This window comes from Magnolia sinica, chromosome 7 (genome assembly GCF_029962835.1).
Source record: "Magnolia sinica isolate HGM2019 chromosome 7, MsV1, whole genome shotgun sequence".
NCBI classification, from domain to species: Eukaryota; Viridiplantae; Streptophyta; class Magnoliopsida; order Magnoliales; family Magnoliaceae; genus Magnolia; species Magnolia sinica.
In genome coordinates, this window is record NC_080579.1 from 54,935,002 (window position 1) to 55,056,897 (window position 121,896).

General features: G+C 41.2%; 1 protein-coding gene across 3 annotated transcripts; it reads right to left on the reverse strand.

Annotated features, from left to right (window-relative positions):
- Nucleotides 1-75,188: 75,188 nt before the first annotated feature.
- Nucleotides 75,189-121,695, reverse strand: LOC131251359 (uncharacterized). Of its 3 annotated transcripts, none has more exons than XM_058252041.1 (4): nucleotides 121,280-121,695; nucleotides 118,280-118,402; nucleotides 118,024-118,140; nucleotides 75,189-75,437 (listed from the first exon to the last, which is right to left on the reverse strand). In XM_058252041.1, the coding sequence occupies exons 1-3, from the start codon at nucleotides 121,581-121,583 to the stop codon at nucleotides 118,094-118,096; spliced, it is 474 nt and encodes a 157-aa protein (XP_058108024.1). In that variant the 5' UTR covers nucleotides 121,584-121,695; the 3' UTR covers nucleotides 75,189-75,437; nucleotides 118,024-118,093. The 3 variants fall into 3 exon arrangements, with proteins under 3 accessions (XP_058108024.1, XP_058108025.1, XP_058108023.1); XM_058252042.1 differs by having other exon boundaries at nucleotides 118,024-118,175; XM_058252040.1 differs by having other exon boundaries at nucleotides 118,024-118,179.
- Nucleotides 121,696-121,896: the final 201 nt, after the last annotated feature.

Here is a 121,896-nt window from a genome sequence, read left to right on the forward strand (position 1 = left end):
ACTCCAAAAAACAGTGGTGAGAATGATTTCCACCATTTAAAACTTTCGAGGCCCACCATAACATTTACTTTCTACCCAATCTAATCATAAGGTCACACAGACCTAAATTAAGAGGAAAAACAATTTTCCTAATGATCCAAAACCTATGTGACAACAAGGTTTCAATGGCAGACACTCAATCCCTACTGCTTTTGCTGTGTGGTCCACTTGATACTGGATCTGTCTCATTTTTAGCCTCAAGCCTTAAGACAAGCTTGCCAAATGGTGGATGGTTTGGATGCAACACATGCATCATGGTGGGGGTCCACATGAACTATGGATCTGACTCATTCTTTAGCTCATGCCATAAAATGAGCTTTCAAAATGGCTGGACGGTTTGGATGCAGCACATGCATCATGGTGGGTCCCACTGTCCAGGTGTCGATGATGTGGATAAAATACATAAACCATGGTGGGTTCCACCAAACTTGCTGACGTCAAAACACCAGCTGGAAGGCTGGTGTGGGACCCGCAGAACTTGCTGTCGACGATACATCAGCTATATAACTATGAGGGCGCACCAGTCAATCCGTCCACAGAGGTGGGTCCCACGTGAGGGCCCACCATAATGTTTATATGCCATCCAACCTGTTGGTAAGGTCACGCTGACCTGGATGGAAGGAAAAAAAACAAATTTCATATTGACCCAAAACTTCTGTAATACCCAAAAAGGGTTCAATGGCAGACGTTCAACCACACTATCTCCTATGACGTGGGCCACCTGAATCCCCCATACAGCTGATTTTTGGAGGGGGCCCACCGCAAGAAGTGGCCTACAAAATTTATGGTGTAGATGTTCTACACCCATCATGGTGGGGCCCACTGCTGGGACCGTGGGTCCCTATTGTCGTCCGCCAAAACGCAAAAGCAAGCGCTGCCTGTTTATTTTATTTTTTTTGAAATCGAGTTTTCTCACGGTTTTTCGTACATGGGGCCCGCATCAGGTAGATCCACTCCAGCCATTGCATTCTATAGCTCAAGACCAACCAAACAAGTCCAATATGTGGTATGTGTTGGCTCAAGGTGGGTCCTAGTCGATTATTAATGGTAAAAATTAATATTTTCTATGTTATGGCCCACCAGAACATCAGATTGGGTTCATTTTCCGGCTCAACGCCTAAAATAATCTGAAAAATAGGATGAACGGCATGGATTACATTCATACATTGAGGTGGGGCCTACACAAGTGGCCCACCTAAATAGCTTGTGGAACCAAGCTAATATTTGTGTTTTTCTAATAACGTCCAGCGTCCAGGGACGCTGGACAGTTTGGGCTTTCGAAGTGTAAAAGGTGGGCTTGCTCAGGTGGGCCACCAAATGATGGATGGTGTGGATACAACACATATAAAGTGGGCCCCACCTATAGATAACTTGGATAAAATACATGCCTCATGGTGGGGTCCATCCGGGTGGGCCACATGGCCACATCATCGTACACAAAACCAATGGAAAAGAGAGGGAGAGAGAGAGAAAGAAAGAGGGACACGTGTGATGGAGGGACTCCGACACTATGGGCCCTCCTTAGCAATCAATCATACATTAAGTGGGTCCCATTACACGTGGGCCAATCAAATCGACAATCAACGGTGGAGATCCTTTCTCCACCAAGATGTAAGGTTTAGATGACCCTATTCATGAAAGGAGAATAAACATCATGATGGGGTCCATGAAGAATGGCCCTATCGTGGAATGATCATGAGGATCAAGGTGGGCCATTGGTCACACCTAGGGTCCAAAGTGAGATCTATACCATCAATCGGTGGGCCTCACTTGGCCCATCATCAAAACATAAAAAATCTAGCCTAATAAGCACCCACCGTTCGATCTTCTTGGTCCGATGGAACGTCGATCTCCTTGTACTTCTCTTTGATGGAAGATAATGAGGAATGAATAGCTAAGATGGAAGATCTTGGAAGAGGAAGTGGGTCACATACATCACACTTTTCTCTCGCTTGGGAAAGCCATGGACGTCCACCACTTTGCTTGGAATTTGTGTTTGGGAAATGAGAGAGAGAGAGAGAGAGGGTTGTAAGGAGAGAGTGATGGGTGATGGATGCGAGGTGAGTGATGGATGTGAGGTGAGTGATGGGTGAGGTGAGAGATTTGTTGACTTTGGGTTTGCTTAACTTGTGGAGAAAGAAAGCATGGGTTGCTCTTGTACTTGACATGAGGTGATCAATTAATCGATTTGAGTGATTGATTGATGGGACATGTTGTAGAGATTCTCTTGGGATTGCAAACACGCGGTGTTTTCTCGAACGGAACGCGGGCCGACATCTCCTGGCCTAGGTATCGGATCGGTGCATAATACATGGCATCGGAATCGCAACGACGATACGGTCGCAATCGTACACATCTCAGATTAAGCTGACTCAAATCTGCGTGATACGACTTAGAGTCGCGTGCAAACGTCGATCATAGGTCGCGGGTTGTCGAAATTTGATAGGAATGATCGTGAAAGTCGACGGAATAGTATAGGCTAGGATACAGGTCTTACAGTTGGAGCAAATAAGCCTCTAGAAGATAATAAGTCTCCTCTCTTAAATAGGAGAAATGTGAGCTTTCGCCTATAAAATTAAAAAATCACACCCTAAACACACTTTTACAACATACACTTGCTCTTTTTTACTATTATCGTATACCGCCAGACTTTTTTCTTGTTTGTATTTTACCCCAAAAACAGACCTACAATTTCTGCAAAATTCAAAAATGACCCAAAATGGAAAATGAAGGAGAATGAGAGAAGAGATTGCTGGAATTTTTATGATTCAGAATGACTTAAAATTGGTTTTTATACGGTCACAAGGGTCACTTTGAGAGCCTTTTCATCAAAATACATCTTCTTCCATAGTATTTTCTCATTAATTGCATCTCTCCACCATCATTTTTTTAATTTAAAAAAATATGAAAAAACATTACACCCATTCACTAAGAGTCAACATGACTCACAATCTAAGGGACACCAACAGTCACCAAAATCCACTTCACCAAACCCCACTATTTTTCAAAATAAAGAAATCAGAGTATGTAAAGAAGATATGTATGTATATATGAGAATGTATCTTATCGACTTGAACCTTCATTTAGTGTAGATAGATTAGAGTTACATTAGAATCTTTAGTGACCATGGTTTTGAACTAAGTATTATACATGATACAACAAAACATTTCACACACACATATTTTCAATTACCAAGTGTTTTAAAAATTGTAGTGCATTAACGGTCATATGCTCAGTCCTAAATTCATGGGTTCATGAGAGCAGCTAAAACTCTTAAACATGAGGAAGCAATCCCACTTTCAATATTCATATGGGTGAGTCCTTATGAATGCCCCTGTAATATTAACACTCTATAAAGAACTCATTTAAAGCAAAAGCTCATCTTTGATTTAATCATTATAAGCACCCAATATTATACATACATTAAAAAATGAGACATATTAGAAAATGCATAGTTTTCTTCAACCACTTCCTGTGAGGTACTTTGCTCATTGAATCTATTTACTTAGGTTGGGCTTCCCTCATCTGGTATATGTGAAATTGGTTTAAGTCTCATTCCTCTTAACTTTTTTTGCTAAAAATATCTCTCGCCTGTCCCTATATTGTTGTAATGTCATCACCAAGTAGCCACCGCACAAAACTGTGCCTCAAACAAATATATCTAGATTTTTCATTATGGGACTTATTATATGCTTTGAGAATGTCGCTTCACTGTCATAGTAGATAGAGACTGAAATTGTGGTAGAACCATTATTACTGAAATATGAAGTATGTCCAAATGTTCTAGAGGGATGAATAGGACTTTTCAAAAATTATTTTCTAATAAGAACAAACAATGCTTAACTTTTAATGAAAGAGTAAGGCAAAGTAACTTTATGGCTTCCAAGCCAATAGAGGGTCCAAATCACCTAGGCTTATACAAGGTTTACATGTGAAGAACAAGCCTATTAAGGATAGTGTATATGATAATGTGTGGGATGTGATCTCTATCAATACTTATGCAATAACTAAATCATGCATCATAAGTGTCATTTAATAAACAATAGCATAATTAGAATAAAGCACAAAAAGCAATCCCAAACACAATCATATATAGTGGTTCAGCTACTTACTTAGTCCACCCCCGACAGGCGCACTCTCTTCTAAAATGTACCAGATTTCACTACCCAATAGTTTTAAATCAGGTTAACCATGAACCTTCACAACCTACGCAAGGTTAACTAATGGACCTACACAACATTCCCTTAAGTGCCTATACAAGGCGACGAGTCATACACAAGGACACAACTGGGAGCCTACACAAGGCAACTCATCCTACACAAGGACCACATATTCTCTCATCGGAGGCCTACAAAGAGGTCTTGGCGAGTTTGTCACTCAACCTCTAAATCTTAATCTTATACAAAGAAAGGGCTTCAGACTTGACGAACTCTGTATACTTACAAATAAGTGAGTGAGTCACTTTCTCACACGATGTGAAGATCTTCGATGATGATGATGAGTCTTCAGCTCCCTTAAACCGCAACCGCTTCTGATGCATTGATCAATGCTCCGAGGTTGTGAAGTTTAAGGTTATGTTATTCTCTATTTATAAGATATAATCTTAAACACACATAGAGAAGGTTCCCATGAGCTATACATTCAAGAGTTTCAAAACTACGATTTTCCTACAAAGAGGTCAGTTGGAAACTCAATAAATACTGGAGTTTATAATTCAATCTAAGCACTTAAGATGATGAGTTAATGCTTATGTCAAGATTGAATGATGAACTCTAATGGGAAAGAGGGAATGAGGAAGAGGGTGTTAATCTTTGAAGCAATTCTCTTAAACTCTCTTAATTTCATGCTCATTTTACAAGCAGCAATACTAGTGTATTTATAAAGTTGAAATCCCAACGGTAAAAATAAAAATATAATAATAAAGGGGTAGAAATCTGACATTATTAATACTATTAAAGGGTATTCAATGCCATCGAAATTTAAATTTCTATGCCATCGAGCCTTCTTCGATTGCATCAACTTCCTACACTTGATTTTCATATGGGTGTAGGACAGATTCTGATCGTTCCCATCGAGCATCCTTCGAGGTCATCGATGTGCGCTTCGATGCCATCGAGATTTCTTTTGAAAAATAGACAAAAGTTGTTGGATATTTTTATCTCCTGTTCAATGCCATCGAATAGACCTTCGACCCATCGAGATTTGAATTTCAATTCCATTGAACGATCTTCGATGAGATTGAAGAAAAGAAGATTTTCTTTGAAAACTTGCTGGACAAACTGGAGTTACTTTCGATGCCATCAAATATACTTCGATGCCAACGATAACTTACTCTCGATGTCATCGAGAAGGGTTTGATGTCATTGAGGTGCACTTAGAGTATTTTGGATTTTGGAATAAATAAGTCCAAGGTCAATGCAATCAAATGTCATTTGATGTCATCGAAACATAGGTGTTGATGGCATCGAATAGCATTCAAGCAATCGATAATTCCAACATTTCTTTCATTTTGTTGTTGGACAGCATAGACTTGTATTTGATGTCATTGAAGATGTCCTCAATTACAGTTCGATGCACTCGACAAGGACATGTGATTTTTATGTTTTTGTTTCTTTCTTCCAAACATACTCAAGGTGCAATTTAACTCAAACTTACCAAAATATGTTTTGAAATAGTTTCTAGGGTAAGATGGGTTGGGCATATACCTGTCAGGAATTTTTGTGGGTTGATGAGGCTATAGTTTACCTGTTGAGCATGATCATGTGCTTTCATTTTTAAAGAGTCTTGGTCTTGATGTCTTCATCTTAGGGCTCACTTGACTGGCAGACTCAACACTCACGTATATTGACAAACAAGGGCACTTTCAGAGACAGGTGGCAAATGCCTTGTAATAATCGCATCTCTAACAACAAGTTTCACTACCACTTTGCCTCTTTACTACTAGTATCCAAAGCTATGAATTCATATTTCATGATAGAATTAGATATAAAAGTTTATTTCTTGAATCTTCAAGAAATGGCGGTTCCTCCCAGTATAAAAATTCATCAACGGATAGATTTGGATTCATTAGAATCAATGACCTAACGTGCATCATTATACCCTTCAACCACACTCGGGTAACTAGAAAAGTGCAAATCATAATTAATTATTTTCTTCATTTACCTAAGTTGTAATATCCCCAAAAAAAAAGAAAATTTGAGATTTTTTTCCCCAGAACCTACTCTATGTGGAAACCTACTATATTTGGTAACCTACTATTTGTATCACCTACCTAATTGATATACTTGCCATAGATAAATTTAAGATGATGATTTGCATGTTAGAAAAACAAAACTTATGTGTCTCATGCATTTATAATTTGAGGCTTGTATTTACTATTTTTGGCATGTGGCTCACACGATCATGAACCTTTGAAAAATGCCACAAATCTCTACTCTTTCTTTTCACATTTAATATACATGATATTCTTGATGGAACTCTAGAAAAAGGCATATATTGCAAGTAATTTCCTTAAATTGCTTCTCACGTTGGCTATGAACCATTCATACCTGCACCCTACATATTTTGACATAAATAGAATAATGTATTTGGTGGTAATTTTAGTGTAGAAAAGTAATGATACTTGTGTAAAAATATAATGGGATATCTTAGTTTTGTATTTTATTTGTTTAATGCAAATATGAAACATTTTCTTTGGATGTTTGGTTAGTGGTATGTTTGGGTGTGTGAAAGGTTAAACCTTTGAGTTTTAAGTATACATTTTTTCTTTTATTTTTCTTCCAAACCATCTTAAAACTAAGTGAATAACTTTATTTAATTCTACTATTATATATATATATATATATAATTCAAGTGGTAAAGAGATTTGGTTATTTTTTTTTTCTCAAAACCAAATCCAATCTCTAAATAAGGAAAAAAAATCTAGATTCTCTCTCAAATTAGGATGAAAGGTAGTTGGCGTGGAAATAGGATTACGTACTGAGTTACTCAGTACGGTTTTAGCGTACTAAGTAAACTTAGTTGGGCCTACTATAAATGTATGTGGATTATCCATGCCGTCCATATGCTTTTCCTGATCCTTTTAGTGGTTGAGGCCAAAATAAAATTACGTCCAAATCTCAAGTGGACCATACCAAAGGAAACAGTGGAAATAATGACTTTCACCGTTGAAACCTATCTAGGGCTCACAGTGATGTTTATTTGTCATACAACATGTTCATAAGATCAAAAGACATGAATGAAAGGAAAAAACAAATATCAGCTTGATTCAAAAATTCTGTGGGCCCTAAGAAATTTTCAACGGTACAATTTCAATTCACACCGTTTCCGCGTGGTGGGTCTACTTGAGAGTTGGATATATTTCATTTTTGGGCTCAAGCCATAAAATTATCTGTTAAAATGAATGAACGGAGTAGTTAAAATATATAAATCATGGTGGGTCCCACAGAGTTTACTCAGTACGCTAAGCGTACTGAGTTACTCAGTACGCAATCCTTTTCCGTTGGCGTGAGAAGGCTCGATATAAAGGGACTCACCTCTCCACGCATGGGAACATGAGACCCCTTAGACTTGGAGTGGAAAGAAGAGAGAAAGAGAGAGGAAAAGAGAAGGAGAGAAAATGTATGGGAAAGATCCACTCCATCCATTGTGTGGGGCCCGATCACCTTGACTTATTTCAGTCATTAATCAAACTCCAAGTAAGTGCAATCATCTTTTGTTTTGATTTTGTATAAATAACTCTAGAACTCTTGTTTATCTTTTTTTTTATACTACAATTGATATACGGGATGAGCTAAGAAAACTCATGTTTAGGATCATCTAGAGTATGATCCACACCATTAAAAGTATTTATATGATGATCTTAGCCCAAGAACATACTCCTTGGAAAAAGGGATTTCATTGTATTGTTTTTTTTTTTTTTTTTGCTCAAAATCATCAAATTTCACCGATGGATTTGTATGACCCTAGTCTTTCCTATCAGCTCACAGTGACACACGTGTGTTGACTGGCCTAACTCATAAACAGTAAAACCCGAGCACACAAACAGGCATTTCGACGGCCAGTGCCCTTTGCACCCAGACCTATAATAAATCACCGCCACCACAAGCGCAAAATGTCACCCATGCATCAATCCAACACTCTCTTAGTAAGATACGACTCATCGAATCCATGACGTAAATCATATACCTTGTTGAACAAGCAACCCTGGTGGACATAGGCCCAAAAGGCCAAAGCCCAAGCCCATGGTTTAAGTCCTTTTAAGCCCATAGCCCAAACGCAGTAGCTATAAGACAAAATATGGTTTGCATCCTACACCTTGTTCGGGCAGGGTTCTATGGGGCCCACCGTGATGTAAGTGTTTTATCCAAGCCGTTAATCGCTTTTCTCAAATCATTTTAAGGTATGAGCCAAATATTGAGAAAGTTATAGGGCTTAAGTGGACTACAAAGTGGGGATTTAATGTCCACCATTAAAAACTTCTTGGGAGCTAGAGAAGTTTTGGATCAAGCTATTTTTTTCTTTTCACTTCATCCACATCTACATGACCTTATTAATAGGTTGGATGATTAAAAAAAACATCACGGTAGCCCTTAGAAAGGTTTCAACAGTGGGTGTCATTATCACTGCAGCTTCCTCCACTGTGGTCCACTGGAGAACACACTAAAAGACAGTATAATCTCTTTTCTCTAGCCATCAACATTACCCTTCATGAGAGGAAACCCATGCTTATTACCACCTCATCTCAAATGCAACCAATGCATGGCCTTGGAATGGCCATGTCTCACCTATCATAGCCCATTGTATCCACATCACATGCCATCTCACCATTCACCACTTTAATGGCCAATGCATGTCATGGCACCATCTTACTTGGTCAATGCATGTGTTGGGCCCTTTCACATCATCAATCCACCTCAACACCCCAAGCACTAATAAAAATTTGTAGAATTACCATTTAGACTTTCCACCATCCAAGCCACCTTACCAATTCTCCTCAGTTTGCACCAATGTCATTTGCACAAAATGCCACATCATACCTTTTTTTCTCTATATAAGAGAGGGGTCTCTTTACCATTTCTCCCCTTACAATACTTCGGAAATTCTAGAAATTTTGAGAGATAAATAGTGAGCTATGGGACCAAGGAGGTGGGCCAACCATCAAGCTTAGCAAGGATCTAATCCATCCAACTAAGGTGGATCATACTCCCCTCTCCCTCTTTCTTTTCTTTTGTGGGACACCTCTATGGGGCCCACCGAGGATAGAGACATTGTCCACTGGCAGCTTGTGGGGTCCACTAATTATGGGACCTCACGCTTCTTTTCATAAGTTCATATTTTTGTACTTTGTTAAATTTTTAGCAACCTGTATTTTTAATAATTTCACCAACTTTACGACTTTGTGGCGGGCCCCACCCACATCAGAATTGGGCATCGTCACTTGGGTCTTGTAGGTTTCATACCAGGGTCCAAGTTGGCATCTTGGATGGCCCATGGTGGGCCCCACCCACAGAAGCTAGTTTTGCAGATTTCTCTGCACAGTTTTTACAACTACCCTACTCTAGGCCATCACCGTTTATCGTATAAACATAATCACCATGCTCTGTCTTAGGATTTTCGAAGCTTGGGACTAGACATGGCACTTAACGATATGCCGTAAAGTGACCCCACGAGATCGTGGGATATGCCCAAACCCATTTTTGCACTACACTTTTTGTACAGCTTTACAGGAGCCCATGTTTGGGCACTGGTCATGATTTATACACTTCACCAAATGTGAGCCCCACGTGATCATAAATCAGACAAAAAATGCTCGAACCCATTTATATAACAAAATTTTGTTTGAAACAAAACTTGTGTGAACCCACATTTATGGGGTCCACCACATTTCCAAGGCTTCTATTGGCCCATCTAAGTTGTGTACATGATCCACTTATCACGGTGGACCCAAAAAACTAAGTTGGCCACTTTTGGAGAGGAGATCCACGCTATCTAAACTCTAAGGTGGTTGAATTTATCCCTATATTTGTTTTCTGTTGAGGGTCAAATATTGCATATTAGACCCCAGTTATTACTTGGATCTACAAGCATAATACCGTTTAATGGCTGATTTAATCATGTTTGTGATGCAGAGTGTATTTACGAGCTTAGATTGAAAAAGGATGATAAAGCATAGATTTAACGCTCTGATGACACCAAAGGCATTGGAGGGGACTCCAGAGGACTGAGATCAATGGATTTACACGCCAAGTATCCGAGAAAATCAAACCGTTCATGTTAAAGAGGCCCAAAATGGTCCAGAATGCAAGATTACAGGGTTCCTGCCATCCGATTGACTCGAAGCTTCATACATGTGATGGGGACCATAAATTAACCGTACATATTAAATTTCAGCCATTGGATCACTTGGGAAGTGGCCTAACGGACAGATCAGCCCATTAATCTCCAATTTTAGGCCCACCTACAATCTGGATATTCTTCTAAATTGTCCTCAACGGTTTAAATGATATGATGGAAGGGATGGATGGATCAGATCTCCCACAAGTATCACAGTGAGTCCCACCTCGAGCGACATGTGCAAAGTGCACATGTACACTAGCTGTGCACCGGACCAGCCAGGCTGGTCAAAGTCAGTTTGACCAACCTTTCTTCCTAAAACGGAACTCGCCAGCGTCCGTGTAACGGACGGACTCTATCCGTCTTGCGGAAGATAGTGGGCCCCACACATCAGTCAGTTGAATGATCTGGACCGTCTATTGTGTCCAGAGGGGACGTGTAAGTCTCGCCTAGCTCTCCTTTTGACATCATTCAAGTGATTGAAAGATCCTAGCCGTTAAACGCAGGATGGACGGCGGAATAAAAGATCCTGTGGGCCACATCAAAAGAAGGTCAAAAATACACCTTCCCGACTGAAATTCCGAGAGAAATTCAGTGGACGGATCGGATCTCTCCTATAACATCAATCGTGGGCCCCACTGACGCCGAAAATCCAAAATTTCGCACTTCTTACGCAATACGCGCGTCCGGACGCTGTCCGGTTTTGGCGATCGTTTTGTGAACAAGATCACGGTCAGATCTCTGATCCAGACCGTCCACACGTTGCATCAGGTGGCCAAGACCATGGCCATGCAGTCAGAACCAAAGATGGGACGTCCACTGTCCAGAAATTCAAGCCAAACGCAAGCTGATTTGCGTTGTTCTTCTGCATGCGCACGGTGATGCGTAAAGACTCTCCACCGACTCCAGCCACCGATTGCAACACTTATAAAAGGGAGAACAAAGAGAGAGAGTGGGTATTTAATTCCAAGGAGGAGGACGTGAGCAGCGAAGGCTTGGGCTAGACTTGAAGTCAGAGATAAGGAGAGTTGTTCGTTTAGAGATCTTTATTTTGTTTTATTTTATTCTTATGTGTTCTAGCCTCATCATGTTAAGCTAAACCTCTTAGCTAGGGCTAAGAGGTGAAGCTTGTAGTCTGATGGGAGAATTTATGCAGGTGCCTTTTGTTTAGATTGAAGGGATTTTTGATTTAATTATGGGAATATTTTTAGCTTTTAATGGCCTGTTGTGACTGAAATTACAATGGATTTGCAATGGCTTTGAGTATTTCTTTTTCCTTATTATGTTTATGACGTCAGGAAGCCCTGTTGTTCACCATCGTCTCATGGGCATGGTTGGATGATGGTACCCTTTCTGACCTTCATGGTATGTTGATTGGTTGGTAATTAGTTTAATTCTTTTGTTAACTGTCTCATGGGCATGGTGAGGTCATGGAATCCATTCTAATTCATATACCTTTCATCTTTTTAAAATTATATCAGAAGAAGTTCAGTTTAATTTTCATGATTTTTGAAGCAGGCATAAGATCTCCCTGATCTCTACAAGTGGATCCTCTGAATCCCTAGTTTCCTTCCTCTGAATTCCTTAAAGTTTTAGATAATTATTCCACAATTATTCCTTAAATTCTATTTGGTTTAGATCACATCTTAGTCTAGTTCTAGTTCTACTTGGTTTCAGATAACGTACAAGTATCAGTCCCTGTGGATTCGACCTCGGTCTTACCGAGTTTATTACTACATCACAACCCTATACTTGGGGAGTGAACATTTTCCTTCTTTTCTTTTTGAATGTTAAATTGGGCCCCACTATTAGATTATGGTGGTTTTTGGGTGGACCCAAACTACATCTATGTGGGCCACCCCTTTGAGAATTTATGGGAATGAAAACCCATTAAGGAAGCATCGGAATACAATCCACTATTGAATCCCATGATGCCCACTTTTAAGTATGTGGTTCTATATGATTCTTTGTTACTTAGATTGTCTTTGTGGGGCCCAAATTTTCGAGATGATACTATAATTGATGAAAAATGTATGTACCAAATTTGGAGTTAATCTGATCTATCTAAACTATTCATCCAATTTATGCAATTTGGGCTATGTTTACTATCCAATCTAGTGGTAAGCATTGACATCCCTAAAAATGGACCAGATTGTGGCACCCTCTGATATCAGATAGATCCTAAATTTTTTGGAACAATACTAAACTTGTTATATAATGTGTACCAAATTTAGGATCAATTCAATATGTTTAACCTCTTCATTTGATTTATGAAATTCATGTGAGATTTTTTGTCCAATGTAGTGGTCAGCACTGACACCCTTCTAAATGGCCCATATTTATGGTGTCCACAGATATCCAATTAATTTCAAATTTTGTATGATGGACATAGACTTGATAAAAAATGTATGTACTAAATTTGAGGCTAATATAATCTGTATAACCTTTGATGTGAGCCCCACCATGATGCTTGTTTGCGATTCAACTAGTCCAAATGGTCACATAAACTCGAATGAAGGACCCATACAAATATCAGCTTCTTCTAAGACTTTTTGTGAGAGCCACTGATTGTGGGCCCACGATGGTGTTCATGTTCCATCCACATGTTCATAAGCGCATTTCTACTAAGCTAGACTTAAACACAAATATTAGTTTATCCAAAACTTGGTGGGCCACATCATGGAACCCATTTGATATATATATATATATATATATGTTGCATTAGTATAATGGTTGGTATGATTGTGGACCCCACCTTAATTATTATGCTTGGGCAGTGAAGTCACATTCATTTACGTGATTATACTTACAAGGCCATCACCGCGAGCCCTTTTTTATGGGAGTGTTGGGCTTTTGAATTAGTCGATTGTAGCATTTTAATGAAATTGTCAATGTTGACCCTACCATGAGATGTGAGTCGACCGTTAAATCGGCTCGTTCAAGTAGCCATGTAAATGCCTTTTTTTAATTTTTTTTACGACAATTGACATTTGGATTAGCCATATAGTAAGCTGCTCAAGCAGATAATAATGATGTGTGGTAATAATGATGATGATGCTTTTTTTACCACACTTGTAGGCAAGGAAATTTGACAAATATCGCATGATTTCACAATTTATGTTAGTCAAATAATTCATATATGAAAACTAACATCCACTGAAATGTTAAATGAGAATTTCAAACTCACCATTGGAGATATGCTTGAACTCCTCCATTTTCTCAAGATTGGACTTAAGCATCTTGGTTCATCATTGTCCAAATCTTCCAAGAGACCCATCTAGTTGAATCCTCTAGGAAACTAACTACCTATTAGTTGTACGAGATTCAACCCACTCATATTACCTTAGGCATCTCAGCGGAGCATTTCAGCAAGGTGATTGATCATGGAGCTAAAGCCGTGACGAAGTTGTAGCAACATAATTGAGAGAGCATCGAGGAGCTGATTAAAGCGTGGAAGAGCGGATATCAAGAAACGCACAAGGTGCGACAAGTAGGGCTCAATCAGAGAAGTGAGTTGTCATTTTTAGAGTCCATTGTTGTACTCATTCCTTATATAGGTTGGAGTGTAAGATTTTGTGTTCAAACTCACCTAAGTTCTTCCGTAGGACCTTGGCTCTTTCATAAGACCTAAATCTAGTGGTTCTTGTGTAGGACCAAGGTTGTTAGTTAGCCTAAGGAGAAACCAACTCAAGTCCATTTGTAGGCTTCCGGGGGAGTAAACGTGTCGGGTTTGGAATTAGGACACTTGACCTTATGTAGGGCGTAAACCTCATGTTTTTGTGTACGACCTTTGCCTGTGTGGCCTAAATTGTCTAGGTTCTTGTGTAGGACCTTTGCTCTTGCATAGGACCTTTGCTCTTGTGTAGGGCATAAAGTCTATGTTCTTGTATAGTATATTTGCTCTTATGTATGGCATAAATTGTAAGTTCTTGTGTAAGACATTTGCTCTTGCGCAGGGCATAAAGTCTAGGTTTTTATGTAAGACCTTTGCTCTTGTATAGGGCATAAATTGTTGGTTCTTGTGTAAGACCTTTGCTCTTGCATAGGACATAAATTTTAAGTTCTTGTGTAGGACTTTTGCTCTTGTGTAGGGCATAAATTGGAAAGTCCTTGTGTAAGAATGTAAAGGTTTGAGGTGAACTTGATTTAAAACCTCCGATAGTGAAATCTGGTACACTCATGGGTTAAGTCCATCTATCGGGATTGGAGTAGGCACATAGCCGAACCACTATATATGATTGTGTTTGGAATTGTCATTTGTATAATTATTCAATTATGCTTATGGTTTTGAATGTTTACATTATGCTAGCATGATTAGATAAATGCTTAGCGATTAATAGGTAGCATATTCCACACACTCATATACATTATCTTATATAGGCTAGTTGCTTTCTTGCATATCTATTGTAGCTTATGTGATTGGACCCTCTAATGTATTGGAAGCCTTAGAGTTATAGTGCTTTAGTATAAGTTAGGTAATTAGTGTCTTTAATAGGTATAATTTTTAATTGGTCTTAATCAACCCCCCTCCCTCTAAGACTTAGCCTACATTCTATAGCTCCAGCATATTCCGCACTTAGCCACATTGCGGCCCATTAACCACAATTTCACTTTCCTGCACACATAGCAGTCTAACCCATTCACAGAGGCCATGGCCTAGTACATGCCTGCCACTTCCCAGCTCATGATTAGCTTCCCCCCACACAACCTTTCTGGCCCAACACACCCTGCGCACACCTCATGAATTGCTCTACACAGCTGTTTACATATCCCTGGCGTTCTACCCTGCAACCAGTGCACATTTCTTCTCTAAGGGGAGACGTTATAATGCCTTAATTTTTTATATGCATGCTTAAAGTTCAAGATTTACTATTCATGTGTACTTTTTGCATGTGCACACTTATTCGCACAAGTGCAGTACCCTACACATATGCTTACTCTCGCACACATACACTACATGCACACATACTCACCCAAACACTCAAAGAAACACCCTTACATATTGACTGTTAACCCCATGACCATTAACTTTTAATGGCCCCCATATGCCACGTCCCTCACACGTTTACACCTTCTCTGTAAGACCCGTATCCTAAACTATACTGTTCCATAGGCTTCCGAGATCCTCCTGATCGAATTCCGACAACCCTTGACTTGTATCCGACGTTTGTACACGATCCTAAGCCGAGTCCTTAATTTATACCAGAGTCAGCTCGACCCAAGACTTGTACCAGTGGGACTGCGTCATCGCCGCGGTTCCAACGCCTCGTCTCACGCACCGAGGCGATACCTGGCCAGGAGATGTGGGCCCGCGTTCAGTTCAAGGAAAATACCACGCGTGTGAATTCCAAGAGAATCTCTACCCAATGTCACATCCATCAATCAATCAATCCCATCAAAAGTCAAGTACATGTCAAGTACACCATCACCTCACACTCATCCCCTAGCAACCCCATAAGTCAACAATTTCTTACACACCCCATACCCTTCTTATACCATCTACCCTAAAGTTAACAAAGTTCTTACACACCCATCATTCACCACATTCATCACTCCATCACTTATCCCTCTCTCTCTCTCTCTCTCTCTCTCTCTCTCTCTCTCTCTCCTTATAACCCTCTCTCTCTCATTTCTCAAGCTCATTTCCAAGCAACCAAAAACACCACACGTCCAAGCTTCCCAAGCTCTCTTGAAGGAGCTTTAGTGTGGCCCACTTCGTACTCTCTCATCTCCCATCTCAACCCTCCATTTTTCATCACCTTCCATTAAAATCGAAGCTTAGGCGATTATCATTCCATCGGACTAAGAAGAAGAGGACGATGGGTGATCTTGGACCTACATTTGCATTTTTATTTTGTAATTGAAGGGCCATATATGGTGGGACCCACCTTGATGTATGCTTGTATCCATGAGGGGCCCATAGTGGCGAGGCCCTTCCGTCATCTCCGATCTCTCTTTCTCTCTCTTTTTCTCTCTCTCTTTCTATGGTCATGGCCCACTATGATGTGTGTATTTTACCCATGCCATCCAACTAGTGGGCCACATTGAAAGAGAAATATAAATATCAGTTTGATCCAAATCTAGTGGCCCACTACGTGGGACCACCTTGATGCCTGTATATCATTCAACACCGTCCAACTTGCTGGACGGTAGCTGGACGCTGGTTATATACATATATACGTATATACATATATGGTATGTATTATTATGATATTATATTATATTATAGCATTATGATATGATATAATATAATATAATATTATATATATATACCTATAGGCTTACAGCCTTACGTGTGGGCCCCATGTGGGACCCACCTGATTTAAAGGAAACTGATTGGCTGGTGTACGCTAATCACGACTGCTGTATGCAGCAAATTCAGTGGGCCACCACCTGGCAACCACCTTGATGATGCGTTGTATCCACCCTCCAGCTCATGGACGGTGGATCCCAACCCTAATACACATGTATTATCTATGCCATCCAACCGTTTTGATGGGGGACCCACCTGCTGTTGACGTCAGCACATTCTGTGGGTCTCACGTGATGTATATATACATCCAACCGTTCTGATGGTGGGACCCACTGTTGGACTAACGTCAGTAAGCTCCATGGGTCCCACGTAATGTATATATACATCAAAGCCGTTCTGGTGGTGGGACCCACCTGTTGATTAACATCGGTAAGTTCTGTGGGACTCACATGATGTATTTGTGCATGCAAGCTATCCAGGCGGTGGGGCCCACCTGCTGATTAACGTCAGCAAGTTCTTAGGACCCACGTGATGTATAGGTGCGTCCCAGCCATCCTGATGGTGGGACCCGCTGCTGGACAAAGTTTGGATGGTGCTGATACACATAGACAGTGTTTTGGATGGTGCTGATTTATATGGACAAGGTTTGGGCAGTGCTGGTCTTCATTAATGGGCCATGTGCCCCATGGATTACTAGTGTGCAGTGATACACATGTTACACCTACAATTATTCAAATGATTTTGGTGTGGTCCAAACCCACTTGAGGGCCATTAGTGCGGCCCATTCATGAGGCCCATCATAATGTGTTTTTGGTTCATATGCGGGGCCCACCAGTTTGTATTGTTAGGCCCATGTCGCGTGGCCCATTGTGATGTATTTGAGGTCCATGGGCAAGGCTCATTTGATGTAATCAAGGCCCAAATACGTGGCCCATTGTGATGTATTTGAGGCCCATGGGCGAGGCCCATTGTGATGTATTTAAGGCCCATGGGTGAGGCCCATTGTGATGTATTTGAGGCACATGAGTGAGGCCATTGTGATGTATTTGAGGCACATGGGTGAGGCCATTGTGATGTATTTGAGGCCCATGGGCGAGGCCCATTGTGATGTGTTCGAGGCCCATTATCATGTATGTGTGTTGTTACGTTGTGTATGAATTCCTTATGTGGGTCACTCCTTGAGAGCAATGTTGGTTAGATGTCCACATTGATGGGCAATGATGGTTGGATGTCCATAGTGTGACCTTCCCTTAAGTCTTGTTAGGCATATTCTCATCATTCTCTTAGTGGGTTAACCCTAATCAATGGGCCCCATTCACCATAAACGGATGGCTTCGTGCTATCGAATTTGATATAACCACAGCCGAGGGCCAATCTTTATATTATGGTTGATCGGCTGTTCATCTATGGACCCCGCCTTGTTTATATGTTGAGTATCGAGGCCGATTCCGACTGTATAGGCCGATTCCGATTGTATAGGCTGATTATCGAGGCCAATTTCGATTGTTGATACTGATTCCGATTGTCGAAGCCGATTGTATAGGCCGATTTCGATTGTCGAGGCCAAGTATTGAGGCCGATTCCGGTTGTCGAGGCCAATTGTGGAAGCGCAACATGTACATCAATCCAACACTCCTTTAGTGAGATAGGACCCATTAAATTCATAACCCAAATCACGTATCTTGTTGAATAAGCAACCCTTTGAACCAGGCTCATGTGGGCTTAGGCTCACTTCTAGAAGCCTTAAAGCCTACTCTACACATGAGACAACCATTAATCATAATAGTAATAATAAATAATAAATAAAGTTTCTAACACATGTGAGGACAAGAGACACTCCCCATGCACTCATAACTCATCATTACACTAACCCATACCTATTGTCACATCATCCATCTATGCATCCAGTGCATGTTATCCAAATTGTCACATCACCCCCACCCACCAATCCTAGACCTTATCCAAACACATCATCATGCCACCTCACTCTCACCTCTTTCTACATAATGCAAGTAGGACAATGCATGCCTAGCATCATTCACCTCATTCATCTATTACCCACATAATACACCACCTTCCACCTCACTTTTAGTGCCGATAGGACCCCTAATTTTACCACTTTGCCCCATTCTCTATAAAAGAGCATGTACTCTCTCATACTTTACTACACTTCGAAAAATCCAAAAAATATTATGTGAGAGTGAGAGAAGTAGGGCGAAGGTGCGGCCCACCATCAAGCCTAGAAGCTAGTGGACCATCCATCATCAACCTAGGATTATCTAAGCCCTCCAATCTCAACCCTCAATTTGGATCCAAAAGAGGTGGGTCATATTTCCACCTTCTTCCTCTTCTGTATTTCCAGTTTTCTTGAAATTTTTTCAAGTACCAAATTGTGTTGTAAGTAGGCATCTTTGACCCCTCATTGATGCAGGGATGAATGTGATGAAGTCGATCACCATTTTCCTCAAGGACAACTACTTTGAATCCACAGAGCTTGTCTAGACTAAAGACTTCTCGAATCCACAAGGAAAAAAATAAATAAATTTTATAAAATTTGCAATATTATTGATGAATGAAATAAATGAGTTTACAACCCCTTAAATAGGGATATTAAGCCATGGGAGAAAGTTTTAGAATCAAACTACTATTAAAACTCCTAGAATTCGCAACTTACTATAAATAGTAAACTTACTATTTATAGACAGTCGTGATGTCTACTAGCACGCATGGTTTTCAGCCAAAAATAGTAAGTGTCCTATTTGACCGAATCACAGTATTCTCCTAATTATTCTAAGAACTTTCCATGTTGAGCGCAACTCCTAAAGCCCCACGGATGAAGAGTTATACTCAAAATAAAACTTGCTATAAATAGTAAAAACGAAAATAAAAAAGGGAATTCAACCGTTCGATCTGATGGTATTTTGCAAATTTGGTGTCCGCAACCCAGCATAGCAGGTTGGGTGGCTAAAGTAGATCATCCTACCCTAAAATCATATATGGTACACGCCAAATAACTCATTTCGAATTACAATATATGTCCAATCTAAGGTCCACTTGCTGATCCATCTCGGCCATGAAACTGTCCACGACCCTCTCTACATCACTCATGGTAGGTCCTGCCATGGGGAATGTTTAGTCCACGTGTCAGAGTACTGGGACGTCCCACCACTTCTTTGGAAACGGGCCCCAAATGTCTTGGAGGTAGGTCCAAAGTTGGTACAGACTCCAATTCTGAAACTACATGTCTGGTTTTTTTGTGTGCCTCCGTGGTAGGCACCACCGTGGTAGGGGGCACCACTTGAAATTTCTAATATATACATATCTTTAGAAAAATAATATTTTAATTTGGTCAAAATGGACCTCATATGATTAGGAATCAAGTCCCAAAGTAGGAATAGCTGAAGTTGCGTAGAAAAGTTTTGTGTAGAAGTTTCAAATAGCCATGTTTGGCGTTCCATCAAAAATTATACAAGCGCATTAAGCAGGACCCATGTTATGGATTTTTGACTCCATACGTAGGACTACGTAGGGAACTTGACATCACGTCAAAAGGTGACCCTATGCGAGCTGGACCCATTTCTGCACTACACTTCCGGCACAGTTTCTCCAGAATCTCATGTTTGGGCTTTTGTCATGATTTGTATACACACATTTAGCAGGCTCCACCTCTTACGTTTTAAAGCCTATACATAGGATTAGTAGAAGGTAATTTTACTTTGCGAGATTTGGGCCCCACGTGATCACAAATCAGGCCCAAAAACTGCAAAAACTTGTGTGGGCCCACATCCGTGGGGTCCACCACTTGTGTGACACTTCCAGCAGCCCATCCAGTCCTTGGACATGATCCAAATTCAAGGTGAACCCCAATGTTCAAGTAAGCCACCCGTGGGCCTTATCCAACCGTTGAAATCATCTTAGGCCATCCACAGCGCTTATATTTTTTATCCAACAGCTAATGGGTCTCCGGCCTTTTGTATTTTTAAGTGTGTGTGTGTGTGTGTGTGTGTGTGTGTGTATATATATATTATAAAAATAAATAAATAAAAATAATGTAGAGTGCAGCCACACGTTGAATGCATGACGTGCGTTTATATATATATATATATATATATATATATATATATATATATATTATAAAAATAAATAAATAAAAATAATGTAGAGTGCAGCCACACGTTGAATGCATAACGTGCAAACCACGCCCGATTGAAATGGGCAGCAGGTTGGGGCCCAAATTTGGGACCCCACACTGATTTATGTATTGTGTATCCATCCCGCTCATCAGATGGCTCACACAATTTTGGGGCAGTAGCCCAAAAACCATGCAGATTTAAGGATTATGTGGGCCATACCATCGGAAACATTGGTGATCAAATATGTACCATTGGTATCCATGTACTACGAGACCATAGCCAAAATGTACTACATGACAAAATACAATTATTACGGAAAAAAGAAAAAGAAAAGAAGAGGGGAAGTGGCAGACATGCACATGGCCACCAACTGCAGCAACGTGCTGCCCATCATCTTGCTGGCGCGCGGATTAGGTACTACCCGCGCCTGTTTGGAGCTCGGGACAGGCAGAGGCTCCGAGGGCCACTGAGGGGCCACCGTGATGTATGAATTTTATCCACACCGTCCATACAATTTTCCATATCATTATAGATTTTTATTCCAAAAATAATAATGATTAAAGGCTCAAATGGGTCACACGGTGGGTTTTAATTTCCGACCGTTGCAAATTTCTTATGGACTATGGAATTTTTGGATCAAGATGTTATTTGTTTTTTCACTTCATTCAGTTGTATATAACCAAATCAACAGGTTTGATGGAAAGTAAACGAAACGGTGGACCCTAAGAAGGTTTCAATGGTGGACGTCCTTGGCACAGATGCTTCCTGTGGTGTGGTCCACTTGAGAATTGGATCTTCCTTATTTTTAGTCCAATACTCTAAAATAATATGGAACAATGGATGGACAGCGTGGATAAAAGTCGTACATCACATTGGCCTCTCAGTGGCCCTCAGAGCCTCTGCCTGTCCCGAGCTCCGATCAGGCGGGGGTTGTCCCTAAACCGCGCCCATCCCGCTGGGCAGGCGGATTGGCCGGTGTACAACACATCAGCTATATAGCTGATGTAGATACGTGCCGTCGGAAGACGAGCGCAGACGCTCCTCGAGCTCGCAGTTATACGAACGGTTCAAAGGAGATCAAAGTTACAAGGGCCCCACAATGATGTATTTATTATATCCACATCGATCATACATTTTTTAATATCATTTTACAGCATTAGAAAAAACATAATCATATCCAAAGCTCAAATGGACCACACCAAAAATAGCAACGAAGGATAATAATTTTCACCCTAACGTTTAGTTTCCATCCCATCTGTTTATAAGGTCAAAGCTGTCTTTTTGAAAAAGACTGGAGAGAACCTTTATGACATTCTTATGGATAAAGCAGTAAATACATGGATGAAGAGGTAAAACAAATTTCATATTGATCCGAAACTTCTGTGACCACAAAAGGGTTTCAATGGTACGAGTTCAATCCCCCACTGCTTTTTGCAGTGTGGTTTAATTGGTCTTAAGATCTGTTTTATTTCTTAGCTCAACTCTTAAGACGAGCTCACCAAATAAATGGACAGTTTGGATATAACACATACCTCATGATGGAACCCACGGAACTTGCTGACGTCAATACACTAGCTATATAGCTGGTGTGTGGTACACCTGCCAATCCGCTTCCTCTTGCTGGCACCGCCTGGGTCCACCCTGTGGACCCCACCTTGATACACGTATTCTAAATCCTAGTCATCCATCGCTTTCTAAATAATGTTAATGTGTTGGGCACAAAAATGAAGCACATCTAAAATCTTGTGTAGGCAGCACTCTTGCCTAATGAAGCACACGTGGTATGTTGTGTAAATTCGAATTTTTTTATTTTTTTTATTTTTTTTGTTAAATCGTGTAGAGCATGTGGTGGACAGTTAGAGGTGTACACGAACCGAGCTAGCTCGACTCGACTCGTAAAAGCTCAATTCAACTCGGTTCGAAGCTGAGTTCGAGCCAAGTCAAGCTGATTTTTTGAGCTCGAAAATGAGTTCGAGCTGAGTTCAAGCTGGCTCCAGATCAACTCAACTCGGATCGAACCCAGCTTGATTCGAACTCGGATCAAACCAGTTCAGTGACTCGGTTACTTTGATATTGATGTTGCTCACCAAGTGTTTGATGAAATGACTTAAAGAAGTGTAACTAGTGGCAAGGAAGGTATGTATATGAAACTAACACCCTTTTTTTTTTCTTGATTATTATGTTGCTTAGAAGGTGTTGATAAAATACCTGTAAAACCATTACTGAGTGAGATTTTGAAGGTGCAATCCAGGTGTTTGTGAAAATACTATAATGGCGAACTCAACTCGAACTCGGCTCGAACTGCCCGATCTACTGACCGAGCTGAGCCGAGCTGGCCAATTAGGCTCGAGGACCGAGCCAAGCCGAGTTCGAGCTGAGGTTAGCTAGTGGTCGAGCCGAGTCGAGCTGAGGTCAGCTCGAACTCAGTTTGACTCAATGTACACTCATATGGACAGTCTGGTTGGTCATTTGTTTCTCTTAAGTTATATGAGGCATAGAGCTCATATAAATGAAGCAAATTTAATGCTTTAAGCTTTTAGAGTAAATGGTTATTTGATATGGTATCAGAGTGAAGGTCCTATGTTTGAATCTTAAGGGTAACAAATATGCCTCGCTAATATATTATTCTCCCATAGGGGTCAGGAAAATCAGGTCCGACCCATGGACCGGGACATCAAGCCCAGCCTATTTATGGTGTAAGTGTCCCAAGTGGGTCAAATTCTAAGAGAAACACTTGGGATTAGAAAGCCCACCATGATGACTTTTCTTAGGTCCGTTAGGTAGGCTTATTACTTATTGGGCAACATGTCTTACATAGTAGTACTAGTCAGTTGGACCCATTTCAGATTGTATAAGTTGTCTAAGTTAGGCTTTTTCTTGATTTACTTGTGTATGTAGCTAGTGGGTCCAATATGATGTGGGATGTGTAAAATGATGGTATGTGAGTCTTATGTTTGTGATTGTGCATTACTTTATAGTTGATTGTGGAATGTGTGGGCCCATCTACATTATGAGATCCACCTGGGATGTGTAAAATGTTGGTATGTGGGTCTTATGTTTGCGATTGTGCATTACTTTCTAGTTGATTGTGGAATGTGTGGGCCCATCTACATTATGAGATCCACCTTAGGTGTATGTATTAGGAGAGTGCCGTCTATGGTGTGGAACCATCATTCACTACCTAAATCAACTAAATCTAAAGTGGGCCCTATAATAAGAACCCTAATGCGTATAAAACCCACAAGCCATACTTGATGGGCATAACCTTGAACGTAAATGTTACCTTAAGCTAGTGGGCCCACTTAGTTGTGGAATGGGATCGACATCATGGAATACCTAGTGATTGGATGTTTACCTTAACTAAAACTTAGCTTAGTGGCTTGCCAAGTGAGATCGACACTTGACTTGTTGGACCGTGTGCCCCGCATGTAGTCCAAGGTCAATATAGAAGTAACAAATTGGTTGGACCCACCTATTGATGTTGAGATAACGATGATGGTGAGTTGTTGGTTGAGATGATGGATATAATCTAATTGATGGTGATTATGGTAAGGTTAATATCGATGATGGTGATGACTCAATGGATGGGTAATTGTTTATGTTGATCATGGAGTGGAAATGATCCTCATGCTAATGATGATGATAATAAATATGATAACAAAATATGCTAGTTGATCACCATAGTTTAATTGATGTTAGTTACATGGATAATGATGTTGATATCCTAATTGATAATCATGCATGTGTTGATGCTCATGACGATGATATGTATAGAGTCACCATGCTTTACTTAATGTTGGTTACATAGACAGTGATATTGGTGTCCAAGTTGATAACCATGCATATGTTGATGGCCATGATGATAGCATGTATATGATAACCATGTTTTACTTAATGCATCGATGATAATAACATAGATAATGATGATGTACGTAAGGAAAACTATATGCATGGTGGCTATGATAATGATGAGAGACATGAATTCCAGCATGCTATACATTCCATGCAAATAAATGTTAAAAAACACAAGCTTGTGATGTTATAATTAATGGTGATAAATTCGATATGATTAAGGGCTATAAAATGATGATGCATGTGAATATTTGAAATTATGAACCTTAACATCATGTCGGCTATTCTTACATTGGATATAGTACCTTAGGCTTGTGAGAGCCCACTTGCTCATGGAACTTAGGATGCAAACTGGTTACAAATAACTATGGGATGAGAGGCAAGTAAGCCCACTTCCATGGTCAAGGAAAGGGTGTTTTGATTATTGTTAGTTTGTTGGTCTACTTGGCCAATTGACACTATTGTAAGTAAACCACATGATGGTATAAGATGTATGGTGGATGTGTGATTGCATGTGATGTGATGTGTGATGAAGGCATGGTGGCATATAATGCATTATAGAAGTATGATGTGATGTGATGTGATGTAATGTGTGGTGAAGAATGATGGTGTGTGATGTGTAGCTTATACATAATATTAATGATGTGTGTTTTGTAGCCAATACATGATGAAGATGGCATGAAATGTGTGGCTTATACACACACAACATAGGTCCCATGGACCAAATATAAATGGATGATTAAATCTTAGTTGGGCCCAAGTTAAGGACCATTGCTTATGGGTATTATGGCCATGGTCTAGCCCATACCACGACATGTTGGAGGGTCGAGATGGACATTCCCATGAATGATGGGCTATGACTTGAGGGGATACTCTTATATATCCAGATTGCACATTTTAGAGACACACTTTAACTTGGTAAACTAATTCATTCAGCATTTTATAGAGTATCATATAAGGCTGCCACATGGTTGATTCTATGAGCATCCATTGCATGCATGCATGAGATTCAGAGATCTAAGCTATTTAGGCCTTCCTGTTAGTCCTTCTGCCTGTATGAAATCTAGAGTCAGGATATGGGTATGACATTATTAGTATATGATGCATTATGTGGGTGTTTGTATGCAGTATTTGGGCCCTCGTGTTGATCCTTGTGCATATATGAAATCTAGAGGATTTGGGTTGGTTGTATAATGGTCACATGGTGGCTAGTATGATTCTATAATTGATGGTATGGTTTATATGATGTCCATATGGTGGCTGATGGATGATATATATTTATGCCATGGGATGGTCATGATCTTATGGAGAAGTGTGAGAAGGGTGAGGCATTGCCACCTCGTACTTAGATCCCGCAATTAGAGATACCTACCCTTCAATAAACCCATTAAGATTGGTCAATTGGGTCCTCTTTTGTCATGTGTCGAGTGAAAGTGAGCACAGTGAGATAAGTGCAAAAGTCATTTCCACTACTAGGACCAAGAAGAGAAGAGGTGTGAAGAGCCTACCTATCATCGTGAGGCAGGTCGAGGGAGTGATATTCCAACTGCTAAGGCCGGGTAGGGTGAAATAAATCAAAGTCCCCCATTATTAAGCCGATGGCTAGATAGGTAGGGGTTGACACACCCAAGACTTTGCTTTTTTGGAAATGCATCCCACATTTGTGTGAAGATGTCAGATTACACCGGTGTGGTATGTTTATGATTCTTGAAAAGATGTATTAAGCAGTGTGGACGTGTACTAGTTGAGAGGAGGGTTTTTTTGCATTTGATTCATGCATTCATTCATCCACTATCCACTCAGACTGGTAGTTCACAACTAGATCATTATGTGCACATTCGCAATGGCTACGATTTCGATTAGGTATTGGACTAACCTGAAATCAAGAGTTTACGACATTAAGTCTAGCTATCCAAATCAAGTATAAGACTTTTTTTAATAGAAGTTCCTTGTAATGACCCAATGGCTTGTGAAACCGCGTACTACCATCTCGACTACACCATATGTCAACTTTAACATTTCTTTTTCATAGCATGTCTCATACTAAAATATAGAATTTAATTATCTTGTCCATGATGACTTGTTATTCTTATGACTCATGGTCACTCATTTGAGTGGTATGCTTAACATTGATAACATGTGTATCTAATGAACTATGGTAGTAAATCTATTTGCGGAAATTTATTCATATGTAAACTGACTATCTGTAGTAATATGCTCATCTACGATGATATATTCATGATAACATGTCCACCTATGACAACACATTTGATTGGTGACATGCTCATAAAAACCTGTTGAATTATGATAATGTACTCATTTATGGTATCCTTCTTATGTCACGCCCCAAACCTGGAATCCGGTTTCACAAAATTACCGATCACCGAATCCAGTGCCGACAGCCTCCGTAGTACCCCATTCTTGTCTCCCAGCACATATACGCCAGATTCAGATCCTGGGATCCTGCAACGAGGATTTTTCAACATACATTTATCTCGTAAGAAGCATAACCACAAGTTTACCCAAATCACAAAGGCAACATCATCATCACATATCCACTAATATAAATATTTGAGTACAATGCTGAAAGGGAAATATATATATCAAAAATCAAGCTCCAGAAGTCCACTGCATGCTCCAACATCAATGCTGCTATAACCTAACATCACCTGCACATATCTATCATGCATAAGCTTATAGAAAGCTTAGAAGGTGGTGTACGTGTGTGCACAATTGCCAAGTATTCAATACAGTGCCATAATCATATAATATCAGTAATACTGGCAAGATCATGAATCATACGATATCAGAGTAAGCAGAAATAATGACAAATTCATAAGTCATACAATTTCAGAGTACGTAATACAGATTATGTATACAAACGAAGAGCCATAAAGAGCCAAATATCAGATGCCGAGGATGCAATGCAATATACAATTCTTGATGAGTTCACGAATATTGTCAGCCGTATCTAAACCATATAAATGCAGAAACACAGTAACCCAAAATGTCATATGCCGCGAATGTAATGCAATATGCAGTGCGAATGGGATGACCATGTTAGAGTATGAAGTCGGGATGATAGTACGTAGTATCGTAAGCTACGGGGTCCACCACAAGGGACTTCTATCTAAACCAATCTTATACCTAATTTGCATAGTCAGACTTAATGTGGTAAACTCTTGATCTCAGGTTAGTCGCGCGCCCCAACCGAAATCCTGGCCATTGCGAAGGCACACGTAACAAATAGTTGCGCACTACCAGCCCGAGTGGATAGCGAATGAATGAATGAATGAGTATGCAACGCCTGCTCTACAAATTCATACTATACATCTCTGGGATCATCACCGGGGTCTAGTACACTCTACATGCAAATCGCCGCCTACTGACCCGTGACCATGCAAGTGGAAGAGACCTCACTATCCGCCTGACTAGTAGTCAGCCAATATCTACCCGACACGTCAATAGCGGACCCATTCATAAGCTGGTTAAACTCAGCCTAGCTATGCCCCCTACTCTCGGGCAGGTAAGGCCACACCCTCTCCCAACCAACCACGACACAGTCGAAGACGCAGCCTTCTAGTATTCGGCACTCAGGCACTCCTGTATCTACTCGGTCTCGATGTTGGGGCGTCTCCTGGCCACGAAGGTTTAGGAACTTTCACTCACGGACATCTAAAGTGCCCAGATGCTTAAACCAAATATTTCCTGTGTCCCATCTAACTATCTATGACATGCTTATAGAGGCTATGGCCCTGATATCGCTAGGGCGTACAGTAATCACAACACACAATGTAAGATGCATGAGTCATACAATCCTGTCATGCATCAATCTTGCGCATACCGTGCGCTCATGTGAGATAATCTCCGCCTATCAGGGAGTCTCATAACAACCTGTCCAAGGACATATGCAATGGTCAACCACATCTCATAATAAACATGCAGATGATGCGTATGGGCATGTATATGATGCTATGCTATCACATACTCATAATCGGTATCGACAATCGGAATCGACCTTAATGAGAATGGGCCTAACAAGGCCTAAGGGAAGGTCACAATGTGGACGTTCAACCATCATTGCCCATCAATGTGGACATTTAACCAACATTACTCCCAAGGAGTGGCCCACATCGAGCCAAACATAAAGTGGGCCCATAGCCTCATACAAGGGCCTAATATACATCGCAATGGGCCTCATACAAGGGCTACATACACAACAAGTGGGCCCTGCACATGGGCCTCAAATAAATTGCACGGGCCATAACCCATGGGCCTCAAATACAACAAGTAAGCCGCACCAATGGGCTACACCAATGGACCTCATATACACAACAGGTGAGCCCTGCTCATGGGCTTGAAATACAACATGTGTGCCCTACACATGGGTCTCGTATGCATCAAATGGGCCACGTATCTGGGTCTCAAATACATCAAATGGGCCACATGTCATGGGCCTAATACACGTCACAATGGCCACATGATAAGGGCTTAATACACATCATAAGGGACCTCGTGTTCTTCAAGTCGGGCCTCATCATATGGGCCTCATATATGCCAAGTGGGCCGCATCAACGGGCTACACCAATGGGCCTCATACATCACATCGGGCCTCACCACTTGGGCCTGATATACACCACATATGGGCCTCACATATGGGCCTCAAATATACATTAAGTGGGCTGCATCAATGGGCCATAAATACATCACATGGGCCTGATTCAAAGGCCATAAATACATCACGATGGGCCTTACACAAGGGCCTTATCATATCTGGGTGGGCCCTGCACATTCTAAATGGGCTCCATACACATCATCTAAGCCTCACGTGGCAGCCAAAATGGATGGACGGTGTGACTATGAAGTACCTCAAAGTGGGTCCCACCGTCAAATGGGCGGTGAGAATATTACGCATACATCATGGTGGGCCACACCTGTCTAGCAAACGGAATGGACAACGTGGTTGAAAATACATAACGTCAAGGTGTGCTCCACGACAGACGGACAGTGTGGAATACATTACATAATCAAGGTGGGTCCCACCTGCCCACACGTGTCACACGTGTGGGGTGCGCCCACTCTATCAAACAGATGGACAGTATGAATAGAATGTATACGTCAGGTGGAGTCCCACCATCCTTTGCTGATGGACGGTGTGGATATAAAATAGGTGGATGACTTGGAATATAATACATACATCAAAGGTGGGGTCCACATACACATGGACCACCAACACAAACATCAAGGTGGCCCCACATTCATCAGGACCCACCGTCCCATACACATGGATGGTGAGGATATACAACACATCAAGGTGGGTTTTAATAACGAGCCTTGTACACATCAAGGTGGGCCTCAACAACGGGCCTCATATATCCCATCGGGCCTTATCAAATGGGCCCCAAGTACATCACATCGGGCCTTACCAAATGGGCTGAATCAATGGGCTAAGTCGAATGAGCCGAGTTGAATGGGCCAATTCAAATGGGCCTAACACAATTCATCTATTTTTAGAGATCAATATAGGGTATTATAAATAATAATAATAAAAAATGAATCATATCAAAAGATCAATTGGACCATACTATATCTAACAGTGGAGATAGCGGTTAAATTCCAATGGGCCCCACCCCAGGGTTTATCTCCCATCCAGCCTATTCATTAGGTCACAAAGACCTAGATTTAGAGGAAAAACAAATATCCTATTGGTCCAAATCCTGTAGCCCAAGGGTTTTAATGGTGGACGTTCAATCCCACTGTTTTCTATAATGTGGTCCGCCTGGTCCTAGATCTATCTCATTTTTATTCCATCACAAGCCTTAAAATTGTCTTTTAAAATGGTTGGACGGTTTGGATACAACACATGCATCATGGTGGGTCCCATAGGGATGGACGACATAGATAAATCACATACCTCATGGTGGGGTCCACACGTGTGGAATACAATACATACATCAGTGGATCCCACGTGGGGCCCACCATAACGTTTATTTTCCATCTAATCTGTTAATAAGGTCACACAGACCTAGATGAAGAGGAAAAACAAATTTCATAAAGATCTAAAACTTCTGTGAAATCCAAAAAGGATTTCAATGGCAGACGTTCAATCATCAATGTTTCTTGAAGTGTGGACCACCTGAGTTCCACATATGGCTGATTTCTAGGGGGGCCCACTGTCCCAAAGGGGGCCTATCAAATGCACGGTGTAGATATCCAACACACCTCACAGTGGGGCCCACGGCTGGGACCCAACAGTCCCTGCCTCTTTGAGCAACGCAGCAGCAGGACGCTGTTGTAGCATCCTCTGGACGAGCAGCAACGCCTGCTGCATGTTGTTTTTCTTTAGTTTTCGTGTAGTTTTTCCTAGGTGGGGCCCGCATCAGATGGATCCACTCCACCCATTGGATCCTAGGACTCAAGACGGACCAAACAAACCCAATATTCGGTATATTTTGGTGTATCGAAACATCAATGTGGGTCTTAATATCCTTGAACTGTAGAAATCACTATTTTTTTATGCTATAGCCAGCCAGAAAATCGGATTAGCTTCATTTTTCGGCTCAACGCCTAAAATGAGCTAATAAATAGGATGGATAGCGTGGATTTGATCCTTGCATCAAGGTGGGGCCTGCATGAACAATCCACCCCAAAGCCTTGAACCAAGCTGATATTTTTGTTTTCATCCCAACCTCTAGCGCCCAGGGAGGTTGGGCGTCAATACACCACAGTTCACACTTCAATGTGTAGCTACGTCCAGCGGCCCTTGACGCTGGACGGTTTGCATACAATTAAGGTGGACCCCACCTACTAGATGGCTTGGATAAAATACATGCTTCATGGTGGGGTCCATCCGGGTGGGCCACACGACCACATCATCACACATAACAAAAATGAAAGAGAGAGGGAGAGAGAAAGAAGGAGACACATGTGATGGAGGGACACCGACACTATGGGCCCTCCCTTCCATGCATTCAATCATACATCAAGTGGGTCCCAACACATGTGGGCCCACCAAATCAAAATCAATGGTGGAGATTCCTTCTTCACCAAAATGGAAGGTCTAGATGACCTCTTTCAAACTTAGAAAAGTAAACATCATGATGGGGTCCATGGAGAATGGCCTCATCATGGAATGATCATGAGAATCATAGTGGGCCATCGGCCACATCTAGGGTCTAAAGTGAGATCCATACCATCAATCGGAAGGCCCCACTTGGCCCATCCTCAAAAGAATGAAATCTAGGCCTATAGAAATACCACCTTTGATCATGGACTTCTTCTTCCATCAACACATCCTAGAGCTCCAAGGGATGTATTTCAATGGTGGAGATGGTCTTTGCATGGTGGGATTGAGTGGTAGGAAGGTGGGCCACACTAGCTTCTCCTCTCTCTCATGAAAATGTTGGACGTTGGTTACTTGGAGAATGAGGGAGAGAGATGAGAGAGAGAGGGTTGTAAGAGAGAGTGATGGGTGAGTGATGGGGAGTGATGGGTGGAGAGAGAGAGAGTTAACTTTGGGGATGGGTAGTAGTATTTAGGGATGGGTGTGAGTGATGGGAGTGATGTGTACTTGATTGAATGATTGATGGGATTGATATGATGGATTCTCTCAAGATTTGCAACGCGCGGCATTTTTCTTGAACTGGCCCGGGCATCACCTTAGTGCGCGAGACATGGCATCGGAACCGCGGCGACGACGCAGTTGTAGGGATACAAGTCTCGGGTCGAGCTGACTCTAATATATAGATACGACTCAGGATCGTGTGCAAACGCTGATAAGAGATCGTGGGTCGCAGAAATTCGACGGGAGGACCACGGAAGCATACGGAATGGTACGGGCTAGGATACGGGTCTCACATCTTATCCATGATAATATGTCAAGTTATAACAACATGATTAATTGGTAACATGCTCACCTATGAGAACATGCTTGGTTGATAACATGCCTATGGTTAATTTTTTATATTTTTACGGGAGCCCCCTATGGTTATTTTGGATGTTTTTGCAGGAGCACCCTGACATGCCTTTTTTTACTCCTAGCATGTTGTAGACTCACTGAGTTGTAGTATACTCATAACGATATTTCACACCTTTTCAGGGTACGCTAAGCCTCGGGATTAATACAGGAGTTGTTGGAGCTTTCTATCTTTCTTCCATTGTTGTTGAGATGGATGTATTACTACATGTATGATATGGGATGATGTATATGGGTATATTAGGTGTCCGTCCTTAGAAGGATAAGTCTGTCTCTTTGAAGTATGCGACTATACCACGTATGTGACTTGTAACTTGCCTAATCAAACTAACCGTCTAAAAAAAATCTCTCTACCATGAATTAGATTTGGTTTTCAGGAAGTTCATTAACTCATTCGTCAAGTATGGTAAATGGTGAGGAAGCTGACGCGACCTGAGTTTAGGACTTGGGAAGTAATATGGTTCAGATTTCGAATTTAGAGTGTGATAAATGGGATAACAAGACACTACACAATGAGACAAACACTAGAGCAAAATGGTGTGGCTAAACGTAATGATCAAATTCTTTTATAAAGGGCCTGTGGTATGTTAAGTAATTATGGGTTGGGCAAGGAATTATGAGTTGAAGCCGTCTCTGCAGCTTGCTATTTAGTAAATCGATCTCCATCTATATTTATTGATTATAAAATTTTAGGAAAAGTATAAAGTAGTCATGTATTTTATTACTCGAGGCTGCAAATATTTGGTTGTGATGCTTACTCTCATATATGATCAGTTAAGAGAGATAAGTTAGACCAAATGGCTAAAAAGTGTACTTCATCAGCTATGGTGATAGGGTGAAAGGATACAAATTATATAACCAAGTTTCATGAAAAATTATATTTAGTTGGGACGTCAAGTTCGATAAAGGTTCCTGATATATCCAAAAGGATGACAATCTCAAGTATAGGATTGCGATGTAGTTTTACTTGGTGAAATCAAGATCAAATCCACATGGACTTATATTTGTGCATTCTCTAGAATACTTTATGAGTAGAACTAGAACTAAAACTATAGAATTGGATTATAAGAAGTAATGATGTAATTGAGAAAAGTAAAGAAGAAAAATAATAGAAGAGAAACACTAAAGCACTAAAGAACCACTTATAACCATTCTTAATATCTACTTCACTTTATTCAATTATATAACTCAACTGGAATCATAGTCTTATTCTACCCAACCAGATAATAGAACGGTTAAATCATCATTAATAAACCAAAACATATCTGAACTTCAATAAATTCAGTTCCCACATAAGGCATCAAAGTATTGATTACAGGGAATTCAAAGCATCCATTGTGCCTTTAGTTTATAATAGATCAATGAATTTTAAAGTTCAATCCCTTACAAAATAGATAAGAAATCACTCTTAGCTTTCCTAAGCATCTAATGTGATCAAAGTAGATAATGGATCAAAGTAAACTAAAAATAAAACTTCATTCATACCAATATCAATAAATTATTCAACATTCAAACCAATAACATGAATTAAAGTAAACTAAGACATTAAAAACTACTTATAAGCTTCACCTCTTAGTCCTTACGAAGAGTTTTAGCCAAACATAAACATGATTGAACTAAACTAAAAAAATCATGAAAAAAAAAAAAAAAACTTAGAACAGAAAGATTAGAGAGGGAGAATGGCTCCTTAGATGCTCTGTTACTCCTTACTCTCTCTTTTAAACCCTAAATTGTATCTAGATTAGCTTGGAACATCCATTTAAAAAGGAAAAACACACACCAACTTGGAATTGACTACAATTTTTGTACTTTCGCTCTGCTTCGGTCTCATCATGTCTTCGGTTATAGCCGAACATACCTTTGGTTGCATCGAACCCACCTTCGATTGTAATCGAATTTCTTTAAAATAGGTCTGAAGTCTTTGTCTTCCTCAGGATGCACCAAACCATCCTTTGGTGGCATCAAACCAAATTAAGTTTGAAAATCACTTTTGTTTTGCTGGATTGTTTTATGCACATTCGGTCGGATCGAGCCTACCTCAGTTGGGATTGAATAGTATGTTATTTCTATTTTTGCACTTTATAATTTTTTCAGCCTTTTCTCTCTTCTTTGAAACTTGGTTTTTTAATCTTTGGCACTTGAATTCTTCAATATTGTCTTTATAGATCCAATTATCTACTCGGTCATTCTTTGAGCATTAAATCTTTGCTTTTAATCATCTTTTCCATCTTATCTCTCCAAATCACCTTACATAGCAAAACACATATAATGAGATCAATTTAGCACATCTATGCTTATAAAACTAATGCACAATTGAGGGTAAATACATAATATTTTATACTCAACAGCTCCTTATTTAATAAGGATCATGTAAGGCCCGTATCCTAGTGCGTACCGTTCCTTAGACCCCGTGATCCACCTTGTCAAATTTTGGCAACCCGCAACATATAATCGGCGTTTGCACGCGACCCTAAGTTACATACCGTAGATCTGAGTCAACTCGACCCGAAACTTATTGTAACGCCCTGAAATTCGGGAGTCGAGCATAACTCAGCTCCCAAGTTCCAAAACATCACTTATGCAACATATGTAATGATGGATGTATGTTGTTTGTATGAGTGCATAAAACATGGAATAGATTAAGCCAAACTGCAAACATAATCCAGGGATAAGTGAAAAACGCAAGCGGAAGACTTAAAGAAATATATGTGTACATGTGTAAGTCCCTGTGGTATGTATGCTCTGCCAAGTCATAATACAAGTATTTATCTTCAAAATACAAGTATCAAAATGAAATTCATTTATTCCCAAAAGAAAACCCAGAATCCCTGTCGATCAGGACATGGCTCACATGAACCCGCCTGAGAACTGCATAATAGAAAACGCATCCTCATCATCCTCGAACTCCTGCTCTGCCTCAGGGGTCGCGTCACCATCTGCATCTAAGACAAAGTCTGGTTGGTATGGAAACACCGTCCCAAAATGTGGGAGTGAGTGATCAACTCAGTGAAACTATACAGTAAAAGTTAGCATGATATCAAATCAATCAAGCAGTAATGATAAGGCAATACAGTCAAACACGTCTAAAGTACTCTTGTTAATGCAAGGATATATGTATAAATGATGCATGCCCTCGCCTGCACTCCCTCAGCGTCTTCATCTTACGGTACGCATGACAACCTCCCGCAGTGCCGACAACTCCTACGCACATGCAATGCGGTGCATGAACATGATTACCAAGTTGTTATTAGTCCTTTTCATACAGCAGGATTGGGAAGCTAAGGTACCTTCCTCATATCAATTTCCATACAGTGATCCATTCTAGGGTCGTCAGTCCTACATAATCTCACACGATCATATGGTTCTAGGTCGTTGCAAAGGACTCGTCACCAATTAATGCACGCCTATCCTACCTTAGTTATTACTCTAAGGCTCGTCGCCTTAATGCAGTATCAAGGTGTGCTCGAGGTCACTATAAAGGGCTCGTCACCAATCAATGTAGGGCGACAGTGCGAATATAGTGTCCCATACCACCATAATCAGCTCACGAGTCTGGTGTGCTCACTGGTCACTACGGGGAGGCTCGTTATTCCAGCGTAGGTCGACAGCTCGACCATGGTGTCTCATACCACTATGTCCGGCTCATGAGTCTTAACGGATCAAGGTACAACGGTTAACGGGATTTCATCGGTAAGTTTGGTACCCTAGATTCAAGCAATAGTGTCCATACATGGTTAACATACGTCGGGACAATCGGGTTACTTGACGAACTCGACTAGCACGAGCGCACGTTGAGTTGAACGACATAGAGTGCGCAAACACTCCGTGTGGCCAAACCACTGCCGACAACCCTAATACGACTCGGGTTCGTCAAATACGTCCCTCGTGGCGAAAGCAACATCCACCACGAGCTCAAAGTCTGTTACCAATTTCTTGGACTATTCCATAGTCCCAAACATATTCCACTATAACAGATATTCATATCAACAATCTAGGACAGTAATAGAACAACAATTCAAATCATACAGTATGTGAGCATTTGAAGAATATCAACTTAACATGGATTTCAACATAAGTAGTGCTTGAACTTAAAGAACAAAGAATGTAAATTGAATGTAAGAAATCATACACACCAATAGGAGAGTTAAGAATCTCTTCTCAATGCCCGCAAATAGGATAATATATTACACTTGATCATTCAGACATTTCTACAAACACTTAGACTACATATTCCAACATATATGACGTATGTTGGTGAGAACACACATTTGGACAATTCCTTTTGCCAAGGAGTTGACACACATACAACTAGCACAAGTATATGACAATTAATCATGGCAAACACATGTTCGTATTATATACGTATACGATACTTTCTACATACACATAGAGTACGCAAATCTCAACATAATTCATATATATCAGGAACGCAATATAAACATCGCATTTGACATGTGAAATTACACCCACAACAATAATAAATCATTATCTGACATTGAAAGCCTTGAAAACCATAGCCTATACGAATATAGTCCGCACCTTAAATCAGAAAGAACGCACAGAACTGATTCAGACGATAAGTCTTCGTCAACGGCGACTAGATAACCTAAAGCAAGAATAGAAATGAGCTACATCAACACATAGACTATTTTAAGCTCTAAAACAGATTAGGGTTAGATTAGCTTACCCAAGGATGAACTTAGAATCACCGGAATAATGATTCAGATGTGATAGTTTAAGGATGCAGGGAAACAAGAAAGAATCTTAAATGATTCTCCAACTTCTCTCTCACTTACTCTCTCTTTTCCTCTCTTTCTCTTAGCTAGGGTCTAGGAAATTCGTATGGAATAGAGAGTGAGGGTTTTAAGGTCTTTATATAGGCCTAACATTGATGAAAATAGCCCCAGGGCCAAGGTATACTTAGGCTATAACCAAATCAGGCCTCTCTCGATCCAATGGAGCACTTCCGGTACTCCTTCTTCCACGAGCAGTCGGACTTAAGCTCACTGACCATGGATCTAGGTCAGACTGAGTTTTCATACCGATCGAATTTACAGATCAGCCGTGGCGGACCGTTCTCAATTCAATGGTCACCGAAACTCGATCAGGTCCACAAGCACTATGACATGCCCGGGCCATCTTCCCTGACCCGAGGGTGAAATTGGGTCAGAATCCAACGGTCAGATTGCTTAAAATCGTCGCGCAAGTGACACGACTCAAATTTCATAAAATTATATTTAATTTCTCACCATTCTCACACTCTTTACTCTGGACTCAAATAAATCGACCCAGGACATCATCCGGACTTGATTTTTGAGGTGATGGTCAAGCCCAACAAGATGACCATAACTGTCTAAGATCATCGCTATCGGACTTTCGACGCGCGGTCCAGGTCCGATCCAAATATTCTAAAAATTCCCGAGAGCAACTAGACTTAGCGTTAAATCCCAGATTTCAGAATAACATAGCGCTAACGATTCTACAGGTTTTGAGTCCTGCAGATCAAATTTAAAGTGATTGATGCTAATTTCACAAGCAATCAAGCTTAGTGCTAATTAACCCACAAATGACCTCTAAGAATTTGAGGTAGTACTCTGGTCTTTGCACAAAATTTTTTGGGTCATTACAATCTACCCCCCTTAAAGAAAAATTTCGTCCTCGAAATTCGTACCTTCTCATATTCCTCAAGGATCTGAGGGTAGCTCTTTCTGACCTCAACTTCAGTCTCCCAAGTAGCCTCTTCTTCACTATGATGCGTCCATAGTACTTTCACAAGAGGGATGACCTTGCTACACAATACTGCTCCTTCCTGTCTAGGATATGTGTCGGCCGCAGTACATATGTGGCATCCTCGCTCAACTACACCTGCTCCCAACTGATAATATGCGAAGGATCAGGAACGTACTTCTTCAGCATAGAAACATGAAATACGTTATGCACGCCCGCAAGAGGTGTGGGCAAAGCAAGGCGGTATGCTACTGCTCCCACTCGATCTAGTATTTGAAATGGACCAATAAATCTCGGCGTGAGCTTCCCCTTCTTACCAAACCGTAAAAATCCCTTCATAGGGGAAACCTTAAGAAATACATGGTCTCTAACCTCAAACTCAAGCGGTCACCGCCTCGTATCAGCGTAACTCTTCTGCCTGCTCTGGGCTGTCAGAAGTCGACGTCGAATAATGTCAACTTTTTCTGAAGTCGCCTGCACCAACTCTGGGCCAATCAAGCTACGCTCGCCAACTTCTGCCTAGCAATGCGGTGTTTTACACGGGCGACCATACAAGGCCTCATAGGGAGCCATGCTGATACTCGTCTGGAAGCTGTTGTTATACGTGAACTCTGCATAAGGGAGAACTCTGCATAAGGGAGACAATCATCCCAATTGTCCTTGAAATCCAAAACACAAGCTCGCAACATGTCTTCCAGAACTTGATTCCCATGTTCCGTCTGCCCATCTGTCTGCGGATGAAACGCGGTGCTGAACTTCAATTTCACACCCATCGCTTCCTAGATACGAGTCTAGGAGATAGATGTGAACCGCGTGTCTCTGTCAGACACAATCTCCAAGCGAACTCCATGCAGATGTACAATCTCCTTGATGTACAACTGAGCTAACTTGTCTATAGAGTTTGTGACTCTGATCGGTAAGAAATGAGCCGACTTCGTCAATCGGTCGACGATCACCCAAATAGAGTCATGTCCCTTCTTCGTTCTCGGAAGCCCTGAAATAAAATTCATAGAGATGAAGTCCCACTTCCATTCTGCTATGGGCATGGGCTGAAGCAATCCAGGAGGTCGGTGATGCTCTGCCTTAACCTGCTGGCACGTGAGACAACGAGATACAAACTCAACAATGTGAACCTTCATGTTATCCCACCAATAAGATCTTCTCATATCTTGATACATCTTCGTACTACCTGGATGCATCGCAAGCTTAGAATTATGGGCTAACTCGAGAACCTCCCGTCTCAAGTCAGGAATGTCTGGGACACATAACCGGCCACGAAATCGTAGGCCCCCATCTAAACCAACACTCCACTCGGAGTCCTCATCTGTACCAACCCGCTCTTTCATTTTCACCAAAAGCTCATCATCTGCCTAAGCTGCAATGATCCTCTCATCAATAAGGGGTTGTACTCAAATGTGCGCGAAAACCTCATACGGCTCTTCCACCGTAAGTTTCTGCTAAAAGTCTCACACAAACTCCATCATGTCCCATTCTGCTATCATTAGCGAAGCCACAAACTCTATAGCCTTCTTACGACTCAACGCATCTGCCACAAGGTTCGTTTTGCCAGGATGGTAAGAGACATCGAACTTAAAGTCTTTTAATGTTTCCATCCATCGGCGTTGCCTCATATTTAAGTCACACTGCGTGAAAATATACTTAAGGCTCTTATGGTCGCAAAAGAGCTCGAACTCATCTCCATAGAGGTAATGTCTCCAGAGCTTTAATGCGAAAATGACAGCTGCCAATTCCAGGTCATGTGTAGGGTAATTCTCTTCATGTTTCCTCAACTGTCTCGAGGCATATGCAATCACCCTATCCTTTTGCATAAGGATACAACCCAGACCAACGCGAGAGGCGTCAGTATATATCGTATACTTAACCCCTTGCTCTGGCAATACTAGCATAGGGGCAGACGTTAACTTGTCCTTTAGCTCCTGAAAAGCTATATCCGCCTTTTCATTCCAAGCGAACTTCAAGTCTTTTCGTGTCAACTGAGACAACGGTCTGGCTATCTTCGAGAAGTCACGTATGAAACGTCGATAGTAGCCTGCTAGACCTAGAAAGCTTCTCACCTCAGTAACTAAACCAGGCTGCTTCCAGTCCTGAACTGCAGCTACCTTAGCGAGATCGACAACTATCCCTTCATTGGACACCACATGTCCTAGGAACTTGACTTCCTCTTTCCAGAAATCACATTTCTTGAACTGCGTAAAAAGCTAATTCTTCCTCAGAGTATCTAAAACAGCTCTAAAGTGCTCCTCGTGCTCTTCCCGACTCGCAGAGTATACCAAAATGTCTTCGATAAAGACAATGACGAATCGGAACAAGAATGGCCGAAACACCCTGTTCATCAGATCCATGAACACGGCCGGTGCGTTCGTAAGACCGAACGACATCACAAGGAACTCATAATAGCCGAAACTAGTCCTGAAAGCGGTCTTCTGCACGTCCTCATTCTTGATGCGCAACTGATGATACCCTGACTACAGATCAACCTTCAAAAAATACCGTGCCCCCTTCAACTGATCAAATAGATAATCGATTCTAGGTAAAGGGTACTTGTTCTTCACAGGCACCTGATTCAACCAGTGATAATCTATACATAATCGCAAGGAACCATCCTTCTTCTTCACGAACAGAACAGGTACTCCCCAAGGAGACACACTAGTTTGAATAAAACCCAAATTCAACAAGCCATCTATCTGCTTCCTCAATTCCTCCATTTCACTCGGAGGCATGCGATAGGTGGGCAAAGAAATGGGTGCCGCACCAGGCATGAGATCGATAGTAAAATCAATCTCGCGCTGAGGAGGTAATCCAGGAATCGACTTGAACACATCTTCAAACTCCCGAACTACTGGTGTACTTTCAAATGCCGAACTAGCAATACTCTCCAACAGAGAAGTATAATAACCAAGACGAAAAGGGTAACTGACTTGAACTGGGAAAGTAACTGTCTCGCCCTCAGGTCCATGGATTGTCACCAACCTAGCTTCACAATCAATCTCTGCTCGCATCTTCGTGAGCCAATCCATACCTAAAATAACACCGTAATGGTATAGAGGTGCGACAAAAAGGTCAACAAGAATCGATCTGCTCCCTAGATTAATCAAATAACCCATACAATGCTTATTCATATCAGAGGAGATCCCTGTAGCGGTAGTAAGCGTCACTCCCTTCATAGTAACAGTGCCCAAACCTAGACGCCTAACTGCCGCATACGGTATAAGAGAGGTAGTGAACCCTGTATCCACCAACAAAGAAACGGGAATACCTTGGATGTGAGCTGTAACCTCAGAGGATCTCGGCACCAAGTCAGTCACAGGCGCTTCAGCTGAAAGCACGTGAACTCGAGCCTGCTGCTGGCGATTCGGCGGAGGAACCATGGGCCGCTGAGGTGGCCTAAAGCGAGGCACAGAAGGTCTGAAGGATGGGTGAGCTGGCGCTGACTGAAGAGGTGGAGGCGATATAACCTGAGGCATCGGACGGCCGATCCTCTGCGGTGGAGTAAATCCACTATCCCGCATTCGCGAAAAGCAATTGCGATCCGAATGCCTAACCTTCCCATAGTACGAACAACAAAAGTCAGATCACATCTATTGAGCGGGCGATGCTGGACGCCTCGGAGGAGAATCTGCCCGCTGCCTATTGCCGAGAAATGGTGCACTCTTAAAGTCAGGTCGCGGTCTGGGAACCATAGGTGCTCGCATACGGGACGACCTGTCCCCGTCCTACTCAGCTCGCACGGACATGCTCACCAACTCCGCATAAGAAGTTATGCTAGCACAGCACATCTTCGATCTGATCTCAGGCCTCAACCCCTCAGAAAAACGCCGCATCCGCATCGGCTGATCAGCCAGAAGCAAAGGAGCATAATGACCCAGCTCAGTAAATTGGTTCTCATACTCAGTCACTGACATCCCTCCCTGACGGAGGCGAAGGAACTCACTCTCTTTCTCGTGTCGGTAAGTGACCGGAAAATACTTCTGGTGGAAGCGTGCCTCAAACGCCTGTTGTAAGGCCCGTATCCTAGATCGTATTGTCCCCTAGGCTTCCGCGGCCCTCCCGGTCGAATTTCGACGACCCGCGATCTGTTACCGGCATTTGCGCACAATCCTGAGTCGTGTCTTGTATATCGGAGTCGGCTCGACTCGGAACTTGTATCATTACGACCGCGCCGTCGCCGCGGTTCCGACGCCACGCATTACGCGCCGAGGCGATACCCGGGCCAGGAGAAGTAGGCTCGCGTTCAGTTCGAGGAAAGCACCGCGCGTTGCAATTTTCAAGAGAATCTCTACCCTAAACGTCACATCAATCCATCAATCAAAGCCTAAGTACACAACCTCACCTAGCCATCCCTTTTTCACCAACAAGGCATGGCACCCATTCATTTTTCACCCAAAAGTCAACAAGTACCATGCTCCCTCATCCCATCACCCCATCCATCACCACTCCTTCCTCTCTCATTTGTTTCATTCCATCCCAAGCAACTCCCATGGGAGTGGACGTCCAAGCTCTCCATGGGAGAGAAGCTTGGTGTGGCCCACCTCCCTATCTTCCATCTCCACCCTCCAATCACCATCATCCTCCATTAAAGTAGTAGCTGAGGAGCTTAGCGTGCCATTGATCCAAGAAGAAGTAAGGTGGGTGTTTATTACCTTTGGTTTTGATGTAGGGTCCACATGATTTGGGACCCACTTGATGTATGCAACGTATAGGAAGGGCCCATAGTGGCGGGGTCCCTCCCTCTATCTCTCCGATATCTCTCTCTCTCTCTCTCTCTCTCTCCCCGATTGCGGCCCACCTGATGATCGTGTGGATCCACGCTGACTACATGTTTGGGACCCACCGTACTTGTGACATGTGCACAGCGTCCAGCAGTGCTGGACGTGATCGTAGACTCCATCATGATGGAGTGTATCACGCCGTTCATCCACTCCCTGGCCATGTGCCAGGGAACGTGACATATTCAAATCTCTGGTGGGCCACACGTGTGGACCCACCTGGAAGTGGATTGGCTGGTGCGCCTCATAGCAGAGACGTCGTCAAGTTCCGTGGGACCCACCTGACGCGTGTGGGTCTTGATCCACACCGTCCACCCATAAAGAATGAGTCGGATTCAAATATCAGGTGGAGCACACACTGTCTAGATTGTGGGCCCCACTTGATTGTGCACGTGTGGTGTAAATGAAGCTAACCTTTGATGGAAACCACCTTGACATGCGTGTTTTATCCACGATCGTCCATCCATTTGCTGGTGGATCCCACACGTGTGGACTTACCTGCCTTGTGGGACCCACACATGTAAGTGATCCATCCCACCGTCCGTCCAGGTGGGACGCACCGTGATGCACTGTCCACACCGTCCAGTTCACTGGACGGTGGTTGCTGGACGCTGCTTCCCTGAGTATTATAATAATATATTATTCAAATATTATAATAATATAATATATTATATGGAATATACGATGGTGGCCCATCCACGTGGGATCCACCTTGATGCATGGGGTTACTCACACCGTCCAGATCAGGGTCCCACCCTGCACGTGTGAAACCCCACACCGTCCATCTGTTCTAACAGCGTCTGGACGGTGCTGTGGGACCCACCTTGATCGTGTGTCCTCCACACCGTCCATTTGTTTATCCAAGCTGCCCAGCTGTGTGGACGTGGACCCAACGTAAACTACGTGATTAATCTGCACCGTACACGGTGCTGTGGAGCCCTGTATTGATGTATGTGTTTTGATCCACATTTTCTAATGTTTGGACGGTGCTAGATAGGTTGGATGGTGCTGTGGACACCAGCCATGATGTATGTGTTTTGATCCACACCATCCATAATGTTTGGACGGTGCCAGACCATCTTTGGATGGTGCTGTGGACTCCACGTTCAATGTATGTATTGTATATCTACACCGTCCAGTGGTATGGACGGTGGCGACCACCTTGATGTATTTATCGTATCCACATCGTCCATCCCTGGACACGGTCGTGGACCCCACCTTTGATGTACGTGTTCCACCTGTCCATGCAGCCGACGATGGGCACCACCTTGAAGTATGAGTCTTATCTTGCACCGTCCAGGAACTGCTGGATGGTGGTACCCTTAGCAGATGTATTTTTTTTTAATCCTGTGCGTCCATCTGTTTGGCAGTTGTGGGCCTACCCCACACGTATTGCACGTGTGAGGGGTGGGGCCACCTTGCTTGTATACATGTCACATCCAGGCTATCCTGTGTGGTCCACCTTGATTTATCTATTAATTTCATATGAAGGGGCCCACCTGCGTGAATATGAGGCCCATGGGCAAGGCCCATTGTGATGCATTTGTGGCCTATGAGCAAGGCCCATTGTGACATGAATTAGGCCCATGTGCAGGGCCCATTTGATGTATATGAGACCCATGTGCAGGGCCCACCTGTTGTGTATATAAGGCCCTTGAGTAAGGCCCATTGTGTTGTATATTAAGCCTTTGTATGAGGCCGTGGGCCTAATTTATGTTTAACTCTATAAGGGCCACTGCTTAAGAGCGATGTTGGTTAAATGGTCACATTGATGGGCAATGATGGTTTAATGTCCACATTATGACCTTCCCTTAGGCCTTGTTCAACCGATTATCGAGGCCGATTATCGTGACCGATTGCAGATTCCGATTGACGTGATCGATTTACCGATTCTGATTTGTCATGGCTGTTTGCCGATTATCGATCAAGACCAATTATCGATTCTGATTTGTTGTGGTCATTTGCCGACTCTCGATCGAGGCCGATTACCGATTCAAATTTGTCATAGCCGTTTGTCGATTATCGATCGAGACCGATTATCGATTCTGATTTGTCATGGTCGTTTGCCGATTATCGATCGAGGCCGATTACCGATTCTGATTTGTCATAGCCGTTTGCCGATTATCGATCGAGACCGATTATCGATTCTGATTTGTCGTGGTCGTTTGCCGATTATCGACCGAGACCGATTATCGATTCTGAATTGTCGTGGTCGTTTGCCGATTATCAATCGAGGCCGATTACCGATTCTGATTTGTCATAGCCATTTGCCGATTATCAATTGAGACCGATTATCGATTCTGATTTGTCGTGGTCGTTTGCCGATTATCGATCGAGACCGATTATCGATTCTGATTTGTCGTGGTCATTTACCGATTATCGATCGAGGCCGATTACCGATTCTGATTTGTCATAGCCGTTTGTCGATTATCGATTGAGACCGATTATCGATTCTGATTTGTCGTGGTCGTTTGCCGATTATCGATCGAGACCGATTATCGATTCTGATTTGTCGTGGTCGTTTACCGATTATCGATCGAGGCCGATTACCGATTCTGATTTGTCATAGCCGTTTGCCGATTATCGATCGAGACCGATTATCGATTCTGATTTGTCGTGGTCGTTTACCGATTATCGATCGAGGCCGATTACCGATTCTGATTTGTCATAGCCGTTTGCCGATTATCAATCGAGACCGATTATCGATTCTGATTTGTCGTGGTCGTTTGCCGATTATCGACCGAGACCGATTATCGATTCTGAATTGTCGTGGTCGTTTGCCGATTATCAATCGAGGACGATTACCGATTCTGATTTGTCATAGCCGTTTGCCGATTATCAATCGAGACCGATTATCGATTCTGATTTGTCGTGGTCGTTTGCCGATTATCGATCGAGACCGATTATCGATTCTGATTTGTCGTGGTCGTTTACCGATTATCGATCGAGGCCGATTACCGATTATGATGTGTCGTGACCGATTGCCGATTCTGATTGTAGGGGCCCAATATGATGTATATGTGGCCCTACGTGATGTGTATTCAGCCCATGTCTAAGGCCCAATGTGATGTATATGAGGTCTATATGATGAGCCCATTACGATGCATTTGGTGGCCAGGCGATGGAGCCCATTATGATGTATGTTAGGCCCATGAGAAAGGCCCATTGTGATGTATTCATGGCCCATGATGCATGGCCCATTCGATGTATTCGTGACCCATGTGTAGGGCCCACATGTCATGTATTTGAGGCCCATAGCAAGGCCCGCCTGTTGTGTATATGTGTCCCTTGAGTAAGGCCCACTGTGTTGTATATCAGGCCTTCGTGTGAGGCCATGGGCCCATTATATGTTTGGCTCTATGTGGGCCATTCCTTGGGGGCAATGTTGGTTAAATGTCCACATTGTCGAGGTCGATTGTCGATGCCGGTTGTTGATACCGGTTATGAGTATGTGACAGCATAACATCATGATACATGCCCATACGCATCATCTGCATGTTTGTTATGAGATGTGGTTGATCATTGCATGTGTCATTGAGCATGTTGTTATGAGACTCCCTGATAGGCGGAGGTTATCTCACATGAGCACGCGGTAGGCGCATGATTGATGCATAACTGGATTGTATGACTCATGCATCTCACATTATGATTACTGTACGCCCTAGCGACATCAGGGCCGTAGCCTCCACAGGCATATCGTGGATGGCCAAATGGGATACCGGAAATGTTTGGTTCTAGCATACGGGCGCCATAGATGTCCCTGGGTGAAAATCCCTAAACCTCCGTGGCCAGGAGACGCCCCAACGTCGAGACCGAGTGGATATATGAGCGCCCGAGTGCCGAATACCAGGAGGCCGCGTCTCCCACTGTGTCGTGGTCGGTTGGGAGGGGGTGTGGCCTTACCTGCCCGAGGGTAGGGGGCAATACTAGGCTGAGTTTGACCAACTCGTGAATGGGTCCGCTATCGACGTGCCGGATAGGTATTGGCAGACTATTGGCCAGGCGGATAGTGAGGTTTCTTACGCTCACTTGGACTGTGCGGCTAGGAGAGCGGCAGTGCCATTTGGAGTGTACTAAACCCCGGTGATGATCCCAGAGAGGAACTGTACTGATATGCGGATTTAGTGAGCAGGAGTTGCATACTCATTCATGCATTCATTCATTCACTATCCACTCGGGTTGGTGGTACGCAACTATTTGTTACGTGTGCCCTCGCAATGGCCAGGATTTCGGTTGGGGTGCGCAACTAACCTGAGATCAGGAGTTTACCACATTGAGTCTGACTATCCAAATTTAGGTATGGGACTGGTTTGGATAGAAGTCCCTTGTGATGGACCCCATAGCCCGCGATACTACGTACTACCATCCCGACTTCACACTCCAGTATGGTCATTCCATTCGCACCGCATATTGCATGACATTCGCGGCATACGACATTTTGGGTTATTGTGTCCCTGCATTTGTATGGTCTAGGTATGGCTGACGCTATTTGTGTTACTCATCAGGAATCTATATTGTATTGCACCCTCTGCAACTGATATTTGGCTATCTATGATTCCTCGTTTGCATAGTTATTCTACATTGCATATTCTGACATTGATTGACTCATGGACTTGTCCGTATTTTCGCTTACTCTATTATCATATGATTTATGATCTTGTCAAGATTCTGTCTACTATGATAATTCATGCTCTTGTCAGTATTTCTGCTTATTTCGACATTATACAATTTATGGACTACCAGTTTTCGATATTGTGTGATTTATGACATTACATCCTCGGCATCTAATATTTGGCTCGCTTTGACTCCTCATAGTTGATTTGTGTTGTGTACCCTGATATTGTATGATTCATGAACTTGTCAGTACTTCCGCTTAATTTTGATTACTCTGATATGGAATACTTGGCACTTACCTTGTGCACACACTTACACCACCCTCTAAGCTTCCTATAAGCTTATGCACGATAGATACGTGCAGGTGATGTTAGGTTGCAGCAATGTTGAGCTTAGAGCGTGCGGCGGTCTTCTGGAGCTTGGTTTTTATTTATATATTTCATTCCAGCATTGTACTCAACTGATTATATTAGTGGATATGCGATGATGATGTTGCCCTTGTGAATTAGGTAATCTTGTGGTTATGCTTATTGCGAGTTAAACAAAAAAAAAAAATCCTCCTTGTAGGATCCCAGGATCGGAATCTGGCGTATGGACGCTAGGAGCCGAGAATGGGGTACTACGGAGGCTGTCGGCACCAGATTCAGCGGTCGGGATTCCTGTGAATCCGATTTTCGGGTTTGGGGCGTGACACCTGCCACGTCCATTCAAATCCCTCTGTAAGAGTGCGGAGAACACTGTCCCACCATAAACTGGCCTCCTTCTCAAACATGAAGGAGGCAAGCTCGACCTGCTCAGCCTCTGAACAGTGAAACGGTCTCAGCATCTTAGAGATGCGGTCAATCCAGTACTCGGTCTCCTCGGGTTTATGAGAACCCGCAAATGTGGGAGGTCGTAAGCACTGGAATCACTCGAATGTGCCGCTAGCACTAGCATTCCCAGATGGGTGTATAGGTGAAGCAGGTGGAGTTGCCCCCATCGACTGAGCAAAGATGCCAGCCATGGAAGACAGAAACTGCTGCTGCTGCTGCTGCTGGTACTGCTGCTGCTACTGCTAAATCTGCTGCTACTGCATCAACAGCATCATCTGCTCAAACCTATCAGGAGGCGAAGCGGATGAAGATGCATATGGCGTCGACGCAGATGCACGGTTCGGCTCAGGAACCGAAGGCGTGACTGGAGGAGCCATAGGTGGAATCACAGGAGTCGGCCCAGCAGCGGGGCCAGTAGCTGGCTGAGAGTCTAGCCCAGCACCCAAATGAGACGGGCCCAACTGCGGATCCGTCTGGCTATCGCCTAGGGGAGAAATCCCGACAAGCAACTCGCCCAGAGATAGACGGTCCAAAGTCTTCGAACTCTTAGGAGGCATACCCTACATTCAACAGAGGATGCAACCTGTGAGATTCAACATCCACATAATCCACCCATACAGCATTTTCATCACAACTCAAAGATAAACAACATGCATTTCATTTAACAAAATTGTCACAATACAAGAAGTGCAGCATTACATGAATCACGATAGAGAAAGCATGTGAGCTAAAACATCTAAAGCTTCAAACAACAAACAACTGCCAACTACTATGCCAACAACGGCAACACACGAAAACAAACAACAAAACAGAGCAAAGGACAACTACAACTGTAACTACTCATCAAAATCAGGAGATGGAGGCGGGGTACCCTTATCCTGCAAACAACACAGGATAGACTTTAGAGTTCGAGACATCTTCTTGAACTTATGCTTCACGAAGCCTCGAAGATCCATAATATCCTAGCGTAGGACAGCCTGACCCTCCTCAAGCCGAGTTATACGAGCATCCCTGGCGGCCTGATCTGCGCCCTGCTCTGGTGCCACAGGAAGAGAACTCTCACTCGTGTCCTGGGCCTCCACTTCTTCCTCGTCCTGCTCTTCTTCCTCTTCTATCTCTGCTCCACCTTCGCCATAACTCTCTTCCTCATCACTCTCGATCTCATCCTCACTTTCTGAGGCTTGTCGTCGATGAGGCCCAATGTTCATCTGATTAAGGGTCGTCTCATTAATGTAACGGTATCAGCTTTTCTGCCCCAAGTCTGTAGCCAAACTCATGTGCAAGTTTACAAATGAGTCGGCCAAATGGGAGCGATTCGGTCCTCCTATTCAAACGAGCGATAAGGACAATCTGACGTAAGATGTACGTTGGCACACAAAGCTTCTCTCCTTGCCCCACCTGATACAAGAAATTTACCATCAGGCGCATACACTCACTGCGGTTGCTCCACCTTAGATAAACATTGAATGTGCACATGTGGTGAAGTAAGCGGAAGTTGTCTGTCATGTTGGTAGCTAAAAGGCTTCTGTTAGGCTATCATTCGACCAGACGACCATACAGGAACCGCGTGCGGTGATCCCTCTCGCGCGCACTACTCAGATTCTTCTCACTAGCATGTACCTCGCCAAGCGGCACGTTCAGGAGTCGGGATATCAAAGTGACGTTGATTGTGGCCTCCCAATCTCTTCCACAAGGGATCTTAAACTGCAAAGGCTCCAGCAAGGGATCACGAATGAGGGCATAAAAAGCTCGAACAGTACTCACATTGGCGCGATATTCATCCTCAAACAAGGGACACCAACTTGCCCCTTCCAAGCGCTCCAACAAGAGAAATTCACCAAATAGCCGCGGATCTACATGAGCTTCAAAAAGGACCCTACGCCCTTCATAAACTCCATGAGATAGCTCCGCCAACAAAGTTCTTCCAACGGGAGCTTGAGGATCGAGGTCCCGCTTGGTCTGAAACTCTCGCATGGCGGCCGTGCTCGCGGCGGCACCTCTCGGCTTCAGTGCACGGGTTGGGCGGCTAGGCCCGTCTTCATCAATGGGCGCTCTCTTCTTCCCCATCAAAGAGAGAATAGAGGAGATGGAAAATATGGCCGTAACAAACTCAAAGAGGGCCATGGAAAATGAGAGAAAAAGAGAAATGGGAAGAATGGTGAGGCTTCCACACACTTGAGACTCAAAGGAAGGATTTTGAGTGCTCAAATGAAGAGGAAAGAGAATGAAAACAGCAAGGAAGATGGGGTTTTGAGATGGTAGGAAGAGGATGCATGAAAATGGAGAAAGGAAATGTTTGGAGAGGGGTTTTTATGAGGTTTTAAGAGAGATTTTAAGAAAAGGAAAGCTTGGAGGGTGAGTTTGTGAAGGAAAGGGGTTTTAGAAAGGGTTAAAATCATGCAACCCTGCATAAGTGGGCCACACAAGACCCCACTAGCATCGGCCTGAGCTGGCCCGCCCAGCCTGGCCCCCTGGGCGGCGAGGGCTCGCCGAACCGGCGAGGTCATCGCCGGTCTCTGGATAGTCCGGCGATGACTCGCTGTTTGGGCGAGGTCCTCCTAGCCCCTACGCTGAAAAATGATGTGGGTCCCCCCTGGGTCCCCCTGGAATTGCCCCGATTGGGCCCTTAGTCCGATTCGAAGCATATTAGGCCACTAGGAGAAGAAACTGATACAAATGCAGGTTTACAAACATTTTAAGGACTGAGATGGGATCATATACCATCTAAACTCGTCAATGGATGGTCTAGAAGAGATTTAGGGTCGCTGTGTGTGATCAGGAGTGTGCACAGACTCGATCTCGGTGATCGTTTTCAGTAAACTTTCGCCAATAGAAGCAACGGGACACTACACAAATTCTAAAATAAACTCGCACCCTCCTACACTAAGGTGGCTACAACGTGCGGTGTGTGACCATAATCCAGGTTCGGTTTAATCCAAATCATGCTCTGATACCAACTTGTAACGCCCTGAAATTCGGGGGTCGAGCATAACTCAACTCCCGAGTTCCAAAACATCACTTATGCAACATATGTAATGATGGATGTATGTTGTCTGTATGAGTGCATAAAACATGGAATAGATTAAGCCAAACTGCAAACATAATCCAGTGATAAGTGAAAAATGCAAGAGGAAGACTTAAAGAAATATATGTGTACATGTGTAAGTCCCTGTGGTATGTATGCTCTGCCAGGTCATAATACAAGTGTTTATCTTCAAAATACAAGTATCAAAATGAAATTCATCTATTCCCAAAAGAAAACCCAGAATCCCCGTCGATCAGGACATGGCTCACATGAACCCGCCTGAGAACTGCATAATAGAAAACGCGTCCTCATCATCCTCGAACTCCTGCTTTGCCTCAGGGGTCACGTCACCATCTGCATCTAAGACAAAGTCTGGTTGGTGTGGAAACACCGTCCCAAAATGTGGGAGTGAGTGATCAACTCAGTGGAACTATACAGTAAAAGTTAACATGATATCAAATCAATTAAGCAGTAATGATAAGGCAATACAGTCAAACACGTCTAAAGTACTCTTGTTAATGCAAGGATGTATGTATAAATTATGCATGCCCTCGCCTGCACTCCCTCAGCGTCTTCATCTTACGGTACGCATGACAACCTCCCGCAGTGCCGACAACTCCTACGCACATGCAATGCGGTGCATGAACATGATTACCAAGTTGTTATTAGTCCTTTTCATACAGCAGGATTGGGAAGCTAAGGTACCTTCCTCATATCAATTTCCACACAGTGATCCATTCGAGGGTCGTCAGTCCTAGGCAATCCCACACGATCATATGGTTTTAGGTCGTTGCAAAGGACTCGTCACCAATCAATGCATGCCTATCCTACCTTAGTTACTACTCTAAGGCTCGTCGCCTTAATACAGTATCAAGGTATGCTCGAGGTCACTACAAAGGGCTCGTCACCAATCAATGTAGGGCGACAGTGCAAATATAGTGTCCCATACCACCATAATCAGCTCACGAGTCTGGTGTGCTCACTGGTCACTACGGGGAGGCTCGTTATTCCAGCGTAGGCCGACAGCTCGACCACGGTGTCCCATACCACCATGTCCGGCTCATGAGTCTTAGCGGATCAAGGTACAACGGTTAACGGGATTTCATCGGTAAGTTTGGTACCCTAGATTCAAGCAATAGTGTCCATATATGGTTAACATACGTCGGGACAATCAGGTTACTTGACGAACTCGACTAGCATGAGCGCACGTTGAGTTAAACGACATAGAGTGCGCAAACACTCCGTGTGGCCAAACCACTGCCAACAACCCTAATACGACTCGAGTTCGTCAAATACGTCCCTCATGGCGAAAGCAACATCCAACACGAGCTCAAAGTCTGTTACCAATTTCCTGGACTATTCCATAGTCCCAAACATATTCCACTATAACAAATATTCATATCAACAATCTAGGACAGTAATAGAACAACAATTCAAATCATACAATATGTGAGCATTTGAAGAATATCAACTTAACATGGATTTCAACATAAGTAGTGCTTGAACTTAAAGAACAAAGAATGTAAATTGAATGTAAGAAATCATACACACCAATAGGAGAGTTAAGAATCTCTTCTCAACGCCCGCAAATAGGATAATATATTACACTTGATCATTCAGACATTTCTACAAACACTTAGACTACATATTCCAACATATATGACGTATGTTGGTGAGAACACACATTTGGACAATTCCTTTTGCCAAGGAGTTGACACACATACAACTAGCACAAGTATACGACAATTAATCATGGCAAACACATGTTCATATTATATACATATATGATACTTTCTACATACACATAGAGTACGCAAATCTCAACATAATTCATATATATCAGGAACGCAATATAAACATCGCATTTGGCATGTGAAATTACACCCACAACAATAATAAATCATTATCTGACATTGAAAGCCTTGAAAACCATAGCCTATACGAATATAGTCCACACCTTAAATCAGAAAGAACGCACCGAACTGATTCAGACGATAAGTCTTCGTCAACGGCGACTAGATAACCTAAGGCAAGAATAGAAATGAGCTACATCAACACATAGACTATTTTAAGCTCTAAAACAGATTAGGGTTAGATTAGCTTACCCAAGGATGAACTTAGAATCGCTAGAATAATGATTCAGATGTGATAGTTTAAGGATGCAGGGAAACAAGAAAGAATCCTAAATGATTCTCCAACTTCTCTCTCACTTACTCTCTCTTTTCCTCTCTTTCTCTTAGCTAGGGTCTAGGAAATTCGTATGGAATAGAGAGTGAGGGTTTTAAGGTCTTTATATAGGCCTAACATTGATGAAAATAGCCCCAGGGCCAAGGTATACTTAGGTTATAACCAAATCAGGCCTCTCTCGATCCAACGGAGCACTTCCGGTGGTCCTTCTTCCACGAGCGGTCGGACTTAAGCTCACTGACCATGGATCTAGGTTAGACTGAGTTTTCATACCGATCGGATTTACAGATCAGCCGTGGCGGACCAATCTCAATTCAACGGTCACCGAAACTCGATCAGGTCCACAAGCACTATGACATGCCCAGGCCATCTTCCCTGATCCGAGGGTGAAATTGGGTCAGAATCCAACAGTCAGATTGCTTAAAATCGTCGCGCAAGTGACACGACTCAGATTTCATAAAATCATATTTAATTTCTCATAGTTCTCACACTCTTTAGTCCGGACTCAAATAAATCTACCCAGGACATCATCTGGACTTGATTTTTGAGGTGATGGTCAAGCCCAACAAGGTAACTATAACTGTCTAAGATCATCGCTATCGGACTTTCGACGTGCGGTCCAGGTCCGATCCAAATATTCCAAAAATTCCTGAGAGCAACTGGACTTAGCGTTAAATCCCAGATTTCAGAGTAACATAGCGCTAACGATTCTACAGGTTTTGAGTCCTGCAGATCAAATTTAAAGTGATTGATGCTAATTTCACAAGCAATCAAGCTTAACGCTAATTAACCCACAAATGACCTCTAAGAATTTGAGGTAGTACTCTGGTCTTTGTACGAAATTTTTCGGGTCATTACACTTGTACCATTGTGACCGCACCGTCGCCGCAATTCCAACGCTGCATATTGCGCACCGATGCGATACCCAAGCTAGGAGTTGTAGGCCTGCGTCTATTTCGAAGAAAACGCCACGCATTGTAAATCCTGAGAGAATCTCTACTTAAACATCACATCAATCAATCAATCACTAGTCAAGTACACAACCCATCACTCCATCCATCATACTCATCCCTCTCTTACACAAGATGTCACACCCCAGACTAGATAACCAGACTCATAAGGAACCCGATAGCCGGTTCTAGCCGCAATAGCCTCCGTTGTACCCCATTCTCGGTTCCTGAAGCAGGTTCTAATCCTGGGATCCTACAAGTAGGATTTTCGTAATCATATATCCATTCCAATACGAGCATACCCAAGATCACAGCAAGTAAATCTTTGAATTAACAAGGAACATAATCACAAAATCCACTATAAATTTGAACTTTAGATACAAGGCTGAAGCAAATACATATGATAACAGAAGAAAGAGGGAAAGGTCTGCAACACTAGGGTCTTCGGCTCAACTCCTATCTAAGCTCCACTGCTAAGACGCCGACGTAGGATCTCCTGTACGCATCAATCATGCATAAACTTATAGAAAGCTTAGAAGGTGGTGAAGGTATGTGACAATGGTGCGCAGAAGAATAATAGGGGATGAAGAACGGAAACATGATCAATGTCAATATCACTAGCCTTGCCAAGGCTAAGCCATGAATGCAGGAAGTCATACCAAGGCTATGCAATGCAATAAGGCTTATACAGCCGATACTAATGCAATACAAAGTAATGTCAATGCTCATAACCAGTCCACATATCAAGTATAGTTCCATCATAAGGAATATCACTGGTGTCTAATGCACTACAGGATGACTGCCGCTCTCAAGACCGCATAGTTAAACGAGTGTAAGAGACCACACTACCTACTTATCACCAGTAAGGCTCGACGGTAGCGGACCCACTCACGAGCTGATTAGACTCGGCTTAGTAATGCCTACTCACTCAGGTGGATAAGGCCACATCCTATCTCAACCGACTACACAACAGTGGGAGACGCGACCTAATGGTGTAGGGCACTCAGCACTCATAATCTCCACTCGGTCACAGTGTTGAGGTGTCCTCTATGTACCTTGAAGGTTTAGGGGCTTTCACCCACGGATATCCTATGCACCCTAAATGCTCAAATAATATATTTCTGGTGTCCACATACAGCCATCCATGAATATACCTGTGGAGCCAAGGCCCTGGTGAAGTAAGGGAGATAATATCCATGAGATGCAATGTCAGATGTATGAATCATGCATACTAATTATGCACCCGCTCCAAGCACTCAATGTGCACTAGAGGGGAAAACTCTATCCCTCTATCATATCAACCCAATGACCACACACAAATACAATCCAACCACTCGATGATGCATATGGGTCATGAGGGTGAAATAAGTGCACCACATGGCGATGATGACGTGGAATACACTCCTCCTTCCCAAGGAAAGATCAAGTCTAGACATATAGATAGATACTCTAAGGAGAAATCCTCAAGTGGGGGCCCAATAGATTGGGGTAGCCCACAAGGCTAAAGAATACAATATATGAGCCTAATAGGATAAGCGATCCTACTAAGGGTCTATGGTGGGCCTTTAACCACCTATAGAAAACCCATGGGCTTACCTTAGGATCACCAAAGAGGACATCCAACCTCAACTGGTTCCCAAAAGGTACCCCGCCTCTAATCAAATACGAATCAAGGCCCAAGGCCTATACCAATCATGGGCCTAGTGGGCAATCATACAAAGCCCAACTCATAAGCAACATTATGGGCCCATAAACAAGGTTTGGGCCCAAACATAAGGGTCATAAACCCACATATTGTGGTGGGCCTAATGGGTAGCCCGGTAATCCTACCATAAGGGCAATCCTTATACTTAATTCAAGTAAGTTGGGCCTCGCAACTTGGCCCAAGTACAAGGTTATTTTAGTGGGCGACCAAGGGCCCAACTACTTGCATATTACGGCCTACAAACCCATCACAATAAGTAGTAAATATAGGCCCAAAGGTCAAGGGGCCTATCTAGAAAGTTCAAGGACAAAAGGACCTAGGGAAATCCAACAATTAACTATGAACATTGATCCAATAAAAATCCAACTAGAGTGGGCCTCAAGTGTGCATTAATTTACCCCAAAGGCACATTAGGAAAAAGACATGATATGTGTTTAAAACATTCCCAAATCTGGTGGGCCATGCTGCCCCAAAACATACAATTTATGGGCAGCAAGTTTGGGCCTGTTGTTGGAATTCCAGCCCACGTCCTTCTGGGCCTGCTGGAATCCAGCAATAAACGTTAATTTATAAAATTATAATTCCCTGGTGACCCACACACATCACTGTGGGCCCCACTAGATAAATGGAGTGCATAAAACACCTAAATCAGGTGGACCATGCTGCTGGACTGGACGTCCAGCAGCAACCCAATGGGCCTGGGCATCCTTGCTTGGGCAGTCCATGGGGCCATGGATGGCTACCCCAATGGACATCAAAGTGGGTCCCATATGTGGACGTCCTATAGGGAAGTGGTCCACGTCCCATGTAGACCATAATCTAGATGAACAGCGTGGATACAAAATACATCATGGTGGGCCGTTTTGGGTTGGGACGGCCAGCCATGGCTGGACGCCAGCCTAGCTGAAACGTCCAGCTGTGGCTGTTCATCCAGTAGTAATTTCTCCCATTTTGGTTAGAAGGGTGGTGGCCTACACCCCCAAGAAGGGTCCCAATATGCTAGACCACACAATGGGCCAATAAGGAAGCCTAAAGCCCAAGCAGAAAATGGAAAAGCAACACGGACAACAAGGTAAAACAGAATTTCTGCTACACCAAATACATTGTTGTTCATACAATGTTTACCCAAGAAAGTGGGCCCAATCTATGCCTGGAAGGGGAGGGGTGAATGGCTAATATTTTTCTCATAAAGTACATTAAGGTGGGATCCACAAAAGTGGCCCACCACTCCCAAAAACCAAATTGAAATCTGTGTTTTCCCTTCATACCTTAAGGCTGGATGGTCCAGCAAGGTGGACCGTCCACCCCTATGGGCCACCCTTTTTGGGGCCCATTGCATGGACAACCTGAGGTGGAATTTGGGGTATTACAAGGTGGGGTCCACTACTCCAAGGTACACCCCATATCAAGGAAGAAACGGGGTCCAAAACATGGGCCAATCCCAAGTGAAAATTCTGCTACAACAGTCCAATAAATCTATCCCAAATTTCTGAGCAGCCATATATGGCTGGATATTCCAGCCCATATTTGGGATTATACATCGATCCAAGGGTGGTGTGGCCTTCCTTAGTGGGCCCCACTAGTGTCCAAATCAAATTCCCAAGCCACATCAGTTGCATGCATCATTTAAGGTAGCAAATGGGACACCTAAACCATTGGTGTAGGTGGGTATGGGCGTCCACCATAGATGGATTTTCTAGACGATCCAGGCGCACTAAGTGGGCCACACACATCATCAGCAAAAATAAAAGAAAAAAGAGAGAAAAGGAAGAACATCCCAGCCATAGGGAGAAGGCTCCACCACTATTAAGCCTTCCCCAAGACAATCACACCCACACATATCACTCATATACAAGTTGTTAATAGATCTACATCATGCATGATCTATATTCAAGATGAATGGTTCGGTCCCAACCATGATGCAAGGGTCTAGATGACCCATCATGCTTAAGAAATTAGGAGAAACCTCCATGATGGGGTCCATTAAGGAGAAACCCCATGCATGGGGCATGCATGCATAAGATAGGCCAAATGGCCACATCTAGGGGGTTGTGTAGAACCTCCACCATTGATTGGTGGGTCCTACACTTTCCAAATGAGAGAAGGAGATCTACACTATGAAAAAGAAATTACATGATCTAAGGGAGCACCTACCTTGGATCTCCACCAAAACTAAGATCACCAAGCTCCAATGCTCCAAGGAAGATAAATTGATGGTTGAGATGGGTCTTCAATGGAATGATGAGGAGGAAATAAGAGGAGATGTGGCTGGAATGGTAGGGGGCTTTTGGGGACGTCCCGCCCTTCTCTAGCTAAGGAGAATGAAAATGAGAAAGAGAGGAATGAGAGGGAGAGAAGGGAGAGAGAGAGAGAGAGAGAGAGAGGTGTAGTAGTATGGTGATGATTGCAAAATGGCATAGAGAAGGAAAAAAAATCTGATTTTCTCTAGAAATGAGGTGCTTGGTTAGAGAGTCTTATGATGAGCTAGCAAAAAGGAAAGCTTAAATAGAGGCTATAGACTAGGGTTGTGTAGTGTGTGCGTAGTGGGTGGTGTAAGATATGGGATTTTGGGTGGTGTGTGTTAGAACTTATGCATAGGGAGGGGCCATCTAGAAAAACTTGTGCACCATCCCTAGGTGGGCCACATGGTCATGATCAAGGGCTAGAAAATGAGATGCACACAACTTATGATTTACACATCGGATGGACACACAAGACGCGTCATCGGAACCGCAACAACGATGTGAACAAGAAGGCATAGGTTTCGGCTCAATCTGGGTCGGGTCTACATGACTGAACTTAAGGATGACTGCAAACATTATCCGAGAGTCACGGGCCGCCAAGATTCGACCAGTAAGATCGCAAGACCAAGAGAAATGAAATGCACACACATACACACACATGCACTTAGGTCAGGTCTTACACAAGCCATCCCTAAAGTCAACTCTTCCTTACAACAACCCATCCCTCTCTCCTTACATCTCATCTCTCTCTCATTTTCTCCACCATTTTCCAAGCACAAAAGAAAGTGGATGTCCAAGCTTCCCAAGAAGAGAGCCAAGTGTGGCCCACTTCCTACCCCCTCATCTCTCATCCCAACCCTTCAATCTTTATCATCCTCCATCAAAGTTGAAGCCAAGAAGCCTAGCATTCCAAGGAGCCTAGAAGATTAGCAATCGGTGGGTAATTTGTAGGATTAGATTGTGTTTTGATGATGGGCTAGGTAGGGCCTACCGATTGATGGTATGGAACTCACTTTGGACCCTATGTGTGGCCGATGGCCCACCATGATTCATATGATCATCCCATGATGGGGCCATCCTCCATGGACCCCATCATGATGTTTACTTTTCCATTATGAATAGACCTTGCATTATTTGTGGGAAAGGGATCTCCACCATTGATTTTTTTATTAGGGCCCACATGATTTGGGACCCATTTTGATGTATATATTGTATTTACATGGCCCGCCTAGGGAGGGCTCATAGTGGTGGAGCCCCTCCTCTCTCTCTCTCTCTCTCTCTCTCTCTCTCTCTCTCTCTCTTTCCCTATTGTGGCCCACCTTGATGAATGGATTAGACCCACACCATCCATGCACAGCACGTGTGGCCCACACACACGTGGGACACCACCATGATTTAATTGTTTCATCCATTCGTCCAGCGGCCTAGACTAACCGTCCAGTGGATGGGCCTAGATGAAGGTAGAACACAAATATCAGTTGATCCAAACCGAGTGGGCCACACCGACATGAACCCCACCAGGACGTATGTTATATCCAGACTGTCCGTCAGGCGAACGTCCAGGGCCTAAACGTTAGCTGCAAGCTAAAAAATAAAATAATAATAATATATAATATTATAGTGGGACCCACCTACCGTGGTAGCTGATTAGTTGGTGTACCTTAACAGCTATATAGCTGCTGTATTGACGTCAGCAAGTTCTGTGGGCCTGATAATGAGGTACGTGTTATATCCAAACCGTCCGTCCTCTTTTTGGGCGTGGGACCCACCCACACGTGCTACACATGTGGGATGGGGCCCACCTTGTAGTATGGGTTGTATCTGCACCGTCCATCCCTAGACAGTGTGGCCCACTTCTAGATTGTGTTGTGTATCCTCGCTGTCCACACGTGGATAGTGTCAACCCACCACGATGTATTATCTACACCGTCCACCTATGGGGTCCCTTCGTGATGTGCATGCTCCACCCACACTGTCCACACGTGGACAATGGGACCCGCATGATGTAGGTGTTGTATTCACACCGTCCGTCCATTTGCTGGACTTAAGGCACCCACTGAGGGCTTCCTTGTAAGGCCCACCATGGTGTGTGTCATATACACACTATTCAACCATTTTGTCAGGGCTGTGAGCCTCATTGCCTTATGTGGCCCACCGTGATGTGTGTGTTGTGTACACACTATCCACCTGATTTTTCGGACCATGGGCTACCCCATCAGGCCCACTATGCATGCGTGAGGCCCACCTGTTGTTTATGAGGCCCATTGTGATGTATTTGAGGCCCATGGATGTGGTCCATTGTGATGTATTTAAGGCCCAGGTATGAGGCCCGACGTGATGTATTTAAGGCCCAGGCATGAGGCCCTTCGTGATGTATTCGAGGCCCATGGGTTGTGTTCCATTGTGATATATTTGAGGCCCATGGGATGTGGCCCATTGTGATATATTTGAGGCCCATGGGATGTGGCCCATTGTGATATATTTGAGGCCCATGAGTTGTGGCCCATTGTGATGTATTTGAGGCCCATGGGATGTGACCCATTGTGATGCATGTGAGGCTCATGAGTGAGGCCCAATGTGATGTATATGAGGCCCTTGTATGAGGCCCAATGTGATGCATGTGAGGCCCTTGTGTGAGGTCCAATGTGATGTATATAAGGCCCATTGTGATGTGTGATTCCACCATGATGTATGTAATGATGTTTATGATGCCCATCTATCTTCCTAGTTGGTTCTAAATGAGTCATGCCTTGGAAGCAATGATGGTTTAATGTCCACATTGTAAGAGCAATGATGGTTAAATGTCCACATTGTAACTCTCCCTATGGCCCATTATTAGGCCCATTCTCATCTCCCCTTAGTGGGCTAACCCAAATCGTTGGGCCCTCATAATTGTTGGGCCCATTCTTGATATGAGTAGGCCGTCAAGCCCATCCTTGATATGAGGAGAGAACATCATTATTGTAGAGCATGCTTAGTATAGCTCTATGATACATGCCTATAGGGATCATATGTATGCTTGTTATGAGGAGTGATTGATCATAACATATGCCATTGGGTTGGTTTATTATGGGACTCATTGTAAGACGGAGTTGCCCCACATGATCGCGCGGTACACGTAGGATTGCTACATGATTGGATAGTGTAATTCATGCATCTCGCATATATTGTGTAACATGACTACCGTATGCCCTGGCAATATTAGAGTCGTATCCTCCACAGGCGTATCGTGGATGGCAGGATTGAGCACTGAAAATTTTTTCTATATGGGGTGCTATAAATGTCCATGGGTGAAATTTTCTAAACCCTCTTGGTACCAGAGGATGCTCCAACGTCTATACTGAGTGGATACATGAGCGCTGAGTGCTGAATACCAGTAGGCCACGTCTCTCATTGTGTCATGGTCGGTTGTGAGAGGGGTGTGGCCTTACCCGCCCGAGGGAGTAGGCAATGACTAGGCTGAGTCTGACCCAGCTTGAGGAATGGGTCTGCTATCGGCGAGCTGGGCCGATATTGGCAGGCAGATAATGAGGTCTCTTCCACTTACCCAGTTGTGTGCTTGATGAGGCGGCAAGCTGGCGACCCTGGTGATGATCCCAGAGATGTACAGTTCTGATATGTGAATTTACTGAGCAGGAGTTGCATACTCAGTATTTAATTCATTCATTCACTATCCACTCGGGCTGGTGGTGTGCAACTAATTCGTTGTGTACCTTCACAATGGCCAGGATTTCGGTTAGGGCGCGCGACCAACCTGAGATCAGGAGTTTACCACATTAAGTCTGGCTAACCAAATTTAGGTATGGGACTAGTTTGGATAGAAGTTCCTTATGATGAACCCCATAGCTTGCGATACCATATACTATCATCCTGATTACACACTCCAACTTTATCATTTCTTTCACGTTTGCATATTGCATTGCTCCCTCAATTTATAACATTTAATTTACTATGTTTCTGCATTGCACGACTTAGATACAGCTGACGGTATTCATGGACTTGTCAGGGTTTGCATATTGAATTGTTTCCTCAGTATATGACACTGCCTTATTATGTCCTTGCATCGCTTAGTCTAGATAAGTCTAATGATATTTATGGACCTGTCAATATTTCTGATTACTCTGATATTTATATGCTTGGCACATGTAGTGCCCCCATGTACACCACCCTCTAAGCTTTTTATAAGCTTATACACGACCGTTGTGTGCAGGTGACTTAAGTCGCAGCAGCATTGAGGCAGGAGCTTGTGGTAGATCACTTTAGAGATTTTGTTATTTATGTACTTCCCTTTCAACATTATACTCGAATGTTTATATTAGTGGATATGTGGTGTTGATGTTGTATTGTGACTTGGTTATGCTTGTGGTTATTCTCCTTTATAAAAAAATCATACTAAAAATCCTCCTTGTAGGGTCTTAGGATCGGAATCTAGCATATGGGTCCCGAGAGCCGAGAATGGGGTACTATGGAGGCTGTCGACGTCGGATTTAGTGATCAGGAATTCTGTGAGCCTGGTTTCCGAATTTGGGGCATGACAGATGAGTATAAGGAAATAGAAAAATCAATGATTTATGTTAAAATAGACAAAGGTGAAACACTTGAAGAACCTGAGCCACATATAGAGGTATAGGAAGAGGTGGAGCAACCACCTGTCAGGAGAAATTGTAAGTGCTTTTATGTTTAACACACATGGATTGTCAAATTTCGCAAGACAATAGTGCTTCAAGGTCAGATCACAATTATAGAACTACAACTACTCTACATGCCTGAAGATCGGCTTATGATCAACTCAAGTCAATACATTTTCTCAAAAAGTCGATGCAAGATTTCAAGATAAGATCAAGTCAAAGCTCAACACAAGTTATCCCATATATTTGATAAAACATAGGTAGTATAACCCTAAAAAGACCTTAGGTTTACGTACTTTCAAGAAGTCATTAGACTTAGGTTTTAACAGTGTTTTTGCTCTGAAATTCGACCAGCTCAACTTCTGATTCGGCCAACCTAGCTTCCTCGGCTAACCTAACTTCAAGCCCCAGTAAAATAACAAATTTTGTTGAAAATTTGGCCAGTCTAAGTTTTAGTTCGGCTAGCCTAAGCTTGAAATTAGGCTAGCCAGATTGAGTTCAGGCTAAATTCCATCAATGCAAACTTTTGATTTTTGTGAAAATTTTGCCAGCCGAATTTGACCCCGAGCCAGCCGAATTTTGGATAAAATCTTATTCCACACGATCCGATAGCCGTTGGAACGAATCTGGTGAAATCAGGTCAGACGAAGCCAGTCTTAGGCTAGCCAAATTTCCAACATCTTTGGGTATAAATAGAGGCTTTCTCTCATTCTAAAGAACAAAGAAAATTCACTCTAATCCTTCTGCAAGAGAGAAAGAAGCTCAAGTCATCGGCAAGCTAATTGTGTGGTATTTATAATTTAATTTTAGCTTATTCAATTCCCTTTCTCAAAATCATTTTTAATCTTATTCTAAAAGAGTAATCTATACTCTTCTTTAAAATATAAGAGAATTGAATCAAGTAACATTTGGGTTTTTCATTTTTTAAATCTATAAACCCTATACCCTTTATGTTTGATCGAATATTGCATCATTTATATTCAAGAAAGAAGTTCTTCTGTTACAAGCTTCTACTACGTCTTCGAATCTACATTTGAAGATAAGTATTTTACTATTTTATCTCATTTTAGGTTTCTCTGAGATAGCCTGTGAAAATCTCAATAGGTTTTATTTGTGATAGCCCATCAAAATCACAAAAGGAATTTTTATAGTGATAGCCTATAAGAGGCGGGGGGCTATTTATGATAGCCCTTCAAAATCACAAAAGGAACTATGAAAATCACAAGGAACTATATTAGGTTATTAAGGTAAACTTGTGAAAACCTTATTATAGTGAAAGCTAAAGTTACGAGGGTAGTAATTTTGAGAATGGAGTAGGTGTGGTTGCTTTAAGCACCAAACCACTATAAGTCCTTGTGCCTTGTGGTGAAAGCTTTATTCTTTTGGTGGTGGACATTATTTATTTCATTCTTGTGGTGAATGTTGTAATCATTTTATATTCTCCTGGTAGTTTGAAATATTGATTTTAAAGACATTAGTGAAATAAGGTTGTCCTACCTAATACTTTAGGTGAAGGTTGTCCTACGAATCATTTAGAATTAAGGTTTCAATACTCAGGTGATTAAGATTTTTGTATTCTTTACATATTCTGCTTTTATTTCGATTATTTGGCATTTTCCTATTCACTCCCCTCTCTAGGACATTGTTAGTTCTCCTTTTCAAGTGGTATCAAAGTGGGTTGCTCTTTTTATTTTTTAGATTTACCTCCTTGATCTAGATCCAAATCTATAATATGTCAAATTTCGAAAGCTTATCCAATATCAGGCCACCTCCCTTTGATGGCTCTAATTATTCATATTAGAAAGCCAGGATAAGGATCTTCCTCAAATCCATTGATGAAAGTGTGTGGCAGGCCACTATGACTAAATGGATTCCTCTTATGATGAAAGTAGCAACTAAAGATGGAACCATATCAATGAGAGAAACCGCATAGACTTTTTGGACCATTGTTTAGAAAAGTGAAAGTTGTGCAAATGCAAAAACTTTAAATGTAATAACTTGTGCTCTATCACTAGATGAATTCAAAAGAATCATTTCATGCGATACAGCTAAATAAGAATGGAGGGATATTCTTGAAATGACACGTGAAGGAACTGCCATTGTCAAAAAATCTAAATCAAAATCCTCACAATCAAATTTGAGGAAATATGTATGGAAGAAAATGAGTCTTTTATGGACTTCTATATGAAATTAAATGACATAGTAAATTCCATGTAAGGTCTGGAGATAGAATCCCTGAAAGCAAGGTTTGCGCAAAAATACTGCGATCACTTCCTGATAGGTTTAATTTAAAAGTTACTGTTATATATGAATTAAGGGATTCAGATACTATGAAGGTTGAGGAGTTAGTTGGTTCTCTTCAAACTTACAATCTAAATTTCAAAGCTCTTAAATTAAGTTCATTGCTCTTAAATCTTCTAAAATCTAAATCAAAGGATTTTAATGTAAATTCTGATTTTGAAAAAAAAAATGAAGATGATATGGCTATCTTAACAAAGAAATTTTATAGAATTTTTAAAAATAAGAAAAGAATAGATTTTCAAAAACCATTTGATAAAAGAAAAGAAAATTTAAATTTTTTGAAATCTAAAACAAAAGACACAATGTTTCAATTATTCTGAATATGGGCATTTAGCTTATAAATGTCCTAAAAAGGATAAATCTAGAAGAAAATGCATGATAGCTACTTAGAATGAATCATTAGAGTCTGAAACTAATTCTGAAACTAATGAATCAAACCAAGAAAATGTAAATGAATTAAAAGCCTTTTTTGACTATAACCAGAATCACATCTTCAGATAACTGTGATATGTCTGATTATGAAACTCCAAGAAGTGACTTTGAAAATGAAGATGATTTTCAAGGTGCATATGATGCCCTATATAGAGAAAGTTGCAAGATTACAACTAAATTAAAAATTCAAAAAGAAAATCTTGCTAAACTACAATTAGAACTTAAAAAAGTTATTTTACAAAAATCTCCTTTTTGGATTGTTTTGAAAAGACTAAGTTAGATTTGAGTTTAAAGATTTCTGAATTGCAAAAACTTAAATCTGAAAATGAGAAATTAAAACTTGAAGTTTCCTCCCTTCAGAGTTCAAAGGACACTTGGAAATATACCCTTGGTGAGTAGAAACTTGAAAAACTGTTAACCTCATCTAGGCGATGTAGTGACAAGTCTGGACTGGGTTATATTAAAAATAACTCTTTAAAATCTAAGGATTCTACTCCTACCTTTGTAAAAGGAGAATCCTCGAACTCTAAAGTAGATGCTCTAAAAGAATCATACTATAAAAGAGATGACTTCAAAAATTCAAAACCTTTTTATGCCTCTAATATAAAAAATAGTGCCAACTACCACAAATATCAAATAAATAATAATAGAAATCCTCCCTTAAATGATAAAATTGTGGACTTGATTAAAGAGCTATTGAAATCCAACTCTGGTAAGACTAGAGTATATAGAAAAAGGAGAAATCATAACTCCCAAACACAGCAAAAAGTAAAGATCCTCTTAAACTTAGAACCGTAATGAAGTAGGTTCCAAAAGTTAAGTGTCTTGTAATCCACACGACTTTCAAAGTAAGTAGCCATTCAAGATGGTACTTGGATAGGGGATGTTCGAGACACATGATAGGTGATAAAGCTATACTCTCAAACATCAACCAAATAAATGGCGGCTCGGTTACATTCGGAGATGGAATCAACTGTAAGATTATTGGCCAAGGTATTGTACAACTTCCCAACTTACCTCTATTTGAAAATGTTCTATATATTGAAGGGCTAAAACATAATATTTTGAGCATATCTCAGATCTGTGATAATAAACATAGTGTAAAATTTTTAGACACAGATGTGAAATATTAAATGAGAAAGGAAATGTAATATTAAATGGTAGCAAAACTTTTGAAAATTGTTATATAATTGATGACTCTTGCTTAACAAACCATTCATGTTACATGGTCCAAACAAACGAGACTGAAGTATGACATCAATGTCTTGGACAAATAAACTATAGAGATCTATATAAATTGAGCAAAAGATATCACTTACATGGCCTACCCAAACTGAAAAAGAGGAAAAAAGTATGTGGCACCTGTCAGATAGGCAAACAAGTTAGGAGTAGTCATAAGAAAGTGAACTCATTAGCCATGGTTAGACCTCTTGAACTTCTCCATATGGATTTAGTCGGACCAACTAAAACAGAGAGTATAGGCAGAAAGAGATGTTTTCTATTTGTAGTTTATGACTACATTAGATATTCTTGGATAGCCTTTATAAGAGAAAAGTCAGATGCTCTTGACAAGGTCAAAAAACTTATAAAACGCATCCAGATTGAAAAAGAGTTGTCTGTGGTCAAAATTAAAAGTGATTACGGAACTAAATTTGAAAATAACAATTTTAAGAAATACTATAATGATCATGGAGTACTGCATGAATTGTCTGATCTAAAAACACCTTAGCAAAATGGTGTTGCTGAAAGGAAAAATAGAATTTTGCAAGAAATGACTAGTGTAAAGCTAAATAACATGAACTCACCTAAATATTTATGGGCTGAAGCTGTTAGTACTGCGTGTTATATAACTAATCGTGTTTACATTAGAAAAGTTAAAAACAAAACAGCTTATGAACTATGGTTTAACAAAAAGCCCACTGTTAAATATTTTTGAACTTTTGAAAGTAAATGTTTTATTTTACATGACAATGAAAATTTAAGAAAATTTAAAGCCAAAGCGATGAGGGAATATTTTTTGTATTATACTCTAAATAGTCGGGCGTACCGACTACTTAATAAAAGAACTGGGGTTATACAAGAATCGATAAATGTAGTGATAGATGATTGACAAATCACACTCAGTCTTGATCAAGATGATGATGATATAAATTTGGTTGATATACTTAATCTTCATCTAAATATGACAATACTACAAGTTTAGTCAAAGACCATCCGACTAATCAAATACTTAGTAACCCTCACACTGGCGTTCAGACAAGAAGACAACTTGAAAATATATGTAATCATGTTTGCTTTATTACCCAAATTAAACCGAGTAATATAAATGAGGCACTCGCTGATGAAAGTTGGATAAATGCCTTGCAAGATTAATTAAATCAATTTATTAATTAAAATGATGTATGGTATTTGGTTTTCAGACCTATCGACAAATATGTGACTAGAACCAAGTGAATTTTTAAAAATAAAAATGATAAAATGGTGAACGTTATAAGAAATAAAGTACGATTGGTTGTACAATGTTATACTCAGATTGAAAGTATAGATTATGATGAAACCTTTGCACCAGTTGCGCGTCTTGAATCAATCAGATTATTTATTTCCATTGCATGTCATAAAAAAATCAAAATATATCAAATAGATGTAAAAAGTATTTTTCTAAATGGTGATCTAAATGAGAAAGTTTACATTGAACAACCAAAGGGTTTTGAAGATTCCAAACTTCCCAATCATGTTTACAATCTTAAAAAGGCTCTTTATGGTTTAAAATAAGCTCCCATGACATGGTATGAAAAGTTAACTAAATTCGTACTTAGTCATAATTTGATCATGGGTAGTGTTGACAAAGCCCTATTTGTCAAGAAATATAATGATATACTGATTGTTCAAATCTATGTTGACGATTTTTTTATGGATCTACTTGTGCTAATTTATCTACTGAGTTTGCAGATCTCATGAAATCCAAGTTTGAAATGAGTATGGTCGGCAAACTAAACTATTTCCTTGGATTATAAGTCAAATAGCTTGAAGATGGCATATTCATCTCTCATACTAAATATGCATTGAACTTTGTAAAGAGGTTTGGTTTTGAAAATGGTAAGAATTTTAATATTCCGATGAGTACGATTCTTAAACTCTCAAAAGATGAATCAGGTAAAAGTTTAGACTCTCGACTATATCACAATATGATCAGTAGTCTTCTTTATTTAACTGTTAGTAGACCTGATATTGCATTCAGTGTTGGCATTTGTGATAGATATCAATCGGATCCTAAATAATCTCACTTATCTGTTGTCAAACGGATAATCAGATATGTCGCAAGTTCTGCGAACTTAGGCTTATGTAATCCACATGATATGTCTATACAAATCGTAGGTTATACTAATGCAGACTTGGCAGGTAATGTAGATGATAGAAAATCTATCAGCGATGGATGTTTCTATGTTGGAAACTGCTTAGTATCATGGCTTAGAAACAAAATTCCATATCTCTAGCCACTACAGAGCTGAATATATTGTTGCAAGGAATGCTTAACTCAGCTAATGTGGATGAAAAGAATGTTAGCTGATCATGGAACTACGCAAGATACAATGACATTATATTACGATAATTCAAGTGCAATAAATATATCTAAAAATTCAATTCAACATTCTCGTATAAATCATATTAACATAAAATATCACTACATTCGAGAATTAGTTGAAGATGAGACTATCATGCTAGAACACATTCAAACTGAGAAGCAGCTTGTAGATATACTGACTAAGTTGCTTGACAGTGTTAAATTTTTAAATCTGAAGCATGATATTAGAATGTGTATTGTTAAATAATTATTCTTTTCTTTGCATTTATGTTTATGTTTATTTATAATTAAGAAATGCATGAAAAGAAAAAAAATGTTAAAAAAATTAAAAATCAAAATTTTTGGGAATATTTTCGGCTAGCCCATTCCTAATCGAAAAATTCAGCCAGCCGAGCACATGTTCGAGCTAGCTGAAGTTCGCGCCGATTGAACAAAAAGGGAAAAACCCCCCAAATTCTTTCATTCTCCACTTCTTCTTCTTCGGCTAGCCGGTGCTCCATTTGACCAACCCATCAACCCAACTCTCTTATAAGTGATTTTATTTCAATTTCCTTCAAGATTTAGGTTGTCCATTCCTAGTTTGCAAGTTTGTGTAGTTTTTCTTCAACTTAAAATCCTTTTTTTGTTGGGTTTTCTTCAAAATCTGATCTACATTTTCCGTTGTAATTTTTCTTGTGCTTTAAGATGGAACCAAGAGTTAAACGAACTATACGTAAGTCAAGAGCTGGTTCATCTTCCCAATCCATCCCTCTTGGTGTACGATCGTTGCGTTCACCAGAGGATGACCCGAAAAATCTTCGGGATTTCCTCACGAGAAATATTATTATTGAAAAATCTATAAATCTAGACCATGTTGCTCATTTTGGTCTTGTTGAAATCCTTTCTAAGGTTGGATGGGAAAGAATTTTGTATTGGGGTGGGACGGCTTATCGGTCTATTGTGCAAGGCATGTTTGCCTCCATTTGTGATGTCTCTCTTGAAGATTTATCATTCTCAATTAAATTTTTAGAAGAGAATCATTATTATGTCTTTCATTATCTCTGCTTTAATGGACATTCACATAGCAGATGATGAAATACCAATCGCTACACTTTCAGAGAAAATGACTAACTCTGAAAAACAGTCGTTTACAAGGGTGTTGTGTAGTTTTAATGCAGAATGGCGGTCCGATAATGCATTGCCCTCTAACAAGTTATTTCCTAAACATCGTGTCCTGCATCGCATTTTTACATCTAATGTATATCCAAGAGTTGCGAATAAGACTGATCTTACTCCTATGCTTCGTGTCTTCCATGCAATTGTCATGGGTATTCGTATTTGTTTACCTTCTTTGATCTGTTACGTCATTATTCAATTTCGTTTGCATCCAAAGTATGGGTCGATTCCATTTAGACATCTTATGTCTAGTCTTTATTTTCATTACAATGTCCAAATCCCTACGTTTGAGGCACCGAAATCCGAACTCCCCTTTAATAATGCAAATTTAAATATGATGAACCTCACTCCACTACTTGAACAAAGAGAAGGTCAAGAAGAACCGCAAGAGGCGGACACCACCATGGAAGATATCCTCAATGAATTAGAAGATTCAGATGATCCAGCTAATTCTGACTATCATCCATCTCAATTTAATGAGAGGTTATCTATATTAGAGGAGAAGGTTGATGCACTGCATGTATCTCAGGCATCATTAGCCCAAACCTAATAGTCTACAATGAAGTACATGAAAAAGTACTTTCATCGAATCAATCGGAGTTTGTGGATTAATGATCCTTCGATGCCTGCACCATTTTCCTCAAGATTAGATTGAGCTAGATTTGCTTATTTTCTTTATTGTGGATTTGTATTAAACTATATTCGATTGGTTTGTATGGATACTTTCATGACTTGTTTAGATATTTCATTCACTGTCTCATACAGTGTTTTTCATCTTAATGATTTATTTTAGATGTTTGGATTTTGATGTTATTCCTACTTCTTAATATTCATTACTGTTATTTTACATAACTTTGATATGCTTCATGATATATCTTATCATTTGTTCTTCCTTTGTCAACTTGTGACAAAAAGTGGGAGAAATTGGTGCTAGTAATGTGATGAATGGAATGAATGTGATGTGCTTACATATTTTCTAGCTATATATTATATTTTGTACATAGTATATGTTGTATTTCTCAGAGGGAGCATCAGTTGTGCACAATTGGTTACAAGGATTAAGGATGAACATTACCACCTACATAGGGCAACTTCAAGTTTGTTAATCTTGTGAATGAGTGTGATCATAAAATATTAGTGGATGTATTGTATATATTGTGTATTTTGTCATGAAATTAACAAAGGGGGAGAGTGCTTTTATGTTTAACACACATGGATTGTCAAATTTCGTAAGACAAAAGTGCTTCAAGGTCAGATCACAAGTATGGAATCACAACTACTCTACATGCCTGAAGATCAGCTCAAGATTGGCACATCTTCTGAAGAAGTTAAGGCTCAATTTCAAAACAAGATTGAGTCAAAGCTTAAGACAAGTTATCCCATATATTTGTTAAAACACAGGTGGTATAACCCTATAAAGACCTTAGGTTTAAGTACTTTGAAAAAGTCATTAAACCTGGGTTTTACCAGTGTTTTTACTCTGGAATTCGTCCAGCCTAACTATGGTTCGGCCAGCCTAACTTCTTCGGCTAACCTAACTTCAACCCTGGGCAAAATAACAAATTTTGTTGAAAATTCGGCCAGCCTAAGTTTTGGTTCAGCTAGCCTAAGCTTGAAATCTGGCTATCCTGAGTGAGTTTGGGTCAAATTCCAGCAATACAAACTTCTGATTTTTGCAGGAATTCGTCCAGCCGATTAGCAAATTCGACAAGCCGAATTGTGAAATTCATCTAGCCAAATTTGACATCGAGCCGGCTAAATTTTGGATAGATCTTATCCCGCGTGATCCAATAGCCCTTGGAATGAATCTGGTGGAATCCTGCTAGCCGAAGCTAGTCTTAGGCTAGCTGAATTTCCAACCTCTTTAGCTATAAATAGAGGCTTTCTCTCATTCTAAAGAACAAAGAAAATTCACTCTAATCCTTCTGCAAGAGAGAAAGAAGCTCAAGTCCTCGGTAAGTTAATTGTATGGTATTAATAATTTAATTTTATCTTATTCAATTCCCTTTCCCCAGATCATTTTTAATCTTATTCTAAAAGAGTTATATATACTCTTCTTTGATATCTAAGAGAATTGAATCAAGTAGCATTTGGGTTTTCATTTCTAAAATCTATAGAATCATATACTTTTTCTATTTGATCGAACATTGCGTTATCTACATTCAAGAAAAAAGTTCTTTTGCTATAAGCTTTTATTATGTCTTCGAATCGACATTTGAATATAAGTATTTTACTATTTTATTTCATTTTAGGTTTCTCTGAGATAGCTTGTGAAAATCTCAATGGGTTTTTATTATGATAGCCCATGAAAATCACAAGGAATTGTATTAGGTTGTTAAGGTGAACCTATGAAAACCTTATTATACTAAAAGCCAAAATTACAAGGGTAGTAATTTTGGGAGTGGAGTAGGTGTGGTTGTTTTAAGCACCAAACCACTATAAGTCTTTATGCCTTGTGGTGAATACTTTATTCTTTTGGTAGTATATGTTATTTATTTCATTCTTATAGTGAATGATGTAATCATTTTATATTATATTGCTAATTTGAAAGATTGATTTTAAAGACATTCGTGAATTAAGGTCGTACTGCCTAATACTTTAGATGAAGGTTATCCTACGAATTATTTAGAATCAAGGTTTTAATTCTCAAGCGATTGAGATTTTTGTATTCTTTACATATTTAGCATTTCTTTTAATTATGTAGCATTGTCCTGTTCACCCCCTTAAGAAATCGCTAGCTCTCCTTTTTAGAAATCCACCAAAAGATCGCATCTTGTGTTTGCTCTCATTACAGATGAAGGGGGTCTGTCTATTTTTCAAGAAGCACTTAAAGACAGATGTCGAGAGGTGGATGATGACAATGCATATGACATGAACTCGCTATACAAAAATGAAACGTGAGAGTTAACGAAGCTACTCATTAGGCGCGGAAGAAACTAGATAGGTACAAGGCTAGATTGGTAACAAAAGGTTATGTTTAGAAAGAAGGTATCGGCATTGGTGAAATATGTATGCCAGTGGTAAAGCAAGTATCTATCAAATTTGTATTGGCTTTAGTTTTCCAATACAATCTGAAACTAGAACTGAAACTGTTATATGCAAAGACAAAGTTTCTACATGGGGAATTAGAAGAGCAGATATATGTGAAGCAACTTAAAGGTTTAAGGTGTAAGAAAAGGACAATTTAGTTTGTAAGTTAAAGAGGTCATTGTACAACCTGAAATAGTCATCCAAGTAGTGGTATAAGAAATTTGATTCTTCCATGTTGAATCATCGGGTTACCAAAAGCGAATTCGATCATTATATCTATTTTAGATCATTGAGTGATGGAGAATTCATTATTCTAGTATTGTATGTTGATGATATGCTTATTACGAATCATAACATGCCTAAAATCAATATATTGAAGGCTCAATTATCCAAGACATTTGAGATGAAAGATCTAAGAGTTTTAAAGAGTATTTTTTATATTGATATACACAAAGACAAGGAAAGGAGTAGGTTATGGTTGTCTTAAGAGGAGTATCTTGAGAAGGTATTGGTCAAGTTTAGACTACAAAAGATTAAATAGGTTAGCACATCCCATACTGTTCACTTTCGACTTTACTCAGAGCAATATCCAATGTCAGATTAAGAAAAGCGGTATGTCTCATGTGCCCTACTCGAGCGCAGTTGGCAGTCTTATTTATGCCATGGTTTGTATTAGACCGGATATTTCACATGCGGTAGGTGTTGTGAGTAGATATATGTTAAATCCTGGTAAGAAATATTGGGAAGTAATGAAATGGCCACTTTGTTGCATATGAGGTATGACGGACTATATCTTGGTTTTTGAAAATTCTAAAGTGAAACTTATAGGCTATGTGAATGTGGATTATGCGTGCAATGTGGACAATAGAATGTCGACTTTCGGTTACTCATTTGTTTTAGTGGGTGGAGCTATCAGTTTAATGTTGAAACTTTAGTTTGTGGATGCCGTTTTCACAATCGAAGTTGAATACATGACATTGACAGAAAAATTCAAGGAAGATGGTTGGTTGAAAAGGATGATGAATGAGTTGAGGCTAAAACAGGAAGTCTTGCCTATGCATTGTGACATCAAGAGTGCGATCAATTTGGCAAAGAATTTGGTGTATCATTCTAGGACTAAATATACTGATATGCATCATCATTTTATCCGGTAGATGCGAGAGGAATGAGGTGTTACTCTTAAAAAGATTCACATCAGTAAGAATCCAGCAGTTATGCTTATGAAAGTTATTCTTGTAGAGAATTTTAAGTTTTGCTCGACTTCTCTAGGCTTAGAAAATAAGAAATGAAGTTGGAGTGTTGTAACGCCCTGAGTTTTCGGAACTTGAGTGTTAACCTTTAAAAATAGTCAAATTCAGGTTTTTTTTTCTTTTCTTTTTCTTTAAGAGTTAGCAATTTAGTGAAAGATGGACAAATCAAACATAAAAGAAAGTTTGCACTTACATTCAGAATATACGAGCGGCTGCCCATAATGACTTATACAAACCAATGTCTCTATATTGACAAATACAAGAATTTCATAATTTACACGTGAGAAATAATAAAATGCATATAAATTTGAGCCGCAAGATCACACAGCTTATCTTGGCAAATACAGCCATGCATCCCTGATAGTCGTACCCTGCTCTTTATCAATATGAACATGAATATCTTTTAAGCCACCTGTATTACCTATACGGTTATATATTCGATGAATGAGTGGCCAACTCAGTGTGAATTTTCCTCAAGATTACACACCGCCGCCTTAGATAAGCATAGTTAAAAACAACAAGGCATTCAAAATAATATATGATGCAGTCTTATTTAAATGCAAAGATGCGTGAATGCACATCGACCTGGGGATGCTCATCCAGTCAGACTTGAGCTCGTCACCCATGCATAAGACCAGTCATCAGCGTAGTACATCACGGGCGTACATCATGTACAACATAATGACCAAGCCATCATACATCACGTACATGGGTCAATAGTCGATGGTCTAAGAGCTAGCGAAATGATACCCCACTAAACCTAAGGGCACATACTACAGCATTCAAAATTAACCACCCGTCATCACCATATGCTATGAATACATGATTAGTCAAACTATTATTATTCCAATTACAACCAGCCAATTTAAGTAAACTCAAAGGTCGCTACGGGGGCTCGTCACCTAGCATCGGCAGACAGCTCGAGCATAGTGTCCCATTCCCACCATCCCCGACTAATGAGATTTACCGCCTTAGGATGTTTAATGTATGCCCATCGACTAGTGGCCAATCAAATTCAATACATGGGAATTACCATTGTATGGTTATATGAGAATGAACCATGAAAGCCACACAGGGAAAATATCAAATCATGGGACAAATACTTAAATCGAAGTGGTAAAAGGTTGCACGAAGTAAATATTAAATCGAAACGGTAAAGAGGTTATGTAGGGCAATGTTAAATCAGAGGGATAAAGAAGTCATTCCCAAGGCCATGTAGGCAAGACAACTTATGGATGGTAGACCCACATTGGTATTCCACATCCCAAATTGAAAAGGCCGAGCTATATGTCCTAGAGGGGGGTGAATAGGACTATGCCAAATTAAAATGATAACAGTGGAATTTAAACAATTAAAGGAAAGATAGCACTATAAACAATCCATAATACTGGAATTAAATACAATCTCAAATGTATGAGTATTGAGAGATTAATACAGATGTTATTCTAAGGATAACCTTACACCAAAAACCAAAGGTTTATGCTAGGAAAACCTGATTCCTAGAAAGGTCTGTGTATCAAAAACTCAAACTTGATACAGAGGAATAAATAAATAAATAGCAAGAAATGAAATCTATACTATTACAATATTCCCCATAATGCTTGAAATGTAAAAGATTACAACATTCACATTCACAATACATCACATAAACTTGAATGATAAAAGATATAAAAAATAAACCACATATCCACAAAACACAAAGAATTATAGTGGTTCTCCTATGTGTACACCAACTATTAAACAACGGCCACATAGCTACTCCACTCCTAATATCCTCACACAGTGGATATTAGCATTCACTATGAAAATAGGTTTTTCCAGGTTCACCCAAAACCTTCACAATTATGTCTTTCAAGTGGGCTTACACAATTCAAAAACCCCACACTCTGAGTTTTCTGCATCTCCTCGGATAACCAAAACTAAGAGATTTTTCTGGCATAATCTCAAAGAAACCAAAAACAGAAGATTTATACAAATGTAAAATACCTGGATATTCTCCTTTTGTTACAGTCCGGAAGAACCAAATCGGAGTAGAAGTTCGAATATAGAAGTTCAATGTCCACACTCACATATGAAATGGTTCTAGTTTCTAAATTAATTTTAAATTAAATCAAGTTGGGCTAGCTCTATTTGATTGATTCCAAGAAGTGGGAACTCTTCAATCCCTCTTTCAAATCAGATTGGAATGCAAAATACAAAATCAAATATAAAAAGGTAATAAAAGAGAATATTAAATGAGCACAATATAGCTTAAAAAATGACAAACTTATCTCTCAGAGTATCCTATTGATTTAGCTTGAATTGAATATCAAACTCTGAAATTCGTCGTCTATTTATAGCTGAACAAATCGCATTCACGACTGGTCCTGAGGTCTCCACAACTAGTCGTAGAACCAACAAATTTTTGAAATTTAGGCGCGATAAGAGAAAGTCGTTCCATGACTGGTCGTAGGCCATCCACGACTAGTCGTGGGACCTCCACGACTGGTCGTGACCTATCCACGACTAGTCGTGAGGAACTAGATTTAGGCGCTGTAGTTTGAGTCGTAGCTGCAGGACTGGTCATGAACGAGTTGAGCACTGTTCACATAACCGGTCGAGCAGTCTTCAGGACTGGTCGTGACTTAACAAAAAATTTTAAAATTTTAGAACAACCATATGACTGTTCGTGGAATTTCTTGGACTAGTCGAATAGAGTTCAGGACTAGTCGAAGAACAGTACAAATACTTATAAAGTGATTCAATTTGAATTATGTGTTCAAAATGACCTACCCTAAGGTCAATCTAAGGTCTTTCATACCTTATCCATGATGTATGAACATTGAACCATCTTTTCTTCAGATGAAAGACGATCTTTGAAGTTCATAAAGCTTGAGATCTCGACACATAATAAAGCTTGAACTTGAGATCTTTTGAAGCTTGATTTTGTAGTACTTGAGTTGTACTTCACCTTGAGTCTTGAGTATGAATAGTTGACTTGTCTTTCGATGTCGCTTTAAAACATTGAACTTTGAAGCTTAAAGAAGTGAACAATGTACTTAATCTTGCATTTCTTGAAGTAGATCATTGTTCTAGACTTGAAGCATTGTCCTTATACATGTGATGCATTGCCTTGAATAAATATATCAATGTGCTACACAAGACACAGATTGTGGTTTTGGCACTACAAATTTGTCAATCAAAGGAGCAAGAAACCATAGCACTTACAATCTCCCCCTTTGTCAAATTTGTGACAAAACACACTCCATTAAAAATAAGAGAAGCATTACATGCTCAATAAAGAATCATGCACCATATATAAACAAGAAAGTATAATGCACTAATTACAGTAACTTGAACACACCATCATGAAATAGTTAAAACACCTCCTGATTTACTCCCCCTGAGTAGCACAAAAAAAAATAATGCAACTACCTACAAACCATATCCATATCCATAAGCAAGCATAACAAAACATAACAAAACATTCTCCCCCTTTTTGTCACAATATGACAAAGGAAGCAACTAAGATATGGAAGAGGAAAATAAACATAAGAGGAATAAGGAAGCAAAATAGTCAAGATATGAAAGATAGAAGCAAATAATGTTCATATAAAAGTAACCAACATGAACCAAGTACTTCCAAAGTCAGTTCCACAAACTGAAAGAAAGCAAAGTATCATAAGAGCTATTACAGGCCAAATGAGAAAATACTTAATCAGATCCAAAAGAGGGAGCAGGAATAGATGGATCAATTTGGTGTAAACCCTTGTTAATGCGCCTCATATATTTGCGCATATAAGTAAATTGAGAATCGTGGGTTACATGAATCTAAGTCACCTGTTCCTCAAAAGTATGTAACCTCTAAACAAAATCAGAAGGCTGATAGTCAGGGTCAGCCTCATAATCTGATTCAAGCTCATTAAAGATATCATCCATGTTTATATCATCTGGAGGTAAATCGGCTTCTTCTTCATTCACTGCTTCAACTCCACCACCCACATCCACTTGGCCATCAGCCAACCTCAAATTCATCTTGTTATTATTGGAGTTGTTGAAAATAAGGTGATGAATAGGAGCCTCTCTAATAGGCATAGCTACTAACATATGAGTGGCTAACACAGTCATCAAATATACAAAAGGAATATCACTATGTCCAGGATGGAGATGAAATTGAATGATGGAATGACAAATTAAAGAAAGAAGACAGAAATTTGTACCAGAGATGATGGAATGCAAAATCCTAACCATAAAAGAGGTAAGTTCAGTTTTGTTACTAGAACATGGATACAGATTTGAAATAAATATTCGATGAAGAATCCTATATCTGGGTAACAAGTAGTTTGAAGCAAGCGCATTCCCATTTTGAGTCCATTGTGCATCCATGTTACATAATGCTCTAGTAAGCAAGCATTTTTCTGATTTAGAAGGTTTCTCAACCAGAGAACTAATAGGAATACCTTCATCATTGACAGGTATGTCCATTATGCCGAAAATCAAATATCGATCAACTTCAAATGGGCCTTCTCTAGTTGCTATTTTAAACGTTAAATTCTCTATTGAAAAATCAGAAATACAAGTGAACATAGCTTGCGCAATAGACCGGTATGCCGGCCCACCCTAATGTAGAATGTTATCCCATCTTACAGATTGGAGAAGAGGAAGGAGACCAAATGGAGCAATATGTTTAATATGCACAGGACGTTCAATAATCACATTGTGCAAACGTAAATCCCATACATACGAGGGATCATCTTCGGGTGACCGAAGGTGGCGCCTTATGATAGGAGTTGATCTAGATGAGGAAGCACCATGGAAAGTTTTCTTTTTACCTCTAGCATCCATTTGCAACTAAGAAATGAAGGAATTAAGAGTTTACAAAAGATGTAGAGAGGGTTTCTTCAAAATCAAATTTTGGAGAAGAAAACCCCAAAAAATTTAAGAAAACAAGAAATAAATTACTCCATGTGTGAAAATGGAGTGATATTAACTTGAATCTACAAGAAAAACAGAAATAATGGACTAACCTTGAAGAATCAAGAAGGTGGGTATGACCGGTCGAGCTTCAACTCGTTGGAGAGGAAAAGCAAATGAGTAAGAAAGGGCTTTTTCCCAAATTAAAAGCACCAGCGCTCTACACGACTGGTCGTGGGACGTCCTCGAACGGTCGTGCTACGAATGGTCGAGTACGTCCTCGACTGGTCGTGTACAGACAAAAATATGCATTTTTCACATAATTTTGAAATTTAAACAAATATATATTATAATACAGAAATACTTGAATAATCAATTTAAATTGCACATACCAAGATCAAATTTCAATTTATTAAACCTGCTTTTGTCGAGCGGTTTAGTGAAAATGTCAGCAAGTTGAGTCTCGGTTAGAATGTATTCCAATGAAATTGTCTTTTCTTCCACTAATTCACGAATGTAGTGATATCTAATATCAATGTGCTTGGTTCGTGAATGCTGGATTGGATTTTTAGATATATTAATTGCACTGGAATTATCACAATATAAAACCATTGAATCCTGTGCAATTCCGTAATCGCTTAACATTCTATTCATCCATACAAGCTGAGTACATGCATTTTCAGCTGCGATGTATTCAGCCTCAGCAGTTGAGAGCGAAACGGAACTTTGCTTCTTCCTAAACCAAGAGACTAAACAGTTTCCAATATAGAAACAACCACCACTGGTTGATTTTCTATCATCGATATTACCAGCCCAATCAGCATCTGTGTAACCAGCTAATTGAACAATAGTATCATGTGGATACCAAAGACCCAGATTCGCTGAACTTGCGACATATCGCATAATTCGCTTAACAGTAGTTAAATGACATTCTTTATGATCAGATTGATATTTAGCGCAAATTACAATGCTAAAAGCAATATTAGGTCTACTTGCAGTTAAGTAAACTTCCAATCATACTACGACGTAATTTAGGATCCACACTTTTACCTATAGAGTCCTTTGAGAGTCTTAATATAGTATTCGAGTATCAAAAATTTTACCATTCTCAAATCTGAACTTTTTAATTAAGTTCAGAGCATATTTGGTTTAAGAAATAAAGATACCATCAGGTTGTTATTTCACTTGCATCCCTAGGAAATAATTCAATTCCCTAACCATACTCATTTCGAATTTAGATTTCATAAGACCTGCAAACTCAACACTCAAGTTAGTACAGGTAGATCCATAAATAATATCATCAACATAGATCTGCACTATTAAGATATGATCGTTATGTTTCTTAATAAACAGAGTTTTATTAACACTTTCCATTTGAAAATTATGAATAGAAACTTAGTCAATTTTTCGTACCATGCCCTGAGAGCCTGTTTCAAACCGTAGAGAGCCTTTTTTAAGCAATAGACATGATCAGTATTTTCAGGGTCTTCAAAACCCGTTGGTTGTTCAACATACACTTCTTCATGCAGATCGCCATTTAAAAAAGTACTCTTTATATCCATTTGATAAATTTTAAATATTCTAAAGCAAGCAATGGATATACATAGTCTGATTGATTTAAGACGAGCTACTGGGGCAAAGGTATCATCATAATCGATGCCTTCAATTTGAGTATACCCTTGTACAACCAGTCTAGCCTTATTTTGAATTATATTCCCAAGTTCATCAGACTTATTTTTGAAAATCCACTTAGTTTCAATAATGTGTTTATCTTTAGGTTTAGGAACCAAGTACCAAACATCATTTTTAACAAATTGATTAAGCTCTTCTTACATCGCAACAATTCAGTTTTCGTCAATAAGAGCTTCTTTTACGTTAGCCAGTTCTATCTGAGATGTAAAGCACACGTAATTACATATATCTTCTAGTTGTCTATGAGTGCGCACACCAGTGTGAGGGTTTCCAAGAATCTAAGTGGTTGGATGATCTTTGACAGTCCTCAATTCAGAGTTATTTTAACTTGATGAAGTATCTGATTTGTTAATTAAAAGAACTTCATTATTATTTGAACTTGAGGCAGGTGTATTCAAGTAATCGTCAATGACCACATTGATGGACTCTTGAATGACACCAGTCCTTTTATTCAGTACTCGATATGCTCGACTGTTTAAAGCATATCCTAAAAAGATCCCTTCATCACTTTTGGTGTCAAACTTACCCAGATTTTCACTGTCACGTAAAATATAGCACTTGCTGCCAAAAACTCGAAAGTATTTGATAGTAGGCAAACCACATTTCATAAGCAATTTTATTATTTGACTTACTTGTATAAACTTGGTTGATTATATAGCATGCAGTATTTACGACTTCAGCCCAAAGATTTTTAGGGAGCTTCATACTATTCAACATTACATTTGCCATTTCTTGAAGTACTCTGTTTTTTCTTTCAACAATTCCATTTTGTTGTGGCGTTTTGGGCGTAGAGAATTCATGTGATATTCCTTAATCGCAACATAATTTTTCAAAACTGCTATTCTCGAATTCTGATCCATTATCACTACAGATCTTACTAACTTGAGAACTTTTTTCCGTTTGGATCCGTTTGAGAACTCTTTTTACTTCATCAAGGATTTCTGATTTATCCCTTAAGAAGGCTACCCAAGTGAATCTGGTAAAATCATCCACGATTAACCGTATATATTTTTTCCCACCTCGACTCTCCATCCTGGTTGGTCCTATAAGGTCCATGTGGAGAAGTTCAAGTAGTCTTGATGTGGCATTGGAGTTCACATTTTTGTGAGTACTCCTAGTTTGCTTGCCAATCTAGCATTCGCCACATATTTTATCTACTTTTTGTAATTTAGGTAGACCTCTTATCAGTTCTCTTTTGCTCAATCTATATAAATTGCGGTAGTGTACATGTCCAAGGCGTTTATGCCATAATTTAGTCTCATCGGTATGGACCATGTAACACGTTTGATTAGATGAGCTAGAGTCACTTACAATATAGCAGTTTTCAGAAGTTCTGCGACCAGTTAATATTACTGAACCCTTTTTGTTTAAAATTTCACAACCTTAATTAGAAAATTTTACGCTATGATTTTTATCGCATATTTGAGAAATGCTTAACAAGTTGTGTTTTAACCCTTCAACGTATAAAACATTCTCAAATAAATGGAGGTTAGAGAGTTGAACCATACCTTGGCCAATAATCCTGCAGTTGCTACCATCACTAAATTTGACTGAACCATCAGTCATGTCTTTAAGAGTGGTGAACAGACCTTTGTCACCAATCATGTGCCTGGAGCATCCACTGTCTAGGTACCACTTTGAATGGCTTGATGCTTTGAAAGCCGTGTGGGAAACCAAACAAGTAACTTTAGGATCCCATTTCATAACTGTTTTGGGTTTAGGAGTATAGTTAGTCTTCTTATGGTTGTAGTTGTTATAAGACTGACATATTGAGTTAGATTTTAAGAGCTCCTTAAGTAAATCAATAATTTTCTTAGCTAAAGGATTACAATTCTGATTTTTATACTTGATATGGTTGCTTTTAAGTTTTAAGGATTGAAATGATTTAACATTTTTAGAATAATTTTTATTTGAACTTTTCCCCTTTAAGTTTGAAAACTCTCCTTTCACAAACTTAGGAGGAGTATTCTTCTGTTTAAGAGGAATATTTCTGTCGTAGCCCAAACTGAATCGGTCACCACATTTTCTTGATCAAGACAAAAGCTTTTCTAACTTTGGATCACCTTGAGTATACCTCCATGTATCCTTTAAACTCAAAAGTGAAGAGACTTCAAGTTTAAGTTTTTCATTTTCAAATTTAAGATTTTCAATAAGGGAGGTTTTGAAATCTAAATCGCATTTAGATATTTCAAGACAATCTGAAATGTGGGATTTTTCTAAAACAAGAGCATCAAAATTTTCTTTAAGTTTCAAAAACTTTTCTTTCTGAAGTTTTAATTTAACAGCAATTTTACAACTTTCCTTATAAAGGGCATTATAAGCATCTTGAAGATCATCTTCATTTTCATGATCACTATTCAGATTTTCTTCACTAGTTGAATCATCATGATCTGAAAAATTGAACTTGGCTAGAGTCATAAGGGCTTTAACTTCATTACCTGACTCATTTTTAGAATCTTCTAATTCAGAAGAGGCTCAGTGCCAGAAGATTCATCCCAAGTAGCCAACATTCCTTTCTTGTTAGATTTGTCCTTTTTAGGACACTTGTTTGCTAAATACCCATATTCATGGTAGTTGAAACATTGACTGTTTTTTAATGATTTTCAAGTGTTAGATTTAGATCTTTTCTTATCATCTGATTTTTGAAAATCAACCCTCTTTTTACTTTTGAAAATTTTGTAAAAAGTTTTAGCTAAAAGGGCCATATCATCTTCAAAGTTTTCAAAATCTGAATTACTACAATTTTTTTGAGAAAAATATTTAAAAGATTTAAGGGCAATATATTTACCTTTAGGAGCTTTAAAAGCTAACTCATAAGTCTATAAAGAGTCAACTAGTTCTTCTACCCTCATATTGTCCGTATCACGAAGTTCCTGGATCGCGGTCACCTTTGAGTTGAACCGTTCAGGTAGTGAGCGTAGTATCTTTGCACACACTTTACTTTCTGGAATTTTATCACAAAGACCCCATATAGAGTTTACAATGTCATTTAATCTTGTATAGAAGTCCATGAACATTTCATTTTCTTCCATATGTATTTCCTCAAATTTGGTTGTGAGGATTTGGACTTTAGATTTCTTGATAATTGATGTTCCCTCGTGTGTCATTTCTAAAATATCCTAGACTTGCTTTGCAAAATCACAGAATATAATTCTTTTAAATTTATCCAGTGATAGTGCGCAAGTGATTGCATTTAGTGTTTTTGCATTGGCACTACTCTCACTTTTCTGAAGAGTGGTCCAAGAAAAATAAGGTGTTACTCTCATAGATTTTGATCCATCGATACCAGTTACTTCAGTATTATAAGGGGTCCATTCAGTCACTGTGTCTAGCCACACACTTTCATCCATAGATTTTAAGAAAATCCTCATTCTGGCTTTCCAATAGGCATAATTGGTGTCATCAAATGGTAGAGGCCTAGTGACTGAAAGGCTATCAAAATTTAACATCTTATAAATAGCTCAGATCGATTAGCTCAAGAAATAAATCCAAAAATATAACAATTAAAACAAGCTATTAGGCTTTAATACCACTTGAAAAGGCTGAGCTATATGTCCTAGAGGGGGGGGATGAATAGGACTATGCTAAATTAAAATGATAACAGCGAAATTTAAACAATTAAAGGAAAAATAGCACTATAAACAATCCACAATACTGAAATTAAATACAACCTCAAATGTATGAGTATTGAGAGATTGATACAGATGTTATTCTAAGGACAACTTTACACTAAAAACCAAAGGTTTATGGTAGGACAACCTGATTCCTAGAAAGGTCTGTGTATCAAAAACTCAAACTTGATACAGAGGAATAAATAAATAAATAGCAAGAAATGAAATCTACACTATTACAACATTCCCTACAATGCTTGAAATGTAAAAGATTACAACATTCACATTTACAAATACATCCCACAAACTTGAATGATAAAAGATATAGAAAATAAACCACACATCCACAAAACACAAAGAATTATAGTGGTTCGCCTGTGTGTATACCAACTGTTAAACAACAGCCACACAGCTACTCCACTCCTAATATCCTCACACAGTGGATATTAGCGTTCACTATGAAAATAGGTTTTTCCAGGTTCACCCAAAACCTTCACAATTGTGTCTTTCAAGTGGGCTTACACAATTCAAAAACCCCACACTCTGAGTTTTCTGGATCTCTTCAGATAACCAAAACTAAGAGATTTTTCTGGCTTAATCTCAAAGAAACCAAAAACATAAGATTTACACAAATGTAGAATACCTGGATATTCTCCTTCTGTTGCAGCCCGGAAGAACCAAATTGGAGTAGAAGTTCGAATATAGAAGTTCAATGTCCACACTCACATATGAAATGGTTCTAGTTTCTAAATTGATTTTAAATTAAATCAAGTTGGGCTAGCTCTATTTAATTTTGATTCCAAGAAGTGGGAACTCTTCAATCCCTCTTTCAAATCAGATTGGAACGCAGAATACAAAATCAAATATAAAAAGCTAATAAAAGAGAATATTAAATGAGCACAATATAGCTTAAAAAATGACAAACTTATCTCTCAGAGTATCCTATTGATTTAGCTTGAATTGAATATCAAACTCTAAAATTCATCGTTTATTTATAGCTGAATAAATCGCGTTCACGACTGGTCCTGAGGTCTCCACAACTAGTCGTAGAACCAACAGATTTTTAAAATTTAGGCGCGATAAGAAAAAGTCGTTCCACGACTGATCGTAGGTCATCCACGACTGGTCGTGGGACCTCCACGACTGGTCGTGACCTGTCCACAACTGATCGTGAGGAACCAGATTTAGTCACTATAGTTTGAGTCGTAGTTGCAGGACTGGTCGTGAACGAGTAGAGTACTGTTCACACGACCGGTCAAGCAGTCTTCAGGACTGATTGTGGCATAACAAAAAATTCTAAAAATTTACAACAACCTTAGGACTGGTCGTGGAATTACTTAGACTGGTTGAGCCAGTACTAGGACTAGTCGAACAGAGTCCAGGACTAGTCGAAGAACAGTCCTAATACTTATAAAGTGATTCAATTTGAATTATGTGTTCAAAATGACCTAACCTAAGGTCAATCTAAGGTCTTTCATACCTTATCCATGATGTATGAACATTGAACCATCTTTTCTTCAGATGAAAGATGATCTTTGAAGTTCATGAAGCTTGAGATCTCGACACATAATGAAGCTTGAACTTGAGATCTTTTGAAGCTTGATTTTGTAGTACTTGAGTTGTACTTCACCTTGAGTCTTGAGTATGAACAGTTGACTTATCTTTCAATGTCGCTTTAAAACATTGAACTTTGAAGCTTAAAGAAGTGAACAATGTACTTGATCTTGCATTTTTTGAAGTAGATCATTGTTCTTGACTTGAAGCATTGTCCTTGTACATGTGATGCATTGCCTTGAACAGATATATCAATGTGCTACACAAGACACAGTTTGTGGTTTTGGCACTACAAAATTTAACAATCAAAGGAGTAAGAAACCATAGCACTTACACAAATAACCTCCAAGTCGAGAGTCCATCTCTAACACATTTTGTCTCGTTACATCCTAAGTATGGGCTCACATACACAAGTGGAATTTTTTCACTAATAGGTGTAGTGAAATGAGTTCCAAGCGACTTACAACAATTCATTGACATATAAAAATGTATGGTTACAACATGCAAAATATATGTTAATCATTAAGTCCATAACTATCACAATAAATCATAAATCAAATATATAAGCTATAAATTGGAGTTTAGATGGAAACTAATCTGTAAGAAGCTATCAATTGTAATTCAAATGTATGATAACCCTTGAGATTCAATAATTAGTGTAAGTAATCACAAGTTATAAGATAGCAACTATAATTCAACAAAAACTATCCCTTAAACTAATTAGGAAGTGGAAAGCTTAAGGGGAAGAAGTTATCACCTTGTAAATCAAATTGCCAACTAATGATACTAGGAAGTGCGCGTGCCTCTAGAATCAAATCCTCAAGCTTGCGCAACCCGTATGTTAAGGGGAACTTGATGTCGATATAATCATGTCCTAATAATCTCAATTGGCTCAGTCCACACATGATCACGACACGATTGAAACTACCAAGGACCAATATTGGGTTAATTTTAAAACAGTAACTGAGACTCACCTAGCCAACTCATCTAGACCAACTAGACAAAGGTAACTAGTTTCCCCTTGCCTAGAGTCAAAGCAATGCTACGCAAAGGCCCACTTTCTGAAGTTGTTGGCTACGATTGGCCCCGAATCCAATCAACTAGGCGTGTTTTAAGAGGCAAGCTCCCATTTGAAGGAAATATATTTTCTACAATTAATTTCTTAATAAATTAAGATTAACTCTAACCTATCACCAAACTTTAATCAAATGAGCGGTTGAGGCTTAACTCACCTTAAAAAACTAAATCTCTCTTAGTCAGAGAGAAGCACGACCTACTTATGGCTATGGATTCGGATCAATCCCTGAAAACATAAATCAAACACTAATTCATTGACTCAATGACCCACTGGTGTAAGAAAAGAATCCAACTCAACTGAGTTGTCCTATAAATTAGTGTAAGAGTGGGCTTAAACTAACCCAATGGGGGCCAGTAGCTTGAAGAGGCCCCAAATCCAACCTCCATCACCTATTGAACTTGGTGGGGCAAATGGCTGAGTTAACCCAGCTACTGCCTCAGCATTTCTACCGAGTTAACTCGTAGCAACCACATGCTCTCCACCTTGGCTCGGCATCATATCAAACAGCAACAATGCCTCAAGATTGACTCAGCGCTTCAGGATAACCAGTCAGAGATGACTCGGTTCTGCAACTCAGTCAATAACCCGACACTCCTACAAAATCTCTCTTCCTTGAGTTAGCTAGTCCGGACCTTGATGAACCTAACACTCTCCGCTGAAAGGTCGATGATAATAGAACTCAACCCGAGACCGACCAGATGCTGCCTCAGCTCAGGTGAGTCAAGTCGACTCGGCAGCCATGCAAACCCACCAACCGTTCTTGCTCTCCCTCTCTCTTTTATTTTCTGATTTTCCTCTCTTTTTACTTTTTCAAGGACCCCCAACAGCAGGTTGGACTCACACCAAAACAGACGCAACTCAGCAGACTCGGTCCGTTCTCGACTTGAACCATGTTCGCGACTCGGCTTAACGTGGTGTAGCACCACCACTCAGCCCTCTCACCATCTCTCGAGTTTTCTTCTTCTTCTTTCCTTCTTTCTTACTTCCTCTCTACTACGGCTAGAAGACGCTCTGGCTCGACCCAGTTCTACCCCAACTTAAGACGACTCGGTGCAGTAGAATGATGAGGAAGGAGACCCGCCATTAATGGCAAATCTCGCTACAGAGCTCCTTCCTCTGAAATGAAAGCATTGGAGGATCTGAATCAATGTGAGAGAGCTAGAGGACATCAACTTTTGAGCTTCAAGAGGTTTTTTTGTTGGTTTCAAGCTTGGAAGTTCAATCGAGACCTCTCGAGCAGCCGCAAGAAATGGGAGAGGATCCCATTGTTGCTTGATCATTTTGTGAGACCCGACCCGAGTTCTCATGTGTGCATGCATGTGTGTGAGTATGCATCTCATGTATTTTGGTCCCGCGGTCCTACCAGTCAAATTCCGACCACCCACGACCTTTAGATAGTGATTGTGGTCACCCTTGAGTTCGGTCACATAAACCCGACTCGGATTGACCCAAGACCTATGCCATTATGACCGCATCATTGCTGCGGTTCCGGCGCCGTGTCTCATGCATAAATCCGACGTGTCCATCAAAAGTTATGGGCCGCGCATTATTTGAACCGTTGATTGCATTTTTGGTGGGACCCACCTGATTACACATTTCCCCATGTGCACTATTCCCCATGTAGCCACCTTTAGCCTAGCAATGATGGCTTCTTTTCTCAAGAAAATCATGATGAGATTAGCTTCTCTAGGCAATGATGAGCCACCCTATCCCATGAGCAATGATTGTTTTCTCTTTTCAAAAACTCATCTTTTTCTAAGAAACTAATCATTTTAACTCTACAAACTCTCTCATCTCCCTCTCTCTTTCTTCATTTCTCTCTTCTCCTCTTTGCAAATGTCCTCCAATGTCCACCATTGCTGAACTTTTTCAACCCTCTTTCCTCTTCTTTCCCCCTAGATCTAACCATCAAAGATCCATCATCACCATTGAACCTCCTTCCTTGAAGCTTGAGGAGTATGGTGGTTGAAGAATCTTGAAGATCCAACACGTGGGTGAGCATGTAGGATAGATTGCATGGTTTTTCTTTAAAGATCTTTTGTTGTTTCATATGGAGAGTGTAGGACTCACCACATCAATGTTGAAGGTCTACCACTCCTTGGATAAGGTTTTTAGCCATCACTTGCATGCATGCGATCTTGATGGGGCCATTCTCGATGGACCCCATCTTAATGAGATTTCCTTTCTTCTTCTCTTCTTCCCTTTCTGTGATTTGGATGTGATGATTATGTGGCCCACCTGATGTAATGACCCTGAAAATTTTGTGCTAATCTTTCCTTAGTAGCTTTTTGGGATAATTAGCGCTTAACTCGATTGCTTGTGAAATTTGCATCAATCACTTTAAATTGTATCTGCATGACTCTAAACCTGTAGATTAGTTAACGCTATATTACTCTGAAATCTGGGATCCATCGCTAAAGCCAGTTGCTCTTGGGATTTTTTGGAAGTTCTGGATCGGACCTGGACCGCGCGTCGAAAGTCCGATAGTGATGATCTTAGGCTGTTGCGGTCACCATGTTGGGCTTGACCATCACCTCAAAAATCAAGTCCAAAGGATGTCATGGGTCGATTTGATTGAGTTCGGAGTGAAGAGGTGAGAATGGTTGGAAATTTAATGAGATTTTATGAAATCTGAGTCGTGTCGCTTGCACGACGATTTTAAGCAATCTGACCGTTGGATTCTGACCCAATTTCACCCTCTGATCAGGAAAGATGGCCCAGGCATGTCCTTGTGCTTGTGGACCTGATCAAGATTCGGTGACCGTTGAATTGAGTGTGGTCCGCCACGGCTGATCTGAAGATTCGATCGGTACGAAAACTCAGCTTGACCTAGATCCATGGTCAGTAAGCTTAAGTCTGACCTTTCGTGGTAATAGGCCCACCGGAAGTGCTTCGTTGGATCGTGAGAGGCCGGTTTTTGTTATACCCTAAGTATACCTTGGCCCTGGGGTTATTTTCATCAATATTAGGCCTATTTATAGACCTTAAAACCCTAGCTCTCTTTTCCATACGAATTTCCTAACCCTACCTAAGAAAGAGAGAGGAAAAGAGAGACTAAGTGAGAGAGAAGTTGGTGAATCATCTTAGATTCTTTCCTGTTCTTCTTCTTCCTTGAACCTTCACTTTAGAATCGTTATTCTGGCGATTCTGAGTTCATCTTTGGGTAAGTTAACCTAACCCTAATATGTGTTAGAGCTTAGAATAGTCTTTGTGTGTTGTAGCTCATTTCTATTCTTGCCTTAGGTTATCCTGTTGCCGTTGACGAAGACATATCGTCTGAAATCAGTTCGGTGTTCTTTTCTGGCTTAAGGTGCGGACTTTAAGTGTATAGGTTATGGTTTTCAAAGCTTTCAATGCCAGTTAATGGTTTATTTTTACTATGGATGAGATTTCACATGCCAAATGTTATGTTTATTTTGCGTTCCTGATATGCATGTGTTATATTGAGATTTGTGTATTCTATGTGTATGTATAAGTACCGTATGCATATAAAATATGAACATGTGATTGCCATGATTATTTGTCATGTACTTATGCTTATTGTATGTGCGACAACTCCTTGGTAAAAGGAATTGTCCAAATGTGTGTATTTCAACATACGTCATGTATGTTGAACTATGTACTCTTAACTGTTTGTAGAAATGCCTGAATGATCTAAAGTGTAATATATTATACTATTTACGGGCATTGAGAAGTGATTCTCAACACTCCTATTGATGTGTATGATTTCTTTCATGCTAGTTACATTCCTTGTTGTTTAATTTCAAGTCTTGCTTATGAGAAATTCCATATTAAGTTGATTTCCTTCAAATGCTTACATACCACATGATTTGAGTTGTTGTTCCATTACTATTCCAAATTGTAGATACGAATATCTGTTGTAGTGGAATGTGTGTGGGACTATGCATTAGTCCAGGAAATCGATAATCGACCTTAAGATCGTGGCTGAGGTTGCTTTCGCCACGTAGGACGTATTAGATGAACCCGAGTCGTATTAGAATTGTTGGCAGTGGTTTGGCCACGTAGAGTGTTTGCGCACTCTATGTCGTTCAACCCAACATGCGCTCGTGCTAGTCGAGTTCGTCAAGTAACCCAATTGTCCGATGTATGTTCACCATGTATGGATGCTATTGCTTGAATCTAGGGTACCGAACTTACCAATGAAATCCTGTTAACTATGGTACCTTGATTCGCTAAGACTCATGAGCCGGACATGGTGGTATGGGACACCGTGGTCAAGCTGTCGGCCTACGCTGGGGTGACGAGCCTCCCCGTAGTGACCAGTGAGCAACCAAACTCGTGAGCCGATTATGGTGGTATGGGACACTATATTCGCGCTGTCGGCCTACATTGATTGGTGATGAGCCCTTTGTAGTGACCTAGAGCATACCTGGATACCGCATTGAGGTGACGAGCCTTATTGTAGTAACGATGGTATGCTGGGCGTGCATTGATTGGTGACGAGCCCTTTGCAACGAGCTGAAAACATATGATCGTATGAGATATCTAGAATTGACAACCCTAGAATGGATCACTGTTTGGATGGTGATATGAGGAAGGTACCTTAGCTTCCCAATCTTGTTGTATGAAAAAGACTAATAACAACTTGGTAATCATGTTCATGCACCGCATTTGCATGTGCTTTGTAGATGTGGCGCACTTTGAGGCGATGTCATGCATAACGTAAGATGAAGACGCTGAGGGTGTACGCGTGAGGGCACGCATCATTCTGCATGCATCCTTGCATTAACAAGAGTACTTAGGACATTTTTAATTGTTCTGCTTTATCATTACTACTTGATTGAACTGATAACATGTTAACCTGTGCTTTATTGTTTCACTGAGTTGATTACTCATTCCCACGTTCTGGGGCAGTGTTAAACACCCACCAGACTCTGTCTTAGTTGCTGATGTTGCAGATGTTGATGCGACTTCTGAGGCAGAGCGGGAGATTGATGATGATGAGGCTACTTTCTCTTTTATGCAATTTTCAGACGGGTTCTAGTGAGCCTTGTTCTAATGCACGAGATGCTGGGATTTCTTTTGGAAAATAAATGATGTAATTTGATACTTGTAATTTTGATAGCAACACTTACTTTACGACCTGGTATGTGTATGTATTTCAGGGATTCACACATGTACACATATATTTCTTTAAGTCTTCCGCTTGCTTTCTTCACTTATCCCTGAATTACATCTGCACTTTGGCTTAATCTATTCCATGTTTTATGCACTAATACAGTCAACATATATCCATCATTAAATATGTTGCATAAGTGATGTTTTGGAACTCGGGAGCTGAGTTATGCTCGACCCCCGAATTTCAGGGCGTTACACCTGATGTGCCATGCAACCAGGATTTTCAAATTTTTGGGACACCCAAGCCCAAGTTGCTGGACACCCAGGCCCAACAGTGCTGCCTAGTTTCGCCGCTTGATTTGGAAGGCCTTTGGGCCTAATTCTGTGGATTTTCTTGGGGAGGGGATGGGCCTGGGAGTTGTGTGACACATCAGGGTGAACCCTACCTTGTGGAATCTGTGATTTATTTTCCATTTATTAATTTTATGGGCTGATCTAGCAGCAACATGTTGCTGTCCAGATTACTGGAAATTTTTTTTATGTTGTAATATATGGGTTGTAGGCCTTGTTTATGGTCTCTTTTTCCTTGATTTCTTAGACTTCTCTTTGAGGTGTGGACCCCACCTAAAAGTATGTTAAACCACACCTTCAAATGTCCCTGTTTGATCACCCAAAAGGGTGGGCCAAGGAGGGTGGACGGTCTAGATTTTTCTGGACTGTCCAGCCACACTGTTTGCTGGAAAATCATAAATATCAGCCTGATTTTGAAATGGTGGGACACCTTTGTGGACCCCACCTTACTGTATACTTGTATAGGAAGGTTGGCCTTGCATTTTTTCAAATTTACATAGACCTGGGCCCACTCAAATGGGGTGCTAAAGTCAAGGACAGCAATGCTGCAGCAGGAAAATAAAAATCTGGACCTTGCTGTCCATAAATTGCAGGAGTTAAATAAAATATTTTTACTATCCCAAAAATTTTAAATTTTTGCAGGGAGGTGTCCCACCCATGATAGGACCTATCCACATAATTTTTGGGCCAAGGGATCCCATTTGGGCATCCAAAAGGGTGGGCCAATATACTGGACTGCCAGAAATTTCTGCTATGCAGTCCAGCAGCATAGTCCCATAAAAATAAAATTTTAAAAATACTTTCTAAGAAGGTGGGTCATATTTCTGGATCCTACGTTGTTGTAGGCTTGATGGGAGACCTTGAGTCCAAATTTTAGGAATTTTGGAGGCCCAGAACCCACCCATTGGATGGCCCAAATTCAGGACAGTTATATTTCAGCAATATTTCACCTTGGATAGATTGTATTTTTTAAATTAATTTAAATACTTCTGAGTATCCTAAAATCATGAAAATTTAGAGAGAGGTGGTCCACCCATGGTAGGACCCACTTACAAATTTTGGGGCCAATGGAGCCCTGTGTACACTGTGACGAGGGCCAGACTGGCCCACCACGTTTGGACGTCCAGATTAACCAGATTTTCTGGATAGTCTGTTTTATTTAAATTAATTAAAATACTTTTGACCGTCTAAAAATCATGAAATTTTGTGGAGTTATGCCCCACCTATGGAAGGACCATCCTTCAAATTTTCATGGCCATCGGGCCCCTGTACTGACCGTGGTATGGCCTGTAAATTTGGGTCAGTTTTTGGGCAAATACCTAGGCCGGTAGGACTACCCACCACGGGATGCCCCTACCTTGGGTTGTTGTTGGGCCTGTATTCCAGCAGCATGACCCACTTCTAATGTCTATTATGTATTCCCCTCTCATCCAGTGGGACCCACTATGATATGTGTGGGTCACCATAGGCCAATAACCCATCTGGATTAAATAAATTTCTAGATTCCAGCAGGCCCAGGAAGTGGGTGGGCTGGAATTCCAGCAAGGGGCCTAAATTCGCTCCATAGTTGATTGTTTTGGAGCTGTTGTGGCCCATCAGATTTAAGGGAGTGTTGCACACACTCCCTGTCTTATTTCGTTAGACATTTTTGGGCGTAATTAGTGCCTCTTAAGGCCCACCTTTGTTGTGATGTTGGGGGTTGGCCTTAACCAGATTTTTGGTAGTTTTATAGGCCCAATGGGCTGGAAACCTATTTCTTGACCCAAGATCATGCAGGGCCTGACCTTATTGTTTTACGGGCCCAACGGTCCATCTACAGACTGACCATGTGTATTTATTAGTCGTGATGCTCTCATGAAATGCTTAATTATGGGCTGACGTGGCAATGCCCACACTGTCAGTATAGGCCTTGCCCATGTGTATTCTTGGGTTTATGGGCTGCCCTCAAGTCCACCATAATGTATGAATTGGATGGCTTTTGTTTTAGACCATTTCTTTAAGGCCCATTATGTGATATAGTATATGCATGTTTGTGTTAGCAAGTAAGCCTTGTGGACTCGGTTCTTTTGGATAGGCCCATTGATCTAGGGCCTATACTCTCCTATCTATTGTGATGGGCTTAGGGGCAATAATACACAAGAAGACGGGCCCTTGGCTGCTCACTAAACTGACCCTGTACTTAGGCCAAAAGTGAGGCCCAACTCACTTGTGTTAATTGTGAAACTTGCCCATGTAAATGAATTACTGGGGTGTCCATGAAGCCCACCACAATATGTGGAATAATGACCTTTGTGGTTGGGCTCAAACCTTACTTGAGGGCCCACTATATGGCCTATGAGTTGGGCTTGGTATATGGCCTACTAGTCCACACATTGCTTAGGCCTTAGATCTTTCATTATATGAGTAGTGGCGGGCTACCTCTTGGAAACCAGTTGAGGTTGAATGTCCTCATGAATGATCCTAAGGCAGGCCCATGAGTTTCTCTATGGATGGTTAAAGGCCCACCATATACCCTAGGCCATTTGTTTAAGGATCAATGTGAATGTATGTGGAACCTACCTTAACGCATGTTTGGTCCAGGCCATCCAAGTCTTGGATCGCCCGATCATGGAAGCACTCTTTGCCTTGGGTTGCTACTGGACTCCCAGTCCATTAGTAGGCCCACTTGATCTTTCATGATGTATGCACACCCTCCATCTGGTGGGGCCCCCTGTGAGTATTGTTGGCCTTCATGAGATTATTTGACTAATTTCTAGACCTTAGCAAGCCCAGGAAGTCAAATGGGCCAAAAGTTTATCAAAGGGCCTTAGATGTACAATTTTATGGTTAAAACTTTATTTGGCTGTGGGGCCCACCATATTGAGAACTTGTGTACGTGTTACATGCTTATGTTTTCTTATAATCTTTGGGCTTAATCAGTGCATTCTTTTGGGTCACTTTTAGTGATCTTATGAGGACCCCATCTTAGATTAGATTTCTGGGGCATCCCATAGGCCAAGAGTGGGCTGGGACGTCCCAGCTTGGCCCAACCATATATTGGGCCGACTTCCACCATTTTGATGGACTCGTGGGATGAGATAAGGATAGTATTGGGCCCTTGGTTGCCCACTTAAATTGCTAGTTATTAGGCCGATGTACTTGGGCCTATTTCATCCAAACTTAAACTTATTTTTTTGGGCCGTATATTGTGTACGCGGGCTGCCCACCAAGTCCAACTTAATGAATGGATTCTATGGCCATTGGGAATTGAGCCTCGGGCCTTAATTCCCCTCTTAGAGTCCATGTTGTTAAAAGTAGTATTATATTTTTATGGCCTATTATGAGAAATATATGTATGTGTTTACCTTTATTTTTATCATAAATGTAGGCCTTAGGCCTTCTATCCATATAGTTCATAGTTGATATGCCTTTTGGGGATTGGTAGTTAAATGTCCCCATTATGGACCCCTCTAGGCCCGGTTGTATTTAAGAGTGATTGGATAACCATCTTAGACTCTTGCTAGGCTCATTTCTATATTACTTAGACCCGTAGCTTGTATATTTAGGCTCGTGGGCTACCCCAAGTAAATGGGCCCCCACTAGAAGTTGGATTCCTTAAGGATATTGTCTAAGTACCTAGTCTTCGTTCCTTTTTGGATAGGAGGAATGTAATTTACATTGTATATCGCCATATAGTGTGATTAAATTTATCCTCATGACCCATGTACATCATTGTATGCTTGGTTGACATTATGTGCATGTGGTCATATTGTGTCATTGGGCATTACATGTTACCTTCTCCGAGGGACGTAGTATTCCCTCTTGAGCACGTTGGATGCTTGGAATTGATGCATGGTTGATTATGTGATTTATGTATCTGGCATTGCCTAACATATGAGTATTATCGCTCTTGCTTCATCAGGGTTGTAACCTCCACAGATACATCATGGATGGCCATGTTTGGACACTAAAAATGTTACTTGAGCATACCGGGTGCATAGGATGCCCATGGGTGAAATTTTCAAAACTTCCATCGTCCCAAGGATCTGCTCCAACGCTATGACCGGGTGGAATATCTGAACGCACGAGGGCCTTATATCGTTAGGCCGCAACTCCCACTATCGTGTAGTCGATTGGATTGGGGTGTAGCCTTACTCGCCTGATGTAATGAGGCATTGTTAGGCTGAGTCTGACCAGCTCGTGAATGGGTTCGCTACCTTCAGGCCTTACTGGTGATTGGCTGTCTATAGGCAAGGTAGTGAGGTCTCTTACGCTCGTTTGACTGTGCGGGGTCTGCAGAGCGGCAGTCATCCAGCAGTGTAATAGACCCCGGTGATTTCCTTATGATGGAAATGTACTTGATATGTGGGTTGGATATGAGCACTGGCATTACTTCACATTGCATTGCATCGGTTGTATAAGCCTCATATTGCATCGCCTTGGCATGGCGCCCAGTACCCTTTGCATTACTGTACTCATTGCATCATATAGCCTTGGTATGGCTTCCCACATTATTATACTACCTTTGTATAGCTTCTTGCGTTCATGACAGACTTGGTAAGGTTAGTGGTGTTGGCTTTGATCATGTCTCCTTCCTGTATCTCCTATTATTCTTCTGTGCACTATTATCACACACTAACACCACCCTCTAAGCTTCTATAAGCTTATGCACGATTGATGCGTGCAGGAGATCCTAGGCAGGCGTCGCAGTGACAGAGTTTGGATTAGAGTTGAGCTTGAGGACCAGTGTTGCAGACTTCCTTTCTTTCTTTTATTATCTTATGTATGTCCTTTTGGACCTTATGTAAGCTTGTAAAAGTTCAATTTCTTAGTGGATTTTGTGATGTGTGCCCTTTGTTATTCTCAGATATACTTGTTGTAATCTTGGGTATGCTCGTATTGGAATGATTATACTGTTATGGAAATCCTCCTTGTAGGATCCCAGGATCGAAACTTGCCTCAGGAGCCGAGAATGGGGTACTGCGGAGGCTGTTGCGGCCAGAACCGGCCATCAAGTTCCTTGTGAGTCCGGTTGTCGAGTCTGGGGCGTGACACATTTCTTCTTTATGGCCTACCCTAACTCCTCCAAACCGTTGGATTGAACCCAAATGGTCGAGATTTAATCCGTTTGAAACCACTTCCACATATGGCCGGTAATGCAAAACTGGCTATTGTTTTTGTTTGGCTACGAAAGAGAGCCCTAGGTTGAAGGGCTATGATTGCTCACGTTCTACAATTGAGATGGTGGGAGGGCAACACAATTTCCGAATTACCACGCTGGTAGCCCGATTTCGCTGGAAACTGTGGGCATGGTAGGGTTTCAGTTAGCCTTGCGTTGTGGACATGATGGCAGTTCTGATCGTCTTGATGATTCCTCATGGTGGGCCACAGTGAAATCAAAACGGACATCGTCTGTTTAAAATCATGCTAGTGGGAGAAAAGTGGAAGAGGCCTTTGCCTCTTTCCGCTAGGCACGGGTCAAACCCAATTCGACCAGGGCCCTGGTCTAGGGCACACACAATAGGTGTGGGGTCCACAGTGATGTTTAGAGAAATCCACTCCAACCATCTAATTTTAACAGCCCAAGTAGGACCATCTGACCCAAGATGGTGTGGGTCCAAAGCTTTGGGGGGCCATACAACTTGATTGGAGAGTTCATTTATGGATCCCTACCAATTTGACGGGCAAATCATTATGAAATTAGACATCAATGGTCAAAAGGTTTCTAGGGTCCCTTAGATGGAAATCAATTATCTGATTAGTAATTAGATGACTTACTATGTGTTTATAATATTGAATGTTACGATAATATTTTTATAACATTGTTATTATTATTATTAAATTTACTATTATCATATTTCTACTCACAAAATATCTAGTTTAAGCCCAATGGAAGGTTTCGATGATCAGACTCCTCATCGGATGATGTGAGGTCTCAGTCTAATGACTGATCTCGACTCAAATGATTGATTTTCAGCTTCAACGGTCAGATTGGTCCCTAACCCAAACATCAGAGTTTCCCAGGGTCCCTGATTCACTATAGAGGAATTTTGATGATTGTTTTCAAACTATGATGGTTTGATTATTGTCAACGGTTGATTGATAATTGAATTAAGTAAATGTCCGATGGATGGTGGATAGCTTGATATACGGATGGGGATTACTCTCAATAGTCAAATTTAGACTGAAATACAGATGAATGTTTTCTTAAACTAGGTTTGTATTTATTATACCAAATTAGGTTACATGATAACACTCAAATACTGGAAAGTACGGGGTGTTACAAGTGTGCACGAGAAGCAATGATGATGGTGTAACACCCTGAACTTATCAATACCCGATATTGAAAGTTCTAGAGTGTTACCATGAAATTTAACTTAATATGTACATATGTACGATACCAATCTAGCTATCCTAACCTTACACCTATTCTCCAACATGAATCTGACCGTTGAGAATGATCTTTATCTATAGATCAAGCCATCCGACCATTGATTTTAAGACAAGATCATCATATGTCCAAGTATTCTCACTTGTCCATCATAACCAACGATTCAACCAATTATCCACTAATAGGTAAAGATATCTGACCGTCCACTTTGAGTTTCGACCAGCCGATCATAATAAACTAACTACTTGATATCTGTATCCACTCGTACACATATCAAATTAAAATTCTGATCTGTTCATCTTGTTCACCACCTATAAATATGCTTAACCCATCATCAAAACTACAATCTAAGAAACTTACACATGTGAACAAGTCACTTAAATCTAACAGTATACATGTTCTACCTCTAGATCACTTTAAAAACCCATTTGTGATCATTCATTTATAAAACTGATCGTACACCCACTTACATGCATGATCATATTACTAACCATCAAGTTTTTCTATTATTAATATGTCATCTGACCATCCATTATGTTGGTTAATATATGTACATTCTCTCGATTAATTTGGTGAATAATTCTTTATTCATAATTATTTAGATATAAGTTCTTTTGTAAGAATTACTTAAAAACATGCCTATAACTATGTAGAACCACTAGATTTTCCAAAACTCTCATATCTGCAATAATTATGAAATGTCATTAACCTAGACCCTTAAATTCTAGATCACATGGTTCTCCCAATCCTTATGATGTGAAATTTTATACTGCGCCTATATATCATAAATTAACCATACATGTCAAATTTCAGCCCTTAAATTATTGTAAAAGTGACCCAATTCACAAATCAGCCCATTAATTGTTGATTTTGGTGTCCATCAAGTGAAGAAACCCCGTAGGTACTCATAGTAGGATATTTCTCTTCATATGAACGACTTGGCTTAACCATAATATAGACTATGTATGAAATATGAAGACCCTACTTTGGTAGGTTTTTCCTTAAGCGCAAAGTTATCCTTTTGAGGCTTACCAACTCCTTATAAATTTGCATCTTCCAATTTAACCACTTCCTACCGTCCATCGCAACTCAAATTTGGACCACACATTGGTCTCATATGAATACGATGTATACAAAATTTAGACCCTGATCTATGATCCTACACCATTGAATGTTGAAGCTAGCTAGGGCTATACGTTGAGTTGAGTCGAGTCGAGGTGGGCCAAGCTTGGCTTGACTCATCTATGCTCTCCTCGAGTTCGAGTTCGAGCTCGAGCTCAGCCTCGAACTTACTAACGGAGCTTGACCTGTTTGTCAAACCTTTCGAGTCAAGCTCAAGGCAAGCTAATAGATCGAGTCGAGGCAAGCTTACCTCAAGGCAAGTCGAGCCTACTCCCAACCCGACCCAACTTACACCCAACACAACCTAGAAACCCGACCCAATTAACACCCGACTCAACCTAGCCACCTTACCCAACTAATCCAACCCACACTAACCCAACTCCCAAATCAAATATTCAATTAATAACATATATATATAATATTTATTTATTTATTTTTAAATATAATATAATATATATTTAAGTCGAGCCGAGCTCGAGATCAAGCTTCGAGCCAAGCCGAGTTCGAGTCGAATCGAGTTAAGATCCACTATGATCGAACTCGGCTTGTTTTTAAAACGAGTTGGGTCATTTGAAACTTGGCTCGCCTTAAGTCATCGTTCGAGCCGAGTCAAGTCAAGGTAGATCGAGCTGAGCTGAGTGAGCTTTTCGAGCTATCTTGGCTCATGTAAAACCCTAAAGCCAGCTCCTTCATTTTAATACAAAATGTAAAATTTTAGATTTAGGCTTTTTTCACCATTGATCAACCACCAACTTTTGTCCAACCTTTTGTCTATCCTGACTACATTTCTCCCAAAATTAGGCCCTGATCATTAAGTGTGGACCGTTAATTGAGATCAACTTTGTTTTGGCACCTGTTAGGAGAATTTTCAAGATATGTCAATCTAAATTTCAGATCACTAAAAAAATCGTATAATACCCTGGCCCTATTCAACAACCCGACACACTGGGTGAATTAGATTCAAAGAAAGATTGTTAGAAAAGGGCAAATTGGAGAAATCCAATCCAAGTGGGATGTGAAACACACCCCTCTCACACACCCACTCCTTTTATAAAGGGGGTGTGCGTTCTCCTCTCCACTCACACGCCCAATCTCCCAACGCCCAAGGAAGAGAGAGAAAGAGAAATATAAAGAGAAAGAGAAAGAGAGAGAGAGAGAGAGATAGAGAAATAGAAAGAGATAGAGAAACAGAAAGCCTAGACGCCATCATCATTTTCCTTCTTCACACGTGTGGTGTCTCCCTCTTGCTCAAGCGATGCCGTGATTTATATAAAAGCTTTCCTACATAGATATCTACTGAGGGTTTAGATCTAAGGATAAGATGAGGGATTCCTTTAAGCTTACACTAATTTGAGTTGATAAGATTTATCTTATTTTTACATACTTTCATATAACCGTGATTTTTCATGCAATTGATTGATTTACCATTATCAATTATTTATCCTTTTGAGAATTATAGTTAAGGTATGATTTTAATTATGTGTAGTGTTTATGAATTTATGTGAGGTGATGGGTATAAGCCTCATCCTTTACCAATTTTGAGAGCGGCACGTGCTTCCACTTTATTTTGAGTTGGCCTTTTGCTCTTCTCCCCATATTTTTGTTGAGGTAGCCTATTTACTACTCTTCTCTTTTATTGAGTTAGCTATTTGTTACACCTCCTTTATTAGGTCAGCCTTGTGCTACCTCCCTTTATGACTTGGGTATGTGTCTTGGAATTTCAAAAATCTTATGGTTCAATTTATTTCCCCTTTGGTGCAAGTGATGTGTTAGAGATCTCACAACTAGTGATTCAAATATTTTATTGTGGACGTAATGCTCTCTGGGTAGTGACCTTCTCGATCGACACGTAATTCCATGGATTTTGGGTAGTGGTGCACGAATCCATGTAAGTCATTCGCAATGCGTATTACATCACTTCCTGGATTGGATGTCGCAAATAGTCTCTCCATGAACAAATCATGTCACGTAATCCATCCAATTCATGTGTTGTGCCGCCTCGAGGTATTCCCATAAATCCACAGTAGCGTTGGACACGCCAGCAAATTTTTGTAGTTATGAGATGCGGGGCGAGCCAGGTTTTATATGAATTATATTCCACGTTGTGATGATCACAACGTATGATGAGCCGTGCACACTCTGCTAGGCATGCATTCATATAATTGGTTGCACGTACCTATATCACTCGTAGTGGTGGAGTACAAGATGTATCGGAACCCTTACATTATTCTTATAAATCTCTTGAATTATTGTTAATTTTAAAGGATAACCATCACTATGAGTAGGGCATTGACCTCTCCAACCGTACAGATGACGTAGGTGATGTGCAGATTGAAGGCACGGATGACAATCCCCTTACAAAAGATTATTTTGAATAAATAAAGAGATAGCTTTATGTTTAGTTTTATTTATTTTCACTACAAACTTTGATAATATAATAAGCTCTCATTGAGAGGGCATTCGATAATTTGTTGAATTCTTTTAATCTAATGGAATAATAAATACAGTTGATTTTTACTCTCGTGAATGTAACTGGATGTAATCTAAATGAAAAGAAAATCAAGATAAGATTTTAAAGCATCTAAATCTTTACATTATTAACACCCGGAATTCGCAAGCACGAGTATGTACTCGAGCCACGAAAAATTCAGGATGTTACAGATGATGTTAGTATGAATATATGATTAGAGATGGTGATAACAACTTAAAGCAGTAGAACTGAAGGATTAAAGCCACGGTGGAGATTGTTGATTGAATTCAAGTCAACCGAAGCATGCTGTGAAGTTTTCGGTCAACTGAAGGTCCAGTTGGGTCAACTAAATGGGAGCATAAGTTTTTGTATAAGTGTGGGTTTTGTTTCATAATTTTGTACAATGATATATAAGTACATCCGTAGATGCGATTAGAGTAATGCTAGAGATGTTCTAGAGGTTAGCATGAATTTTCTAGGGTTTGAAGGAAAAAGTTAGGGTTTTTAATGTAAGTTATTCCATCTCTTGTATTCTTTTGATTATAGTGAATTAATCGTTGCTTTGTGACGTGATTTTTTTCAATAAGAATTTTCCACCTAAAATCTTTGTGTCTGCTATGTTTACTTGAAAATTTCTTTTTTTATTATGTTGTTTGATTTGATTTAAGGTTGCTTCCGTGCCCATTAAGAAATATGAGCACCGAACATAAAGAAAGAAAAGAAAGGAAAGTAAAGAGAGAAAGGAAGGAAGGAAGAAAGAAAAGAAAAGAACGAAAAGGGAGAAGAGAAAAAGAAAGAAAAGAGAGGAAAGGAAAGGAAGAAAGAGAGAAAAAAAGGAGGGGAAGTGGAGCTAGAGGTGGAGCCGACTGGGGAGGAAACTGCGTCTTGCACCAACCGCGGCCTCACTAGGCAGGTCATCACACCCCTAGCCTTATTCTCTAAGGGCCTAATTCAAACCACTGAGATGTATGTGCCATATCCACACCATCCTTTTATCCTGCCGAATCATGGCAAGGCAGGGTCCAAATTTGAGACCGACCCAAAGCTTGGGTGGGGTGAATCGTTGGGAGGAGGGATGGTAACAATGCCACCTACTGAAACCTAACCTGGGCCCATCCTAATGTATGTATTTAGCCCGACCGTCCACTGGATAGTGGAGGCTCATCAGATGCATGTGCCGCATTCATGTCATGCATCCGTTGTTCCCTGTACGTGGCCCACACGATGTATGTGCTTTATACACACCGTCCAACACAACCTGCTGTGAAGTGTTCATGCACGCTGTCCGGACCCGCTGTGAAGTATTTGTTTTATGCGCACTGTCCGAACCCACCGTGACCTGTGTTTTATACTTGTCACCCCCTATGTGGGACCCACCATGATGTACATGTTCTACCAAAGAGGGACCCACCATCATCAGTCTTATCTAGGTCATGCAATGCAAAAACATAATAAGCCAATATCATATACTGAGGAAGTAATGTAGATCAGCTATGCAATGTGGAGACATAGTAAGCCAAATATCATATATTAAGGATGCAATGCAGATCAGCTATGCAATGTGGATGCATAGTAAGTCAAATATCATATACTGAGGATGCAATGCAATATGCAAATCCTGTCGAGTCCACGAATACCGTCAGTCGTATCTAGACCATATAAATGCAGAAACATAGCAACCCAAAATGTCATATGCCATGGATGTAATGCAATATGCGGTGTGAATGAAATGACCAAGCTGGAGTGTGAAGTCGGAATGATAGTACGTAGTATCGCAAGCTATGGGGTCCATCACAAGGGGCTTCTATCCAAACTAGTCTCATACCTAAATTTGGATAGCTAGACTCAATGTGGTAAACTTCTGATCTCAGGTTGGTCGCATGCCCCAACCGAAATCCTGGCCATTGTGAAAGTACACATAATAATTAGTTGCGCACCACCAGCCCGAGTGGATAGTGAATGAATGAATGAATGAGTAAAATATTGAGTATGCAACTCCTGCTCAGTAAGTCCACATATCAGTACTGTACATCTCTGGGATCATCACCGGGGTCTAGTACACTCTACGCCAGCTTGTCGCCCCTATCCGAGCGTACAATTGGGTAAGTGAAAGAGACCTCACTATCTGCCTGCCAATATCGGGCCCGACTCATCGATAGCGGACTCATTCCTCAAGCTGGTCAAACTCAACCTAGATATTGCCTCCTCACTTAGGCGGGTAAGGTCACACCCCTTTCCAACCGACCACGACATAGTGGGAGACACAGCATACTGGTATACGACCCTCGTGTGCTCATGTATCCACTCGATCTCGATGTTGGAGCGTCCTCTGGTACCAAGAGGGTTTAAGAACTTTCACCCAGGGATATCTATGGCACCCCATGTAGAAAAAGATTTCCAGTGTCCCATCTGACCATCCACAACATGTCTGTGGAGGCCATGGCCCTGATGTCGCTAGGGCATATGGTGGTCATACCACAAAATGTAAGATGCATGAGTCATACCATCTAATCATGCATCAAACCTGCGCGTATCATGCGCTCATGTAGGACAACTTCGTCTCTCAGGGAGCCCCATAATAATCTACTCAATGGCATGTGCTATGATCAATCACTCCTCATATCAAGCATGCAGATGATGCGTATGGCCATGTGTTATGATGTTATACTATCACGTACTCATAATCAGTAATCAATAATCGGCCTAACAAAGGGCCTAAAGAAAGGTCACAATGTGGACATTTAACCATCATTACCCATCAATGTGGACATTTAACCAACATTACTCTCAAGGAGTGACCCACATAAAGCCTAAAATATAGTAGGGCCCATGGCGTCACACAAGGGCCTAATGTACTTTTCAATGGGCCTCATCATATGGGCCAATATACATTACAATGGGCCACATCTCATGGGCCTCATATGCATCACAATGGGCCGTATCGCATGGGTTTATATACATCACAATGGGCCGCATCTTATGGGCCTCATATACATCATATTGGGCCTCACCAAATGGGCCGCAAATATATCATATTGGGCCTTAACATATGGGCCAATATATATCACATCGGGCCTTGTCAAATGGGCCCCAGATGCATCATATTGGGCCTCGCCAAATAAGCCACAGATACATCACCTGGACCTCATCAAATGGGCCTCATATACATCATATTGGGGTAGGCCTTGCACATTCCAAATGGGCCCACCAGATCAACACATGGATGTACAACACAAACATCAAGGTGGGCCCCACCATAACGTTTAATTTCCATTCAATCTATTCACAAGGTCACAAAGACCTGAATTAAGAGGGAAAACAAATTTCATATTAATCCAGAACTTCAGTGATCCCAAACGGGTTTCAATCGTAGACGGTCAACCCTCCACTGGTTTGCAATGTGGCCCACTTGATAGACGGTACGGATATAACATATACATCAGTGGTGGGTCCCACCATCCATCCGTCTGGATGGTGTGGACAAGACCCATACATCAAGTGGGATTCCCACTGTCCCAAGCAGTGGACGGTGCGAATGCACCACATACATTACAGCAGGCCCCACATGGCACCGTCCAAATAGACGATGCTCATATAGAATACATGGATTAAAGGTGGGTCCCACCCGTCCAGCGAACGGACGGTGGGGATGAAACCGACAGAACTTGCAACGTCAATACAGCAGCCATATGGCTGGGCTGCTGGCCCACCAACAGATGGACGGTCTGGACATAACACAGACCTCATGATTAGAACCACTGATCTAGCTGATGGGACCCATGTAGATGGACATTGTGGATGAACCACATGGACGGCATGGAGATCACATACATCAAAAGGGACCCACAGAGCTTACTGACGTCAACTCACCAGCTGGATAGCTGTGGGACCCACAGAGCTTGCCAACGTCAACTCACCAGCTGGATACTTGTGGGACCCACAACACTTGCTGACGTCAATATAGCAGCTATATAGCTAGTTTGAGGTACTCCAGCCAATCAGCTACCAGCTGGCGGGTCCCACGTGGGGCCCACCATAATATTTATAATATATTATTATTATTTATCTTATTAATTATTATCATTATCTTTTTTTTTATACAGCCCAACGTCCAGGCCCGTCCAGGAGGGACGGTCAGGATGTAAAATACATATCTCACATGAGTCCCACCGTCCACGTGTGGACGATGGACTGCATGGATGAAACGCATATATCAGAGGTGCGTCCACACGGGTGGCCCACCTCAGCTGTGAATAAAACTGATATTTGTATTTTTCCCACTGTCCAGGCCTGCTGGATGGTGACAATGAGCCAGGCATTAGGTGGGTCCCACAAATGGACGGTGGGAGTATGATACATACAGCATGTGGGTCCCATGTACACATGGCCCACTGCTGTGACTCAAGCTGATATTTATGATTTTTCCCACGTGTTTGGACCTACTGCTGGACAGCAGTCTGTCCAATAGAATGTTGTCCGTCTGTCCGATTGTCTGAACGATCAAGGGATGGACGGTTGGGATCAAATACATGTCTCATGGAAGGTTTCATGCAGGTGGGCCTCACGACCCCGAGACTAAGCTAATATGTGTGTTTTTCCCTTCCTCAGAGCCTACGTGATTGCTGGATGTCCAACAACTTGGACAGCAAGGGTGACCTTGTTGCTGGATGGTCCAGATCCCTCTCACACTCATCGGGTGGGCCACAAAATATGGGAAAGAGAGAGAGAGAGAGGGAGGGAGAGGGAGAGAGAGAGAGAGAGAGAGAGAGAGAGAGGGAAAGAAACAAGAAGCAGGGAGGAGCTCCGCCGCTATGAGCTACCCCTTAATCATACAACACACACATCAATGGGTCCCAATTGTACCATACATCAAAGATCAAGATCTACTCTAGAACACCCACTGATTCCGCTTCTTCTAGGTTCCATGGACTGCTTAGCTCCTAGGCCTTCCCTTTGATGGTGGAAGATGAAGATTGAAGGGTAAAGATAGGAGATAGGGTGGTAGGGAGTGGGCCACACTAGGCTCTTCTCATGGAAAGCTTGGACATTGGCTCTCTCTCTCTCTCTCTCTTGGTGCTTGGGAGAATGGGTGGAGAATGAGAGAGAGGGGGGATGTAAGGAGACAGGGATGGGTGTGATGGGTGAGTGATAGGTGTGACTGATGGGTGTACTTAAGAGGTATGGGTGTGTTGACTTTTAGGTGAGAGAGATATGGGTGTTGGACTTGATTAATTGATGGGATTTATTTGATAGATTGTATAGATTCTCTTCTCGGGATTGCAATGCGCGGTGTTTTCTCAAAATAAACACGGGCCCACAACTCCTGGCCTGGGTATCGCATCGATGCGCGAGACGCGATGTTGGAATCGCGACGACAGCGTGGTCGCTAGGGTACAAATCTCAGGTCGAGTCAACTCAGATATACAGGATGTGACTTAGGGTCACACACAAATGTTAATTACAAGTCATGGGTTGTCGAAATTCGATAGGGAGGATCGCGAAAGTCTACGGAACGATATGGACTAGGATACAGGCCTTACACACCGTCCAAAGGATTTTTGTTCATACCATCGTTGTTTACCATCGGCCCGAGGGGAATCCTCGCTTTGATACCAATTGAGGTCAATCACCATCTTCCTCGAGGATAACTACTTCAAATCCACGAAACTTGTCTGGACTCCTCACAGAGACTTCTCGAATCTACGAGGAAAAGAAATAGAATTAATTTTAAAATATGTGAAAGAAACTTGTTGATTGATTGATAGATGAAATAAATGAGTCTACAACCCTTTAAATAGGGATACCAAGACTTGGAATAAGTTTAGGAATTAAACTATAACTAAAACTCCCTAAAATTCGCAACTTACTATATATAGTAAATTTACTATTTATAGTAAGTGTCTTATGTGGCTTAACCACGTTATTCTCCTGATTTTTCTTAACACTTTTCATGTTGGACACAACTCCTAAAGCCCAACGGATGAAGAGTTATAATCAAACTAAAACTTACAAAAATATATATATAAACGGAAATAAACATGGAATTTGATCATCAATATGATGAAATCTCACAAATTCGACGTGGGCAACCCGGTGTAGCTGGGTTGGTTAGCTAAAGTAGCTCATCTTACCCCAAAATCATATATGGTATGTCAACAAACTCATTCCGGTTTGCAAGATATGCCTATTTTAAGGTTCTAATGGTCTTGATGACTTCCGCCTCCGATCGGGCCTTCTTTGGTCCATCTTGGACATGAAAGCATCCACGACCCGCTTTACATCAAAAACTATCTTGGTGAGAGTATCTAAATACTTCTTGATAATCACCTTTTCTTTGGCATTATAATTATTGCATGAGAAGAGGAAGCCACATGTGTAGAATTCTTCAATGCCCCATAGAGAATCCTGGTTGCGGAATCGTTGATGCATGATTTCAAAACAGTTCATTGAGAAAAGATCATGAGGACTGTAACTTGGCATCAAAAATTGCATGGAAGATATCTTCCTTGTCCTCTGTCTGCAGCCTTTTTCTACTAGTGAGCCTTCTCGAATATGCAGCTATTTTATAACCCAGTGCGTCGTCTGGAGAATTCTGTTGCGAGCCATCCTATCTGTAGGCTCATTGTCCAAGATAGAGAGATGACGGTGGAGGTTTATTGGGATCGTAATAGTTTAATCTATGAATGGACTGTTGAATTTGATCATCTCCTAAGAAACCTTGACGTTATCCCAGGTGTTTTGAAGTCGTTTTTTGCTAAACTTATTGATCTTTTGAAGTTGTTGGTCCTTGCTCTGCTTTTGTTTCTTCTATGAGAAGGTTGGAGGTGGGCTATTTTCTCTCACAAACGATCTAACACTATCTGTCCAGATGTTGGAAGTGGTTTTCAACCAATCTTCCCACTCAAATTCATGACCCCTTCTAGGCAGTCTTTCCACTTCACCCAGAATGATAGCCTGACGGATGGGGGTTGATAAATGATCTATTCTGTCTGAGAAGTCTATAATATGAGGAGTTGACATCTTGAGCAATTTTGGATTCCTAGTGGTAGTCTTGGCACTTTTACTAGGGCATTCTGTTGTTAAAGGTGATTGGAAAAGGCGCGGTGTTCATGCCCACTATTGGGCTTGACTCCTGTTTTGACGAGGAGGAGTTGAGGATTCTGAAACAGCATCGGGGGTTTTCTTAGTCTTCACTATTTCTTGCAAAAAGGGAAGAGGTGGAAGTTAGAAGAAGTTGAAAGTCTTTAAGAATAAAAGGTAAACTTGAAGAATGATAAGCAAGGACTATTACATAAAAAGGAGAGTGCTAAGGAATATACAAGTTACACGGATTAAAGGCGGGTTACAAAGGACAATTGCATGAAGTTTTGGGATTTCCACAGAAATTATGAGTTACACAAGAATAAGGGGAAAGTTCTGCAAAGTTTCAGCACTTGGTGAATTTTGCCAAAGCAAAAGGCCAATTGCGCAGGCGCACAATAAGATGATCCCAAAAAGAGTTGTGTTGTCAAGTAAGAAATCAGCAGCAAATGAGAGATGCGGAAGTAAGAAATAGAATGAACGGTCAAGGGAAGCACTGGGTTTATATAGACTCAAGGACCCGACAACTGTTGCACAGACCCGATCAACCAATTTTGCGCAAACAAATGAAATATCACGCAATTTACAAATTTTGTACGCAAGAGGTTTGATCCACCTTTTGATTTTATCTTTGAAACAATCAAAGGGGGATTGAGGAGGCACACAAAATTAGTTTTACAATTGCACAACCGGGAGGTATTGTGTGATCGCACAATAGGCCAAATGACTAGAATGATAATTGAGCAGATTGATGAAGTTGCTTGTAAGGAATATAAGTTGTGCAGCCGATCACAATGCCAAAAATTATTGAGAGATGTTGCGCGACCGTGCAACATGCTGGAGTTAGTGACGCAGGGATGAACGTGATGAGGATAACTACTCCGAATCCACGGAGCTTCTCTGGACTCCTCACAGAGACTTCTCGAATCCACGAGGAAAGAAAGCAGAAAATAGAAATAAATTCTAAGAAATTTGAAATTGATTAATTGATCAATAAAAACGAGTTCACAACCCTTTAAATAGGGGTACCAAGCAATGGGAAAGAAATTAGAATCAAACTACAACTCAAACTCCTAGAATCCGTGACTTACTATAAATAGTAAACTTACTATTTATAGACGGTCGTGATGTCTACTAGTGCGCAAGGTTTTCGGCCAAAAATAGTAAGTGTCCTATTTAGCTTCACCAAACCGTTATCCTAATTATTCTAAGCTCTTTTCACGTTGGGCACAACTCCTAAAGCCCAACGGATGAAGAGTTATAATCAAACTAAAACTTACTATTTATAGTAAAAACGAAATTAAAACAGGGAAACGACCGTCGATCCAGGGGTTTTTCGCAATTTCGGGCTGCGCAACCCGGCATAGTAGGTTGGTTGGCTTCAGTAGCTCGTTCTACCCCAAAATCATATATTTTACGTCAGATAACTCATTTCAGATTGTAAGATACGCCCGATTTAAGGTTCGATGGTCTAAATCACTTTTGTCATCGACCGGGCCTTTTTCTGATCCATCTTGGCCACGTAACTGTCCGCGACCCGCTCTACATCAGTCTCTTCCACTTCAAAAGAACTTGTCCTTGAGTTCTCGTCATGCTCTGGTTCATGATACTCGGTTAAGTCCGTGACATTGAAAGTCCATGAGATTGCCATGTCATCTGGGAGATCAACAACATAAGCGTTGTCATTGATCTTTCGGATGAGTGGTACCGGTCCAATCTTCTTATTTTTCAACTTGTTGTACGTCCCAGTCGAAAATCTCTCTTTGCGCAGATGGATCATAATGCAGTCGCCTACCTCAAACACTTCTTGTCGCCGATGCTTGTCCGCTTGTTCCTTTTACTTCTCGTTCGAGGTATGTAGCTTGGTCTGCACTTCTGCATGGATGCCCATGATCTTGTCTGTCATATGTTCTGCTGCAATGCTCGTGCCTGGGTGCCTGGGCAGAGGAACCAAGTCAAGTGTGTGGCGAGGCACTCGTCCGTAAATAATCTGGAACGGTAATCTCCCTGTCGAGCGGTTCACCATATTGTTGAATGCAAACTCTGCTTGAGACAAGGTCAAATCCCACTGCTTCGGTTTTTCTCCTGAAATACAATGAAGGAGGTTTCCCAACGGGCGATTCACAACTTCGGTATGCCCATCAGTCTGTGGGTGGTAAGCACTACTGAATTGAAGTCGTGTATCGAATCGATTCCATAAAGTCCGCCAAAAGTGGCTAATGAACTTCGTGTCACGATCGGAAGTAATGGTCTTGGGGACCCCGTGTAGCCATACGACCTCCCTGAAAAACAGATTCGCCACATGTGTTGCATCGAGGGTCTTCTTGCATAGGATAAAGTTCGCCATCTTGGAGAAACGATCTACCACCACGAACACCAAATCCATGTCGCGTTGTGTTCGTGGGAGACCAAGCACAAAGTCCATTGATAAATCCTCCCAAGGACCGTTAGGCACAGGTAACGGGGTGTAGAGGCCCGTATTCTGAGATTGCCCCTTGGAGGTCTGACAAACATGACAACGTTGTACGGCTTTTTCCACATCGCGTACTAATTGCGGCCAGTAATACCGCTCTTCCACAAGAGCTCGCGTCTTGTCTCGCCCCAGGTGTCCACCGAGGCCACCTCCATGTAGCTCCTGAATAATCTGCTCCTTCAGAGAACTTTGGGGGATGCACAATCGATTCCCTTTGAAGAGAAAATCGTCCTGTATATGAAGGTCACTGGGGTGACCTTCTTGGCACTTCATCCAAGAATCTTTGAAGTCTTCATCCTCGACATACAGCTCCTTGAGACAGTCGAAGCCGACCACCTCGTTGCTTATCGTAATAAGTAGTGATGCACGACGGCTAAGTGCATCAGCCACCTTGTTCTGCTGCCCTGACTTGTGCTTCAGAACGAACGTGAATTCCTGTAAAAATGTAACCCATCTAGCATGCACACGATTCACGTTAGTCTGACTATTAATAAACTTTAATGCTTGATGGTCAGTGTACAAAACAAACTCTCTTTGAATCAGATAATGCCGCCAATGTTGTAGTGCCTAAACAACTGCGTACAACTCAAGCTCATAAGTCGACCACTTCTTTCGGGCTTCACTGAGCTTCTCGCTGTAGAAGGCTACCGGCCTGCCTTCCTGTGATAATACTCCTCCAATTTCGACGTATGAAGCGTCACACTCAACCTCAAACAATTTGTCGAAATTAGGAAGCACCAAAACCGATGTTGTAGACAAACGATGCTCGATCTCATGAAAGCTTTTGTCAGCTTTATCGGTCCACTCGAACGGTCCTTTTTTCATGCAATCTGTTATAGGCGCGACTATGGTACTAAAATCTCACACAAATCGATGATAGAAAGTCGCCAACCCGTGAAAACTCCTCACCTCATAAATGGTTGTCGGGATCGGCCATTCCCTAATAGCTCGCACCTTTTCATCGTCCACACGAATGCCTGTGGACGTTACAACAAATCCTAGAAACAATGGGCTGTCAGTTAAAGAACTACACTTCTTCAAGTTGATGTACAACTTGTTAATTTGTAGGACCTGCAGCACCTGCCTGAGATGTTTCCTGTGCTCCGCCTCATCCTGGCTATATATCAATATGTCATTAAAATATACTACCACAAATCGTCCAGTGAACGGTTTTAAAACTTGATTCATCAAACGCATAGAAGTACTTAGTGCGTTCGATAGGCCAAAGGGCATGACCAGCCACTCATACAACCCTTCCTTGGTCTTGAATGCCGTTTTTCACTCATCACCGGGTCGAATACGAATTTGATGGTACCCGCTCCTTAGATCTAGTTTAGAGAACACCTTGGCCCCTTCTAACATATCGAGCATGTCGTCTAACCGTGGTATTGAAAACCGATATTTGATGGTAATTTTGTTAATTGCCCGGCTGTCAAAACACATGCACCAGCTTCCATCTTTTTTTGACGTTAATAATGCTGGTACGGCACATGGGCTCATGCTCTCTCTCAAGAGACCTTTACGGATCAATTCCTCCACTTGTCCCTGAAGTATCTCACACTCCTTCGGACTCATCCGATAATGAGGGCGGTTGGGCAGGCTAACCCCAGGGACGAGGTCTATGTGATGTTGGATGTCCCTCATGGGGGGCAATCCATCAGGTAAATCCTCAGGCCAGACTTCCTTGAATTCGTTTAGCAACAGTCTTAAACTTGGAGGGATGTTTGAGGGTTTCTCTTCCTCGCCCTTCACCACTACAGCGTATACCTCGCCGGTTTCCTTGGATTCTTACATAAAATCCCGAATGGTCAAGAGAGAACTCCCCTCTACTTTAGAGGCTTCAAGGTGGTTCTCTGGTGCCATAGGGGCAAGGATTATTTTTCAACTATCCTTGACGAATACGTAAACATTATCTCGTCCTCGATGGGTCGCATCACGGTTCGACTGCCAGGGTCGACCGAGTAACATATGACAAGCTTCCATATCGACCACGTCACAAAGTATTTGATCTTTATAATTTTTACCAATTAAAAACGAGATAGTGCATTGTTCAGTTACCTTGGTCTCATTCACATTTTTTATCCAACCAATTGAGTACGGGGAAAGATGTTTCATCGTTGGTAGCCGCAACTTATCTACCATCACTCTTGAGACGATGTTCTCGCTACTACCACTGTCTATGATCACATCACAGACCTTTCCATTGACGGTGCACCGAGTACGAAATATATTGTGTCGTTGTGGATGTAATTTCTTTCGTGGGGCATACAGCAATTGCCTCATAACTAGAAATTCACCACGATCCTCGCCCGTCATTTCATCGCCACCTGCTATTTCTTCAGTGATTTGTTCATGTTCATCAAAGCGATGGTCTTCTTCTACGGCCTCATCTTCAGTGCCCCCTTCGTTTATAGTCAAGTGTGCTGCGGGACGTTGAGGACAAGTGTTTGATAAGTGGCCTGGTTGGCCACAGCGGTAACAATTGTTCGACCTTGGCCGAGCATAAGGATTTGGAATCCTACTCGGACTCGCTGTTGTAGGTGCTGCACGTTGAGGCCTGGATGAGCCGCTCCCCGTATCACGGTTTGCGGTTGTAGGAAGTTGAGGTACTGGGTCTTTTCCTCGTGGCAGCACTGGATCCTGCGTGGGACCCGTCATGGGGGGTCGAGTTGAAGGATATGGACGAGCAGGAGCTCTTGCAAGTTGTGTTTCTGCCCTACCCGCCAATTGAACTACTTCATCCACAGTCCCGACTGGGTACATCTGAACTCGGTCCTGAATTGTCGGTCGCAACCCACCTATAAATCGTGCCACCTTCTGTGACTCAGATTCTGACAGATCGTTTCGTGTAGCCAGCCGTTGAAATTCTTCAGTGTAATCTGTAACTGTTCGATTTCCTTACCTACAATTTTGATATTGCTGGAATAATATCTGCTCATAATCACTGGGGAGAAATCGAGATCGAAGAAGATGTCTCATCCGTGGCCATGATGAAATGGGCGCCTTGTTCTGGTGGGCCCGTGAGAGTTGTAATTGTTCCCACAATGCAGAAGCACCAGATATTAATTTAAACGCTACCAATTTTACCATTTTATGATCTGGCACGTCCATGTAATCAAAATATCTCTCTACTTCGGCTAGCCAATCGAGAAAATCTTCTATACGTAATAAACCGTTAAAACTAGGAAGTTCAGCCTTACCTCGATAGTCTCTTTCAGCACGATCTAGATGATCACCTCCATGGATTGGTCGTCGGGCAAAACCCTCATTAAGGTCCTCGTCACTAGAACTTGAATCATCTGGTGTAGCCCTACGGTTTGCCACTGGTAGTGCTCTACGAAAATCAGGGTTGCGTCGTACAGCAACCATGGGTGGTGGAGCCACCATGGGTGGGGGAGCAACCAAAGGTGGTGGAGCACCGCCTAGGGCTCGGGGTGGGAGTAGCGCATCCGCAAGACGGTCGAGAGTTGCCTGCAGCCCTTGCATGGTCAACTGACTCTCCCGGTGGAAAGCTTCCATTCTTTCCGAAAGATAACGAATCCCTGGATCACCGTCCACAGGATTTTGATTCATACCTTCATTATTTGTCATCGGCCCGAGGGGAATCCTCGCTCTGATACCAATTGACGCAGGGATGAACGTGATGAGGATAACTACTCCGAATCCACGGAGCTTCTCTGGACTCCTCACAGAGACTTCTCGAATCCACGAGGAAAGAAAGTAGAAAATAGAAATAAATTCTAAGAAATTCGAAATTGATTAATTGATCAATAAAAACGAGTTCACAACCCTTTAAATAGGGGTACCAAGCAATGGGAACGAAATTAGAATCAAACTACAACTCAAACTCCTAGAATCCGTGACTTACTATAAATAGTAAACTTACTATTTATAGACGGTCGTGATGTCTACTAGTGCGCAAGGTTTTCGGCCAAAAATAGTAAGTGTCCTATTTGGCTTCACCAAACCGTTCTCCTAATTATTCTAAGCTCTTTTCACGTTGGGCGCAACTCCTAAAGCCCAACGGATGAAGAGTTATAATCAAACTAAAACTTACTATTTATAGTAAAAATGAAATTAAAACAGGGAAACGACCGTCGATCCAAGGGTTTTTCACAATTCCGGGCTGCGCTACCCGGCGTAGCGGGGTTGGTTGGCTTCAGTAGCTCATTCTACCCCAAAATCATATATTTTACGTCAGATAACTCATTCCGGATTGCAAGATACGCCCGATTTAAGGTTCGATGGTCTAGATCACTTTTGTCATCGACCGGGCCTTTTCTGATCCATCTTGGCCATGTAACTGTCCACGACCCGCTCTACATCAGTTAGGAATGTGCATGTGACCGCGTTACATTGGTGGGTTGTACGAAAAGGGATTTCACACGTGCAAATGCCTATAAATATCCATTCACCCCTCTCATTTGAACACTTTAGACATTCGGGAGCTCATAAAAGAGAAGATCCATGGAACTCAGGTATCGAAAAGATCCACGGAACTTACCCTTCCTGAGAGTCATGCACTAATGTTAGTTGGTCGCATCCTAGGTCAGGAGAACCACCGGAGTAGAAAGAACAAAAGGCCAGAAAGAAGTTAGGACTAAGGTTGATTGTGTGACCATGCAATAGGGTCGTGGCCGCGCAATCAGAATGCCCACGCAACTTGTACGAAAGACTGTTGGAGCCTGCGCAACAAGGGTTTTGAATCCGCAATAGACTAGCAAAGTAATAAATGTAGTATTAAGTTGTTTAAGAAGAGACTACCTTACATTTAGGAACTAAAGTAATAAAGGTAGTATTAAGTTGTTTAAGAATTTTCAAAGATTCAAAAAAAACTAAGAATGGCCCTATAAATATCCTCCCCACAATAGGCTAGCAAACCTTCAAAATATGGGCACTGAAGCCATCAGATCCAATAGCCATATTGGGGTTTGCGTACTTGACAGCAGTTTCAATCTTAGTTATTTTCTATCAGCTTGCAAAGGTTTTGACTCTCGATGGATGAAAGCCAATTCACATTTTCAAGAAGGTTCAAATTGATCTAAGAGCTATGATAATATGAGAAGTTGCTTATTAAAGTGATTAACCAGGATTGCCTTAATCTCATCTCATTAGAACAGACCACTCCATCCGTATCCTTAATTTCCTAGATTGTAGAAGAATCTTGTCTAGCCTTAATTGAAGAATAGAAGAACTTAGAGTTCATATCCTTTAACAAGTCTAGAGTCCCTCACCTTTTTCTTAAGCATGGATAATTCAAAGCTTTGGATTCGAACCAATTCCAACTTAGTGCTCCTTTCCAAGTCAATGTTGGAAGTCAAAAGGGTCATGCTTGAACATAGGGGAATTCTCTGAAAAGGCCAGGATGCAGATAAGAGGCTCTATACTTACTAAAAGAATCAATATATTTAGCGTTAGCAAAAAACCCATCTAATCTACATTCAATCCTTTGCGTCCCACCATTAGAATTAGACCAAAAAAAGATATTACCAATAAGCTGCAAGTCATCAAGCCCGACTAAAGAAAGACATTTATTGAATTCCTCAATTTGCTTTAGATTAGGGCCGCCTCCACCTCTTTTCTCATGAAGGAAGCGAATACAATTGAAATCTCCTGCAAGCATCCCAGTAACAACAATGTCAGCATCAAACGTAGAGATATCATTCCAAAGAATACTTCTTTGACAGGCATCATTTGAAGCATATATGCCTCAAAATAAAAATGTTCTGGAAAGGTTGATGCTCTAATGTCACAATGAATATGTTGGTCGGTCAAGCTTCAAATAGAAACTTGAATTGAGCATTTCCAAGAAATGAAAATCCTATGATAAGAGCTTTGATCCACATTTGTTTGATAGTCCCGAGATTTAATAAGAATGGTGTTAAGAAATAGTAAATATTAGCCTTCCCGATACGAGGCTCATTTATGCAAATCATGGATGGATCAAGATTAGCCATATAAACATTAAACTCTTTCTTCATAAAGGGCATATTTAAGCCTCTCACATTCGAAATTAGTATCTTCATATGTCATCTGAATGTAGAGAGGATTTGAATAAGGATGAGGGAAGAATCACATCGAGAAGCAGAGACAGCTGAAGGAGTAATCTAATCAACAGTAAGTCATCAATATCTATAGAAGCAGAGACAGCTGAAGGAGTAATCTAATCAACAGTAAGTCATCAATATCTATATTCCCGTCAATATTCAAAACGGTATTAGCTTAATTACAGTAAGTCATCGATATCTATATTTAATTACACTTTGCTTGTGATGAAACGGTAACTTACCAACTTGGCATAAGGTTACCTCCAAAGGTACCAGTAGAGTTAGAATTAGCCTCATTCGAAATATTTTTCTTTTTCTTTTTTGGGGTTGGCTTAGACGAAACTACTAATGAGTTTAATGGAGGAGATGGGTTAGCCCCACTAGAGTTGGAAGGAGGAGATGGCTTAGCCACTTTTTGTGACATTGGAGTATTGGGACAATTTCTTTCTGAGTGGTTAAAAGAGGGCACATCTTTTGCATGGGATAGTTTCCAGAAGTATTCCACCACTGAGCGAAAATTTCATCATCCAATTCAAGCTCAACTGAGTTTGGAAGAGGGGAATTAACCCCAACTTCCAAGCAAACCCTAGGCGATATCCATAAAAAGTGGCTTTCCGACGGGGCTAGCAAGAATATCCAAAAAAGAAAAAAGTTCTAAAATTAAAATTAAAATTTGAAAAGTTCAACCATAAGGAAATAGTATCCAAATCTTATTTTTAGAGAGATGTCTTGCAGGTCCACTGCTTAAGGACCGATGGATGACCACTTACAAACCATGGACCCTTTTCCGGAATTGCTTGGATCTCATCAAAATCTTTAAATTTAGATAAATAAAAACTATCCTCTAAAGAGATAAATTCTATTCCATGTTTAACTTTCGATGGTCTCTCTTAAGATGCTTTGACCGTAAGGTGATACAGATGCTTGCCAATGAAATATCCCACGAGATTTGGACCAATCTTTCTCACTAATATGAGCATCTTCATATGAATTTTTTTTATCAAAAAGGAGCATTTGGACTATGTTTGGCATATTCCAAAGCTAAATCAGAGTTTAAATTTGTAGTTGAGAAAAGAGAGGACTAACGTTTCTGAGGAACACCTTTTACCCGCACTTTGATCCACGTGTTGGGTATGATTTGAATGGAAGGCCTAATCTTTCCGAGGAACATCTTGACTCGCACCTTCATCCACGTGTTGGGCATGATTTGAAGTGTCATTGATGATCCGGCGGTAGCCAGATTGTGGCATGAATACTAGCCATGGTTGGCCACTAGAGGGCTGGGCAGCGTTTTGGTTTGAGCAGGCCACAGAAAGCCCAGCAGCTAGTCCTAAAGAGATCGGGGAATCCCCGGATCCACCGAGGTATGGTGGATCGCTAGCTGTGGGGCCACTGTGATGTATGTGACTTATATCTACACTGTCCATCCATTTAGATAGCTTATTTTAGGGCATGATCCTAAACCATAGCACAGGAAACGGTCATGATTGAATCCCCACTATTAAAAATTCATGGGGCCATAGGAATGTTTATTTTCCATCCAACCTGTTGATAAGGTAACAAAAACCTGGATGAAGAGACCATATAAATATCAGCTTGATTTAAAACTTTTGTGTCCCACAAAAGGTTTTTAATGGTTGATTACCACTATTTCACGTATTATGGTCTACCTGAGAATTGGATCTATTTCATTTTGGGAATTATACCTTAAAATGATTTTTCAAATGGGATGGACGGTGTGGATATAAGGCACATACATCACGGTGGGCCCCACGGTCAGGGATCCCACCCACGGTCATTGTCCCAGCTGCCCACCAAGCACAGCATCTCTTGGCTGCAGGATCTGGCAAGTTGACGTGGGTCCTGGACTAGTCGGTAGCTGGTCCTAGAGGGAAAAGCTGGGCTGCTAGATCGGGCCCCAGAGCCAGAGTTGCGTCTGGGATTAGGCGGGACAGTGGCTGGGTCGAGGAAATCCGACCCATTATCAACATTGCTAGGAGAAGATCCCAGCCGTCTGATGGTTTGTTGCTCGGCTAAATGATGGCTGGCCCAGAAGAAGATCCCAGCCGTCTGATGGTTTGTTGCTCGTCTAAACGAAGGCTGGCCCAGAAGAAGATCCAGACTGAAGAGGATTAACAGCCGGATTCCGATCAGCAGACACAGAGACCTAAGACTCTCTGGCTGGCCCAGCAAGGTTCGGCCCATTCAGCCCACTCCTAGATGATGGGCCAGAGAAGAGAGAATTGAGCCCACTTCGATGTTGCCAAGCAGGAATCAGGCGGGGTCCAAAAGCCAGCCTAGAAGCCATCCCAGTCCACACAGAAGCCGTCCCTGTTTTAGCTTCAACGGTTGAAAAATAACCGTTGGAACAGAGTCTACCTGAGGAGATTGGATAAGGGGTTTTCCGGTGAGAAACTCGCCGGAAGGTGAAGCACCGGCGTACCTATCGACGGGGAAGCCCCGCCAGGAATAGCAGAAGTCGATTGGTTCTCAGCCAGAGTAGATGGAGATGGCGAAGGAGACCTTTGCCCGGAAGATTCAGATGCGATTGGAATAGCTGTGCTTTCGGTAACCCGGCGAGCAGCAACTGCAGGAGTTGAAACAAGAGGTCTCATCCACACCACGAATTGCTTACAGAAGGCGTAAGAGGAAACCGGTCTTGGAGATATCGACGGACGTTGCGCATAAGCTCCTTGCTTGTCGTCAGCGGGAGGAGGTGGGACTTCTGATGGTTGATGGCCTGACATGCTATTCGAATCTGCTCATCGTAAGGAGCTAATACGATGTAGAGTGGGTCGCGGACAATTTCATGGCCAAGATGGACCAGGGAAGACCCGATCGAATGCGGAAGTGATCGGGACCGTCGTAACACTAATACTGGGAGAAATTTACGACTGTGGACCCCACCTTTTATCCAGCGGTTTTTTAGTGGCAATACAAACTTAGAATACGCACTTGGACCTCCTCGTACGGAGTCGGAATCTCTGGACGAAAATACCCCTCCTTTTGACGGAAACGGATTCGGTACTCCCACTGCCACCAGCTAATGGCGGACGGTCG

Bases quoted from the DNA above. Each gene is read 5' to 3' on its own strand.
- LOC131251359 (XM_058252040.1), bottom strand. From the start codon at position 121,583: ATGTCAGGCCATCAACCATCAGAAGTCCCACCTCCTCCCGCTGACGAC. The intron at 118,403-121,279 runs GTACGCCGGTGC...GGATGCTTGCAG, and splicing joins CGGGGCTTCCCCGTCGATAG to GAGATTTCAATTGTATTCGC. The intron at 118,180-118,279 runs GTAATATCTTTT...TGATTCTTTTAG, and splicing joins TGATGACTTGCAGCTTATTG to TAAGTATAGAGCCTCTTATC.